General features: G+C 37.1%; 3 protein-coding genes, 1 long non-coding RNA gene and 2 pseudogenes across 5 annotated transcripts; 4 read left to right on the top strand and 2 right to left on the bottom strand.

Moving 5' to 3' along the window:
* Positions 1–3,628: 3,628 nt before the first annotated feature.
* LOC145790924 (uncharacterized) lies at positions 3,629–5,900 on the top strand. The gene is made up of 2 exons (XR_014330329.1): positions 3,629–3,833; positions 5,678–5,900. It is a non-coding gene; the product is annotated as an uncharacterized LOC145790924 (long non-coding RNA).
* A 1,498-nt stretch (positions 5,901–7,398) lies between these two features.
* On the top strand, positions 7,399–16,331 carry LOC114270739 (heparan-alpha-glucosaminide N-acetyltransferase-like protein (DUF1624)). Of its 2 annotated transcripts, XM_082870201.1 has the most exons (14): positions 7,399–7,731; positions 9,297–9,434; positions 9,522–9,603; positions 10,108–10,184; positions 10,282–10,397; positions 10,498–10,615; positions 11,083–11,199; positions 11,311–11,402; positions 12,898–12,964; positions 13,047–13,128; positions 13,217–13,308; positions 13,860–14,003; positions 15,367–15,531; positions 15,927–16,331. In XM_082870201.1, the coding sequence occupies exons 1-13, from the start codon at positions 7,570–7,572 to the stop codon at positions 15,511–15,513; spliced, it is 1,434 nt and encodes a 477-aa protein (XP_082726327.1). In that variant the 5' UTR covers positions 7,399–7,569; the 3' UTR covers positions 15,514–15,531; positions 15,927–16,331. The 2 variants fall into 2 exon arrangements, with proteins under 2 accessions (XP_082726327.1, XP_028068114.2); XM_028212313.2 differs by lacking the exon at positions 15,367–15,531.
* A 3,899-nt stretch (positions 16,332–20,230) lies between these two features.
* Positions 20,231–26,083, top strand: LOC114270738 (26S proteasome regulatory subunit 6A homolog). The gene is made up of 10 exons (XM_082870203.1): positions 20,231–20,521; positions 20,612–20,728; positions 21,804–21,911; positions 22,772–22,963; positions 23,083–23,274; positions 24,100–24,218; positions 24,373–24,460; positions 24,739–24,858; positions 24,967–25,107; positions 25,654–26,083. The coding sequence occupies exons 1-10, from the start codon at positions 20,405–20,407 to the stop codon at positions 25,729–25,731; spliced, it is 1,272 nt and encodes a 423-aa protein (XP_082726329.1). The 5' UTR covers positions 20,231–20,404; the 3' UTR covers positions 25,732–26,083.
* Positions 26,084–30,583: 4,500 nt separating this feature from the next.
* On the bottom strand, positions 30,584–66,843 carry LOC114270748 (translationally-controlled tumor protein homolog; annotated as a pseudogene).
* Positions 66,844–71,922: 5,079 nt separating this feature from the next.
* LOC114320060 (26S proteasome regulatory subunit 6A homolog) lies at positions 71,923–74,905 on the top strand. Its single transcript, XM_028267158.2, has 6 exons — positions 71,923–72,098; positions 72,909–73,027; positions 73,188–73,275; positions 73,591–73,710; positions 73,818–73,958; positions 74,497–74,905. Exons 1-5 carry the CDS (start codon positions 71,940–71,942, stop codon positions 73,941–73,943), a joined length of 612 nt encoding a protein of 203 aa, XP_028122959.2. The 5' UTR covers positions 71,923–71,939; the 3' UTR covers positions 73,944–73,958; positions 74,497–74,905.
* A 1,711-nt stretch (positions 74,906–76,616) lies between these two features.
* LOC114320070 (translationally-controlled tumor protein homolog) lies at positions 76,617–84,981 on the bottom strand (annotated as a pseudogene).
* Between the last annotated feature and the right edge of the window lie 59,198 nt (positions 84,982–144,179).

Consider the following 144,179-nt stretch of genomic DNA (forward strand, 5'->3'; position numbering starts at 1 on the left):
GTTATGAGATGGGCTTGACATCCTACAAGGAGAATACAACGTTGTTACACTCTCAGTATGGTCTTAGGTCATTAAATGTTTTTAATTAAAGTGTAGTAAATGACACATGCTTAAGCATACCCAAGGTCTCAAGGGTTTCTAGACCTAAGCTTTGATACCATGTTATGACACCCCAATTTTATTTTGGACATCATAATAAGATTTAGAACTTAAAATCAATGTTGCCACCAAACATCACTAATATCCATTAATTAACAACCCAAAAATTTAAAGTTTTCAAATTACAATTCTAATAAAACTTAAAACTTAGTCTCGGTACACAAAAAGAAATTAAAACAACTGTGAAAGAAAAGCTAGAGAAAGCTAGGAAATATAGGAAATTGTTCGTGAAATTTGGGGACTCTTCAAGCTAACCAAGGTTGAATGTCACCTTGCAAGGCCTCGATGTTTCCTTCGTTTTCTTCGGTACCTGGCATAAAACACCAGGGCAACGAGAATGCCAATGAGCAACGAGCTCAGTAATATACTACAACCCGAAAATACCCACCCCGATAACACTCATAAATAAAAAATATTGTGTAATAACAAAATAATAAGCAGCAATTAATAAGCATAACAGAAATGCTACAGTTAAAATAATAACAATAGATAAATAAACAAATTAAAAAAAATGGCAAACGGAAATAGTGATTCATCATAAGGAAAATGCATGCTTTTCTTTTTAAATTCTCATAGATTCAGGTTATCAGATAAATTTAAGTAACTCCCCGCGGAGCACTATTTCCACTCAACCGCTAAACAATGGCCACGGCAATTCTGACTCCCCCTTGGTCAAATATTCAAATGTTACTTGCTGTAACTATCAATGATGCCCGCACACTAGGGTTACGTACCCGAGTCGTGACATCACGGTCTGCCCCAATGGAACAGTCTATGTTGTGACACCCGCACCACCAACCTTATATCGCCTACACCGATAAGAACCGAAATACCTTCACGTGCCATGTTAGGGTTCGCAACTCATCGCGCAAGATTCTAAACTGGGCTCGCCCCATCACTTTTAAATTTTTAATGTATCACCGGTTCAATTTCGTGTTCCTTTACTTCGTTGAATTCACATTTTTATGCATGTGTGAGTTTTAGTTCGAGAATCACAGTGATATAATGTTTATATAGCACAACACAATCATATATGGCAACCAAAATAAATGTGATTGAGTTTCTTAGGAGTCATCACAAAATTTCTTAAGAATTCACATACTTCTCCTTTCAGCACTGTATGGTCAAACAAAAAAAATATGAAACCCATACCAAACAATGTTCAACCATTATAATATTTTAACTGGTGCTAGTTCATCGAGTTAGGAAAATATTTCGAGAAGAATACCAGGGCTAAAACGATTTTAAAATGGAGGAATAATTTTTGGAAGAAAACTGGTTTGTTGGGACAGTGAGTTACATTCACCTCCAGCACAGGTGATCTGGGTTTGAAAAATAAAAAGGGACCTCAAACGATGTCAAAAATAGGCATGATCAGAACAATTTGCTAAATTTTTGAGTTTAGAACATATTTACAGAAGAGTGTGAGGGCTGAAAACCAACCGAAGATGGTCAAATGATTTTTATAAGAAAATTGGACAGATTCTGTCACCTTTTGGAAAAATTGGTGTTTCTCTCTCAATACTTAGTAAAAAATTATGAAACCAGCGGCGTTTGAAAGGTAACTTAAAAATATAACTTTTACAATTGAAAATTCATTCTGTGGAATAAACGGTGACCTGGTAAAGTCAGTGTTGCTGCTGCCTCCAAACAGCAATGAAGTTAAAAATATATTCAGGCCATGAAGATGCTGTCAAATAATTTTCTTCAATATTCTAGTGTCATGAAAATATGTTAAACTAACTCCAGTAGTTTCGAATTTTATGAAAGTGTTCTCATGAGTTTGTTTAGGGTTTATTCAAAATGGATTAAAATCTATTTTTGCTGAAGGATTATTAGTTTTGCGAAAAACACTCTTTGTATCCACCATGAATCGCATGCAAGACAAGGAAAATGTTTCTTAATATTATTCCCATGTGAAACTCTAATCCTTCCTACTTACCTTCATTAGTGTTAACAGAAAATAACATTGATGAAGAGTAAACCTAAATTCGCCAACATGCAAGATTGATTCATCAATGGAAAAAAATACTTGATCACATAAAAAGCAAAATCATTAGTTAAACCACCTAACTCATATTTGTAAAAAGGACAGAAATCACATAATCATAAGATTATCATTCTATCCAAATGTAACATGCATTGAGCATTTGTGTATTATCAATACACACTCTTGCATATTTTTAATGTGTAGGTTTAAGAAAAATATCTAAGGAATAATAGGAATTGAGTATTTCTTTACCTTAATAAAGAAAAAAAAATTCTCAAGTATTGGGCCCTTCTACCCCTCTCTTCTGTCCTTCCTATCTTGCTTTCTCTCCCTCTCTCACTCTCGTTGCTTGGTTACGTATGTGTGCAAGGGACTGCTGAGGAAGGCTCTTAAATGTAGGAGTTTGAGGCCAAATTTTTTTTATTTATTATTATTATCACTTTAGTTTACTTTATTTCTCTTTTGGGCTTAGGAAATACAACCTAATGGATAGCTTGCAGCTGCTGCTTTGGCAAGGTCTTAGAGATTGGTCATCTATGCATGTGAGCTGTGAAAACTCATATTTTATTATTTTTAAAAGAGGGTAAATAAATAAATTAATTAATTTTATTCAGAGTCTATTTAAAATATATATTAGTGTAAAAGTTAATTTTAAATTAATCCAATTCAATCACTAACAAGGAAAAAAAAATAATAATAAATAAATAAATAAATAATAATTTTATGGGTGTTTAATATTTGTTATTTATAAATTATTTTATTAAGGATTTATTTTAGAATTAGAAATTGAACGTCCAAATAGTCTAAGGAGGTGAAATTGATAAGTTAAATCAGTTTAATTTCAAGTATTGGACCCTATGAAAGTGTAATTAAATATTCGATTCAGTTTAATAAAACTAAAGTTTGATCAATTGGGTCCGAATTTGAGTTAATTGAGTTGTGAGGTTTGATAATTTAGATTATTATGAACTAAATTTATTTATGAGATGCTCAATTGAATATGTAAATTATAGATGAAGATTTTGAGTTTGATCTGAAATTGAAGGCCTTAAAGGTTTGAGAAACCAAAATTGATGAGCTCAATAAGTTTAATTTGATATTTGGAACCTTTTGGAAGTTTGATTTGAAATATGATTTAGAATGATAAAAATTAAACAAAATTAATTGGGAAGTCAAATTAGACCAATTAAATTATGTGGGATTTGTGATTATGTTGATTAATTTAATTATGTGTTAATCAAGATTTATTAAAATTAAGTGTTGCTCAATTAAATTAAGCAAAAATATAAATTGAATTATGTAAGAGTCTAGAAGTGAGAGTGTTTATGGGTGTGGGTGTATTGAGAAATATGCTGTGGGTGTGTGTGCATGTGAGTGATGTGCTGGAGCCTCAATGAAATGTGTTAGTGTCCATGTGCACACGTGGTGTGTAATGAAAGAATGAGGTGTATGTATTGTGCATTGTGCATTGTGTTGAGAGCATTTCAAAAAAAAAAAAAAAAAAAAAAAGAAGAAGAAGAAGAAGAAGGGGTTTAAGAGTTGAGACATTGTAGAGAGAGAGATTTCAAAGCTTAGAATTCATGTGCTGGAAATGGTAAAGAAAGGCTAAGGAAATAGCTTGGGAAAGTAAAGAATTGAAGAGGAGTTAAAGATTTGGTCAATGATTCATTAATTGAAGATTTTAGTAAGAAAACCCTCTCAACCCTCTCATTTCTTTTTATTAGTGAAACTTTCAGATTACTTCTTTGTGATTAAAATGACTACTCATAAATAGAAATTTTATATATATGTGTAGGAATTTTGTGATGAAAATAGTCTGTTTTGAATCTGTCAGAATGTTGTCCGAATTTTTAGACAATTTTATACTCAAAATTTCAAGATGATTTCTTCTACAAAGTTGTTGATAATGATGTCTAGTTCATCCAAGAATTTTGGCAACAATTTTTGAGCTTTCTACGAATTTATACAAATTTTTAACTAAATCTGAAACTGTGATGAAAATAGTCTATTTTGAATCTACCAGAATGTTGCTCGAATTTTTAGACAATTTTACACTCAAAATTTCGAGATGATTTATTCTACAAAGTTGTTGATAATGATGTCTAGTTCATCCAAAAATTTTGGTAACAATTTTTGAGCTTTCTATGAATTTATACAAAATTTTAACTAAATCTGAAACTGTGAGACAGATTTTACCATGTATTTGAAAATTTATTTAAAATTTTATACTAAGCCAAATCTGGTAATTTCTAACTAAAAGATGAAATTTGAGAAGTCTAGTTTCATGATAAATTTTTATATTATGAGTTTGATCTATAAATTTAAGCATGGAATTAAAATAAGGAAGTGTGATAAATCTGTGTGATAAAATTTCTGGGAATTTTACAGAATTATTTATAACTTATTTTTGGGAATTTATTTCTGAAAAATGACCCAAACATATTTATTGAATATTAGAACTGTATAAATAATTTATTTATAATTTTTATTACCTAAGGTATAACCTGAAAATTTCTAGACAGATTTAAGATCATCACTTCAATTATTTATTTGGATAAAAACTAGTTATTGTGTTGGTCCAATCCATCAAATATAGTAAATTAGTAATCCATGTATGGGTGTATTGTGGTTTATTTAATATTGTGGTAGTCTAATCTTGTAAATTAAAAATCCATGCATGTGTGTGACTTTGGTTTATTTTCTTTGTATCCAAATTATTATTTTATACCATGATTTAAATAAATTGTTTATTTAAATGCTGTACATTTATTTATTATTGTGTGACATGTGTAATATTTTATGTTGGGAATTTTAATGAGTTGGTATAACATCATTTGTGATTAAAAATTAGAATTATTTGTGACTAATATCAAAATTAACTGAAAGGATTAAAGGCACATACAAAGTTAACAATTGACGGTTAATACCAGTTTTCAGAGTGAGTCTTGGTTTTAAAGAGTGTATGAAATCAAGGGATTGACGGTTAATACCGGTTGTTCAGGGTGAGCCCTGGTTTTGAGAATTCTCACGTAAACTGTGTTGCGAAACTCTAAGATGGCACGAGACTTAGAATAAGGGTGGATGTGTTGACCCCTTTTCGGTATTCGGTTTTAGAATAAGGGTGGATGTGCAGGTGGCACACAGGGAGGTTACTTACCCCTGCAGACCGTTTCCTTGGGGTAGACTACGGATGCCACTACTTGGGTATATAACTCCGGACGTGGGCATCCCTGGTAGTTACGGTTGGTAACACTTAAATATTTGACCAAGGGAGGGTTTCAAATTAACCGTTGCCATGCTTAGTGGTTGGTAAGTTAAATCTCTTTGGTGAGATTTCGAGTGTCACCTAATTTATTAAAATTACTGAAATTATTCTAATGGTTGTAATTTCTGTGTATAATTATATTGTTATCTCATGTTTAGAATATTATTATTTTTCTCTTAAAAAGAATGGTAGGTTAGTTACGTTTTTTTACTGTGTTGCAAAACTCATGGCATATATTTTGTTGCCCTGACGTTTCATGCCAGATTATGTCGAAGAAGGGACTGAGGCTGAAATTGGAGCTGCTGCCAATATCGAACCTTGGCTGACTTAGAGTCAATATTTTATCAAAATAAAATCCTATTATCTCTTGTATTAGGATTTAACTATGTTGTGACGTTGTGTGTGAACTTGTAGTTTTATTTTGTTGTTGGACTTTGACCATGTAAGAACTTAAAAGTTCCTAATTAGTAGTTGAAACTTTATCTAGCGAGTTATCGTTATTTAAATCTTATGACGTTTCAAAAAAAAAAATTTGGGGCATCACATGAGCATAGAGTGGCAGCAAGCAAGCAAGGCGTGCCTGGCATGCTTGGTTGACCTTCTCTTCCCAAAATAAATTTTTGATTTGATTTGATTTGAATTTTTTTTTAAAATAAATATATATAACTTAGTCACTAGATATTTTGCTCCCCACTATCCTCTGATTAATTCAGTTACTATTTATTTAACTCATTTAGTTTCCACAATGTATTTTGATACAGAAATTTAATCATAGCAAGACCAAAAAAAATTATTTAAAAGAATTTAATATTAGTATTAATTATGGTGCTATTAATATTATAACAATATAATTTAATAGTTTAATAATCACTATTAATATTATTTTTAATAAACTAATTAGTTGTCTAAAAATTCAGGTTTTTACAATTTTTCTCTCACAACTATCAAATCAACTATATAAAAAAAAAAAAAACTAACAATTTTCTAAACACAACTATTTTAACTAGGCTAAAATAGTTAAAAAGTCAAATAGTCAACTTCCTAACCAAGGCCATTATGCCTCTTATATTCCTCAACCACCTAAGGGCATCTCCAACGGTGCATTATTTTTTTAATCAAATTTGAATAAAAATTTGAGTAAAAACTCTTTTTGATATCGCTTGCTCCAACTTAAGAATTTGTCTTTTCATCAAACCACTGATCGATCGAGTGGTCGACTGATCAATGTAAAATTTTCACCAATTAAGTGGTCATTCGGGGGGTCAACCTCCCAGTGTATAATTTTCACAAAAATTTGCCTTGAGCTGGTCACCTAGAAGGACATCTGGTGGTGAAAATACAACTGTAATAAACAGTGATTTGTTGAAAGACACAAAACATCCTCATTAGTTTGGTGAAAGATTTGAGATGTTCTCAATTTGGTATAGCTTTAATAAAATCGTTGGAGAGAAAAAAAAAAGTACTTTTCACCAAATTCAAATTTGGTGATGGAGTTGGTTAAACGTTGGAGATGGCCTAATATATCATAATATCCCAAAAAATACTAGAAACCTTAAAAGTTTTACCAAATGTCTCGTGTAAGACCAACACCATGTGGATTCCATGTAAATCTCATGCATGTGAATCTTTTGATAAAAAATTTAATAAAATTTGAGAGGTTTCTAACATTACTCAGAGGCCATGTTTGTTTACCGGCGGGAAAAGCGAGATTAGAGTGCTATAACTATAGATCCCACACACAACTTGTTTGGTGATAATTTGAGAGGAGGAGGAGAAATAGTCCGAGAGGCTTAGTAATCCCCCTCAATATAAGGATTAATTTGGCTAAATTTTAGATAAAATTAAGAAAATAATAAGCAAATTAAATCTATTTTATATAAAAAATTTATATTTTTACCAAATGCAACAGTTTATTTTAGCATTTATTTTAAATTATTTTTAATATAAAATAAAATATTTATATTAAAAATAAATTAACAATTCTATCACTAATCATTACTCAATCTATTTTCCTAATAAATATATTTTCACTTAATCTCCTCTCTAACGAATATCGCATCACTGTCACTGCAAAATCTCATCCAAATACTAGCAAATCAGTGATCATCAGTCAAACATTTTCTTTGTCCAGTGGTGTCTCGGAAGAGTGCCGGACATGGCGGACCTCAAAGCCGACGATGATAACCAGCACCGCCTTATCGTTGTTTCACAACAAGCACCACCTCACGAATTGGAGGAACAACAAAACAACAACGACATTCCTCTCAATACCAAGCGTGTTGCCTCTCTCGACATTTTCAGAGGCCTCACCGTCTCTGTACGTCTCTCTCTCTCTCTCTCTCTCTCTCTCTCTTCAAACTTTCAATTATTACACCTTAGTGTTTGATGAAATGAGTGAATCACTTATGTTTTTTTTTGGAAAGTGAAAACGAGTACTTGTTTTGATATATTGCTTTGTTTTCAGAATTTTTAGGAAAAAAAGAAGAAGAAAAGTTTACACTTTTCAAATTTTGCGAGCTTTAAGCTTCGCAAGCTGCTGTGTTTGGATGAGGATTGAAATATAAGCTTAAAGCTGCTGTGTTTTAAAAGTGAAAACTTTTCTTCTTTTTTTTTTTCCCTAAAAAATCTGAAAACAAAACAATATATCAAAACAAGTTCTCGTTTTCACTTCACAAATTCGTTCTCAAAACAAGCTGCTGTGTTTGGATGAGCTTTAAGCTTTTATTTCAATCGCTCTTTCCTTCCTTTTTACTTTCACTTCACAAATTCGTTCTCAATTTTTTTTCATCTAAATAAGACGACCTATAACTAGGGATGATAATCGAGCCGAATAATTAACTGTTCACGTTTGGTTTTTAACAAATTTCAAAATTTGTTCATTTTGGTTGGTTAAACTTTCGAGCCGATCTCAAACTAGCTTTTGTTGAGCCAAACTCGAGTAGTTTGGTATTTTTACATAATTTTAGATTTATCGAACCAAACCGAAGCTTGGTTTGAAAACTTTAATGAGTTCTTCAAGATTGGCTGGTTTACTTAATGAGTTGAGCTCGATCGAATTTTTAACGAGTCCAGCTTGAGCTGTTTGTTTCATTTATTACCCTTACCTATAACTTGTGATTTCAAAAATTGTGGTATTTTATCAAATAGTTTGGTATTTTATCAAGTAGTTTGGGGTCATATTTTTGTAATATGTTATTGAAAAACAAATTTGAGCCAAAAGACTCTTTAACATGCCATATTTTCGACTTTGGGAAGTCAATTTGGTTGTGTGGTACTTGTATTAAGATTGCTGAACATGCATTTGTAATGGTGATATACCTAGAATTAGTCAACAGAGTAGAGGACCTGGCTATGTATGTAATGTAATTGCTACCAGCATTGTAAGAGGATATCCAGTGAAATTAGTCAAAATATCTAGCCCAAATCCCACTTTATTACTTTAGCTAATCACTTTTTCAACGTACACTCCGACAATACTCTGTAATTTAGCCGTCTTTTTTTACAATATTCATTTAATGCTTTTATGACAGAGAAAAAGGACAAAGTAAATGGTTAGTGACTCAACAGAAGTAGCTAGAAACTACAAACTTTACAGAAACCACATAAGTCAAATCATCTACTTGTATATTTGAATCGGTAATGATGGAATAAGTGAATTATTTGATATTTCCACTAGAAATTTTAGGTTGAGGAAGTTTTGGCATTTTGTCTTCAGTTTACTTGTTTCATGCTGATATGACTTAAATGGCATCGACCCTGATGGACTGCCAATTGTTGGTCCACACCCGTAGCATTGGTCTCATACAATGTCCTTCCTTCTGACTTGTGTTATACTATTTTGACATGGTACTCACAAAAAGTCGTACGAAATGTGAATTGTAGTTGATGATTTTGGTTGATGATGCGGGAGGTGAATGGCCTATGATTGGGCATGCACCGTGGAATGGTTGCAATCTCGCCGACTTTGTGATGCCGTTCTTCCTATTCATTGTGGGGATGGCAATTGCACTTGCTCTCAAGGTTAGTTTATCAATTTTATTCAAAGTAACAATGTGGATTTTCAGAGTTGTTATTACCATGCATTTATCCTTGATTTTTTATGCATAGAGAATACCCAACTGGCTTATAGCCACCAGAAAGGTTATCCTTAGAACTCTTAAACTCCTCTTTTGGGGCCTCCTGTTACAAGGTGAGTTTTTGTTTCATTTTTGTACTTGCTCTGCATGAATTTTCCTTATTGTCCTTTAAAGCACCAAAACTTTGGTTTTGCATATAAATGATAACGAAGTTGATTCCCTAGTTCAAAATGCAACATAAACACTACAATGCTAGGTAACTTTCTAGCCAAAAGAACAAGAGTTTGTCTTTGCATTGTTTGATGAATAGTGGCTAAAAAGCACTCCCTTTACGGGCCAAGATGATGTTGTTGGGTACACACTTTTAATATGTGGAGACTTTCATACTTCTGTTGCTTACTATTGAAAATCTAACAGTGTTTTCATATCTTTGGACATGAGAATTAGATTAATCAGACCTTAGACATATATACCCGAGTCCGTGTAACATAGTTTTCAACTTGTGTTTTCAACCTGAATTTTAGCAATAAAATTACATTTCACATTAAGATGTTTTCCTATAAGGACATATTTCGGTGTTACTTGGGATGCTAACTTGGCTGCATTATGTTATGAAGGAGGTTATTCACACGCTCCCGACAAATTAACATATGGCGTGGACATGAAAAAGATAAGGTGGTGTGGCATTCTGCAGGTAGTTTTGTTCACAATTTTCTGTGGTAGAGTTTCATCACAAATATTATTTTTTAGTAAGTGGATTTTTATGCAGTAATTTTTTTTACCCTTTTTAGAGAATTGCTCTGGCATATTTGGTAGTGGCATTAATAGAAATCTTAACCAAAGATGCTCAAGCCAAGGATCTATCACGTGTCAGGTTCTCGATATTCAGGTTATATTGTTGGCATTGGTAAGTTAGATGCTTTAAGTTTTCTCTTGGTTTGTGATGATAGCTATTATATTTTTGGGATAATTTTTTTTAAAATGTAACTCTGATTTTGAATTTGCAGGCTGGTCGGAGCATGTGTTCTTATTGTTTACTTGGCTGTAATTTATGGAATTTATGTTCCAGATTGGCATTTCACTGTCCACAATATGGATAGTGCTGATTATGGGAAGATTTTGACTGTAGGTCCCTGGTTGCTAATATCTCACACCACTCTTCTATGAATCTCTCCTTTTGGCTACATACCTTGTTGTAATCTATTACTATATGATAAAGATGCCACTAAAATTGTATTTTGTAATTTTTAACATACACCAGAATGAAAAGCATGCCTAATATGTTGTTAAATCTTGACTAATTATCTATTAATTTTAGGTTCTGAATTACCCTCTCTGTTATGAAAATTAATGAGAGTCTTCTCAAGTATGTATATAATTGGTCTACTTGAAAAAATGAGGTCATTTCCCAGTATGCATCATTTTGATAAATGGGTGCATTTTTATTTCAGTTGGTTTATTTTAGCAGTTGCATTATCCCCTATGGTGATTATGTTCAAAGGATGCACCTTATCTGAAATTTTAAACAAAGTCAAACAGAGGAATTCTATTTCACTCACATATCTTGAATAGTCAATTAATGTTAATTTCAGGTAACTTGTGGTGTAAGAGGAAAACTGGATCCTCCTTGCAATGCAGTGGGTTATATTGACAGAGAAGTGCTTGGTATCAATCACATGTATGAACATCCAGCTTGGAAGAGATCTAAGGTGAATGATTTTTCTTCTCTTATTCTTCTTTTTATTGAATTATTTGGTATTTAGACCGCTAGTTTACTAGCATGCATTTGTGAAATTCTCATCTTCCCTGAAGTAATGCAGGCTTGCACTAAGAATTCCCCTTATGAAGGGCCTTTTCTGAATGATGCTCCATCATGGTGCTGGGCACCTTTTGAACCTGAAGGAATTCTAAGGTTTGTTGTGCTTCACAATTACTTTTTCACTTGTGTATTGAGCGAGATGTAATATCTCATAGCTTTCACTGGGTAGGTGCCTTGATCAGGTTTTGCTCAATTATGAGTGAACCCGTTATGAGACCCAAAGGTGGTTAGAAAATTGACGATAAAGTAAGACTAATTGAAGATAATTTAATAGAAACACATGCTGAGATGGTTTGGTCATGTACAAAGAAAATCTATGGATGTAACAGTAAAGAAGAGTGATATGATCACTTCAATTGGAAATGTAGAGGGAAAGACCTACACTGACATAGATTCAGTAGTAAAATATGATATGAAAGTATTTAATTTAACTGAGTATATAGCCACTGATAAAGAAAAATGGTAAAAAAAAATTCATGTAGCTGATCCGACTTGATTGGGATTTGGTTTGGTTTTATTATAGTCAACATTGAGAACATGTGTCCACAACTTTATATTTGGATTTGTTTGCAACTGCAGTCACTGGCGGAGGGACTTAGGGACCAGGGGGGTGACGTGCCCCCCTTGGATTTTGAGAATTTTTTTTTTTATAAATATAAAGAAAATATTTTAAATAAAAAAAATAAAAATATTATTAGAGTGAAATGTCAATGACATTTTAAAAATTATGAGAACAATAATGGTTGTTTTAATTGAAAATGAAGTGAGTACTATAAACCATATTATCTATGAAAATTTTACGAAAATTTTTGAATGCAGCAGTGATGTCATTGTTATTGACATGCAAGTATAAGTAATCTCAGTATAAAGATATGAAATTTATTGAATTGTTAGTTACATTTAACATGTCATGTGAGGTTCACTCTCTATGTGTTTATTTACTATTAGTTGGTGATATCACATACTAATGATGACGTGATATTATCATTATATTGAATTTTTAATCAAATTTTGTATAAAAAAATAATTTATTATTATATAATTTACGGTAAATTACAAATACACTCCATGAGATTTGCTTAAAATACAAATTACTCCATGTGGTTTGGAAAATTACAAATACCTCATTGTTAGTATTTTTTATTTAACAGAATTAACTACAAAAATAAAATTCATAATTGTTCTTTTATACAATAATAAAATTACCTAAATTATTAATTGAAACATACTTTTAATATCATTAAAAACTGTTAATTGACTTTATAATTCATTAATAAAAGGGGGCAATTTGTTATAAAATTAGAAACCTCAGGGGTAGAATGTAATTTCCAAAATCACAAGGGGTGATTTGTATTTTAATCAATCTCAGGGAGTGTATTTGTAATTTGCCCTATAATTTATTTTAAGACTTATATCCATATTTTTTTGTATTGTCCATGATATACTAGTTATAAATAACATTATTTTTTTGATATTTCTCGAAATCAATCGTAAAAACTTGCGTGAAATATTTTTATAAAATTTTTTGATATTGTAATTAGTAAGTGCTCCCTCTAATTTAATTTTCTGATTCTGCCACTAACTGCAGTTCAATATCAGCTATCCTCTCTACAATCATCGGAGTGCATTATGGACATGTGCTTATCCATATGAAGGTTCAGTCTTTCATTTTAAGTAAATACTGTTCTGCACAAATCTGATTGACTGTCACTCATTTGTTGAATCTACGAATTTCAGAGTCACTCATCTAGACTAATACATTGGATTGTGATGGGTCTTGCACTCCTTGTTTTGGGAATCACTCTTCATTTCACAAATGGTGAGAACTGGAGAGCATGAAATAGAGGCAATTCTAAAGTATATCTCTTCTTTGCATCCTTCCATATCTCATTGCTTCCCTGGTGCAGCGATTCCTTTGAATAAGCAGCTGTTCACTTTCAGCTATGTCTGTGTAACATCAGGAGCAGCAGCATTGGTGTTCTCAGCCTTCTATACTCTGGTAAACTCTTATTAAAAAATTTTTGTTTCGCTGATTTTATGGTTATTTTCTTGTATTTGGGTATAGAAGGTTTTCCCAAGGTTTGGTGATCCATATTATTAAATTAGACAATAATCATTCTAAGACAACAGGGGCACCTGTGCAATAACAACATTTTTAGGGAAATCCTCGCATTTACCAATTGAATCATATCATCTCAAGAGAAGTGACTCACTTGTATTCAAGAATATAACAAGACTCTCGCTAAAGCTCTAGCCCATTAACACATTCTCTTAACCTTTGTCTTTTGCTTTTGATTTAGGGTCTACTGTTCACCGTAATTCTCAAATTCCTGCAAAATAGAAAAAGAAACAGAAAGTGATTGTGGGTCATAGTGCGTGTAGATGGGATCATTTATTGCTGGTTCCACCAATTTGATGCAAATTTGTTTATGGACAATGAACATTGATGTGCATTGTACACTAATTCTTTAGCTACTCAAATGACAAGGACCTTAGATTTCTGCTTTATCAGACTTAATTTGATCTGAAGTTGATACTCTTCTATGCCAGGTTGATATTTGGAATTTGAAGTATCTGTTTCTGCCATTGGAATGGATTGGCATGAATGCTATGCTTGTCTATGTTATGGCAGCTGAAGGCATCTTTGCAGCATTCATTAATGGGTGGTATTATGGTGATCCCCATAATACACTGGTATGTTTTCAAGTCATCTAATTTGTTCAATTTCTAGCTGCCTTATTTTGATGTCCTTTGTTTAAGAAGTGCAATCAAGGGCTGCAGAGTAAAATTGCAGTTCCTCTCCGCTATAAAGGAGGGATTCATGGGTGGTGATCCCCTTAATCTAGTTTATCTAAACCAGGTGCATTTTGCCAAGTAAAAATTACACTCTCTCTCCCTCTCTCTCTCTGCCATTTTGATGAAACCTATATGTTGCACATATGTGCTTGTATGCTCATGTGTTTATCAGTCAATTCTCTATGACTTTAGAGCCTTAGGAGTTTCTACGGAGTTTTTGAGTCCTCTTGGGATGGCCTGCATATAAGCAGGTAGCTATTATTGGGTCAGAAATCAATTATGAATGTATTTTCTCATCGGTGAATAATTAAATGTGCAGCAGATGCAAGAAAACATAGTGGATAATTTTAGAAAAGTATATGCTTGGCTGGCCCAGTTTCCAATTTCCGTAGCTGCTCCTTGAATTTGAAGTTGGTTTGGCTGATCTTTCTAGTTCTTGACCTATCTTCTCTTTGGATTTTATAGACAAACAGTAGTGGTTACTAACATTTTTGGAAATTTTTTTCCCTCCCTTGTTAATAAGAAACAAAACTGTATGGAAGAGTGACTTATTTAGCTGTTTTAATTACCAAATTTTACCGTCATATGATGCTAATCGTAATGAAGCTAAACCATACTATTAGCATGCCCCACATTCCAGGTCTAAGGTAATCTTGTTTTAGGAGTGTTCTTAATCTACTTGTTTGTTGTAAAAATGTATCATGTTTACTCACTAGAATAGAACTACATTTATCCTGACAACTGTGCTACATAAGAATAGTTAGATCTCCTTTTTAGGAAATGTATTTTTGTATTTTATTTATTCTTGGGTGTAGTTTAGTCTCTTGCTTCTCTTTTATTAGGGTTTATGAGTCATGTAATTTTAATGTAGTTAATAAATGTTTTGGGTAGCCATGAGGATTTCTCTCTTCCTTGTGATGTTAATCTCCGTTAACATGGTATCAGAGCTCAGGTTTTGGGAGACCTTGGCTTCAAGTCCCCCTATTTACATTTGTTTCCCCATTTTCATTATGTTGCTTTACATGTTTGTATCTCCACGTGCAAGATAGGTTTGCACATGAGGGAGGCTATTGAAGAGCTTATTATGCATTATTGAGCACTTTCCTAACAGTTTAAACTTTTTGGATTCATGGGTGATCCAACACTCCTGAGCCACGTGGCATACTATGAATCAACATCCTATACTTACTGTTTGTCCAAAACTTTGTAAAACTTGTATTGTTTTATTGTTATCTAAACTGTGTGAACCAATCCATGTCAGATATACTGGATCCAGAAGCACATTTTCATAGGAGTTTGGCATTCAAGAAGAGTGGGCATTCTCCTTTATGTAGTCTTTGCAGAGATACTGTTTTGGGGTGCGGTTGCTGGCATTTTACATAGGCTGCGGGTTTATTGGAAGCTTTAAGCTTCTGAGCTAGTGATGGTATAGTTCAGTGTAGCCTCTTGTCTATGAAGCATGGATACCTCTCCAGAGGTCATGTACTGGTGTCTGCTTCAGACACATTGGAGGAACTCACACACACACACATATTTTAATCGGACACATTGGGGACATGCTAAGACATCACTGGATGATGTTTCATTTTTTAATTTTTTCTCTTCATTGGAATAGTATACCCAATGTTGATGAATTTAAAAAAAATAAATATATAATATTCAAATTTTACATATAATAAACATATACAATTATATGTTTTGCACATGTTCTAGACGTGCTGTGTTGTGTATTTTTTAAGAATTTATGTGTTTACGTGTCCATGTGTTTTTGTCTATTGTTGGAAGCTTCAGCCACTTGACTAAGTCTTGGTTTCTCTTCAGATGGCTGGCATGGCAAGTTTGATTCGCGATAATGCATTTGGTAGGAGTGTATGCAAACGTTAGATTTGTACCCAGTTTGTCCCTTACAAATCCTATCCAGCTGGGACTAAATTGGGCGTATTTTGTTTTTATCCTCAGCCATTATGAGAATAAAAAATTGGCATATTTTTTTTAAACATTTTGTACAAGTATGTGCAAAGGTTAGATTTGTACCCAATATAGTGTATTTTTTGAAGTATTTTATGTGAGTGTTATAAAGATTAGGTCTATCTCTCTCTCGCACCTGTATCGGGAGCTAAATTGGGTCTTTTTTTTTTTATATTTTTAATACAAATTTCAGAGATACAAGTTGTAATAATATTTCAATTTTTAATTTCTCACACTGCTTATTTTTCCTTGTTTAAATGATTGATTTAGTTGTGAGAAGATTGATTGCATATACTCTATAGGATTGAAAAACAATACTGATATAGAACAGGATTGGCATAAAACTTTACGTATGTTTGGATTTTAGATTTATTGATGGAAAAGAAACTAGAAAGGGATATATTACTTATTTATATTCATTTTTAATAGTTAACTTAACAACATAAGGTTTTTTTTTTTATATTTATTTTTTATTTTTTCCTTCACAAATATATGGTCGTTTTCTTCTCATTTTTTTAATCCGACTAAAAAGACGAAAAGAAAAAATACATTTTTTTTATTATTCCTTTCCTATCCTTAAAAAAAAAAAAAAAAAAACTATTCAGTGTGTTTGATTTTTGTTTTTGAAATTTGTGTTTTTTGTTTTTAGTGAATATTTTTAAAATTTTAAGCAATTTTTTATTTTTATTTTTTTAGATGCGTCTTACTTAGATATATCTAAATAGTAAAATATTTGTGAAAAAATATTTTAAAAAATTAATAAATACACAAAAATACGAAAAATATATTGAATTTTCATATTTTTTTGGTATTTAGTGTATTTTTTAAAGATTTTTTATAAGTATTATATTTTTTAAGTGTATTTATGTTAAGTGTGTCTAAAAATTAAAAACAATTACTTAAAATATTAAAAAAATTTATTGAAAGTATTAAAATACGAAAAATAAAAAAATAAAATTTTCTGAAAATCAGAACGAAACAAGCTGAATCAGCTTATGTACAGAAGAAAATAGCAAATATAATTTTCAAAGTTTATCTTAACCACCTTGAGTTATATCAACGTGTCAAAATAAAAATTACTGCAAAATAATGTTATCACCAGTAGTTGATCCGTGTAACATAATATTAATAATATAAAATTAAAAATAATTCTAACTGTATAATTTTCTTTTATATTCATTTGAAAAATAAAAATATGTAGAAACAGATATTATAGAAAATTTATTAAAAAAATTAAATATAAATATGTTGTAGTTGGATTATCATTTAATAATTTTATATGATATATATAATTATAAAATTATAAAATAAACACTCTTAATTAAATTAAAATTTCAACTGTATAAAAGAAATTTGACAATGACTAATCAAGAAAGAATCACGTAACAATATCTAAACACAAAAAGAAAAAATAATGAAAACATCCAAACGATATATTCATCTCAGTGTATGAAGTAATTAATCATTTGCAATATGATGTCAAAATATAAAAGAACTTATTGTTCAACAATTGAAAAACTAACTCAAATAGTAAATCCAAATTTTAGAGGTTTCTCCAGAGTATTATTGTTGTACAGATTTTTCCTCTTGTGAGTTGTGATTATATAAAATAATGTAAAAAATGAAGTATAATTTCATACTCCTATATAGAATCACTGTAAAATTGAAATGACAAATCCATAATATAAAATTGGTATTGGGTATAGAATAATGCACGAAAAAATAAGAAAAAAAAAACAATTTAGCATTAAAAAAATTCTAATACCCTTGAAAGAATTAAGTAGAAAAACTTGAAACACAGAATTGATATTGAGTTTGTAGATTATCTCAATTTACCATGAAAAATATATGAAAAAAAAAATATTTGTCAAATAGAGTCCATATAAAATATGTAAGGTTAGTATAATTTAAATTAAGTTTGAATTTGTGTAGAACTTATATGTAATTAAAAAAATATATGCTGACGTGATTCTCTTAGAAAAAAGTAAGTCCTTATAATGTGTTACTAAGCCTCCGTTTGGGAAGTGGGTTGGCTTTTTGGCTTTTTGATTATTTTAGCCTGGGCTATTTTAGCCTGGTTTGGGAAGGGCTTTTTGGCTTTTTGGCTTTTTTGACTTTTTTTGTGAGAGAGGATTGTAATGATTATGGGTTGGATTTGATGTTTTAATTTTTGTGGCTAAAATAACCTATTTTGTTTTTTGTGACTATTTTAGCCCCAAACCAAGTTCCCAAACAATGCCTAAATTATGAAAAAAATACTACTTTTAATAATATGTGTGATTATTGAAAAAATATAATTATATCACTAATTACTCATTGGCTATCAATTTTTTTAGCTAATTTAGGGGGGGAGGGGGGAAAGAAAGATTTCTTCAAATAAAATTTAGGTAAAAAGCTAGTTGTTATGTGTAATGTATTATATAATTTAATAAAGAATACAACTTAGCATTAAAAACGTTACTTTTAATAATATATATAAAAACGTTACTTTTAATAATATATATATATATATATATATATATATATATAGATAATGCCCCATTTAAATTTTATCCAATTTACAAATATGAATTTTTTTGGGGTAAATTATAAACACACCCCATGAAGTTTACTTAAATTATAAATTACCTCACGTGGGTGTTTTGGAAAAGTTGGTAAAAAACTGGCTTTTAGCTTTTTATCAAGCTTTTTAGCTTTTTGAAAAGTGATTTGAGAAGTTGGTAAAAAATTAATTTTTGACTTTTTAGTTTAATATTTGTTTATGATGTCAAATCAAATTAAAATGACCAAAATACCCTACCCAACATTTATTTTTTACTTTTTTGTCATAGGCCTCAATTTGTAATTTCAACACTTGTGTTTTTTGATTTCTCAAATGAATTTTGTGACGTTTTTGGCCGGAAGCTTTTTTTCCCATGGATAAAAAACGTGGCATTTTGCCAAACTTTCCAAAACGGCACAATATGGCCTTAAGGTTTCTAATTTCATAACAAATAGGTCATTTTATTAATAAATTATCAAGTTAATTAACAGTTTTTAATAATATTAAAATTTTATTTTAATTAATAATTCAGATAATTTTGTTATTTTATGGGTAAATAGTTAGAAATTTCACTTTTTCAATTAATTCTGTTAAATAAAAAATTCTGACAAAGAGATACTTGTAATTTTCCAAACCACCCGAACAATGTATTTTATTAAGTAAACCCATTTTTTTTATGGGGAACTTACTGATAAGTCCCATGTACCAAGTTCAAGATCCAGCTAATCCCAAAACAAAACACTTGCACCAATTAGTCCAATACATTTTTAATTGTTACTAAAAAATTCTTTTTTTTTTTTTTTTAATTTACAGACACTGTTCACATCTTACTACCGTCGGACTTCCATTTAACGGTTGCCAAAGACTCACCGGAATGTCTAGAATATTGCCGGGAAAAAAATAATTAAAAAACATGTTATGAAACTGTAAAATTTTACAGTTCTAAAGAATGTTATAAAACTGTAAAATTTTACAGTTTTAAACCATGATTCATTCCAGCACCAAAAAAAAATTTTGAAACTGCAAAATTTTACAGTTTTCACCGCCTGTAACTAAAACTCGACAACTACTTGTTCAGAATTCGAAAATTTTCTCTATTAGAACAGAAAAACAGAAGTGTATAGCAGAGAAAAAAAAAAGAGATCGAAGGAGAAAGGCGGATGTAGAGAGAGGATTATACTCTGACAACTATTTTTTAGATCTGAGTAGATCTACATCAGATCTAAGTAGATCCACTCATCTTCTTCGTCGGAAATATATATCTTCGCCGTCGGTGAGAGTGAAATCACGAGTTGATTTCGATGGTTGGCGGTTATCAGTGAACCCCGATCAATGGAGAAAGACATGAACACTTGCACCATTGTCTATGACGAAAACGATGACAGAAAAATGTAGAAAAAAAGAGAAAGAAGAAAACGTAAAAAGGAAGGAAAAAACCAGAGAGACGGAGGAAAGGACTTTTGGATGTACCCAAAAAATTATGAGATTAAATAGTGTCCATATGTTCCACATGAGACTTGTGGGTAATTTCCTATTTTTTTTTATAGACAGTAATATGAAAAAAAAGAGAGTTCGGAATGTTATATTGGGTCCAAACTCCAAATGGGCCATTTTCAAATATCCAAGCCCACATTTCATAGGGCCCATATATGATTGCTTTGTATTTGCTTCATGTCGGTCTTCTTGAGCAACAAGAAGGAATAGCCATTCTCTCCCATCAGTCGATATCCCTCATCCCTTTCTCTCTCTAAAACTTTTTTCCTTCTCTCTCTAAAACACAGCACCTCTAATGGCGTCTGCGATGGTGGAAGACAGTAGCTTCGAAGAAGACCAACTCGCTTCAATGTCGACCGATGACGTACTTAGGGCTTCTAGGCTTCTCGACAACGAAATTCGAATCCTCAAGGTTAGATCTCTATAGAACCCTAATTCATGGATTTCGATTGTTTATCCCTCACAAATTCACATTTTGGTGTAAATTTATTGTGGACTGTAGGAAGAGTTGCAGAGGACGAATCTCGAACTGGAGTCGTTCAAGGAAAAGATAAAGGAGAATCAGGAGAAGATCAAACTCAACAAGCAACTTCCTTATTTGGTTGGGAACATTGTGGAGGTAATATAGATTCTCTGTTTGGTCGCGTAGAAAAGGTTGTAAATTTGAAGAAAAGCAAAGGGAAAAAAGTACGTTAAATATTGAAGCTTCGTTGCAAACTATAGACGTTTCGCATGGACTGAATTTATTTCTGTTTGTGATAATATCCGAGATTCAAGATATTGATTTTTGTTTTTGGTTCGCTAGACTCTATCAGGAATTAAAAAAGGAGAAATTTTTATATTGATTAATTTTTGTTAGTATTTTTGCTTTTGCTTTTGCATCCCCCCCCAAGTAAGCATCTAATTAAATGTTTGTTGTCCCCAAGTATTTTATCAATTTTACTTCTGAATGTTTGACAAGGAAACTCTAGATTGGACTTATTTCATTCATATTTCTGAGTGAGATCTATGGTTTCCATTTCAATTTGTAGCTTCTATATTGGATACAGTGTCTGCAGTGAGTTTGAACCCAGAAAGCATAGTTTCTCTTTAAGTGGTTGGTTGCCTTGTGGATTAAATGATGTTTTTTAAATAAATAAAAAAATAAATATTTAGGAGCTATAACTCTAGTGTGACTTAGGATTTAAGCCAAATCAAATGTTGTGATTTTGTTGGGAGTTCTATATATATACATATATATATATATATATTTTTTATAATAATGAATAGGCTAGGGTCCAAGCCAGAGGTGTGGTCTTTTTGATTCACCTGTCAGCTTAGTGTGTGTTTTTACAACAATGCTTGGGAATTTTCATGGCCCGAATGGCTCGAATGTCGTTTTGATACATTCCAGCCATTTGGGCCACACAAATTCGAGCTATCAAACATTTTTTGTGTTTTTAATATCTAATTGTGCTATCTACTTTAGTTCTTAAGAATTGTATAATATTATTTGTCTATAACATGTAAAATATAGTTTGTGATGATATGTTTGTCCTACACTCAGTTTGACGGATGATTGATAAATGTTCTGTAACTAATTTGAAGGTGGTAGCTTTTATGGTGTATGTGCTAAGTTGTGTGTGCATGGCTATTTGAGTTTTAGCACTCTAACCACTGTTGGGCACTCACTTTGAATCTTTGTTTTCTTTTAGATTTTGGAAATGAACCCTGAGGACGATGCTGAGGAAGATGGTGCAAATATTGATCTTGACTCCCAAAGGAAGGGTAAATGTGTTGTATTGAAGACATCCACACGCCAGGTAAACCAGCATGTTTATTGTGCATCTTTGGATTTCATTATCATAGATGTTTAGAGTTAATTTTTTGGCAAGTTCTGAGACACTTCTCTCGTAGATTATTTGAGTTATGAGAGCAATAGGGTGGTGTGGGACATTAGATTTAAAGTCTTTGCATGAATGGAAGATTGAGCTAATTGTACAAGCCAAGTTATTTTGGAGGGGAGGATACAGATATGTGGTCAGCTTTTGGGTTCAGAAGGTCTGAGGCTAAATTTTCTTATCAGCGTGGTTGAGTCCTTCAAATAGTTCTTTCCCTTAGAATGGAAGTTGGGGGCTAGAGTTCCTTCCAACATAACATTCTTTTTAATATAACATTCTTTGTATGGGAGGTAGGTCATGCGAGGATTCTATTGATAGATAACTTGATTAAGCAGGGACAAAGTGCATTGAACCCATTATTGTTTTATTGATTGGATCTTGAGGATTGTCCATTCACTTGATTCAGTTGTGGATATCGAGTTGTATAAAGATTTATATACATCTAGTGTGCATGTATGCCCACCAAAAAAATAGTGTGCACGGGTTGCTGCTCCTCTGTGCCTTCCTAATAAACGAATCAACAAAAAGTATCACATTTTTTAACACTAATTATCAAGTGTAATTTATAAAAATAGTTCCAAGTGATTTATTTTTTCTTCTTTTGATGTTAATTGGAATGTTAGTAATTTGATTGTGGATGTTAACCATAATGTTAAATATTGATGGCTTTTGATTATCATTTGACATGTGTGTTCTGTTTAAGCTTGTTGATGTGTTTGTTTTCTTTTATCTGGAAACCCTGAATCCTATTTGAAGCGCCATCTAATAAGTCTTAACTGCAGACTATCTTCCTGCCTGTGGTTGGTCTTGTTGATCCCGATAAGCTAAAGCCTGGGGATTTGGTTGGGGTGAACAAAGATAGTTACTTGATCTTGGATACCTTGCCATCTGAGTATGATTCTCGAGTTAAGGCTATGGAGGTTGATGAAAAACCGACTGAAGACTACAATGATATTGGAGGGCTTGAAAAACAGGCAAGTTTCTTAGCTCAAAAATATTTACACACTTATCTAATTGGCTGATGGTATTGTTAGATAGTTACATATATAAATATATATGGCTTCTCACTTGGACTTCCTTACAATTGCAACAGATCCAAGAACTAGTTGAGGCTATTGTTTTGCCCATGACTCACCAAGAACGGTTTCAGAAATTAGGGATTCGCCCACCCAAAGGAGTGCTTTTATATGGACCTCCGGGCACTGGGAAAACACTAATGGCTCGTGCATGTGCAGCCCAAACTAATGCTACTTTCTTGAAGCTAGCAGGTCCCCAACTTGTCCAGGTATATATTCTTTGTTAACTTCATTCTTGTCTGCTATATGGTGTTTCTTACTTTTTTGACCTGGTAATTTTGACATGGTTTTTATCATAAAGAAACCACCTACACCTTGTGATGTTTGTGGCTTTTTTTAGAATCAAAATTGCTTTTGATGCATTTACACCAACCATTAATATATTGAAGGGATAATAGTAGTTGTTTCTTTTTGATACACCAAGAAAGGAATATTATTATTTATTTATTTATAGCCAGTGTGGCAGAAATTTCCTCTTCTGGTTAGCTTTTTCTGATTGGGGTAACAAACTTATCTGACCTTAAAATATATTTCCACTTAATTAAGGTGCAACAGTTTTTTTCCGGAGGAAGTCAGAACTTTTATTTTTTATTTTAAATTAGTAGTCGTGAATTGTGATTGAATTTCTCGGTCAGTCGTGAACCTGGAGATTGTTCCTTTGTTAGATTAGTTATATTATGCTGTTGCCTTCTTTTTCTTCAAAAGTTAATGTATTAAATATTGTTCTTTCATGGGCCTCTGTTAAAGTGAATGAGTAGTCAAGCATTCTTGAGAAATATACGTTCGGTTTTAATATTTAATGCTTCTTACCTTTTACGTGCTATCTTGATTGTTAAAGTTCGATGCATAACTTTATCATTTGAAGTTTAAATTAAGCTAGCTAGTCCTCGAGATATTTTCTGTTACTACGCAATAATTATATTGTATATGTACTAATCTGTAATGCACTTAAGCGGTCATCAATTTGTTTTGCTCTAGTGAAGTAGTCAAGGTCACTACTATTAATTTAGTAACTAAGGTTTTTATCCATGTAGATGTTCATTGGGGATGGAGCGAAACTTGTCCGTGATGCTTTTCAACTTGCTAAAGAGAAATCTCCTTGCATCATCTTCATAGATGAAATCGATGCTATTGGCACAAAGCGGTTTGACAGGTATACCATGTTTGTGTCATTTGCAGCTTTACTTGATTTCAGTTTGTGTTTGCTATTTTTTTTTAGTCTCTGTATTATGCTTTTCTGTTGACTAGAAATTGAGTTTATTTCATATACAGTCTCACTAAATTATTTCCTCCCTCTTTTAATGCAGTGAAGTTAGTGGGGATAGGGAAGTTCAACGGACAATGTTAGAGTTGCTCAATCAGCTTGATGGCTTTAGTAGCGATGACCGGATAAAGGTTTGTCTCTTGCCTTCAACTGATTATAGTTTCAGTGTAATAGTCATTTCGAGGCAACTGTTGGCTCTTGACATCTATACCATGCTGCCACAAAGATTGTTTCTTTAGAACTTCTTGTACGGGCTAGATACTTGGGACATGGTTCTCAGCCACCACTTCTACCCATATGGAACCTACTAGCACGACTAGTGGGACTGCCTCTACTTTTTGTCATCATTTGGGTCTTTAGTTCCAATAGTTTAATTTTTTGTTTCTGTTTTGTTTTTTGTACACTGCAGGTGATAGCAGCAACCAATAGAGCTGATATTTTAGATCCTGCGCTCATGCGTTCTGGTCGATTGGATCGTAAAATTGAGTTTCCACATCCCACTGAAGAAGCAAGAGCTAGAATTTTGCAGGTTTTGCTTGCTTGCTTTCAAAATCCTTCCCTTCTGAACTTTAAACATTATATTCTCAATTTTTTACCATGGGGAATTCTAGCTGAATCATTTGCATTGGTATTGCAGATCCACTCCCGAAAGATGAATGTTCACCCAGATGTCAACTTTGAAGAGCTAGCTCGATCTACTGATGATTTCAATGGAGCACAACTGAAAGCTGTTTGTGTGGAGGCAGGCATGCTTGCTCTTCGACGTGATGCCACCGAGGTCTGTGTGTGTGTGTTTTTTTTTTTTTTTGGGGGGGGGGGGGGGGTACAAGTAGGACAGGAAACCAATGACAATGCTGCTACAAGTGATCTAATGCATGTTCTCTGCTTGATCATAATCATTATCTAAGTACAGACGCTTCTAAAAAGTTGTCATGTCTGTGTTGGACATTGATACTTAATGCTCTTGCCGATTCTACAATCCTCTTAGTGGATGCCTTCAATCCATTCAAGTTTATTGGAAAATTGAATGTGTTTAGAGGAAGCTAATACCTAACTGCGGATGACAATCCACTGATATACTCATAAAAAGGTTGTAACAGCATGAAATTTATATTAGAGGCTAAATGTGTTACAAGTACAAAGATAAATACTAATTATTTTCCCCCTATTTTGGGGAGGCGAAGCTGAAAAGTAGTACCCCCCCCCCCCCCAAAAAAAAAAAAAAAAAAGAACAAGAAAAGAGAGTAATTTGTGCATTTACATATGTGGATTTTTTTTTGGTTGAGCAACTGCTAATAAAAGCAACGGCTTGACCTTTATGCAGGTGAACCATGAGGACTTCAATGAAGGTATCATCCAAGTTCAGGCTAAGAAGAAAGCAAGCCTAAATTACTATGCATAGGCCACACATCTGAGAAGGTGGTGTGCGAGTTCAGGCATAGAAGGAAACCAAAGCTTAAAGTGATAAATTACTTGAGAAAAGTCGGAATGCATGAAGTCATGATGCAAGTTCAGCAGGGAAGGTGAGGTAGCAATTGTTTTTACTTTGAAAGTTCCAATTATAAGACTTGAAAACTGAGTGACTGACAATGACCCTTCTGGTTTTGTGTGGTTTTTATGATAATTGTGTAAGCACACTGTAATTAGGGGCATAGTTATTGAATCTGTTAGAAACGACTATGTTCATCACTTGATTTCTGGCTTGTTCCAGCTATATCATCCTGTTTCGGTCATGCCGGGCTGTCTTCCAGCCAGTATATGTGCATTTTTTTGGAGGTTTTTTTAATATTATGCTTTGTTTGCATTGGTTGAATACATTTTTGAAAATTGTTTAGTGGAAAACATTTTTTTTATTTTTGTTTGTGTGTGGAAAATGTCTAGCATGTTATAGTAGGATGAACATGTTGTTCCAGTAATGGATAAGTGATGATCAATGTATCTCATTAACGCTAATTGTGTTCTGTTGATTGATTTAATGAGTAGAAATAATGTTCTTAGCAAAATGGTTGAGAGCACTAAAAGTGGTGTTCTAATAGCAACACTAATGATGTGGCAATGGGCGCTAATGATGTGGCAGTGGGCCCCGCCCATTGCCTATGTCTTGTTTTTTTTTTTGGCATTCCCAATACATTAGTGTTATTAATGGTCTTTTTTTTTTTTAGTAATATGAATCATTGTTGATGTTCTTAATACAAGCATGTACGATTATTTATGGTGATTATAAATTCAAAATGGTATTTTTTAAGGCAATGTTTTAATATTTACAAATGGAAGAGTGATTTATGGGCATTTACAATTTCAGATATTGGCCTGTTTGGTGTTGCTAGTAACAGCTTCTATTCATTGGTAAAAAAGCTTAAAGCTTTCTGGAACAACAATGATAAAATAATAAAATTTAACTACCTCCCCTTAAAAAATTTTAGAAGTGGCAAATTTAAATATCAGGCAGCAAAGTGCACAGTTGCTACTGAAATATGTTACTTCCCTTTGGAGATGGTCTAAACAAGCTAAAAGTTAATCTATAAAAACGAAAGTAAAAGCTAGTATTTTAGTAAGATAATCTTGAAATAATTGCATTACATGTGAAATTTTCTATACTGCAAGTCTTGTGTCTAATGAAAATAAGACTATTTTTTTACTATTCAATTGAAATGTAATTCTCTTTTAATAATCAATTATTTAAGATATTTTCGCTTTATAAATAATAAATAGAAGCAATAAATAAAAGTTATATTGTTTATTAAACAATCTAACATAAAATTTTCAAAAAAAAAAAAAAAAATTATTATAAAGGAGAAATTACCGATAAATTCCAAATTAAGGAATGATGATCAATTTAGTTGTGTGTTTTTTTTTATGAATCATTTGGTCTTATTTAATTGGTAAGGAATATTTTCTTTTGATTTGGCATGGGCGGAGTTTACACATTTACCCTTGTTGGATTCTTTTTTGCTCATTTGTGTATAATGATTGAGATGGTAATGTTTTACATTTCCATTTTTGTGTGTTTGATTTATGTAGAGTGATATGCAGTGGATAGGTTTCAATTGCTGATGTTGTTTTCTTCATTAATATTGATACGGTTAATATTACATTTTTACTATGACAAATGTTATTAACATTCCATATCACCACCAACATCTATACACTCAAAAAACAAAAGAATGGGTGGTACATTGCAACACAACAAATCAAAAAAATGATACTAACATTACATTTCATTAACATCAATACGGTTAACATTACATTTTTTTTTTATCGTATATGTTATTAATATTTCATATCACCACCAACATTCCATATTACTACAAATGTTAATAACATGCCGAATGTATATTACAACACAACATATTGGTGTTACTTGTGTTAAATTGGTTCAATCAAACATCATTATCCAACGTTACCAAGTCCACACTAGGCCTGTGTCCCGACCTACACTTTTGAGAATACAATAAGACATTAGTCCATCAAATCTCAATAAGCATGACCACCTACCAACCAACCCACAATACCATAACAGAATCAAAAACAGAGGATTTCCCAACCCAAAACAGGCCATGTGTCCCAATATGCATTTGAAAACATCAAGTAAGACCGTATTCCATTCAAACTCAACAACCACGCATAATTAACATCCAACCTAGACCACAATAACAACAGTCACATAAACAACGGCAGTCTACGATTACGAAATATTAATTTTTGGTGGATGGTCAAATGTAATGTTCACGTATATATCAATTCCCCAAATCCCACAATGCAAATGTACATCACACAAAAAACTCTCAAAATGCCCAATTCCAAAACTGAACCCCAAAAACAAACAACCAAAACCACAAGACATCGTATGGAACTCTAGGAGTTTTGGGATCGTTGTACACCAACGAGGACATTGGTAATTGGTCTCAAAATCGTCTAAACGGGCCACTATGAAGTGACTCCTCACCGGCGCAAATTACACCGTTGATGACGAGTTGGGTTACAAACGGGGTGCCGTCCTAGTGTGGATTGATCCAGTTAGGGTTCGAAGATGAAACCTATATGTGGAATTTGCTAAGAACCCTATTCGGCAGTCTCTCAAACACATTTATGGTTTCATTACACTAACATGGTAATGTTATCAACGTAAGAACGTTGATTGCCGACAATGCCTTACACACACCAGAAGATTTTATGGAAAACAATGGAAAACTGAAAAAAGCCTATAGTGCGCTCGAAGCTTACAAATGTAATTTGACATTACCCAAAACTCACATCTACCCCTTCTGTGAACATCAAATATGTGTGTGGTTGAGAACAAAAATGACATAATCTTTGATTGAGGACTTTTCGGTTCAAAAGAAAACATGTGGGACTAATTGGTGTATAAGTTCATAACTTGAAATTTATTAGTGCTTCACCCGTAGCAAACAGCCCCATTAGTACACCCACCACCGGATCAAAAAATCCCTTCCCATTTCTCTCTCTTTCTCCAACTTTCATTGAGATCTTCTGAATTTAGAACGAAATTTTCAACACTCAATTTCTTTCAATTTTTTTGTTTTTTAAAGATTGCTTCAAGAGAGAGACTATCTTGTGATGTTCTTTTCTAGAAAAATAAATAAATAAATAAAATGCAAAAAGCTTAATAGGGTTTAGAGTACTTTATTCCACTAGCATTATGCAAAATATTTTTTTTCTCAAGATTGAGGGCAAAGGAAAAAAAATGGAGGCAGATATTAGCTTAGAATCACAACTGAGGGCTGAAATATGTTGGCACTTAGATTGAGATGCTGACATGGCACTCACTACTTATCCTACTACTTTCACCTTTAGGCCCGTTTATTTTTAGAGGTTGAATAAAAATGGTTGATAGTGAGGAGATTAAGTAAAATTATATTTATTTTGATAATAGTTGTTAGTGTAGAGATTGTTAAATTATTTTTATATAAAATAAATATAAAATAATAAAATAAATAAAAAAAATACAAAAACATTAATCATTAATATTTTAAAAAAAAATACCCAATATGTAAAAAATTTTAAAAAAATAAAAATAAAATAAAAAATTTCTAGAAAAAATAAAACAAATAAAATAATAATTTTTACTTAACAAAAAATATAAAAAATTAAATATTAATGTTAAAAAAAAATGCCTGACATGTAAAAAATAAAATAAAAAATAAATAAATAAAAAAAATTTCTAGTCTGCTAGACTATTTTTCTAATACCAAGTCTTGGAGGCCCATCTGAATCCCTTGGGAAGGTCCATCCTAATCCGAAACTCACTATTAATCCCCTCCCCATCTCTCAAAACAAACACAATATTAGTGGGTCTCACCTCACTACTAATCTCAATCTTCCCTCTAACTCTCCAAACAAACGGGACCTTAAGTTATTTGATGGTCCTCGGTACGGTTATGTGGTACCTTAGATATATTGTGATTAGTGAAAAAAGTAAAATTTATAATTTTATATTGAGTAATTGATAAACAATAAAGAACATGATAATTTATGATTGATTAGAAACATGAATATATGATCCCAATGATATAGTTTTTCCTTAGAAATGAGAAGTTGAGAGTTCCACCTCGACTTTAGGAATTGCATAACGGATGAATTATTGAAAAAAATCACTATATATTTATAATTTATTCTTCAACCCACACAAAGTGTACATATCCAGGTCAATACATAACTATGTTAAAAATATATATATATATATAGTGTGTTTGATTTGAGTTTTTTGAATTAAATTTTTTGAAAATTGAGTTTTTTGATTTTCTTATTTTTTTTTTGTTTTTAGTGAATGTTTTTAAAATTTTAAATATTTTTTTTTACTTTTTTAGATGCACCTTACTTAGATGTATCTAAAAGTATAAAATTTATAAAAAAATATTTTTAAAAATTAATAAATACATAAAAATATAAAAAATGTACTGAATTTTAATTATTTTTTTATATTTTTGGTATTTAGTGAATTTTTAAAAGGTTTTTTTCAATTTTTATTTTTTATTTTTTAGGTATATATATGTTAGGTATGTCTAAAAATTAAAAAAATTGTTCAAAATATTAAAAAAATTCGATAAAAATAAAAAAATTCGAAAAATAAGAAAGTAAAATTTTCTAAAAAATATTTTTAAAAAATGATAACCAAGCGTGGTGAAACCCATGACTCATAAATTAATTTATACTCCCCCATTAGACGAAAGACAAACAATAAAAACTATCGTTAACTTTTGGGAGCTGAATAAATTGAATCCAAACTCCATCCCTTAGCACTTAACCTCCTTCAATCCATAGGCAAGGTACAGAAAAGTCGGATCAGTGGCTCCTTCTTTATAATATGCATACACCAAAGTGCTATCATCGCGCATGCTCTCCCCCACAAAACTGCAGCAAAAAAACATTATATCAATTACCATAGATATTATTGAATTTAAGTTAACCATGTGAATTCATGCAAGAAAGTCACAAATTTAATTGTTGGATAACGGTGTCAATTTCTTGTTTTTTGTAACAGGAATAAGGTTTTTCTTTTGTAAAAAACAAGAAACTTGTTTGGTGTACAAAAATATTTTAAAAACAAATAAAAATAAGTAACAAATAAACATGTTTGATGATGAGTTACCGAAGGTGGTGGAGAGTGGTCGGAGGGTCAGGAGAGAGTGAAAACCTGTTATAAAACACTTTTTTTTTTTTTTTTTGTTTGTTTCCAAGAATTTTGAAAATTTTGGAATCAATCATTTTTTTAAAACAAAAATAATGTACTAAACAAGTTTTCGTTTTCAATTTTCATAATAGAACATTTTGCAGACAAGGCCTGAGTTAACCATGTGAATTGATTGAATAAAGTCACAAATCTAGCTATTAGATCAAAGCGTAAACAAACATACAATTATAGGTCAGTGAGCTTGGAGAGAAGATACTTGGTTGCTCCCTCAATATTCTTCTTAAACAATTCTTGCTTCTCCGGTTCCAACTTAGGCGTCAGTGACTTAATGTACTTCTTCACAAACGCCACAAACTGCTTCTTGTCAAAAGCAGGTTGCTCCTGCAAATAATAACGAATTTCATGTCTCAAAGAGTGCAAAAAATATATGAAACGGGTGATCTATACGACTTTAGTTGCCTTACTTGGAGCCTAAATGTATCAACAATATCAACGACCTTAACAGCTTTGTCGTCATCTCCACCTTCTGCAGAAGGATTAGCACCAATGTCTACATTTAACGCTGCTTGAACAACCCACTGCAACACATCAGAATCACGAATATGTAAATGGCATGGTTATAATATCTGTAACACACGATCCGTATGCAAAAATCACCATCACATTCTTCATGTAGGAAACACCAACACTTCTAAGAAAGTGATGTGTTAGGTTAAAATGTAAGAATTTATTCTTAATTAGGCTGTCATTGACTATATTTTGTTTGGTTTGTGAAAAACGGGTTGAACGTGATTCAGATAGATTGACTGGTATGAGCCCAAAATTATTATTGTGATCCATAAAGTTTGGGCCATGGTCATCTTAGTATATATATTATTTTATATGTAGATATGTGATATGGAGGTGTAAGGCCTGTTTTAAATTATTTGGGTTCCTTAATGGGAGGGCCCAGTAATTGTTTTATTTAGGCCCAGTCCCCTCTCCTATCCTTATTAGGGTTTACATATATCTATATATATGTAGATTAAAAGGTTGTTAGCCCCATTGAAAGACAACATAAAGATTAGGAGAAGGAGGGGAAGAGCTGGTGCTAAGGTTTTCCAATTGTGAATGCCATATTCTTTCAAGGAAGCAAAACTCAAGACAATAATAGAATCAAATGGTATGTATCTTAGTTTATATTTTAGTAGTTACTTATATTCATATTGTTTTGATTTCTAGTATATAGATCCTAAAATCTTACATGTGGTATCAGAGCAAGTTTATACTAAAATCAAAATCATGGCAGATTATTTCAGTAAAATTATTTTATATAATGATAAGGAATAAATTAATATTTCTTTTACTAAATGATGTTTTTGCATCTCAAAATTGTGCTTTAGTAATTTCAAGCAAACTTTTTCAATGTAACGAGTACATACTGTTTGAGTATTGATAGTTTGCTTCCAATTGTATTATATATATAAAAAAAATAAAATAAATAAATAAGTAATTTAGATCTGGCAGTTTTACGAAAATTGTGAAGTATGGACACGTGTATATTGAATTTGTATTGATATATATATATATATATATATATTTCAAATCGTACCTAATCAAATATTTGCAAAACATATGAAACATATTCGTTTTTATGACTTTTACATAAACATTAAGATTGTTTAAGAGTTCTATATCATGTATATCACTTTGGTGTATTTTTGTAAATTCATATGTGAATTTTGGTTGGCCGTGAGCTATTATTTTTGAGTAACTGTTTAGTAGTGATTCGTAATATGATATTATATATGCTTTGATGGGTTACAGATTGCATTATTGTTAATAAATAAATAAAGTTTTAAAGGTAGACAAATATTTATTTTGTAGTCTCAGTTGGAAGATTTTTGAATCAATATGGGTGATACTGCCGAAGTGGTTAACTTATTGAGATTTAAAGTGATTTACCAATAAGGATTCTGGGAAGCTCTTCTAATATTATATCACTCAATTACCTACGCAAAGGGGGTTAATTGAGTGTATTAATTTTAGAGGTAGTGTGAGCCGCTAGTAAGGGAAATTTTATTGTTTTTGAAAGAATTTATCTACCCAAATGAGATAATTTCTTGATAAATCATTCTTGCTAGTTGACTTGTTTATAGGTGTTAGAATGTATCTTATATATTTAGCCCAAAGGTATTTATATGATGATACATTTTGAAACATCTAACAAGATTGTTAAAGTTTATTTGCAGCCTATTGTTGTGAGATTATAATTATTGCCCATGTATAATCAATTAAGATTATATTAAAGTTTAAAGATGTTGATTGTATTCTATATATTTAACCCAAAGGTGTTTATATAGTGATATATTCTGGCACATCTGAGAATATTGCTAAAGTTTATTCGTAGCATATTCTTGTGAGATTATAATTATTGCCCATGTATAATCAATTAAGATTATATTAAAGTTTAAAGATGTTGATTGTATTCTATATATTCAACCCAAAGGTGTTTATATAGTGATACATTCTGGCACATCTGAGAATATTGCTAAAGTTTATTCGCAGCATATTCTTGTGAGATTATACTAATTGCCTATGTATAATTGAAAGTTGGAGTTGTGAACATGCTTTCTATATATTCAGTTTAAGAGTGATATATTTTAAATATTTGAGAATATTAATTGTGATTATGAGATTATTATTGTCTATATAGAATTGAATGATATTATATTGAATTGAAAGCAATGAAGGGAGATATTTTATGAAAATCAAATTTACTCCATTAAAGTTTTGATTATGAATCGGTTAAAAGATATTGAGTTAGCTTTAAGACTAACTGATTTAGACATTGACATACTCGAGAATGTGTTTTCTTAACAATTTATATTAAGACCTCAATATAGTGTGAAAGATTGAAATTATATTCAATGTTAACTATTTAAGAAAGTAGAGTTTTAAAATATTCACTAGGTGATTCTTATAAGAAAATCTAAATTATACTCTACAATGCTCTATATAATACCTTCGACTTTTACAAATCGTTATCTCTCTTCAGTATTTTATGTTTTCCTTTTTAGAATATTCCGCAAATCTCTTTATATATTATTAACTCAAGTAAGAAAAATTCTTTAGAATTTTTTGTGAGCTATGACGCTCTTCCCACATTCGGAATCTCCTCATTTATTTTTTAAACTGCTTAAAAAAAAAAAAATGCTTGTGTTAATCAAAATTTTATTTTATGGTCAAGTTATTTAAGTTGTAGTTTAGTACTGATTTTATTTTAAAGAATGTTATTTTTATATTATCCATGAGATACAGTTCAATTTTAATGTCAACAAAATAAGCATTGTTATTATTTTTAATTTTGGTAATAAATAAAATAAAAAAAATAATAATTGAAATAGATTTTCATTTATCATAAGGTGTGTGGGAAAAATTATTTTATTAATTTCATAAATGAGTATTGATGTTATGCATTTGTCTAATCTCGTTTATGTTGAAAAACACACTGATAAAGATTTTAAAATTATTAATTGAAGATCTATATTATAGTGAACATGATAATTTTGGTTAATATGCATAACCTCTTATTAATTTTTACAAAATTGTGGAATCAATTTAAATATATCATGGTTATAACTTCGGAAGAAAGTTGAGTACTTGAGTGTCGTAATTGGACTCCAATAAAATGATGAGGTGTATGTTAATATGTTTAAATTATACAAGTTTTTGTTATAAAATATTGCTATGTATACTTGTGTATACTTTACATATGATACTAAGTTAAAAATATTTTTAAAACACTTTTGAATTACGAACTAATATAAAATTTAGTTAGAATAACTTTTGAGTTTGGGATTGTACAGAAGTAAAAATTTTATGATATATTTTTTAAATCAAAATGGGACCTATAGCTATTTGTTGTTACTTTGTAAGTTGTCAATGGTTCTATTATCTTGCTTCTGACATAAGAATCTTTTAAGCTTTTAAAATGTGAAGTTATTAGATTGGTGAACAATTTAAATATATAAATCTTCCTGTATACTTGTGCCTATTATAATAAATTGGTCCGTTCATTCTCACATAGAGAAAGTGAGAGTGCAAGTAGAATCTGAAGTGTCTATTCAGTCTATTGATAAAAGTTGAACATGTATGACATGTACAACTTTCTAGACATTCTCATACAATTAAAAGATCCTTGCGATTATATTATTTTTCTAAATGAGCAATATCAAGAGATTGAAGAGATGATTGTTACGTATGATGAAGATATTGGCGATTTGTAATATGGTAAATGAATTGGTACAAATTATTAATTAGATATGAGATCATGTTATACCTTTTTTAAAAGTTTGAAATCTAATGAGTATTTTTTTTTAAAAGATAAATAAATAAATACAATGCTATTGCAGGAGGTTGTGATTTGAAAAGAGTATTGTTCTTACCAATGTCATAAATATAGGTTTATAATTATAGTGGTATTGTGACATTTTTATCTTTTGCTTCGCCAAACAAAATAAATTTGATTTGTAAGTTAAACAAATTTATCTATGGTTTTAAACGAATTTCTGAGTAATGATATTTAAAGGTTCACCAAATATTATTACTTGGCTTTATGGATAATACTATTAATTTATGCATACATCTCAAGGTCAGTGGGAGCAATTTATTTTTCTTGATCCTTTATAGTGATGGAATTTTACTTATTAGTAATAATTTCGAATTAATACTTGATGTGAAGATATTGTTGTTAATAAATTTTTGGTATAAAATATCTTGATAAAGTATTTTATGTGTTTGGCATTGAGATACTTGAAAAATAACTTAGAGGATTATTTGTCTCATCACAAAGAGCATACCTAGATCACATTTTTACTGAATTTAATATGCAAAATTGAAAGCTTTACGTTGCTTTTCTTAATGATCGAGATTAATTAAGTAACATTCAGTATTCATAAAATGATTTTGAGAAAAAGTTCATGAGGAATGTCTTGTATGCTAGTGTTGTGAGAGTTTAATGAATTATGAAGTTTGAATTAAACTTGATGCATATGCAATTAGTTTGTTAGACAATTATTATTTTAATTTAAGCCTTGACCATTGGGTTGAAAGACATAAAGTGTCATGATATTTATAGAGAATTAAAGATTATACAATTGGCTATAGAAGAATTAATCATGTTAATATTATTGGTTGTATAATGTCGACTTTGGAAGTTACTCAAATGATATATAGTGTCTGTTACTGGTTACATTTTTTATGTTTGCATGAGATCTTGTTTCATGAAAGAGTTTCATAAAATCTCTTATAATTTTTTACTATACAAACATGTTTTAGAGTTCGAATTGAGTTATGTAATTAAATAATTTTATTTCAGAGTTAGGAATTGTTAATTTCATCTCCAAACCTATAAAGATGTATTATGATATATGGTTTTAATTTTCTCTATGAAGAATAACAAAAACTCTGATGGTGTTAAATACATAATTTTAAAGTATTTCAGAATTACAAAGTTGTTAAAGATGATATTCTTTATGAGCACATGTTATAGAATATATACTAGTTGATCCTCTAAATATAGGGCTTAGGCCAAATTTTAGTTTGCTAAATATATTGAGCATATGGGTACTTTACAATTTTTATGTGCTTGGTTAAAGAAATTTTTTACCTATGAATATTATTTATGGTATATTTCAGTTAATAAAGTTTAATGTGTTTATTCACATTTTGTTTATAGTTATGTGTGTACATATAAATAGTAATTGTCATATATGTATGTATACCTCTTATATATGAGCTCTTACAGCTATGTTTTAATTTTGAGATATAAAGATTAACACTTCGGTTTAGAAGTGTATATGGATCCATAAAGTATGATGCTTGGTTTAAAGCATGAAAGACCTCGGTTTAGAGGAATAAAGGCTTCTTTTGGAAGTGTAAAATGGAATAAAATTCCTTGCAGGGTCTTGTCAAGACCATACAGAGGATTGAATGTGGAATTAGCATGTTATATAATTTTGGATCAATTATGCTGAAATTCCACACTACGCTTTATCACATATAGGAATCCATGTTGGTGAGATATTAGTGTTTGTAATTATGGAAGGTGTTATGTTGTTTAATAGCATAATTACCGCTATAGTTCGATATTAATATTTCTCATTGAATGGGATTCTGTGCTGAGATGTTTTTATTCTGAATCATGTTTATGTGGCCACTAAAGTTGTTTAACCCGAGAGTCATTTTTCTTAAATAAAATATTTTCTTAAAGTAGTAGTCAATGTTGCCTAAGTGGGAGAATGTAAGAATTTATTCTTAATTAGGCTGTCATTGACTATATTTTGTTTGGTTTGTGAAAAACGGGTTGAACGTGATTCAGATAGATTGACTGGTATGAGCCCAAAATTATTATTGTGATCCATAAAGTTTGGGCCATGGTCATCTTAGTATATATATTATTTTATATGTAGATATGTGATATGGAGGTGTAAGGCCTGTTTTAAATTATTTGGGTTCCTTAATGGAAGGGCCCAGTAATTGTTTTATTTAGGCCCAGTCCCCTCTCCTATCCTTATTAGGGTTTACATATATCTATATATATGTAGATCAAAAGGTTGTTAGCCCCATTGAAAGACAACATAAAGATTAGGAGAAGGAGGGGAAGAGCTAGTGCTAAGGTTTTCCAATTGTGAATGCCATATTCTTTCAAGGAAGCAAAACTCAAGACAATAATAGAATCAAATGGTATGTATCTGAGTTTATATTTTAGTAGTTACTTATATTCATATTGTTTTGATTTCTAGTATATAGATCCTAAAATCTTACATAAAAATCATATTAGACATCAATGACACTCTTTAGATATTTCCTAACATATAACGAACACATATGTCTAAACATGTCCTATTTTTAAAAAATTTCTAAAAGGAATATACGGGCCTATCACTTAGATATGCACATGCACAAAACACATTACAAGTTTGAATTTAAAAGAAAAAAAAATTGGAATCCAACTGTGTGGGTGAAAATCTGACCACACTGCCCGTTTAGTGATCAGCTGGAGAGCACAAGCAGAATAGATGGCTTAAGCAACCTGAAACAGAAAGAAAAAGCTCCGGCGGTGGTTCTTCCACCCGGGGGCACTCCGACGATCAAGTCAGTATATCTCTCAAAGATAATCAAGTACTAAACTGAATACTCAAAGTATAAATTACATACCTTCGACCCACGGGGGTGCCTCTCTTTTATAATATACTCAATCCAAGTCCCACTAGAAGTATGACTTCTATGAACTCCAATTTACTGTTTACTCTGGACTCTTCAAGAGATAAAGATAAACTCCCTAAGAGCTTTATCCTTATCTTGGTTAAGTCCCCTCTTTGCCTTAGGACCCTTGCCTCTTATCTCGGATTCCGATATCTTCGGATATGACCTCGGCTTCTCCGAGATTACCTCGGCTTAACTACCAGGGCACGTGGCACCTCGGCTGACACGTCGGCGTCACCATGCCACGTGTTGGTATTCAGAAAATACATCCCCACAACTGCCCCCTAGGTTCTATTACCTCGGCATTCTGAGGTGATGGAATCTATTCCGAAATTTTGTTACTTCTTTTCTGAGTAATGGCTCAAAAAAAACTGTTTAGCCAGGATTATCTACTTTCAGCCGACGTGTTCTCTTCGGAGAACGAGGCTTCGGTCGTACTCTCCCATGCGCATGAGCTGTCATGCATATCTAACCGTTCCTTTCTACGTGCTTTGTTTTCATTGGAGCGTGTCTGAGACGCGCCTGGAAGCTGTCTGTTCGTTCGTCTTGCGCCGTCTGACGCGTGCGTTACCCTAGGCATAATGATTGCCCTAATTTTGCCGCCGTTTCAAATTTTTGACAAAACTCTTTTTTGCCTCTATCTTTTCTTTACTTTTTCATTCCGTCTTCTTGCTCTTTCTCTCTCTGAAAGCTCATTTTTCTTCGAATCTGCCATCGCCTCAATCTCTCTTCTGGAATTGCTTTTAATCCCTCATTCTTGCAAAGCCTTCTTTGCTGTTGCAACCGGTTTCTGGGTTCGGCGAGCATTGCCTCGGCTTCATTTGTCCTGGTAAGACCCTTTTCTTGAATTCTTTCATTCTCTTTATGTGCTTCTGTCTGTCTGTTGCCATTACTGATCTTTGTTCGAGGTCTTGGATTTATTTGTATCTTGAATTTGTGGCTTTACCTTGAACTTCTATGCTTTTTCAACATTCTTTTTGCCGCTGTCCTTGATTTTTTCCTGCATCTCTATTGTTTCTGAGAACTATACCTCTGTTCTTGAATCTGAAACTTCGTCTTTGTTTTCTCTTTTTTTTTGAATCTGTCCCAGATCTGTGCCCTCGATCTTTATCTTCATACTTCATAGATTTGGGATTTGTCTGTAGAACCCTTAATCTTTAGGGAAACCTGAAAAACGCCCATCTTCTGAAACATATTCCTCTTAGTTTAAGCCGACATAATGGGTATGTGGAGGCATAGGGTAAATACCCCAACAAAACTTGAATACTTTAGGCAAGAATTCTCTATCCCAGCCGACGTTTATCTTAAGCTGGCTGGAGATAATGATACCATCATGCCCACAGACCACACAATGCCTTTTCCAATAGTTGCTTTCACCGAATGTGGACTTCGGCTTCCACTTGATCCCCTCTTTCGTCAAGTTCTCCATTTCTATAAGCTGAACCCTATGCAACTTACTATCAATTCCTATAGGGTAATTAACGGTATTATTGCCTTGGCTAGGCAAGAAAACCTTAGAATCACCCTGGCCGACCTTCAATATTGTTATACCATGTGCCCTCTTGATCTGAAGGATAGGGGTTTTGTCTATTACCTTAAACCGAGATCCACTCAGTACAAAATTATAGCCGACCTCCCAGACTCCAACAAGGGGGCTGGAGATGATTTTCTCATTGCTTCTGGAAATTGGGAATTTGGCCCAGATGAAGATGTCCACCTCTACCCTCTTCCTCGAACAATTACAGAGGGCAAGAGTAAGAGCCCTGAGTCAACACTTAGTTGTTTTTATTTAAGATTTGAATACTTTTTGTTTCTGACGTCTGTTTCTTTGTAGATCTTCATCAGCCACCGAAAAATTTTCGCCAATCCTTCTTCCCAGGAACAGATCTGAAAACACTTCTTGGCCTTCCAATCCATAAACGAAAAGCCCCAGTATTACTAAACTTCATCCCTACATACAAATCCACCTTACCCGACGTTCCAAGAAAAAGGAAGAAGAGTCTTTCTCCACCCACAGCCACAACCTTAACTGCTTCTATATCCCGAACAGATCAAGAGTCCACATCTAACCCAGCCGATCTTCCATCAACTTCGGCCCCCTACTTAATACCAATTCCTGAACGTAAACGCCGACGAAGGCTTGTAAAGACTGCCGAAATGGTTCGTCCAAGGCCTGTCGTCCAAGACCTTCTCGCCGACCTTCCAACTGACGCCGAAGTCGCACCAACGCAATCAATGCTCCCACCCAAACCAAAGAGAGTAAAAAAGGCTCAGCCTAAGGCCAAGGCTACAGATGCCGAGGCTGAGGATGCTTTGCCGATTTCTAAACTAGCAGAAAGCAAAAAATCAGCCTCTACTTCAACCAAGAGGTCTGCTGAGGGCCAACCCTCAGGATCTACACAAACAAAGAGGCCAAGCTCATCGTCTGCGACGACCTCGGCTTCGAAGAAACCCGACGTCCCCTGGGCCCCTGATCTATCCCTGGAGGATAGGCCTATTATGGCTAGTGAAAGTGCTGACGACATTAATGTTGCTGTCGCCCTTAGCACTGCTCTTCTTCTACCAAATGACTTGGAGCGAAATGGCAAGCTTAGTGAGTATGAAAATTACGCTCTTATGCTCCAACACTCCGCTCAAGTAAGTATCTCTGTTTGTATTTGTGTTTTTTCCTTCTGTTTCTTTCTGAGAAAATTTTCTGATACTTCTGTTTTCATTCAGGCTATCCAACACGCCCATTCATTTTCAATGCAATCCTTTGAAAATCGTCAAAGATTGGTTGATATGAAGAGGGAAGCATCTTCAATGAAGAGAGAGATAAGGGCCCTTGAAGCAAAAATGAAAAAACTGGAGGATCAGGCCGAGGTTGCAACGAAAGTTCAAACTTTATCTCTTGAGAAGGCTGAGGCTGCTGAAGCCGTGAAAAAAGTAACTGAAGCCGAGAAAAGAGAGGCTGAGGCTAGGAAGGCCCAAGCGGAGAAAGAACTCCAGCAGGCTCTGGCCACCAAAGAGGCCGAGGTAAAAGAGGCCGATGAAAAGGCCTATGCTCAAGGTATGGCCGATGTTACAGAAGACTACAAGCTTCAAGTCAGGCAGGCATGCAACAGGGGATTTTCCCTTGGTTGGATGTCCTTGATAAAGAAGCTTGATCTTCCTGCTGACTCGCCATTGCGCAAGGCCGACGCTATTCCCTTACCATTTCCTCCGCCTCCTCCTGAAGGTGAATCAGAGTCTGAGGCCGATGCTGTGGATGAAGATGAAGAACAAGATGATGGTGACGCCTTGGTGAGAAAACCCAAAGATGCTGCCGAAGCCAAATCCCCTCCTCTTGCTGAGCAGGTTATGGACTTAACTTTGGATGAGGAGGGTGATGAGGTTGAGGGGGCACCCAAGGAGACTGCCACTGGGCAGCTATCGTCCAATCTTTTATTGGTAGAAAGAAGTGTGGAGAATACAATCGCAGAAATTGATGCCGAGATACAAGCGGAAAAAGTGGCCGACGAGGTTCCTCCAGAATCGTCCGAGGTCCCAGTCCCTGCAGTGGCTAACACTGAAGAAGCTTGACAAAATTACCTTTTATATTTTTTCCTTCTTTTTCTGTACTTTGCACTTTGTACTTTTTTACTTTCTGGATAATGCAAAAACTCTTTCTTTTGGCCGACGTGGTTTCTTCAATATATAACTGCAACAGTTCTTTCTCTGGATGTTTTGATCTTATGATATTCTGTTGACTGCTTCTGCATAGTTTTGTACTTAGAAAAAATCTTTTGCATGTTGCTTTCTTTGTGCAATCTTCTCGGGGTTACATACCTCGGGTATAATCATAAAACTTTTACTTCGGCAAGAAACTGTCCTGCAATCTTTTCATAAATTTCAACAAGTATAGAACATATAATTTGGAATGTAAACTTTTGCAAGCTTTAAGTTTCAACAAGTTTTAAACGGTTATCTTAGTCTTACCCACTTGTAAATTGCTACAAATTTTAACAAGTAATATACTTAGCCTTTATTTTAACCTGTAACTTTTTGTGTACCTCAGCGGGTGATCGTATGTCGGCTTAACATAAACTTGTAATTGCTACCAATTTCAACAAGTGTTCAGCATCTTCCCTAGGGTTTAAACAACCCACATATTGCTATGAGAACTTAAGCAATAACCTCGGCCTATCTTCGACTTGTAAATTGCTACAAATTTCAACAAGTGAAGATAAGGAATCAGCTTAATTCCAACTTGTAAATTGCTACAAATTTCAACAAGTGAATTAAGGAATAATATCGGCTTAACTTCAACTTGTAAATTGCTACAAATTTCAACAAGTGAAGATAAGGAATCAGCTTAATTCCAACTTGTAAATTGCTACAAATTTCAACAAGTGAATTAAGGAATAACATCGGCTTAACTTCAACTTGTAAATTGCTACAAATTTCAACAAGTGAAGATAAGGAATCAGCTTAATTCCAACTTGTAAATTGCTACAAATTTCAACAAGTGAATTAAGGAATAACATCGGGTTAACTTCAACTTGTAAATTGCTACAAATTTCAACAAGTGAAGATAAGGAATCAGCTTAATTCCAACTTGTAAATTGCTACAAATTTCAACAAGTGGATTAAGGAATAACATCGGCTTAACTTCAACTTGTAAATTGCTACAAATTTCAACAAGTGAAGATAAGGAATCAGCTTAATTCCAACTTGTAAATTGCTACAAATTTCAACAAGTGGATTAAGGAATAACATCGGCTTAACTTCAACTTGTAAATTGCTACAAATTTCAACAAGTGAAGATAAGGAATCAGCTTAATTCCAACTTGTAAATTGCTACAAATTTCAACAAGTGGATTAAGGAATAACATCGGCTTAACTTCAACTTGTAAATTGCTACAAATTTCAACAAGTGAAGATAAGGAATCAGCTTAATTCCAACTTGTAAATTGCTACAAATTTCAACAAGTGGATTAAGGAATAACATCGGCTTAACTTCAACTTGTAAATTGCTACAAATTTCAACAAGTGAAGATAAGGAATCAGCTTAATTCCAACTTGTAAATTGCTACAAATTTCAACAAGTGGATTAAGGAATAACATCAGCTTAACTTTGCCTGAGTTTGATATGTCTTCAATAAACATCCATGCATAACTTTATCAATCGAACATGTTGAAAGGATTCTGAAAAGACTTTATTGATAATATCGGCCAAACAATGATGTTTATCTAATGATAGAAAAATTTCAAATTACAAGTATTCCAAGGTCTGGGCAATGCTTTGCCCTCATTGTCCTCAAGCCGATATGCTCCATTGCCTAATACTGAAGTAACTCTGTAGGGTCCTTCCCAGTTTGGGCCAAGCTTGCCCTCCCTGGGATCCTTCTTGTTCCCGACGACTTTTCTTAGGACTAGGTCGCCAACTTGAAAATCTCTTGGATTAACCTTCTTGTTGTAAGCTCTGGCAAGCTGTTGCTGGTATACTGCGAGCTGAATTGCAGCTTTCTCTCTTCGTTCTTCCAATAAATCCAGGTCTCGGGCTAAGAGTATGTCATTGGTGCCATTCTCTACTCCCTGGGTTCTGATCCCTGGGATGCCGATCTCTAATGGGATGACTGCTTCTGTGCCATAGGCCATGGCAAAGGGGGACTCTCCTGTTGATCTTCTCGGCGTAGTCCGATATGCCCAAAGTACGTTGGGCAATTCGTCCACCCACTTTCCTTTTGCTGCCTGGAGCCTCTTCTTTATTCCATCCAGGATTACTTTGTTGGATGCCTCTGCTTGCCCATTGCTTTGAGGAAAACTTGGTGTTGAGAAATAATTCTTGATCTTGAATTTTGCACAAAAGTTTTTGATAAGTTTGCTGTCGAATTGTGTTCCGTTGTCGGCAACTATTGCTCTTGGAATCCCAAATCTGGTGATTATGTTTCTCCAAATAAAATTCTTGACATCCACATCTCGGATTTTGGCAAGAGGTTCTGCCTCTATCCATTTTGTGAAGTAGTCTGTTGCTACCAGCAAGTATTTTCTTTGCCCAGTTGCTTGGGGAAGTTGTCCAACCAGATCCATGCCCCATTGGGCAAACGGCAAAGGGCTGGATACTGGGTTTAGGTCGGCAGCTGGCTGATGTATTAAAGGTGCAAACTTTTGACATTGCTCACACTTCTTAACATAGGCTTCGGCATCCTTTTGCATGTAGGGCCACCAATACCCCTAGGTAATGGCCCTGTGGGCTAACGATCTGCCCCCAGTATGGCTTCCACAGATTCCTTCATGAATCTCATAAAGAAAATCTTCAACCTGCAAAGGGTGTACGCACCTTAAAAGTGGTCCAGTGAACGACCTCCTGTAGAGATGACCTTTCGCTGTTAGGCTGAATCTGGCCGATTTCAGCCTTATTTTGTGTGCTTCTTTGTGGTCTTCTGGCAGCTTCTCCTCTTTTAGGAATGCAATGATTGCATCCATCCAGCTTGGTCCAAAGCCCACGCACATTGCTTCTTGTTCGGTGCTCTGTTTATCTATGCTCGGGGCCGACATGTAGTCGATCATAATTGTACTTGTTTTTCCAGTTTGAATTGAGCTGGCCAGGTTGGCTAACGCGTCGGCGTGGGTGTTGTCATCTCGGCTAACTTGGAGTAATCTGCAGTTCTGGAATAGGGCTGCCAGTCGGATGACTTCCTTTGCATATGCCGACATTCTTTCGTCTCTGGCTGCAAATTCTCCTGTTGACTGGTTAACAATCAGTTGTGAATCACAAAAAACAATTACCTCGTCTGCCTCTGCTGCTGCTGCTAGCTTTAGCCCTGCAATTAATGCTTCATATTCTGCTTCATTATTGGAGGCTTTGAACCCCAGACGGATGGACTGTTCTACAATTTCTCCATCTGGAGATATCAGTAGTACTCCTGCTCCTGCTCCCTGGCGGTTTGAACTTCCATCGACGAATAGTCTGAATGAATCGCCAATGTAGATGCTGCATGGTCTGAGCTTTTCTTTCTCTTGCTTTTTTATCTTTGACTGGGATTCTTTTTGCTTGTCGGGGCGATGCTCATCTTGGCTCAACGGAGCCCGAGGTGTGATGGCTTCAAGTGTGAGTTCTGCGACGAAGTCGGCCAAAACTTGGCCTTTTATTGCTGTTCTTGGCCTAAATTCTAGGTCAAACTGGCCTAGTGTTACTGCCCATTTTGCTATCCTTCCTGTTAAGTCTCCTTGATGTAATAAGGATTTCAGTGGGTGCTCTGTTAGAACCACAATCTTGTGTGCCTGAAAGTAATGGCTCAATTTCTTTGAAGCCATTACCAAGGCTAGCATTAATTTTTCCAGTGGTAGGTATCTTGTTTCTGCGTCAGCCAGAGTCTTACTTACATAGTAGACAGCCTTCTGCTCCCCTTTTTCCTCACGGATTAGCATTGCACTTACTGCGTGCTCAGAGACTGCTAAGTACAAATACAATTCCTCTCCTGGAATTGGGTTTGAAAGGACCGGGGTTGTGGTCAAGTATTTTTTTAGGTCGGCTAAGGCAGCTTCGCATTTTTCTGTCCATAGGAAGTCTGTGGCTTTTTTCACCAGGTTAAAGAAGGGTCTGCACTTGTCTGAGCTTCTGCTGATGAATCGGTTTAGGGCTGCGGCCCTTCCAGTGAGTACTTGAACTTGCTTTGCCGATGTCGGACTCTGTAGTTCCAGGATGGCTTTGATTTGGTCTGGGCTGGCCTCAATGCCTTTTCTTGTTACCAGATATCCTAGAAATTTTCCTGACCCAACTCCGAAGGCACACTTTGAGGCGTTGAGTCGGAGCCGATATCTTTTGAGTATGTCAAAGACTTCTTTTAGGTCGGCAAGATGACCTTCTGATTTCTTGGTCTTTACAACCATGTCATCGATGTAAACTTCAACCATTTTGCCAATTAGATGTTTAAACATCTTTGTTACTAACCTCTGATAGGTTGCTCCTGCGTTTTTCAGCCCAAAAGGCATTACCTTGTAACAGTACAGACCTTTCGGGGTGATGAACGCGGTCTTCTCCTCATCTGGTGGGTACATAGCAATCTGGTGGTACCCTCTGTATGCCTCTAAAAAACTCATCCTTTCATGTCCCGAAGTGGCGTCTACCAGTTGGTCGATTTTGGGCAGGGGAAAGCTATCTTTGGGGCAAGCTTTGTTGAGGCTGGTAAAGTCTACACAAACCCTCCACTTGCCATTCTTCTTTTTTACTACTACTGTGTTGGACAGCCACGTTGGGTACTGGACTTCTCGGATGGCCCTGGCTTCAAGGAGTCTGTCTACCTCTTCCTCTACTGCTTCGACGTGCATTAACGTCGGCCTTCTGGCTCGTTGAATCACTGGCTTTGCCGATCTGTCGACATTCAGACTGTGGCAGGTGACCTCGGGGTCAATGCCAGGCATTTCATAAGGTGTCCAGGCGAACGCCTCTATGTTTGCCCTTAAAAAATCTTCCAGTTCCTTTTCTTCTTCTCTAGCTAAGCCTGAGCCGAGAAGAAAAAATCGTTCTTCGTCGCCCTCCTGGACGAGGATTTTCTTTAGCGCCTCTTCGCTTTTCTCAGCTGGTTCTTTCCCGACATCTTCTAGGACTTCCATGTCCTCATCTTCAACTTCTGCTTTCTTTGGCTCCCGTATACTACAGGTGGATTTTATTGCTGCCATGGAGCAAGTTTTGGCTTGTAGTTGATCTCCTCTAACTTCTTCAATCCCATGCTCTGTTGGGAACCGGAGTAGTTGATGCAACGTTGAGGGAACTGCCCCCATTGCATGCAACCACGGCCTTCCCAAGATGATGTTGTATGGTGAGGGTGTGTCAATTACCAGAAATTCCGTCCTGATCTTCTTAGTGCCGGCTTGTACTTCTAAGCTTGTTGCACCCAGTGGCCATGTCGGTGTTCCATTAAAGCCGACCATCGGGCCGCTTGATTGTTCTAGGTCATCGGGGTGAAGGCCTAGCTCTTTGTAACATCTGACATACATGATGTCACAGGAGCTGCCTTGATCTATTAGGATGCGTTTTACTTAGCACTCCCCAACCTGGAGGGATACTACCAAGGCATCATTATGCGGATGTTGGACCAGTTCTAGGTCGGCTTCAGTAAATGCTATCATTGGCCCTTGGCATTCTTCTGGCCGATGTCTCTTTTCCCCGACATGGTAGATATGCTGTAAATGTCTTACCCTCTGGGTTTCTCCTCTGACTTCGTTTTCGTTGACCCTTGAGTGGATCACATTAACCACCCTCGGTTCTCCTGCTTGCGGTAGCTGTGCTGGGGGAGGGGGTGCTGCTGGTGCTTGAGGCAATCTTGCCTGCTCTTCCCTTGTTCTGGCCTCATCGACTAGGTCCCTCAGAAGGCCTTGTCTTACCAGGTCCTCCAAATGTGCTTTTAAGGCTCTGCAACCTTGAGTTGGATGCCCTTCTTCATTGTGGTAGGCACAACGTCTACCAACGTTCCTTCCCATGAATTCCCCCAGTGCTCTTGCCGGAGCCCTGAAATAAGGTTGATTTCGAATCCGATCTAAGATTTTATGGATTGGGATCCGGAATACCGTGGTTACCGCCTGTTTATTTCTTAATTCTATTTCTTGTTTGGTCGGCCCATTGTTGACTCGGCCTCGCTTTGGCGAGCTGTTTCCTTTTTCTTGTTTCACTTCTTTGTTTCCCGATGTATCTTCTTCGGCCCTGGCGTATTTCTCAATTCTTGCCATGAGTTCTTCCATGCTTTTTGGCAATGTTTTTGCCAAAGACTTCCGTAGTGGGCAGTCATCTTTCAGGCCGTTCTTAAAGGACACGACTGCTACTTCCTGGTTGCACTCGGGTATTCGGTTGAACACCTCGTAGTACCTCTTTGCATAGGCCCTGAGGCCTTCTTCCTTGGTGATTCGTAGAGCCATCAAAGCATCAACCCTCAGGGGTTGCAGCTTGTTGGTCACGAATCTGGCCACAAACATCTCGGCCAAGCCTTCCCATGTCTTTATGCTTCCTTTTGGTAACTTGTGGAACCAATCCGATGCAATTTCCCCAAAGGATGAGGGGAATACTTTGCAGAGCAACGGCTCGTTCCCGCTATATAACGCCATTGAATTCAGGTATAGCCTAACGTGAAAGTTTGGATCTGACTTACCATCATAGATTTGAAACCTCGGCATACTGAATCTTTTGGGCGGTTCGAATTTGTCCAGTTCCACCGAGAAGGCTGTCTTCGGTTTTACTGGGGAGTTTACCTCGGCTTCTGCATTCTGCTGCCTCCTCTTGAGGTAGTCCCTTAAGTCTTCTTTGCTCCTCCCTGGAGCTCGGCTGTCTTTGGATTTTAGTCTTTTTGGTACACTGCTTTCGGCCTCGTGGTGGGGTCGTTTGGATCTTTCTTCATGGGTTGTGTCAAAATGGAGTACTTGCCCCTGAACATGTCGATGTTCTTTGGGGTCTGGATTCTTCATGTGGTGTGTCCTTCGGGACTCTTCTTGCCTCTGCTTTTCTCGTCCGACTTCCCTGGAAGGCCGGTGAGAATGCCTTCCGCTTCTGGTATGCTGAGGGACTTCGGGGATTGTTTTTCTTCCATCCTTCTGAGTGTTGTTCGCTGGCATCGGCGTATCTTGCAGCGGGTATGGTGGCTGCATAACATTATTCTGCATCATGAAGTTGACGACTGACTAGAGGTCTGCCAACTTGTTTGCTAGTTCTTTTACTTCCTCATCCCTCCGTAGGCACCTATCCCTCCATACCTGGAGGTTATCTTCATTGTAGTATTTTCCTTGGTTTGCTCTTTTTGACGTGTCGCCTTCTGGGATGACGTCGTTCTCTCTGTGACCCTGGTCACGGGCTCCTGCATTGTGGTTATCTCCTTCGATGTCAAGGTCAATTGGTCTGCCACTCCCAGTGGGAGCGTCATCCCCAATATTTTCCTGCTGTCCGCTACTGGCCATCTATTCTTCCTTCGTTCCCACAGACGGCGCCAAATTGTGTGGGTGAAAATCTGACCACACTGCCCGTTTAGTGATCAGCTGGAGAGCACAAGCAGAATAGATGGCTTAAGCAACCTGAAACAGAAAGAAAAAGCTCCGGCGGTGGTTCTTCCACGACGATCAAGTCAGTATATCTCTCAAAGATAATCAAGTACTAAACTGAATACTCAAAGTATAAATTACATACCTTCGACCCACGGGGGTGCCTCTCTTTTATAATATACTCAATCCAAGTCCCACTAGAAGTATGACTTCTATGAACTCCAATTTACTGTTTACTCTGGACTCTTCAAGAGATAAAGATAAACTCCCTAAGAGCTTTATCCTTATCTTGGTTAAGTCCCCTCTTCGCCTTAGGACCCTTGCCTCTTACCTCGGATTCCGATATCTTCGGATATGACCTCGGCTTCTCCGAGATTACCTCGGCTTAACTACCAGGGCACGTGGCACCTCGACTGACACGTCGGCGTCACCATGCCACGTGTTGGTATTCAGAAAATACATCCCCACACCAACTATAAATGAAACATAAAGTGAATTTATATATATATATATATATATTCTCTTCCTTTACATTTTAATTATTAACTGTGTTTGGTTTTCATTTTTTAAGAATTGAGTTTTTTTATTTTTTGTATTTTTTATTTTATTTTCAGTGAATATTTTTAAAATTTTAAGCAATTTTTTTTTTTACTTTTTTAGATGCACCTTACTTAGATGTATTTAAAAAGTAAAATATTTGTAAAAATATATTTTTAAAAATTAATAAATACATAAGAATACAAAAAATGTATTGAATTTTTATATTTTTGTATTTTTTTTAGTATTTTTTAAAGGTTTTTTTCACAAATATTATACTTTTTAAGTGCATTTATGTTAGGTGTATCTAAAAATTACTTAAAATATTAAAAAATTCAGTAAAAATAAAAAAACTCTAAAAACAAAAATATTCAATTTTTTAAAAAGTGAATATTGAGTTATGAAACCAAACAAGCTTATTTTTTTAATTAAATATTCATATATATAATGACATATAATTATAATAATTGTTTATTTCTATACATACGATAGTATAAATATATAGTTTTATAATTGTTTATTTCTATACATACGATAGTATAAATATATAAAACTATATGCGTCCCACCCACATGTGCTATGTCTAATATTTTTTGAAAATTTCATATCGTGCCACATGTGCATGTACTACTTATTTATTTTTTAATTTTTTTTTATCGGTAAATATTAGTAGTTAGTTATTGAATTTGTACTTATGGGAGAAAATTTCTCCACCCTTGGCAAAATACCTAAATGCTTGCACTCCCTTAGTTCAACTCTCCTAAAGAGAATTGAACCCATGACCTCCTTTAGACTAAGCCCTAAGGAAAGTATGGTGACTAATTAGGCTAGACCTAGTTGGTTATTGTGGGGATATATTTTCTGAGTACCAACACGTGGCCAAGGTGACGCTGACGTGTCAGTCGAGGTGCCATGTGTCTTGGTTGTGATACCGAGGTTTTCTCGGCTAGGCCGAGGTTACCTCCGAAGATATCAGAATCCGGGATAAGCGGATAAGGCACAAGAGTCCTAGAATGAGGAAGGACTTCAGCATGGATAAGGATAACACTCTTAGGGAGTTTATGTTTATCTCTTGGAGAGTCCAAGATAAGTACTGAGCAGGAGTCTATTGAAGCTAGGCTTCTATGGGGACTAGGATTGAATTAGCTATAAAAGAGTAGCACCCCTGATGGGTCTAAAGGTACGCAATTTATATTCTAAACAGTGAGTTAAGCACTATTGATTGTCTTTAAGATAACTAACTTGATCGTCGGAGTGCCCCCGGGTGGACGAACCACCGTCGGAATCTTCTCTTTCTGTTGCAGGTCATTCAGGCGCTATCTATTCTGCCAGTGCTCTCCAGCTGAATACTGAGTTGGCAGTGTGGTCGGAAATTCACTCACACAATTTGGCGCCGTCTGTGGGAAAGAAAGGAGAATAGATGGCCAGCGACAGACAGAAGGATAAGGTTGGGGACGAAACCCCTGCTGGGAACGGTAAGCACATTGATCCTAATATGGAGGAAGATGGTCGCAACGAGGAGACTCAGAACCAGAATCACGGCAAGAAAGACGTCGGCCAGGACGGCGACACGCCAAAGAAACCAGATCGAAGCAGGTACTACAACGAGGATGACCTCCAAGTATGGAAGGATAGATGCCTGCGGAGGGATGAAGAGGTGAAAGAGATGGCAAACAAATTGGCAGACCTGCAATCGGTCGTCAATTTTATGATGCAAAACAACGTCATGCAGCCACCGTTCCCGCTGCAGGACACATCGATTCCAGCGGCCAATGCCTAGAAGGGAGGACAGAAAACAATCCCTATAGCCCCCCAACACACCAGGAGCGAAAGAAGCTCTCACCGGCCTTCAAGGGAGATCGGGCGAGGAGAGTCGAGGCGGGAAGAATCTCGGAGGATGCATCACACCAAGGAGGCAGACCCCAAAGAACATCAGCATGTTCAAGGGCAGAGGCTGTGCTTCGACACAACTAATGGAGAAAGGTCGAAGAGGGCTCACAACGAAGCTGAGAGTAGTGCACCGAAAAAACTAAAGTCAGGAGATAGCCGAGCTCCTGGATGGACCAAAGAGGACTTGAGAGATTACCTCAAGAGGAAACAACAAAATGCCGATGCCGAGGTAACCTCCCCTGATAAGGCGAGAACACCATTCTCAGTGGAGTTTGACAAATTTGAGGCTCCAAAGAGGTTCAGTATGCCGAGGTTCCAAATATACGACGGTAAGTCGGACCCTAACTTTCACGTTGGATTATACCTAAACTCGATGGCATTATATAGTGGGAACGAGCCGTTGTTTTGCAAAGTGTTCCCCTCATCCTTTGGGGAGATTGCATCGGATTGGTTTCACAAATTACCAAAAGGAAGTGTGAAGACTTGGGAAGGCCTGGCCGAGATGTTCGTGGCCAGGTTCGTGACAAATAAGCTACAACCATTAAGGGTAGATGCATTGATGGCTCTAAGAATCGGTAAGGATGAAGGCCTTAGGGCCTACGCAAAAAGGTACTATGAAGTGTTCAACCGAATACCCGAGTGCAATCAAGAGGTGGTGGTCGTATCTTTCAAGAACGGCCTAAAAGATGATTGCCCACTATGAAAGGCTTTGGCAAAGACATTGCCAAAAAGCATGGAAGAGCTCATGGCCAGAATTGAGAAGTATGCCAGAGCCGAGTAAGACACGTCAAGAGCCAAGGAGACAAAGCAAGAGAAAGGTAACGGCTTGTCGAAACGAGGCCGAGGTAACAACGGGTCCAACAAGCAAGAGATAGGACTAAGGGCTGCACAGACAGTCACAACTGTGTTCCGAATCCCAATCCACAAAGTCTTGGACAAAATTCGATCCCAGTCTTATTTTAGAGCACCAGCTAAGGTGCCAGGAGAATTTATGGGAAGAAGCCTTGGTAAGCATTGTGCTTACCATAACGAAGATGGGCATATGACTCAGGGTTGCAGAGCCCTGAAAGCACACCTGGAAGACCTGGTAAGGCAAGGCCATTTGAGGGACCTTGTAGATGAAGCCAGAACAAGGGAAGAGCAGGTAAGATTGTCTCAGGCATCGGCAACTCCACCTCTCCCAGCACAGCAACCTCAGGCAGAAGGACCTCGGGTAATTAATGTAATTCACTCGAAGGTCAATGAAAACGAATTTAGGGGGGAGACTCAGAAGGTAAATCACTTGCAGCATGTGTACCAGGTTGGGGAGAAGAGACATCGGACAGAGGAGTGCCAAGGACCAGTAGTGTCCTTTACTGAAGCCAACCTCGAGATGGTACAGAACTAGCATAACGATGCCTTGGTAGTATCCCTCCAGGTTGGGGAGTGCCAAGTGAAACGCATCCTGATTGACCAAGGCAGCTCTTGTGACATCATGTATGTCAGGTGTTACAAGGAGCTTGGCCTTGACCTAGACGATATGGAGCAATCCAATGGCCCAATGGTCGGGTTCAATGGAACGCCGACATGGCCATTAGGAACAACAAGCTTGGAGGTGCAGGCTGGCACCAGGAAGATAAAGATAGAGTTCACCGTAATCGACAAACCCTCATCTTACAATGCTATCCTGGAAAGGCCATGGTTGCATGCAATGAGGGCTGTTCCCTCAACATTGCATCAACTATTGCGATACCCAACAGAGCATGGGATAGAGGAGGTCAGACGGGATCAACTGCAGGCAAAGACTTGTTCCATGGCAGCAATGAAATCCACCTGCAGCGTGCGAGAACCAGAAAAGGCAGGGATCGAAGACGAGGACGTGGAGGTCCTAGAGGACGTCGGCAAGGAGCCAGCCGAGAAGAGTGAAGAAGTACTGAAGAAAATCCTCGTCCACGAAGGGGACGAAGAACGCTTCTTCTTTCTCCGCTCGGGCTTAGCCAAAGAGGAGGAAAAAGAGTTGGAGGCTTTCCTGAGAGCAAACATTGAGGTGTTTGCCTGGACACTTTACGAAATGCCTGGCATTGACGCCGAGGTCACTTGCCATAAACTGAACGTTGACAGGTCGGCCAAACCTGTAATCCAACGAGCAAGAAGACCGACATTGATGCATGTCGAAGCAGTGGGGCCAGGGCCATTCGAGAGGTAAACTACCCGACATGGCTATCGAACACAGTAGTGGTGAAGAAAAAGAATGGTAAATGGAGGGTCTGCGTGGACTTTACCAGCCTAAACAAGGCCTGTCCCAAAGACAGTTTTCCTCTACCCAAGATTGACCGGCTGGTGGATGCCACTTCAGAGCATAGAAGGATGAGCTTCCTGGATGCTTACAGGGGGTACCACTAGATAGCCATGTACCCCCCAGATGAAGAGAAGACTGCATTTATCATTCCAAAAGGGCTGTATTGCTACGAAGTGATGCCTTTTGGGTTGAAAAACGCAGGAGCAACTTACCAAAGATTGGTAACCAAGATGTTCAGACACCTGATTGGCTGAATGGTGGAAGTTTACATCGATGACATGGTCGTGAAGACCAAGGAACCTGAAGGTCATCTGACCAACCTAAAAGTAGTATTTGAAATCCTTAAGACATATCGGCTCCGACTCAATGTATCGAAGTGTGCATTTGGAGTTAGATCTGGTAAGTTCTTGGGATACCTGGTGACCAGAAGGGGCATTGAGGCCAGCCCAGATCAGATCAAGGCCATCTTGGAGTTGAAGAGCCCAACGTTGGCAAAACAGGTACAAATGCTGACTGGAAGGGCCACAGCCCTGAATAGGTTCATAAGTAGAAGATCAGATAAGTGCAAACCTTTCTTCAACTTAGTGATGAAAGCCACAGACTTGTTATGGACCGAGGAGTGCGAAGCCGCCTTGGTTGGCTTAAAGAAGTATCTGACCATAGCTTCAGTTCTTTCAAATCCAGAACCTGGAGAGGAACTGTTCCTGTACTTGGCAGTTTCAGAACATGCGGTAAGTGCAGTGGTAATCCGAGAAGAAAAAGGGGAACAAAGGGCTGTTTACTATGTAAGCAAAACCCTAGCTGATGCAGAGACTAGGTATTTACCCCTAGAGAAGTTGGCGCTGGCCTTAGTAATGGCTTCAAAGAAGCTGAACTATTACTTTCAAGCCCATAAAATTGTGGTGCTCACTGAACATTCATTGAAGTCCCTATTGCAGTAGGGAGACCTGACAGGGAGAATAGACAGATGGGTAGTGGCCTTGGGCCAGTATGACCTGGAGTTCAGACCTAGAACAGCAATCAAAGGCCAAGTTTTGGCCGACTTCGTGGCCGAGTTCACACCAGAATCCATTATACATCGGGCTTCGCTGAGCCGAGGTGAACGATGTCATAGCAAGTAAGGAGGAGCCCAGCCGAAGGCAACAGAACAAAGGAAAGAAGAAAAACTCAAACCCTGCAGCATTTACATCGGTGAATCCTTCCGACTGTTTGTCGATGGGAGTTCAAACCGACATGGAGCGGGGGCATGAGTAGTACTGGTATCTCCAGATGGACAGATATTGGAACAGTCCATTCATTTGGGGTTTAAGGCCATAAACAATGAAGCAGAGTATGAAGCATTGATTGTAGGATTGAAGCTGGCGGTAGCATCAGAAGCAGATGAGGTAATAGTCTTTTGCGACTCCCAACTCATAGTTAACCAGATGACAGACGAGTTTGCAGCCAGAGACGAGAGGATGTCAGCCTACGCAAAAGAGGTCAACGGGTTGGTGACCTTGTTTCAGAATTGTCGACTACATCAGGTTAGCCGAGATGATAACAGTCACGCCGATGCACTGGCCAACCTGGCTAGTGCAATACAACATGGAAAAGTAAGGACGATAATGGTCGACTACTTATCGGGCCCGAGCATCGAACCACTGACCACAGAACATGAAGCAATGTGTGTGGACATGGGACCAAGTTGGATGGATGCAATAGTAGCATTCCTGAAAGAAGAAAAACTTCCAGATGATCACAAAGAGGCACACAAGATCAGATTGAAGTCGACAAGATTCAATCTAATGGCAGAAGGATATCTCTATAGAAGATCCTTCACTGGACCCCTTTTGAGGTGTGTACATCCTTCATAAGTTGAAGATTTTTTATATGAAATACATGAAGGAATTTGTGGAAGCCACGCTGGGGGCAGATCACTAGCTCATAGGGCCATCACCCCAGGGTATTGGTGGCCCTATATGCAGAAGGATGCAGAGACCTACGTCAAGAAGTGTGAAAAGTGTCAAAGGTTTGCACCTCTGATACACCAACTAGCAGCAGACCTAAACCCAATATCCAGTCCTTGGCCGTTTGTCCAATGGGGCATGGATCTCGTTGGGCAGCTGCCCTAAGCAACTGGACAAAGGAAGTACCTGCTGGTAGCAACAGATTACTTTACCAAGTGGATAGAAGCTGAACCCCTAGCTAAGATCCGAGATGTGAATGTAAAGAGCTTCATATGGAAGAACATAATCACAAGATTTGGGATCCCAAGAGCAATAGTTGCAGACAATGGAACACAATTTGACAGTAAGCTAATCGAGAGCTTCTGTGCAAAGTTCAAAATCAAGAATTACATTTCAACCCCAAGCTTTCCTCAAAGCAATGGACAAGCAGAAGCATCCAACAAGGTTATCCTGGATGGGATAAAGAAGAGGCTGTAGGCAGCAAAAGGAAAGTAGGTGGGTGAACTGCCAAGTGTACTTTGGGCATATCGGACTACGCCGAGAAGATCAACTGGGGAATCCCCATTTGCCATGGCATATGGCACAGAAGCAATCATTCCTCTGGAAGTCAGCATCCCAGGGATCAGAACCTAGGGAGTTGAGAATGGGACCAATGATGTATTATTAGCCCGAGATCTGGATCTACTAGAAGAAAGAAGGGAGAGAGCTGCAATTCAGCTGGCGGCATACCAGCAGCAGCTTGCCAGGGCTTATAATAAGAAAGTTAACCTAAGGGAGTTCCAAGTCGGCGACCTGGTCTTGAGGAAAGTCGTTGGCAATAAGAAGGATCTCAAGGAGGGCAAGCTTGGCCCAAATTGGGAGGGACCCTATAGAATCATCTCGGTATTAGGCAATGGGGCATATCGGCTCGAAGATAATGAAGGCAAAGAGTTACTAAGACCCTGGAATACTTGCAATTTAAAATTTTTCTATCATTAGACTTTTCTGTTGTTTGCTATTTGCCAAAATAAATAAATAAAGTTTTAGCTTGACTTCCTACACTTATGACTAATACGATACTTGCCAATGTTTCTGGAATACATGCATAATGAGAACCCAAGTGAGACTTAAATTCACATTAGGGGGCAAAGAGTCGGAAAATGGTTCCTGGAAAGATAGAATCATGTTTAACACTTGTTGAAATTTGAGAAAATTTTACAAGTTGAAGTTAAACCGAGATCATGTTTAACACTTGTTGAAACTTGAGAAAAGTTTACAAGTTGAAGTTAAACCGAGATCATGTTTAACACTTGTTGAAACTTGAGAAAAGTTTACAAGTTGAAGTTAAACCGAGATTATGTTTAACACTTGTTGAAACTTGTGAAAAGTTTACAAGTTGAAGTTAAACCGAGATCATGTTTAACACTTGTTGAAACTTGAGAAAAGTTTACAAGTTGAAGTTAAACCGAGATCATGTTTAACACTTGTTGAAACTTGAGAAAAGTTTACAAGTTAAAGTTAAACCGAGATCATGTTTAACACTTGTTGAAACTTGAGAAAAGTTTACAAGTTGAAGTTAAACCGAGATCATGTTTAACACTTGTTGAAACTTGTGAAAAGTTTACAAGTTGAAGTTAAACCAAAATCGTGTTTAACACTTGTTGAAACTTGAGAAAAGTTTACAAGTTGAAGTTAAACCGAGATCATGTTTGACACTTATTGAAATTTGTGAAAAATTTACAAGTTGAGGTTAAACTAAGGTTATGTCCAACACTTGTTGAAATTCATGAGAAATTTACAAGTTAAAACCAAGGTAGTATTAAACTGAGTACTTATGTACTTGCCGATGTAAACCGTTGGTGGGTAAAGCCGAAGTGTTTCACCCCGAGAAAATTACACAGATAAAGTGTGTATTGAAGATATGTAAAAAATTCTAAGAATGAAATCATGCAAGAGCAGTAAAAAGAAGACAAAGATACAAGCATTCAGGAAAAGAAGTTTCATTTATGTACAAAAGAGGGCACTTCGGCCTACCAAAAGAGTAATTGTTCAGTGATTACAAAAGAAGGCACATTGGCCATGTAAAGAGCTTACATTGTTTCAAAGAAAAATAAAGAAGCATAAAAAAAAGAAGGAGAAGATCAAATTAAGATTCTTCGGCAACACCAGATGGTTGGGTTTGAAGTTCAGAAGACTGCTGGGAGGACATCTCGGCAGCCTTCTCAGCCGCAAGCTTATCATCTATTTCCTGAACGGTTTGATCAAGGCTTTTGTTGGCGAGCGACACGTCCGATGATGCCTTCTCAGGAGTAGCATCCTTGGGAACCTTCTCACCCTCCTTATCTTTAGTCAAGTCCAAGACTTGCTCATTTTGAGTAGGAGACTTGGCCTCAGCAGCTTTCTTAGACTTCCTCACCAAAGCCTCCTCCTCAGACTTAGAATCGTCGTCAGATTGGCTTGGAGTTGGGGGGAAATGAAGAGGAAGGACGTCGGCGTTCCTGAGGGGGGAGTCCTCGGGGACTTCGAGCTTTTTCAGCAAAGTCATCCAACCAAGGGTGAAACCCTTGTTGCATGCCTACTTCACCTATTTTTCGTAGTCCGAAGTGACATCGGCCACCCCTTCGTTGTATCTCTTCTGATCGACGGCCTTGAGCTCGGCGTCTTTCGTGGCCAAGGCGTCTTGCAGTTCTTTCTGGGCCTAGGCCATCTTTTCCTCGGCCTCTTTCTTTTCGGCCTCAAGAACCTTCTTGATGGCCTTTGTAGAATCTGCCTTCTCCTCGGCATCATCTTTGGCTTTAATAGCAGCCTCGGCCTGGTCTGCCAAAGTCTTCATTTTTGATTGTAAGCTTTTATTGGTCTTCTGCAGACTGGAGACCTCCCTCTTCTTGTTGGCTAGCTCCTTTCGGTTCTCAAAGGATTGCATTGAGAAGGAATGAGCATGCTGGATGGCCTGAAAGTGAACAGAGCAGAAGTTATTGAAAAATTTTCTAAGTAAAAAAAAAAGAAGAAAAAAAAAAGAAGAAAAAGATACCAAGTGTGAAGACTTACTTGAACAGAACGCTGGAGCATCAAGGCGAAGTTCTCATGCTCAATCATCTCGGTGTTGCGGTCGAGATCCCCAGGGAGGAGCAAGGCTGTGGAAAGGGCAACACCGATGTTGATATCGTTGGCACTATCCTCAACAAAGACTGGCCTGTCCTCCAAAGTAATAGGTGGAGCTCAGGGGGCACCAGCCTTCATGGAGCCCGACGCTGTGGCAGACTCTGACCTCGGCCTCTTTGATCGAGTTGATTGGGAGGGTTCAGCCTCTGACCTCTTCTCGGGGACGGAGGTGGTTTTCTCGCTTGAAGCCAATTTTAAAATTGGCAAGGTATCCTCAGTGTCAATCTGAGTTACCATGGCCTTTGGCTGAGCCTTCTTTATCCTTTTTTGCTTCGGCTTTGGCTAAGATGGCACATGTTGGGCGTCTACGGTAGAGGGAATGTTGGCCAAAAGATCTTTAGCAATTGTTTTCTGGTGGCCCATCTCGGCAGCAAAAACAGTTCATTGCCGGCGTTGACGCTAGGATATTGAGATAAGATATGGAGTCGAAGTTGACGGCTACACTGCTGGGTTAGAAGTCGATCCCTGATCTGGCCGAGATGTGGAGGCAGCCTGAGGAGTTGTGGCGGAAGGAGGAGACACACTCTTCTTCTTCTTCTTTGTAACGTTGGGAAGAACCGACTTGTAGGTAGGAATGAAATTGAGCAGCAGGGGGGCTCTGCGCTTGTGAACTAGCAAATCCAAAAGCTTTCTTAAGTCTTTGCTGGGGAAGAAAGACTGGCGAAAGCCCTTTGGCGGTTGAGGGAGAACTGCAAAAAAGAATAGCACAGACATTAGATCAAAGTATTGGAGACTTTAAAAAACAAGTATGTATAAACACTAGGCTCTTACCATTACCCTCTATAAAAACTGTTCGAGGAAGAGGGTAGAGGTGGAGGTCCTCGTCTGGAGCGAACTCCCAGTTCCCCGAGGTAATGAAGTAATCATCCCCAGCTCCCTTGTTGGAGTCTGGGAGGTCGGCCACGATTTTATACTTGGTGGATCTCGGCTTGAGGTAATAGATATAACCTTTCTCTTTCAGTGAAAGGCCGCACATAGTATAACAGTATTGGATGTCGGCTAAGGTAACCCTAGCATTCTCTTGTCGGGTTAAGGTTATTATGCCATTGATGACTCGGTAGGAATTGATGGCGAGCTGCATCGGGTTCAACTTATAGTAATGGAGGACTTCTCGAAAAAGGATGTTGAGTGGGAGCCTAAGACCACACTCAATAAAGGCCACAACAGGGAAAGGTATAGAATCAGTTGTAGGCATGATGGAGTCATCCTCCCCAGCCAACCTCAGATGGACGTCGGCAGGGATGAAAAACTCTCGCCTAAAGTATTCTAATTTTGTCGGGGTGTCTACCCTATGCTTTCACATTCCCATGATATCAGCTTAACTGGAGAAGATGGATTTCAGAAGGAAGTGTTTTGAAGGGTTTTTAGGGACCTCGGCTAAAACCTAAAAATACACAAAATCTGTGGGGAATCGTTTCAATTTTTCCTAAGATTTGTGGGTTCAACAAACAAATCCCAAACTTATATCTATAGAGATGAAGATTGAAGGCACGAATCTGGAAAAAACACGGCAAACAGAAACAGGAATGCGATTCAGAGTCAAGAATAGTGATGGGCCATCAAGAAACACATGGTAAAAGTTTTCACAGGTGTGTCAGGCCAAGAACAGTGGCAACAATCAACAAGTGTGTGAACAATGTGTATTCAAGAAACGAATGGGGCAAAAACAGCATCATGAAACAAACATGTGATGGAAAACAATATACAAATTGAAATATCAAAGATATGAACAAGATTGCAGAAGTAGAGCAACAGAGTTCAGAAAAGCAAAACAAAAAACTGAAACAAGAAGTTAAATCGGGAAGAACAGTAACTCACCGAAGAGAGGAAGCCGGTGTTGAGATCGCCGAAGTCAGACGAACAACAGCAGCAAAAAGATTAGCAAGGGCCTCGCCGGAGGAGGTGAAACGGCGGTGGTAGCAGAGCTTGAGAGCTTGGAACAATGGAGGATTAGAGAAAGTAAAAGAGAGAGAGAGTTTGAACAAAGACGATGTAAAGTGAAAAGACGAAAGGAGAAAGAAGTTTTGTCAAAACTCGAAACGGCGGCAAAAAGGCAATTAATACGCTTAAAACGACGTATGCGTCAGAAGGCGCACGCAGGCGCGAGACGACTTACAGACGCATATCAAGTACGATCCCGTAAAAGGAAGATGCGTGGCTAAAACGGTTGAGTTATTATGCATGACAACTCATACACGTGAAGGAGCTCTTGGAATTCTTGTTCTTTAAAAAGACATGTCGGTCTGTATGATGATCTCGACTAAAGAAATTTTAAGCCGACGTACTGGAAGGAAGTTCTGATATAGGTTCCATTACCTCAAAGTGCCGAGGTAATAGAACCTAGGGGATAGTTGTGGGGATATATTTTCTGAGTACCAACACGTGGCCAAGGTGATGCTGACGTGTCAGCCGAGGTGCCATGTGTCCTGGTCGTGATGCCGAGGTTATCTCGGCTAGGCCGAGGTTACCTCCGAAGATATTGGAATCTGAGATAAGCGGATAAGGCACAAGAGTCCTAGAATGAGGAAGGACTTCAGCATGGATAAGGATAACACTCTTAGGGAGTTTATCTTTATCTCTTGGAGAGTCCAGGATAAACATTGAGCAGAAGTCCATTGAAGCTAGGCTTCTATAGGGACTAGGATTGAATTAGCTATAAAAGAGAGGCACCCTCGATGGGTCTAAAGGTACGCAATTTATATTCTGAACAGTGAGTTAAGCATTATTGATTATCTTTGAGATAACTGACTTGATCATCGGAGTGCCCTGGGTGGACGAACCACTGCCGGAATCTTCTCTTTCTATTGCAGGTCATTCAGGCGCTATCTATTCTGCCGGTGCTCTCCAGCTGAATACGGAGTTGGCAGTGTGGTCGGAAATTCACTCACACAGTTACATGTGCATGTACTACTTGGAATCGTATGTCTAATGCATTCTCCTACTCCATCATGAACATCACTAAACAGTTAAAAACAAAAGAAATTCACAACGTAGACAAGTAAACAAAGCTCATACCTTCCCTTCCCCTTCCCAGCAAATCCCATTCTCAATTTCCTTGTACGGAAATGAATCGGACATAAGCTCGTCACCTGAACAGATTAATGTATTTATCAAAATGACATGAAAATTTATACTACTGTCCAAAACTATGGACTAGCAAAAATAATAAAAACCAAAAAAATTTTTTTTTTCCAGCTAACATCCAGTATGCAATTGAAACCCTTGTAAACAATAAAGAAACAATTACCACATGATAAAATCTCTCCCAGTAAATCACTAGACAACATGATCTGAGGTTGTGCTCCCTCTAACCAACCCTTGCTTGGGTGACGAGAAAATCCAATTGTAGATAGCTCATTCCAAATGTTAGATCAAAGATGGTAGATAAATTAACATAATGGATATAAACAAGAAGGCAAATGTGTTGTGTGCCAGAGCATCATATCATCACAGCCTATGTAGAAGCAAAAGGGACAGGTTTGAGTCTCTAGTACCAACATAGAGACATTCATAGTCTTTTCACAAACTTGCCATAGCAGTTGAATACACGCATATCAGTTGAGAGATTAACAATTCTATGCTTGAATAGATAATTATATCAAAAATTAAGCAATAAGCACGAAGACAATCAAACATTCACTACAACAAAAACACATTTTAGTGATACCATACTAGTGGCATGTTCTTAAAAAATGTCACAAAAAGAATATTTGGTGGCATTTTTTAGAAAAATGTCATAGAGCCACAAACATACAAGGCTCTAGTGGCATTTCAATTAAAAAAAGTGTCACTTCACTATAACAAAAATGTCACTACAACAAATTTACACTTTAGTGACACTACACTAGCGGCATGCTTTTAGAAAATGCCACAAAAATAAAAATTGGCATTAAATGTTTTAGAAAAATGCCACAGAATTACAAACATATAAGGCTCTAGTGGCATTTCAATAAAGAAATGTCACATCAATTTTATGGCATTTTATAAAACAGTGACACAAAAAATTATGTTCGTGACATTTACCAACAGATGCCACTAAAGTTTAGTCGCAATGGCATTTTTTTAAAAAATGTCAGGACACTAGGTAGGTGTAAATTACTTTTTATAGCACTTAGGTGAAAAGTGTCATAAACAAATATTTTATAGCATTTTGAGAAATGCTACTAAGCCAAAAATTTTCCAAGCTTATAATGGTATTTTTGAAAAAATAAAAAATGCCAATATATTTTATAAATTTTTAAAATGCAGTAAATGATTAAAAATAAATAAATTAAACTCAATATACACTACAGGAAAAAGCACATTCAGCGACTAAATTTCCTGACCAAAAAAAATTTGTTCCTTGAAAGTATAGCTTTCAGCGACCAAAATAGCATTAGTTGCCAAAAGTAAAGCTTTTTAGCGACTAAACAATTTTGGTAGCTAAAAGTCTACAATTGGCAACTAAAACTAAGTTTGGTCGCCGATTATATGGGTTTTAGTAACTAAAAAATTTTTAGTAGCCCAAAGTAAAACTTTTGGCGACTAAAAAAATTTAGTCGCCAAAAGTGGTCATTTTTAGCTCGGGAGAACTAAAATCCTAAGGTGGGAATTAAATTTTTTGGCGACCAAAATTTTGGTAGTTGAAAGTGCATCTTCGGCAACCAAATCCGATTTTGGTTGGCAAAAGTTAAGTTTTTTAGCAACTAAAAAACAATTAGTAGCCAAAAGTATAGAATCGGCGACTAAAATGCCAAAAGTGGTCTTTTTTTTTTGTTATTTTGTTAGTAAATAGTTTATTTTACATAAATTATGTTCAATAAAATAATTATATTTATACATATACTTTTATATTAATATGGATGTATGTACTACATAAATAATATATGTTGCATATATAATCATGTGGTGCTATAGAGGTGTAGTGGGAAGAGTATGGTGTATAAGGTTTATGGTGCGGGAGGTTGGCAGTTTGAGTCTCCGCAAGAGCGGATCAAATTGTTCTACAACGAATTATCGTCATGAATAGTGCCTACCATGACATTAAAGTGTCACTAAAAGGTTTTAGTCTTGATGGTGTAATGACACTTATAAGTGTCACTAACTCTTTTTTTAATGGCGCTTGATAATACTACAAATAATATTTACCATGACATCAAAATGTCATTAAAAGTTTTAAGTCATGATGGTGTAGTGGCACTGTAAGTATCTACCGTGGCACGGATACAAATGGCACTTCTTCAAAATGTCACAAAATTAAAAAATGTCATTAAACTAATAATTTTGTGACACTTTCAAATGTCACTAAATTAAAAAAATATTGTAATGATTTTAGAAACAACTGCCCAGGTGCAAGTAACCCCACAAGGAGACAAACCAAACATAGATTCTTCAAGAAGGAAAGGACAAGGTCTTGTCATTATCAAAATTTCCAAATGAAGTCAATCAAGGATTTGTGAAACGGTGGTATTACATGTACCAATTAGTATATTAATTAGTGTATCAACTAGTGTTATGACATTATTACTAATCACATTTATTATATACATTACAAATTCTCAAAACCTTTAAATGATACCACATCACCTATTAGTACATTAGTTAGTACACTAATTGGCATATATAGCATTATTCTTTGTAAAATGACTATTTTAATTAATTTTTTTAATTTTTTACGAAAAAAACTTATTAAAAAATAAAGAAAATGATGTGAATGGGTGTTTTGTTTTTTAATTATTTAGCCAAAAAGCCAACACTAAACGGGGCCATATATACTCTATATTAGTACAAACCCTCCAACTTGCAAGTTAATTGAGGCTCTTTCAGGTGGCCAAGAATAGTTCGGTTGAGTTTTTTAAGGTCTTGTTTTCTGAAACTTTTTGAAATAAATTAGAAACAACAAAATATACTTTTAAATTTTTTAAATTTATTTTTGACCCAAAAATGAGAAAACCATAAACAGATTTTTTTTATTTCTTTTTCACCAAACTAGTTTTTGAGAAACTTAAAACAAATATGTGTTTGGTTCCAAACAATGATTCTACACCCATATTTCAATATGATATTTGGAACGAATTCTCAAATTACATTTCCACAATTCTGCACAAAACTCTGTGTGGGGCGTGTTTTTCAAATTTGGCCTAACCGGTCGTCCGGCTAGTTGATTAGAACAGCGCAATTTTTTTTTTTGACATATGTTGATTTTTATATATTCGAAAAAAATATTTTTTGAATTTTTAAAATTTTTTTATGTGCTTTAATAGAATTTTGAGTTGTATGTTTGGTTATGAGTTGTAAGTTTTTGTATCAAATAGCATATGTCACATCAAAATTCCCCACTCAATTCAAAACTCTTTTACCAAACAAATTTTCCACACTCAAATCATAATTTTAAAACTCACAAACTCAAAATACAACTCATACTCTCAAATCATATTTACAAAACTCTATCGAACGCATAGATTCTCAAACCTCAACCAAAGTAGCCTAAGTGAAGTCAAAATAACTTCAAGAGTTTGGCTAATTAAATGTATTTGGCTAAGCTCAAGGAAGATTGCCTATTATATAAATCCAAATAGAAAATATCCAAGATTACCAGTTTTATTTTCTTTTTCTTTTACCAAGCAAAAGAATTATAAATAAATAAAAAAAATCTCTTTTTACATTTATAATGAAACACGAGTCACCCAAAATAAATAAGCCTTCACATACCCACAAAAGAAAAATAAAAAATAAAAAATATATTGAATCTAATCCACCAAATCTTATCAAAAATCCAGTTCTACAAGAGCTGCAAAAAAAAATTAACAATAATAATTATAAAAAAAAAATCAACAATAATCACTGTTGCAATAGTAGTTTAGGTAAGTACTTTAAACCAAAAACATGATTAGTGATAGTGTAAGTAGATGTTTTAAGCTTAAACCACCATCATCCTTGCAATGATCATGATTATTACAAGATTATTGTAAGAAAAATATTGTAGAGAATCCTATTCTCTTTTTTAGAAAAATAAAGTAAATAAACTGGTTTTTTGATCTGAGTCTGGGGTTCATTCTGGAGCATTCCTTGCTATTTATACTTCTCGGTGGTAACTGTCGAAGTGGGCTTCCAACCGTCGAAAATGCCCTCCCATGATTGCTGAACATGCTCTCTCACAGTCAGTCCCACTACGCCACTCTTGCAGTTAGGCTTCCCTCCAGATTTTGAATTTTAACTTTATGAGTAACCATTAGGCCACATTATCTTGTATCTCTTGATTGTTCCAGTGTTACGCAGATCCATTATTACCAATACGAACTGCCACGTGTCTGACTTTTGTTGACAACTTGTATTAACTACCCAAATTGCCCTCTTCGTGCCACGTGTTGGATTATGATTGGCTTTTACAAATTATACAGCCAACATTACCCCTCACATTAATATACCCAATACTTGGTGATATTAGTGAACTAGTGCAATCCACCTACGTTCTAGAACGTGTATGGACTCTGTGTATTCTAGTAGTATAACTGCTCTTTGAATAATGAAGCATGAACTTCATTAAATCCTTGTATCTTGTACTTCCATTCTTTGAGTAGGCGAACAGACTGGTACATCCCCAATAGACAATCACACCTTCTCTTACATTGATCGAACATACGAGGAGTCTTTGGAAGATGATTGCAGGCCTCAAAAGAACCTTAATGCATTTATTAGTTACACCTACCCGCCTCTATTTATACAAATCATGGAAGCTTTTGCAAATTACTAACCTTTAGACCAAAAATCTGCCAACTGCAAACCCTTGGACCAGGCATTTGCAAAAATAGACCTTGGAAGCTCCTCTTCTGCCCCATCACTCTCTGCATGGGACATAGCCGCTTCTTCTTCCTCTAGGTCTACTGGCAGGAAAAGTTGGCCGAAACCTGATGAACCCGAATTAAGGGAGCGGATTCACCATCGATTTGTTGAATTCGATGATCCTCTTTCCATTCCTCATTTTGCTCGGAGTTCAGTGGCTTACCCTTATGTATCCATTGATCACCAACGCAGTCTAGAGGACAACTTGCTTGCAGTGTAGTACACGTCTTCCATGCCAACAAAGATAGTGCGAGCAACTCCACATGCAAACGAAGCACAGGGATATAATCCATCATTCTTGGCTAAGAAGGCAAAACTTTGCTCTTCTGATTGGCTCGAATGCGTGAATAACCCCCAGTTCCCTTCTTTCTTTGGTACCTTATCTCCTTCAGAATCCTCATTGGATGGAGGAATTGAAACTTACTCTTTTTGAGAATCAGTTTCTTCCTTTCTACCAACCTCCAGCTCTTTCAACTGCCTTTGAGCGATATCAAGCTCAACTTCTACTTGCTGCCTTCTCTCACTTGCCTTTCAATGTTCTTGGAGATGAGATTCCTTTCAAGAACTTCCAATGGGGCTGCGATGTTATGACTCGGGGTCATGTTCTTAACCCCATCGCCCAAGCAGAACTTCAAACTTTTTTGGACCAACTTCTACTCCTTCTTCATTGGTACAAAATTTCTTAGGCTACCAGTGATTCTTTGGACGAAATAACAGCCAATCGAATTCAGACACAGTACGAAGCAGAAATATTTATTGAAGAATATAATGACTTCAAGAATAAGGATCACTACAAGAAATCTAGGCTATTGTGACAAAATTTGGCGACGAAATTTTTTTGCCTTAAAATTTAACCCAAAGATGACGAAATATTAATTTTGTCGTTTGTTTTAATTTTTCTCAAAAGTATAGGAGACGAAAACAAAATTTCGTCTGCAAAAATGAGGCGCCAATTTCATTTGCATTGGCGTGAATTATTTTAGCTCATTGGAGATGAACATTTTTTTCATAAAATATAATTTTTTTTGTGACGTCGCCAATAAATTCCATACCTATTAAACGATGTCGTTGCATATTTCCATTTATTAGGCAACAAATATATTTTTGTCTGGGAAGGATAAGTTATGGAAGACGAAAATATTTCGTCACCAATAAACACTCCATCATGCAAACAATGTCATTTTATCTTTCTATTAAATAGGTGACAAATATATTTTTGTCTCGAAAGAATAAGTTGTGGGAGACAAAAATATTTCATCACTAGTAAATTCTAATTGATTGCGTGACGAATATATTTGTCGTCTCATAAGGTTAAGTTGTGGAAGACAAAAATATTTCATCACCAATAATAAATTCTTTGTTCTGATATTTAAGGATACAAAAATATTTCATCACTAATAATTTCTGTTTATTAAAATGCTGTGGTTTTGTGTTTCGAAGCATCGAAACTGTGACCCCAAGAGATACACTCTAACGCTTATCACTCATTTTCATGTACACGGACCTTGAAGTCGTGACCCAAGAAAACACTTTCTACAAACCCTCATTTCTCTCTCGCACTTGAGTCTACTCCTCTCTCACAAGTATTGAAGTCATGACTCAAGAAGACACTCTGTAAACCATTTCTTCTATTTCGCGATAAAGCCCCTCTCTTCTGTCTCACACTTAAGCCCTTTGTGCATGCCAGCATTGAAGCTATTATCCAAGAAGGCACCCTATGCAAACCCACTATTCTTTCTCACAGTAAAGGCCCCTCTTGCAATCTAGCACTTTTTCTCTTTGTTTGAACCAACTCTACCCTTTCCGTCTAGAACACCCATTTTAGAAAAATCAAAGGTCAAAACCTCTCTCCACTAAAAAAAAAAAAAAAAATTAATGTAGCTATTTTTTTTTGTGAGAAAAAATACAGAGAAACAAATAATAAAAAATTGTAATTTTCAAAATTAATAGAAAACATTACCTTGTTTAGTATGGAGTTTTCAATAATTAATTTTTAAAATTTGGTGATAAAATTTATTTTCGTTTTAGAACGTAGCCCAAACATGACCAAATATTACTTTTGTCATTTCTTTTAATTATTCTCAAAGCTATAGGAGACGAAAAAATAAATTCATCAGAAAAAAAAGAGGCGCCAATTTTTTTTCTTGTTGGCGCCAATTATTTTAGCTCATTGGAGACGAACATTTTTGTTACAAAATTTAAAGTTTTTTGCGACAAAAGGAATTCGTCACCAATAAATTCCAAACTTATTAGACGATGTTGTTTCATTTTCTTATTTATTTGGTGATAGATATATTTTTTGTCTGGGAATGATAAGTTATGGGAGATGAAAATATTTCGTCACCAATAAACTCTTTATGCTCGTTTTATCTTTCTGTTAATTAGGCGACAAATATATTTTTGTCTCGGAAGGATATGTTTTGGGAGACGAAAATATTTCGTCACTAATAAAATTCTCCATGTGTTGTGTTGCATTTTCATTGATTGCGCGACGAATATATTTTCGTCTCATAAGGTTAAGTTGAAGGAGACAAAAATATTTCATCACCAATAAATTCTCCATCCCCACACAACGTTGTTTTTGTATTTTTGTTGATTAGACGACGAACAAATGAATTTGAGACGAAAATATTTCATCACTAATTATTTCTCTTTATTAAAATGTCGTCAGAAACTAAGAGACACTCTTACCTTAATCACTTACTTTCTCACACACACAAATACTAAAGTCGTGACCCGAAAAGACGCCCTCTACAAACCCTCATTTCTCTCTCGCACTTGAGTCTCCTCTCTTACAAGTATTGAAGTTGTGACTCGAGAAAACAATCTCTATAAACCATCTCTTCTATTTCGCACTGAAGCTCCTCTATTCTCTCTCACATTTAAGCCGTTTGTGCATGCAAACATTATTATCCAAGAAGACATTTTGTGCAAAGCTACTATTCTTTCTCACAGTAAACCCCTCTCCACAAAAAGAAAAAAAAAAAAAAAAATTAAACAAGGAAATAAAATACAAGAAATCTAGGCTATTGTGACAAAATTTGGTGACGAATTTTTTTTTTTGTCTTAAAATTTAACCCAAAGATGACAAAATATTAATTTTGTCATTTGTTTTAATTTTTTTCAAACATATAGGAGACGAAAAAAAATTTCGTCTGCAAAATTCAGGCGCCGATTTCATTTGCTTTGGCGCGAATTATTTTAACTCATTGGAGACGAACATTTTTGTCACAAAATATATATATTTTTTACGACGAACGTAATTCGTCACCAATAAATTCCCTACATATTAAATGATGTTGTTGCATATTTCCATTTATTGGGCGACAAATATATTTTTGTCTAAGAATGATAAGTTATGGAAGACGGAAATATTTCTTCACCAATAAACACTCCATGATGCAAACGATGCCGTTTCATCTTTCTATTGAATGGACGACAAATATATTTTTGTCTTGGAAGAATAAGTCGTGGGAGATGAAAATATTTCGTCACTAATAAATTCTGATTGATTGCGCGATGAATATATTTTTCGTCTCATAAGGTTATGTTGTGGACGACAAAAATATTTCGTCACCAATAATAAATTCTCTGTTCTTGTATTTAAGGAGACAAAAATATTTTATCACTAATTATTTCTCTTTATTAATATGCCATGGTTTTGTGTTTCGGAACACTGAAATCGTGACCCCAAGAGACACACTCTGACCCTTATCACTCATTTTCATGTGCACGGACACTCAAGTCGTGACCCAAGAAGACACTTCCTACAAACCCTCATTTCTCTCTCGCACATGAGCCTACTCCTCTCTCGTAAGTATTGAAGTCGTGAAACAAGAAGACACTCTGTAAACCATTTCTTCTATTTTCGCACTAAAGCCCCTCTCATATGTGTGAAGACCCAAATAAAAAAAAAAAATGTGATGGAAATTTTTGAAAGGGACTTGCTTACTTTCGGTGGGAAAGTGTTTAAAAAAAAAATAATAATAAAAGAGAGAAGTGAGTGCTGGTGTGGGGCTAAAAATAGCGTCCGGATCCTTTAGAGTTAATCCCCTAGAGTGATCTTCTAAAGTACCTAATTCGAGGGCTGAGAATAAAACTCATCAAAACGACGTCGTTTTGGTGAGTATTTTGACAAAAAAAAAAAAAAATATAAAAAAAATTCAGACTTAGGGATGTCAAAACAACGAAGGTTCCTGTGGAACTGAAAATTTGAAAATCCTTTAATTCTTCTTCTTCTGCTAAATCTGAATATACGGACGATACTGAAGAAGAGCGATGGCTCGCCCTAATCTCTTCATCTTCTGTCTCTTGAATCAACAGTGGATCTTCATTTTCAAAGTTCTTTGGATCTACAACAGCTTCGGATGAACAATCGTTTTCATTTCTTTCGCTTCATGGACTTCTGGGTCTGGTTTTTGATCTTCTTCTTCTTCTTCTTCTTCTTCTGGTAGTTCGTCATTGATCTCTAACTTTTCCTCTTCTGGGTTTTCCTTTGCTTCATCTTCTTCTACCTCCATAACCACGTTTGCTTCTGCTTCTGCTTCTGGGTTCTCTTGTTCTTGTTCTTCAATGGCTTCAGTTGAAACCATCTTCTCATACACTTCAACCAACTCTTTATCCTCCATTAGCCTCGAATCATCTTCATGTGCTTCCTCTCCATCTTCTTCCTCTTCTTCACCGTTGAGACCAGGTGATTCCCAGAAACGATTAGCAAGAGCTGAGGGGAATTTTGAAATCGAAAATTCTAAATTTTTGTTTTTTTTTTTTTTTTTTCAAAATACTCACCAAAACGACGTCATTTTGGTGAGTTTTATTCTCAGCCGTTCGATCAAGTACTTTAGGAGATCACTCTAGGGATTAAACTCTAGAGGATCCGCTCGCCTAAAAATAACTCATGAGCATTACACACAACAGCAGCACGTGGATGGTATATTTATTTATATTGGACACCTTGCCATCTGTGTATGATTCTCGAGTTAAGGCAATGGAGGCTGATGAAAAACCAACTGAAAACTACAATGATATTGGAGGGCTTGAAAAACAGGCAAGTTTCTTAGCTCAAAAATATTTACACACTTATCTCATTAGTTGAGGCTATTGTTTTGCCCATGACTCACCAAGAACGGTTTCAGAAATTAGGGATTCGCCCACCCAAAGGAGTGCTTTTGTATGGACCTCCGGGCACTGGGAAAACACTAATGGCTCGCGCATGTGCAGCCCAAACTAATGCTACTTTCTTGAAGCTAGCAGGTCCCCAACTTGTCCAGGTATATATTCTTTGTTAACTTCATTCTTGTCTTCATTTTTGACCTGGTTTTTATCATAAAGAAACCACCTACACCTTGTGAGATTTGTGGCTTTTTTTTGGAATCACAATTTGCTTTTGATGCATTTACACCAACCATGAATATATTGAAGGGACTATAGTTTTTGTTTCTTTTTGATGCACTAAGAAAGGAATATTGTTTGTTATTTATTTATAGCTAGTGTGGCAGAAATTTCCTTTTCTGGTTAGCTTGTTCGGATTGGGGTAACAAACTTATCTGACGTTAAAATATATATCCACTTAATTAAGGTGCAACAGTTTTTTTTCTGGAGGAAGTCAGAACTTTTATTTTTTATTTTTTATTTTAAATTAGTAGTCCTGAATTGTGATTGAGTTTTTCAGTCAGTCGTAAACCTGGAGATTGTTCCTTTGGTTGGTTTGATTAGTTATATTATGCCGTTGCCTTTTTTTTCTTCAAAAGTTAATGAATTAAATATTGTCCTTTCATGGGCCTCTGTTAAGGTCAATGAGTAGTCAAGCATTCTTGAGAAAGATACATTTGGTTTTAATATTTAATGCTTATTACCTTTTACGTACTATCTTGATTGTTAAAGTTTGATGCATAACTATATCATTTGCAGTTTAAATTAAGCTAGCTAGTCCTCAAGAAATTTTCTTGTTACCATGCAACAATTATATTGTATAGGTACAAATCTGTAATGCACTTAAGCGGTCATCAATTTGTTTTGCTCTAGTGAAGTAGTCAAGGCCACTACTATTAATTTAGTAACTAAGGTTTTTATCCATGTAGATGTTCATTGGGGATGGAGCGAAACTTGTCCGTGATGCTTTTCAACTTGCTAAAGAGAAATCTCCTTGCATCATCTTCATAGATGAAATCGATGCTATTGGCACAAAGTGGTGTGACAGGTATACCTTATTTGTGTCATTTGCAGCTTTACTTGATTTCAGTTTGTGTTTGCTATTTTTTTTTTTTTAATCTCAGTATTATGCTTTTCTGGTGACTAATAATTGAGTTTATTTCATAAACAGTCTCACTAAATTTTTTCTCCCCCCTCTTTTGATGCAGTGAAGTTAGTGGGGATAGGGAAGTTCAACGGACAATGTTAGAGTTGCTCAATCAGCTTGATGGCTTTAGTAGCGATGATCGGATAAAGGTTTGTCTCTTGCCTTCAACTGATTATAGTTTCAGTGTAATGGTCATTTCGAGGCAACTGTTGGCTCTTGACATTTAGACCATGCTGCCACGAAGATTGTTTCTTTAGAACTTCTGTACAGGCTGGATGCTTGGGACCTGGTTCTCTGCCATCACTTCTACCCATATGGCACTCACTAGCACGACTAGTAGGACTGCCTCTACTTTTTGTCATCATTTGGGTCTTTAGTTCCAATAGTTGAATTTTATTTTTTTATTTTTTTTTATTTTTATTTTTTTTGTTCTGTTTTGTTTTTTGTACTTTCTTAAACTGCAGGTGATAGCAGCAACCAATAGAGCTGATATTTTAGATCCTGCGCTCATGTGTTCTGGTCGATTGGATCGTAAAATTGAGTTTCCACATCCCACTGAAGAAGCAAGAGCTAGAATTTTGCAGGTTTTGCTTGCTTGCTTTCAAAATCCTTCCTTTCTGAACTTTAAACATTATATTCTCTTTTTTTACCATGGGGAATTCCAGCTGACTCATTTGCATTGGTATTGTAGATCCACCCCCGAAAGATGAATGTTCACCCAGGTGTCAACTTTGAAGAGCTAGCTCGATCTACTGATGATTTCAATGGAGCACAACTGAAAGCTGTTTGTGTGGAGGCAGGCATGCTTGCTCTTTGACGCGATGCCACCGAGGTCTGTGTGTGTGTGTGTGTGGACTAGGCTTAATATGTGAGAATTTAAAGGATGCTTTGATAAGTAGGACAGGAAACCAATGACAGCGATGCTACAAGTGATCTAATGCATGTTCTTTGCTTGATCATAATCATTATCTAAGTACTGGCACTTCTAAAAAGTTGTCATGTCTGTGTCGGACACTGATGCTCACCAGAGACATGCCCTAATGCTCTTAGTAGATGCCTTAAATCCATTCAAGTTTACTGGGAAATTGAATGTGTTTAGAGGAAGATAATACATAACTGCGGATGACAATCCACTGATATACTCATAAAAAGGTTCTAACAGCATGATATCTATATTAGAGGCCAAATGTGTTACAAGTACAAAGATAAATACTATTCTTTTTCCCCTGTTTTGGTGAGGTAAAGCTGAAAAGTAGTACCAAAAACAAAAGAAAAGAAAAAGAAAAGAGAGTAATTTGTGCATTTACATATGTGGAATTTTTTTGTTAGGAGCAACTGCTAATAAAGGCAATGGCTTGACCTTTGTGCAGGTGAACCATGAAGACTTCAATGAAGGTATCATCCAAGTTCAGGCTAAGAAGAAAGCAAGCCTAAATTACTATGCATAGGCCACACATCTGAGAAGGCGGTGTGTGAGTTCAGGCATAGAAGGAAACCAAAGCTTAAAGTGATAAATTACTTGAGAAAAGTTGGAATGTATGAAGTCATGATGCAAGTTCAGCAGGAGAGGTGAGGTAGCAATTGTTTTTACTTTGAAAGTTCCAATTATAAGACTTGAAAACTGAGTGACTGACAATGACCCTTTTGGTTTTGTGTGGTTTTTATGATAATTGTGTAAGCACACTGTAATTAGGGGCATAGTTATTAAATCTGTTAGAAACGCTTTTGTTCACCACTTGATTTCTGGCTTGTTCCACCTATATCATCCTGTTTTGGTCACATGCCAGACTGTCTTCCAGCCAGTATATGTGCATTTTTTTTGAGTTTTTTTTTTTAATATTATGCTTTGTTTGCTTTGGTTGAAAACATTTTTTGAAAATTGTTTAGTGGAAAACAAATATTTTGTTTTTGTTTTTGTTTTTGTGTGTGGAAAATGTCTAGCATGTTATAGTAGGATGAACACATTGTTCTAGTAATGGATAAGTGATGATCAATGTATCTCATTAATTGTGTTTTGTTGATTGATTTTATGAGTAGAAGTAATGTTCTTAATACAAGCATGTACTATTATTTATGGCGATTATAAATTCAAAATGGTATTTTTTAAGGCAATGTTTTAATTTTTTACAAATGGAAGAGTGATTTATGGGCATTTACATTTTCAGATACTGGTCTGTTTGGTGTTACTTACTAGTAACAACTTCTATTCAATGGTAAAAAAAGCTTTCAGGAACAACAATGATAAAATAATAAAATTTTACTATCTCCCTTCACAAAATTTTAGAAGTAGCAAATTGAGGTAGCAAATTTAGATATTAGGTAGCAAAGTTCACAGTTGCTACTTAAATTTGTTACTTCCCTTTGGAGATGGTCTAAACAAGCTAAAAGTTAATCTATAAAAACAAAAGTAAAAGCTATTTTTTCTTTTTAGTAAGGGAATTGCATTACACGTGAAATTTTTTATACTACAAGTCTTGAGCCTCACGAAAATAAGACTATTTTTTTACTATTCAATTGAAATGTAATTCTCTTTTAATAATCAATTATTTAAGATATTTTTGCTTTATAAATAATAAATAGTTTTATGTTAAACAATCTAACATAAATTTTTCAAAAACAAAAAAAATATTATAAACTACTCTGCAGCAAACAGCCCCATTAGTATACTCATCACAGGATCAAAAAATCCCTTCCCATTTCTCTCTCTCTCCAACTTTCATTCAGATCTTCCGAATTCAAAAAGAAATTTTCAACACTCAATTTCTTTCAATTTCTTTTTGTTTTTAAAGATTGCTTCAAGAGAGAGACTATCTTGTGATGTTCATTTCTAGAAATAAATAAATAAATAAAATTCAAAAAGCTTAATACGGTTTAGAGTACTTTATTCCACTAGCATTATGCAAAATATTTTTTTTCCTCAAGATTGAGTTTGAGGGCAAAGGAAAAAAAATGGAGGGAGATGATAGCTTAGAATCACAACTGAGGGCTGAAATATGTGGGCACTTATCCTACTACTTTCACCCCTAAGTTATTTGGTGGTCTTGGGCACGGTTACGTGGTACTTTAGGTATATTGTGATGAGTGAAGAGAGTAAAATTTATAATTTTATGTTGAGTGATTGATAAACACTAAAGAACATGATAATTTGTGATTGATCAGAGATATGACTATATAATCTCCACGATATAATTTTTCCTTAGAAATGAGAAGTTAAGAGTTCCACCTCGACTTTAGGAATTGCATAAACAAAAAAACATAGGCAATGTCAACAGAAAAATTATTGAAAAAAATCACTATATATTTATAATTTATTCTTCAACCCACACAAAGTGTACATATCCAGGTCAATACATAACTATGTCAAAAAAAAAAAAAACTAATAATCCCATGACTCATAAATTAATTTCTACTCCCCCATTAGACGAAAGACGGACAAAAAAACTATCGTTAACTTTTTGGAGCTGAATAAATTGAATCCAAACTCCATCCCTTAGCACTTAACCTCCTTCAATCCATAGGCAAGGTACAGAAAAGTCGGATCAGTGGCTCCTTCTTTATAATATGCAAACACATATCATTGCGCATGCTCTCCCCCACAAAACTGCAGCAAAAAAACATTATATCAATTACCATAGATATTATTAAAGTACTACATTGAATTTAAGTTAACCATGTGAATTCATGCAAGAAAGTCACAAATTTAGTTGTTGGATAACGGCGTCAATTTCTTGTTTTTTGTAACAAGAATAAGGTTTTTCTTTTGTAAAAAACAAAAAATTTGTTTGGAGTACAAAATATTTTGAAAATAAATAAAAATAAGTAATAAATAAACATGTTTGATGAGTTATTGGAGGTGGTGGAGAGTGGCCGGAGGGTCACCTGCAAGGACTGGCTGTGGTTGGTGGCTGAAGGGGAGGTGGGGAAGAGAAGAGATAGGAAAACTTGTTATAAGACATTTTTTTTGTTTGTTTGTTTCCAAGAACTTTGAAAATATTGGAATCAATCATTTTTTTTCAAAACAAAAATAATGCACTAAACAAGTTTTTGTTTTCAATTTTCATAACAGAACATTTTGCAGACAAGGCCTTAGTTAACCATGTGAATTGATTGAAGATGTTAGTATATTATTATATGTTAGTGTTTAGCTTTAATAATTAGTGTCCCATTGCTTTATGCTTTCGGTGCCTCAATTAGCATCCTATGTTGTCTTCTCCTCTCTATAAAGAGAGTGTACATCTCTTTGTAAATATACACAGAAATACACAGAAATATAGAGTTATTCATTTGCCCTCTCTTCTCTCTTTCTCAAACTATTGTTTCATGGTATCAGAGCTAGGTTAAGAACTTAGTATTTTTCGCTTCACCGGCGGGCGGCAACCTCGCCTTGGCCGCCCGCCGGACCTCAACCTAGTCCGCTTGTTTTTCTACACATACATTCTTCCATAATTGAGCTCTTCTCTGCCTTTACAATGGCTGCCAACGAAGACCAAGCTTTTCCAGACCTCACCATGGATTCATATGAAGCAACAAAGAGTCAAACCCCAAATCGACCACCACCGCCGTCGCACAGCACCCATCGCCACCCCCGCCTTCCGTGCATTCATCTCCAACATCTCTGCCACCCCCGCCTTCCTTCATATGGTGGAAGCAGAGCAAGTACCTCAGGTCTCTCTTCTTTGTCGAGATCAGCAGCTTTGGAGTCGAGCTTCATAGCCTCCACGGTGAGATCGGCAGAGTGCTCGATCTAGTAGCTCTTTTGCATCTCACTTCTTCTCCATGAGCAGCCATGGTTGACTCTTCTACAGAGATGGTGAAAATGGAGGCAAATGAATCTACTTTTTTCTTCTTCTTTTTCTTTTATCTATTTCTTTTAATTTTTTATTCTCTTTATATGTATAACCCATGTGTGGATCTCTTTATTCCCACTACCTTCCCCTCTCCAATAAAATAATTCTCCACTACCTCCATATATCAAAACCAGTTCCACCAGCACAAAACATACTCATCTGCATATGAATACCCAGCTCTCTCTCCACTTTATCACATGGGCGTGTCCCCTCTCTCTCCTCCTATCACGTTTGATTTCAAAATCAATTATTTTTATTTATTTTCTCCAAACTACTTTTGCACTCTTTTAAATACCCACATTTATTTTTCTTTCCCATCATTTCTTTTAAACTTTTCTTTCCACAACTCCCCTTTCTTTTCTTTTCTTTTCTTTATTCTCTACCCACACCACACTCCACACACACACACTCTCTCTCTATCTCTCTCTCTTTTGATTTCCATTACGTTATTATTTATTTATTTGTTTTTCTCTCTCTCTATATATATTTTTATTATCCTTTGTTTCCACTCACCCCCCTCAGTCAAGCTCGCCCTCACCTTTCTTTTATTATTTATATATATATGTTTTACTATAATCTCTTACCCGAACACTAAACACCAAAAAAAAAAAAAAAAAAAAACACCCATTCACACCAACTGCTTTTCTGCTCAGTCTTGTGTCATACATGTCCTCCAGATTTGCACAACACTCTCATTTTTATTCCTATCGGGGATCCACCCCGCTCACCGTTCTACACCACCAAAAAAAAAAAAAAAAAATTTTACAAACACATAACAAAAGAAAAAAAAAAAAAAAACCCTTTCTATCATTTTTTTTTAACATCTTCACTCTGTGTTGAGCTGTTTTACTCCACTTTCTTAATCCCTTTGTTGCAACCTCAAATAGGTTTCTATCTTCACACCTATTTGAGTTTGAGGGGGGGGTTATACATATATCATGGTGAGCATGGTTACACACGATGCGAACCACCCAAGCTAATGAGCATGGTTATATACCATGGGAACCACCCAAGCCATCCCATGGCGCACTCCCTACGTCGCCCCCTTGGTGCACCACCACAATCTTTTACAACGGTCCGGCATGACCCCGTAAACTGTCCCGACATTGATTCCGGTTACTTTCTATATCGGTCCGGCATGACCTCGTAAACTGTCCCGACATTGATTCCGGTTAGCTCCTACAACGGTCCGACATGACCCCGCAAACTGTCTCGACATTGATTCCGGTTAGCTTCTACATCGGTCCGGCATGACCTCGTAAACTGTCTAGACATTATCTGCTACAACGGTCCGACACGACCATACAGTGTCTTCTCCAATGGTGTGACACGACCATACCGTGTCTTCAACAACAATTTGACACAACCATACAGTGTCTCCTATCCTATTTTATTTTATTTATCAGTTTACTTTCCTGTTTTGTTACTCTCTCCAAACTCAAGTTGATTAGTACCTATCCTCCTTGAGTTTGAGGGGGGTTGTTAGTATATTATTATATGTTAGTGTTTAGCTTTAATAATTAGTGTCCCCTTACTTTATGCTTTCGGTGCCTCAATTGGCATCCTATGTTGTCTTCTCCTCTCTATAAAGAGAGCGTACATCTCTTTGTAAATATACACAGAAATTCACAGAAATATAGAGTTATTCATTTGCTCTCTCTTCTCTCTTTCTCAAACTATTGTTTCAGAAGAAAGTCACAAATCTAGCTATTAGATCAAAGCGTAAATAAACATATACAACTGTAGGTCACTGAGCTTGGAGAGAAGGTACTTGGTTGCTCCCTCAATATTCTTTTTAAACAATTCTTGCTTCTTCGGTTCCAACTTAGGCGTCAGTGCCTTTAATGTACTTCTTCACAACCGCCACAAACTGCCTCTTGTCAAAAGCAGGTTGCTCTTGCAAATAATAACGAATTTCATGTTTCAAATAGTGCAGAAAATATATGAAACGGGTGATCTATCTATGACAGACGACTTTAGTTACCTTACATGGAGCCTAAATGTATCAACAATATTAACGACCTTAACAGCTTTGTCGACAAACACCTTCATCGCCATCTCCACCTTCTGCAGAAGGATTAGCACCAATGTCTACATTTAACGCTCCTTGAACAACCCACTACAACACATAAGAATCACGAATATGTAAATGGCATGGTTATAATATTTGTAACACACGAACCATATGCAAAAATCACGTCACATTATTCATCTATGAAACACCAACACTTCTAAGAAAGTGGTGTGTTGTGTTGGAAACTATATCAGACATCAACATCAATGAACACTAGTCAGGACAAACACATGTCTAACTAAACACGTCCTATTTTTTAAAAATTTCTAAAAGGAACATACAGGCCTATCAAACACATTATAAGTTTGAATTTAAAAAAAAAGAAAAAAGATTGGAATCCAACTATAAATGAAACACAAAGTAAATTTATATATATTCTCTTCCTTTACACTTTAAATATTAACTATCTTTGGTTTCACTTCCTGTATTCAATTATTTGAAAATTAAGTTTTTTTGTTTTTCGTATTTTTTTGTTTTTAGTGAATATTTTTAAAATTTTAAGTAATTTTTTTGCTTTTTTAGGTGCACCTTACTTAGATGCATTTAAAAAGTAAAATATTTTAAAAAATCAATAAATACATAAGAAAACAAAAAATATACTGAATTTTTGTATATTTTTGGTATTTAGTAAATTTTTTTAAATTTTTTTCACAAATATTATACTTTTAAGTGTATTTATGTTAGGTGTAACTAAAAATTAAAAAAATTGCTTAAAATATTAAAAAAATTCAATAAAAGCAAAAAAACACTGAAAACAAAAAAATTTAATTTTCTGAGTGAATCTTGAGTTATGAAACCAAACAAGTTGATTTTTTAATTAAATTTCATATAATGGCATATAATAATTGTTATTCCTATACATGCCATATTATAAATATATAAAATTATATGCGTCCCACCCATGCGTGCCATGTCTAATATTTTTCAAAAATTCCATGTCGTGTTACATATTCATGTATTACTTGGAATCGTATGTCTAATGCATTCTCCTACTACATCATGAACATCACTAAACAGTTAAAAACCAAAGAAATTCTCAAAGTAGACAAGTAAACAAAGCTCATACCTTCCCTTCCACTTCCCACAAAATCCCATTCTCAATTTCCTTGTACGGAAATGAATCAGACAGAAGCTCGTCACCTGAAACGCATTAATGTATTTATCAAAATGACATGAAAATTTATACTAATGTCCAAAACTATGGACTAGCAAAAATAATAAAAACCAAAAAAAAAAAAATTTTTTCAGCTAACATCCAATATGCAATTGAAACCCTTGTAAATGTAAACAGTAATGCTGTGTTTGGTTGGGGGATTTGGAGAGGGATTTGGAAAGGGAAATGGAAAAGATAGGTGAAATGTGAATAAATCATGCCTATATTTCACATAGTTTCACATACCTTTTCCCTTTCCCTTTCCAAATCCCTCCCCAAATCCCCCAACCAAACACAACATAAAGAAACAATTACCACATGATAAAATTTCTCCCAGCAAATCACTAAACACCATGATCCGAGGTGGTGCTCCCTCTAACCAACCCTTGCTTGGGTGACGAGAAAATCCAATTGTAGATATCTCATTCCAAATGGTAGATCAACGATGGTAGATAAATTAACATACTCCCTCCGTCCCAAAATAATGGTCTCTTTTGGGGAATCCAACTTTTTTTGGTAGTACAATTATTGCATTTGAAAAAAGTTGATTTTCCAAAATTATCATTTTGATAGTACATTTTTTGAGAATATCAATGCATAATTGTACTTTTTATGTTGTTTATTAATTTAAAAGAATGGTAAAATAGGAAATTTATATTATTTTTGTACTTAATTTTTGAAAAGGGACTAATATTTTGGGACAATGAAAAATAGAATAAGGGACTAATATTTTGGGACGGAGGGAGTAATGGATATAAACAAGAAGGCAAATGTATTGTGTGCCAGAGCATCATATCACCACAGCCTATGTAGAAGCAAAAGGGACAGGTTTGAGTCTCTAGTACCAACATAGAGACATTCATAGTCTTTTCACAAATTTGCCATAGCAGTTGAATACACGCATACCAGTTGAGAGATCAACAATTCTATGCTTGAATAGATAATTATATCAAAAATTAAGCAATAAGCACAAAGACAATCAAACATTTTAGAAACAACTGCCGAGATGTAAGTAACCCCACAAGGAGACAAACCAAACATAGATTCTTCAAGAAGGAAAGGACAGGGTCTTGTCATTATCAAAATTTCCGAATGAAGTCAACCAAGAATTTGTGAAACGGTGGTACTCCATGCACCGATTAGTATATTAATTAGTGTATCAACTAGTGTTATGATATTATTACTGATCACATTTATTATATACATTACAAATATTCAAAACCTCTAAAATGATACCACATCACCTATTAGTACATTAATTAGTACACTAATTGGTACATGTAGCATTATTCTTTGTAAAATGACTATTTTAATTAATTTTTAATTTTTTACAAAAAAGACTTATAAAAAAAATAAAAAAAGTGATGTTATTGAGTGTTTTGTTTTTTAATTATTTAGCTAAAAAGCCAACACCAAACAGGGCCATATATACTCTATATTAGTACGAACCCTCCAACTTGCAAGTTAATTGAGGCTCTTTCAGGCGGCCAAGAATAGTTCGGTTGAGTTTTTTAAGGTCTTGTTTTCTGAAACTTTCTGAAAAAAATTAGAAACAACAAAATATACTTTTAAATTTTTTAAATTTATTTTTGACCCAAAAATGAGAAAACCATAAACAGATTTTTTTTTTATTTTCTTTTTCACCAAACTAGTTTTTGAGAAACTTAAAACAAATAATAAATAAATAGATTCTCAAACCTCAACCAAAGTAGCCTAAGTGAAGTCAAAATAACTTCAAGAGTTTGGCTAATTAAATGTATTTGGCTAAGCTCAAGGAAGATTGCCTATCATATAAATCCAAATAGAAAATATCTAAAATTACCAGTTTTATTTCTTTTTCTTTTACCAAGCAAAAGAATTATAAATAAAAAAAAAAAAATATCTTTTTACATTTATAACGAAACACGAGTCACCCAAAATAAATAAGCCTTCAGATACCCACAAAAGAAAAATCAAAAATTAAAAATATATTGAATCCAATCCACCAAATCTTATCAAAAATCCAGTTCTGCAAGAGCTGCAAAAAAATTTAACAATAATAATTATATAAAAAAAAATCAACAATAATCACTGTTGCAATAGTAGTTTAGGTAAGTACTTTAAACCAAAAACATGATTAGTGATAGTGTAAGTAGATGATTTAAGCTTAAACCACCATCATCCTTGCAATGATCATGATTACTACAAGATTATTGTAAGAAAAATATTGTAGAGAATCCTGTTCTCTTTTTTAGACTTCCATCACCGCAACCCAACGCCTTCTTCCTTGCTATTATAATCCCTTTTTCACCACTCCATGCAAAAATAATAGAGATAGGGTTTTCAGATCTAAAAGAATGAAAAGAAAAATGTGAAGATAACTTGTAAGAGTGGATAAATACTGGGTCAATTCGGGTTTTAAAATGTGAAGGTGTTGGCTTTTTTGACTTTCGAAGGTTAAAAATGTAAATTTAAGCGTACCAGCAAAGATCAATTAGTCCTTATAGAATTTATAATTGCCAACCAATTATCAAGCGAATGTGTTTTAGTTCTCTCAGTCTCAATAAAGATGATTTTTACTGGTACCTTGCTTAGGAGAAATTAGTAAATAACAATAAGTGAAGAACAATTTCAGAATCTGAATTTCATTAAGTAATGAAAACTTACAATGATCTGACCCAGTCTCGTACAGGTTCACAGCAACAAACTATTTGAAAATACTCCTAGGAAATGAAGTGCAGTACATGAATTAAAGTGCAGAAATGTAAAAAATTATAAAATTGGAAAGAAAAATGAAGTAAATAAACTGGTTTTTTTGATTTGAGTTCGGGGTTCATTCTGGAGCATTCCTTGCTATTTGTACTTCTCAGTGGTAATTGTTGAAGTGGGCTTCCAACCGTTGAAAATGCCCTCCCATGATTGTTGAATATGCTCTCTCACAGTCAGTCCCATTACGCCACTCTTACAGTTAGGCTTCCCTCCTGATTTTGAATTTTAACTTTATGAGTAATCGTTAGGCCACATTATCTTGTATCTCTCGATTGTTCCATTCTTACGCAGATCCATTATTACCAATACGAACTGTCACGTGTCTGACTTTGGTTGACAACTTGTATTAACTCCCCAAATTGCCTTCTTCGTGCCACGTGTTGAATTATGATTGGCTTTTAGAAATTATACAGCCAATATTATCCCCCGCATTAATATACCCAATGCTTGGTGATATTAGTGAACTAGTGCAATCCACCTATGTTCTAGAACGTGCATGGACTCTGTGTATTCTGGTAGTATAACTGCTCTTTGAATAATGAAGCAGTGAACGTCATTAAATCCTTGTATCTTGCACTTCAATTCTTTGAGTAGGCGAATATACTGGTACATCCCCAATAGCCAATCACACATTCTCTTACGTTAATCGAGCATACGAGGAGTCTTTGGAAGATGATTGCAGGCCTTGAAAGAACCTTAATGCATTCATTGGTTACACCTATCCACCTCCATTTATACAAATCATGGAAGCTTTTGCAAATTACTAACCTTTAGACCAAAAATTTGCCAACTGCAAACCCTTGGACCAGGCATTTGCAAAAATGGACCTTGAAAGCTCCTCTTCTGCCCCACCACTCTCTGTATGGGACATAGCCACTTTTTCTTCCTCCAGGTCTATTGGCTGGGAAAGTTGGCCGAAACCTGATGAACCCGAATTAAGGGAGCAGATTCACCATTGATTTGTTGAATTCGATGATCCTCTTTCCATTCCTCCTTCTGCTCGGAGCTCAGTGGTTTACCCTTATGTACCCATTGATCACCAACGCAGTCTAGAGGACAACTTGCTTGCAGCGTAGTACACGTCTTCCATGCTAGCAAAGATAGTACGAGCAACTCCACATCCAAACGAAGCACAGGTGTAACACCCTCAAAATATTATACAAATCAACCATTCATAAGGTCTAGAGACATAATAGAAATGTTATACTTTCATTCATCAGAGTTAATATTACAAAAGATATCACATGCATTACACTTTCATAAATATCCATCTTGAAACCATAGCATGTAACTCTAGTTTAGAACAACAAAATAATGCCCTAAGAGCTTACATATTTCTAAGTAATCACTTGGTTATAACAAAAGAGTGAGTCAGAAGCTCTTTACAATTAAAGCCCTCAGCTTAAAAGAAAACATATAAACACAAAAATGAAATCACAAAAGTAGAGCCTTTAGCCTCTAAGCCTCCCAAGCTATGTCCTTAGAGGTGGCATGTTATCTGTACCTGAAAATGGTTTCCCAAGTAGGATGAGCCAAAGCCTAGTAGAGATATGCTAAACCATACATGAGAATTAACTAAAATATGAGCATCAGATAAATGTGCAACATTCTTAATCAACACATATTCTTTTCAAGGTCATTTAATATAGATAACCAATATCTCAATTCATTTCCATTATACCATTTCGGGTAAATCAATTAGCCAAATTCATTATTATCAAGCAACCAATATGAGACTACAACTCAATGATTCACAATTCAATACATTCATCAAATCCAAAACTTCTATTTCTTGCCATTTTACGGAACCACGTCCGAGGGAACTGGCACCCATAAATATATAAGATTTCGGGACTTTCACTCTGGACACTCTGACCAACTTAATTATCAATGGAGTCCATCCCCTATCTCCTTCCAAACAATGGAGTACATCCCCTATCTTCTCACAAACAAAGATACATATACAATGTATTCAAACACTTTGTCATATACAATGACTAATCAAAACACATATTCGATGGTTTAATCAAACCATCATATTCAATGACATAATTCAATTGATTAGTTTCAATCATCCTAATTCTCATGCAGTTTCTACAACAATCATAGTTATTCTCCACCGATAGCCTAAAACAAATATATCTAAACAGATAAATAAATCTATCAACAGATACTTAATCAAATTCCATAGGTGTGTGATTTATCAAACCAAACTACACCATTCAATCACATTTCCCCCAATTTCATGCTTCCTAAACCAATTTCATAATTTACATAAATAGTTATTCCAACTCAACTTAGGGCAAAATTTCTTCCTTTTTCCAAAATATCAACCCATAGATCTAAATCTCACTATTTCAACAATAAAGAACCTTATATATAAACCCCCAAGGTTACTTTGTAAACCAACATGAAAACCCTCCTTTAGTGTAGAGCCCAAACCTTAACTTTTACCAAAATCTTCCAAAATCCCACAATTTATGCAAAATGACAAATATCTAGTTTAAAACCTATATTAAAGAGTAGAATATCCCTGACTCAAGCTTACATGAGAGAGAAGAGAGAAAGCTCAAAATTCGGTGGTGACGAAACCACGTTTTGCCCCAATCAAATCGAAGCTCTTAACAAGTTCTACACTTAATCTCAAAGGAGCAAGGTGAAAAGATCACTCTAGGTGAGTAGATCTAGAGATTTAAGTGAAAAAGTTTGAGTTTAAGAGAGAGAAGAGAGAAATCATGGTTTAAGAGGAAAAATGGGAGGAAATCATGAGAGAAAAAATGGTTTGGGCTTATTTATAGTAGTGAGGAAAAGCCCTAAGGTCAGATAAAATAATGGGCCCACAAACCCCCTTAGATAGGGCCCATTCGGACCTCAAAAATTTGAAAAAAACACGCTGGGGTCGACTCTTAGACAGGAGGGGGTCGGCTCTATCTTCCAGCAACCAACACACAAACAAAAAAGGGTCGACCCTCTCTCAGTCTGGTGTCTACCCTATCTTCTAGCAACTAACATACAGACATAAGAGGGTCGACCCTCTCCAGTCTGGTGTCTACCCTATTTTCTAGCAACTAACACACAGACATAAGAGGGTCAAGCCTCTCCAGTCTGGCGTCTACCCTATTTTCCAGCAACACTCCTAGTAACTTCACCAACAGGTAAGGGTCGACCCTTAGGAAGGCTGGTGTCGACCTTAGAATAGAATTTCTAAGTCTCCAAGGAACTTTTGACAAGAATAAGTACGAACAACCAAACCCAACAAGTTTAAATCAGATTGTACTCCTCCAAAACCAACCCATAACAACACCAAGGATTTCCAAAATAAAATTTAAAGGATTTGAATACACTTTCCCAAAAGCTTTGAAAGATAAAAGTGCTACAACAGGGATATAATCCATCATTCTTGGCAAAGAAGGCAAAACTTTGCTCTTCTGATTGGCTCAAATGCGTGAATAATCCTCAGTTCCCCTCTTTCTTCGGGATGGATCCCTCTGTACCTCCTCTTCCTCAAAATCCTCATTGGATGGAGGAATTGAAACTTACTCTTTTCGAGAATCAGTGTCTTCATTTCTACCAATCTCCAGCTCTATCAACTGCCTTTGAGCGATATCAAGCTTAACTTCTACTTGCTGCCTTCTCTCACTTGTCTTTCAATGTTCTTGGAGATGAGATTCCTCTCAAGAACTACCAATGAGGCTGCAATGTTATGACTCGGGGTCATGTTCTTAACTCCCTCACCTAGGCAGAACTTCAAACTTTTTTGGATCAACTTCCACTCCTTCTTCATTGGTACAAAATTTCTTTGGCTACCAGTGATTCTTTGGATGAAATCACAACCAATCGAATTCAGACACAGTACGAAGCAGAAAACCTTATTGAAGAATATAATGACTTCAAGAATAAGGATCACTACAAGAAATCTAGGCTATTGTGACAAAATTTGGTGGCGAAATTTTTTTTTGTCTTAAAATTTAACCCAAAGATGACGAAATATTAATTTTGTCGTTTGTTTTAATTTTTCTCAAAAGTATAGGAGACGAAAACAAAATTTCGTCTGCAAAAATGAGGCGCCAATTTCATTTGCATTGGCGCGAATTATTTTAGTTCATTGGAGACGAACATTTTTGTCATAAAATATAATTTTTTTTGTGACGAATGTAATTCGTCGCCAATAAATTTCACACCTATTAAACGATGTCGTTGCAAATTTCTATTTATTAGGCGACAAATATATTTTGTCTGGGAAGGATAAGTTATGGAAGACAAAAATATTTCATCACCAATAAACACTCCATCATGCAGACAATGTCATTTCATCTTTCTATTAAATAGGCGACAAATATATTTTTGTCTCGGAAGAATAAGTTGTGGGAGACAAAATATTTCGTCACCAATAAATTCTAATTGATTGCGTGACGAATATATTTGTCGTCTCATAAGGTTAAGTTGTGGAAGACAAAAATATTTCATCACCAATAATAAATTCTTTGTTCTGATATTTAAGGATACAGAAATATTTTATCACTAATCATTTCTCTTTATTAAAATGCCGTGGTTTTGTGTTTCGAAGCATTGAAACTGTGACCCTAAGAGATACACTTTGACGCATATCACTCATTTTCATGTACAGGACCTTGAAGTCGTGACCCAAGAAGACACTTTCTACAAACCCTCATTTCTCTCTCGCACTTGAGTCTACTCTTCTCTCACAAGTATTGAAGTCGTGACTCAAGAAGACACTCTGTAAACCATTTCTTCTATTTTGCGCTAAAGCCCCTCTCTTCTGTCTCACACTTAAGCCCTTAGTGCATGCCAGCATTGAAGCTATTATCCAAGAAGGCACCCTATGCAAACCCACTATTCTTTCTCACAGTAAAGGCCCCTCTTGCACGCAAGCACTTTTTCTCATTGTTTGAACCAATTCTACCCTTTCCGTTTAGAACACCCATTTCAGAAAAATCAAAGGTCAAAACCTCTCTCCACCAAAAAAAAGAAAAAAAGAAAAAGAAAAAGAAAATAATTAATGTAGCTATTTTTTTTGTGAGAAAAAATACAGAGAAACAAATAATAAAAAATTTGTAATTTTCAAAATTAATAGAAAACATTACCTTGTTTAGTATGGAGTTTTCAATAATTAATTTTTAAAATTTGGTGATAAAATTTATTTTCTTTTTAGAATGTAACCCAAACATGACCAAATATTACTTTTGTTGTTTCTTTTAATTCTTCTCAAAACTATAGGAGACAAAAAAATAAATTGGTCAGAAAAAAAAGAGGCGCCAATTTTTTTTTCTTGTTGGTGCCAATTATTTTAGATCATTGGAGACGAACATTTTTGTCACAAAATTTAAAGTTTTTTGCGCCAAAAGGAATTCGTCACCAATAAATTTCAAACTTATTAGACGATGTCATTTCATTTTCTTATTTATTTGGTGACAAATATATTTTTTGTCTGGGAAGGATAAGTTATGAGAGACGAAAATATTTTGTCACCAATAAACTCTTTATGCCCGTTTTATCTTTCTGTTAATTAGGTAACAAATATATTTTTGTCTCGGAAGGATATGTTTTGGGAAATGAAAATATTTCATCACTAATAAATTCTCCATGTGTCGTGTTGCATTTTGATTGATTGCGCGACGAATATATTTTCATCTCATAAGGTTAAGTTGAAGGAGACGAAAATATTTCATCACCAATAAATTCTCCATCCCCACACAACGTTGTTTTTGTATTTTTGTTGATTAGGCAACGAACATATGAGTTTGAGATGAAAATATTTTATCACTAATTATTTCTCTTTATTAAAATGTCGTCAGAAATTAAGAGACACTCTCACCTTAATCACTTACTTTCGCACACACACAAATACTAAAGTCGTGACCCGAAAAGACACCCTCTACAAACCCTCATTTCTCTCTCGCACTTGAGTCTCCTCTCTCACAAGTATTGAAGCTGTGACTCGAGAAAACAATCTCTATAAACCATCTCTTCTATTTCACACTGAAGCTCCTCTATTCTCTCTCACATTTAAGCCGTTTGTGCATGCAAATATTATTATCCAAGAAGACATTTTGTGCAAAGCTACTATTCTTTCTCACAGTAAACCCCTCTCCACAAAAAGAAAAGAAAAGAAAAATTAAACAAGGAAACAACATACAAGAAATCTAGGCTATTGTGACAAAATTTGATGACGAAATTTTTTTTCTCTTAAAATTTAACCCAAAGATGTAAAAATATTAATTTTGTCATTTGTTTTAATTTTTCTCAAACGTATAGGAGACGAAAAAAAATTTCGTTTGCAAAATTCAGGTGCCAATTTCATTTGCATTGGCGCGAATTATTTTAGCTCATTGAAGGTGAACATTTTTGTCACAAAATATATATATTTTTTGCGACGAACGTAATTCGTCACAATAAATTCCCTACCTATTAAACGATGTCGTTGCATATTTCCATTTATTAGGCGACAAATATATTTTTGTCTAGGAATGATAAGTTATGGAAGACGAAAATATTTCGTCACCAATAAACACTCTGTGTGGGTAAAAATCTGACCACATTGCCAGCTTAGTAATCAACTGGAGAGCACTGGCAGAATAGATAGCTTCAGCTAACCTGTAACAGAAATATAAGAATCCCGCGGTGGTTTCGACCACCCGGGGGCACTCCGACGATCAAGTCAGTATATCTCTCAAAGATAATCAAGTACTAAACTCACAAGCTTGAGTATCAAAAGCATACCTTAGACCCATGGGGGTGCCTCTCTTTTATAGCCAATACAATCCTAGTCCCAATAGGAGCCTGGCCCTAATGGACTTAGGATTACTGCTAATCTGGGACTCCCAGTGGGATTAGGATAATACTCTCTAAGAGTCTTATCTTTACCCAAACTGAAGTCTTCTCTTATTCTAGGACTCTTGTCCCTTATCTAGGTTGAGTTCTCTTTTCATTCTAGGACTCTTGTCCCTTATCCACTTATCTCGGATTCCGATATCTTCGGAGGCAACCTCGGCCTAGCCGAGATGACCTCGGCACAACGACCAAGACACGTGGCACGTCGGCTGACACATCGGCGTCACCTTGCCACGTGTTGGTACTCAGAAAATATATCCCCACAACTGCCCCCTAGGTTCTATTACCTCGGCATTCTGAGGTGATGGAACCTATTTCTGTATTTTCATCCAGTACCTCAGCGTGAGAACTCTTCGGCCGAGATCATTCATTTTAGGCCGACATGCCTTTATCAAAGAACAAGAACTCAAACGAACTCCTCCACGCGCATGAGCTGTCATGCACCTTTTCTCAACCGTTCCCCTCACATGCTTTATCTTCATTGGCCTGTGTCTGAGACGCGCCTGAAAGCTGTATTTCACCCATCTGCACCGTCTGACGTGTGCGTTGCTCCAGGCGTAATAAATGCCCTGCTTTTGCTGCCGTTTCAAGTTTTTTACAAAACTTTTCCCCCTTTCTTTTCGTCTCTTTACTTTTGCATTCGAATTTCTGGCTCTCTCCCTCTCTAAAATTTCTCAAGCTCGCCATTGCTCTAGCTCCAAGCTCTGCAATCATCTTCATTCTCCCTTTGAAGCTTCCGCCGTTCCGCCGTGTCTGCAATCGTTGCCCTATTTTGGCGACTTTCATTCCGGCTCCATTTGTTCTGGTAAGATTCTGTTTCTTTTATTCCCAATTTCCTCTATGCGCTTTTACTTGCTGCCATTTTTGTTTTGTTCAAACATTGGATTGTTCATCTGGATGTGTTTGTTCCATGATTTTGCTCATATCTTGAACACTTGCACTATTTCAACACTTTTCTTGCCACTGTTCTTGATTTGTTTACTTCTGTATTTCTTTTCCTTTTTGAGAACCATACCTCTATTCGTTGATTCTGAAACGTCATCCTGTGTTTCTTGTTTTCTGTTTTTTCTTTCCAGATCTCTATCTTTAATTCTTGCTTTTCAATCTTTGCCTTCATAGTTTTAGGTTTGGGATTTGTCTATAGAATCTTTAATTTTTTTTAGGGAAAACTGAAACAAACCTTATCAGTCCTTACCTAGGGCTTTGCCGAGGTTCCAATAACCCTTTAAGAGCGCCTTCTTTCTGAAACCTAGCCTTCTGAACTTAGGCCGTCGTTATGGGTATGTGGAGACATAGGGTAAACACCCCAACCAAACTCGAATACTTTAGGCAAGAGTTCTCAATCCCTGCCGATGTTCACCTCAGGCTAGCTGGGGATGACGATTCCATCATGCCCATAGATCATACGATGCCCTTTCCTATTGTAGCCTTTACTGAATGCGGACTTCGGCTTCCACTTAATCCCCTTTTTCGCGAAGTTCTCCACTACTATAGGTTGAACCCTATGCAACTTACCATAAACTCTTATCGAGTGATTTTCGGTATCATCGCTTTAGCTAGACAAGAAAACGTTAGAATCACCCTTGCCGATATACAATATTGTTATACCATGTGTCCACTTAACCTGAAGGAAAAAGGTTACGTCTACTACCTCAAGCCGAGGTCCACCGAGTTCAAAATTGTAGCCGACCTCCCAGACTCCAACAAGGGAGCCGGGGATGACTTTGTTATTGCTTCGGGAAGTTGGGAATTTGGCCCAGACAAAGATGTTCACCTCTACCCTCTTCCTTGAACAGTTAAAGAGGGCAAGGGTAAGAGCCCAGCGTCAATACCTAGTTATTTTTTTTCAAGTCTTCAAAACTTTGTCTGTTTCTAATGTCTGTTTGTTTGTCCTGCAGATCTTCATCAACCACCAAAAAACTTTCGCCAATCATACTTCAAAGGCAAAGATTTAAAGAAGCTTCTAGATCTTCCACTCCACAAGCGCAAGGTCCCTCTGTTACTGAATTTTATCCCGACATACAAATCCACACTGCCCGACGTCCCAAAAAGAAAGAAGAAGAGCCTATCTCCTCCCTCTGCTACTACTCTTCAAACAGTATCAACATCTCGGGCTGACCAAGGGTCAACCTCTGATCCAGCCGGCCAACCATCAACTTCTGCCCCATACCTAATCCCAATACCAGAAAGAAAACGTCGGCGAAGACTCGTAAAAACTGCCGAAATGGTTCGCCCAAAGCCTATCGCCCAAGATCTCCTAGCCGATCTTCCAACCGACGTCGATGCTGTCCCGACACAACCTATGCCCCCACCGAAGCCAAGAAGAACCAAGAAGGCCCAGCCTAAGACCAAGGCTACTGAGGTTGAGGCTGAGGATGCTCTACCCATCTCCAAGCTGGCTGAAAGCAGCAAATCTCAACCTTCCGCTGGGAAGAGGCGTGCAGAGTCCCAGCCATCAGAATCTACTCAACCTAAGAAGCCGAGGTCATTGTCTGCGACGAACTCGGGCTCCAAAAAATCTGATGTTCCTTGGGCTCCCCAGATTACTCTGGAAGATAGGCCCATAATGACCAATGAAAGCGCCGATGACATAAATGTCGGCGTTGCCCTTACTACGGCGCTGCTCCTTCCTGGTGATTTGGAGCGGAATGCCGGGTATAGTGAATATGAGAACTATACCCTAATGCTCCAGCACTCTATTCAAGTAAGTGTTCCTGCTTGGTACTTTCTCTTCCATTCTGTTTTGTACTTAAAAATATTTTCTAACACTTTTGTTTTCTTTCAGGCCATCCAGCATGCCTACTCATTTTCGATGCAATCTTTCTAGACTCGAGAGAAGCTGGTCGACCTGAGGAGGGAGGTTTCTGCCCTAAAAACGGAGAATAAATCTCTTGAATTAAAGATGAAAAAATTGGAAGATCAGGCCGAGGCTGCCACCAAGGCCCAAACCTTAGCCGAGGAGAAGGCTGAATCTGCTGAGGCCATCAAGACAGTTGCTGAATCCCAAAAGAAAGAGGCCGAGGCGAGAGCGGCCCTGGCCGAGAAGGAACTTCAGGAAGCCTTGGCCATAAAGGAAGCCGAAATCAAAGAGGTTGATGAGAAGGCATATGCTCAGGGCGTGGCCGACGTCATTGAGGATTACAAGCTTCAAGTCAGACAGGCATGCAACAGGGGATTTTCCCTTGGTTGGATGTCCCTGATAAAAAAACTTGATCTCCCTGTTGACTCGCCTTTCCGAAATGCTGATGCTATTCCTCTCCCATTTCCTCCACCTCCACCTCCAAGCCAAGCTGAAGATGAATCAGAGTCTGAGGCTGAGGATGAAAATGACAATGATGATGAGGCCCTAGTAAGGAAATCCAAGGATGTTGCTGAAGCCAAGTCCTTTCCTTCCACTGAGCAGGTCATCAACTTAACTCAAGATGAAGAGGATGGTGAGGTTGAGGAGGTGTCCAAGGAGGCTGTTCCAGGGCAGCTATCGTCCGACCTTCTTCTGGCTGAAAGAAGCCTTGATAAAACAATAGCAGAGATTGACGCCGAGCTGGCGGCAGAGAAGGTTGCCGAAATGGTTTCGCAAGAAACTTCCGAGGTCCAGACCCAAACTGCTCCTGGGGCTGAGGAATCACAACTTTGATGTCCTTTTTTTTTTTTTTTTTGTACTTTGTACTTTGTTTCAATTTTTGGACAATGTAAGCTCCCTTTTATGGCCGATGTGTGTATACAACTGCAACTGTTTTCCTCTGAATGCTTCAATTTTTATTTTCTCTGGATTACTTCTGTGTGATTCTATACTTAGCATGTGTTACATGCCTTTCATATCTAGCCACCTTTGTGCAATCTTCTCGAGGTAACATACCTCGGGTATAATAACTACAAGCTTTACTTCGGCAAGATACTGTCCTGCAAACTTGTCATAGATTCTAACAAGTATGAAACATGTACTACTCAATGTTAACTTTGCAAGCTTCTTCTCAAATTTCAACAAGTATGTAAACAGTGATCTCAGTCTAACCTACTTTAAATTGCTACAAATTTCAACAAGTGTTAACAAATACTGTAAACTGTTCTCAAGTTATAACAAGTGTTAAATAATGATTTACTTGTACATTGCTACAAATTTCAACAAGTGTTTAAACAATATACTTAGCTTTTACTTCAACCTAAAAATTGCTGTAAATTTCAACGGATGATCACATGTTGGCTTAACATTAGCTTGTAAATTGCTATAAATTTCAACAAGCGTTAAGCATCTTCCTTTGGTTTAGACAACCTATATATTGCTATAAGGGCTTTAAGCAATAACCTCAGCTTCACTTCAGTTTGTAAATTGCTACAAATTTCAACAAGCGAAGAGAAGTAGTAATCTCGACTTAACTTCAACTTGTAAATTGCTACAAATTTCAACAAGTGAAGATAAGGAATCAGCTTAATTCCAACTTGTAAATTGCTACAAATTTCAACAAGTGAATTAAGGAATAATCTCGGCTTAACTTCAACTTGTAAATTGCTAGAAATTTCAACAAGTGAAGATAAGGAATCATCTTAATTCTAACTTGTAAATTGCTACAAATTTCAACAAGTGAATTAAGGAATAATCTTAGCTTAACTTCAGCTTGTAAATTGCTACAAATTTCAACAAGTGAAGATAAGGAATTAGCTTAATTCCAACTTGTAAATTGCTACAAATTTCAACAAGTGAATTAAGGAATACTCTCGGCTTAACTTCAACTTGTAAATTGTTACAAATTTCAACAAGTGACGATAAGGAATCAGCTTAATTCCAACTTATAAATTGCTACAAATTTCAACAAGTGAATTAAGGAATAATCTCGGCTTAACTTCAACTTGTAAATTGCTACAAATTTCAACAAGTGAAGATAAGGAATCAGCTTAATTCCAACTTGTAAATTGCTACAAATTTCAACAAGTGAATTAAGGAATACTCTCAGCATAACTTCGGTTAAGCATTATCTCGGTTTAACCAACTTGTAAATTGCTACAAATTTTAACAAGTGGTAAACGCATTCTTGTTCTCCCTGCCCCCAATGTGAACCTGAGTTCTACTTAGGTTCTCATTATTCATGTCTCCGAAGAATATGTAATTTTATCAGTCATATGTGTTGAAAGAATTCTGAAAAATTTTTATTGATGATATCGGCCAAATAATGCACATCTAATGATAGAAAAATTTCAAATTACAAGTGTTCCAAGGTCTTGGCAGTGCTTTGCCCTCGTTATCTTCAAGCCGATAAGCTCCATTGCCTAATACTGAAGTAATTCTATAGGGTCCTTCCCAGTTTGGGCCAAGCTTGCCCTCTCTGGGATCCTTCTTGTTGCCGACGACTTTTCTCAAGACTAGGTCGCCGACTTGAAATTCTCTTGGATTAACCTTCTTGTTGTAAGCTCTGGCAAGCTGTTGCTGGTATACTGCCAGCTGAATTGCAGCTTTTTCTCTTCGTTCTTCCAGAAGATCCAGATCTCAGGCCAAGAGTATGTCATTGGTGCCATTCTCTACTCCCTAGGTCCTGATCCCTAGGATGCCGATCTCTAATGGGATGACTGCTTCTGTGCCATAAGCCGTGGCAAAGGGGGATTCCCCTGTTGATCTTCTCGGCGTAGTTCGATATGCCCAAAGCACATTGGGCCATTCGTCTACCCACTTTCCTTTTGCTGCCTGTAGCCTCTTCTTTATTCCATCCAAAATTACTTTGTTGGATGCTTCTGCTTGCCCATTACTTTGGGGAAAACTTGGTGTTGAAAAGTAATTTTTGATCTTGAATTTCGCACAAAAGTTCTTGATGAGTTTGCTGTCAAACTGTGTTCCGTTATCGGCAACTATTGCTCTTGGAATCCCAAATTTGGTGATGATGTTTCTCCATATAAAGTTCTTGACATCCACATCTTGGATTTTGGCAAGAAGTTCTGTCTCTATCCATTTTGTAAAGTAATCTGTTGCCACCAGCAAGTATTTTCTCTGCCCAGTTGCCTGGGGAAGTTTCCCAATCAGATCCATGCCCCATTGGGCAAACGGCCAAGGGCTGGATACTGGGTTTAGGTCAGCAGCTGGCTGATGTATCAAGGGTGCAAACTTTTGGCATTGTTCACACTTCTTTACGTAGGCTTCAGCATCCTTCTGCATGTAGGGCCACCAATACCCCTGGGTAATGGCCTTGTGGGCTAATGATCTGCCCCCAGCATGTCTTCCACAAATTCCTTCATGAATTTCATACAGGAAATCTTCAACCTGTAAAGGGTGTACGCACCTTAAAAGTGGTCCAGTGAAGGACCTTCTGTAGAGGTGTCCATCTTCTGTCAGACTGAATCTTGCCAATTTCAATCTGACTTTGTGTGCCTCCTTATGATCTTCTGGCAACTTTCCTTCTTTCAGGAATGCAACAATTGCATCCATCCAGCTTGGCCCCATATCCACACACATTGCTTGCTGCTTTGTGCTCTCTGGTTCTATGCTCGGGCCCGACATATAGTCGATCATAATTGTTCTTGTTTTTCCAGTCTGTATTGAACTTGCCAGGTAAGCCAACACGTCGGCGTGGGTGTTGTCATCTCGGCTGACTTGTAGTAGTCGGCAGTTTTGAAATAGGGCTGCCAATCTGATGACCTCTTTTGCATATGCTGACATCCTTTCGTCCCTGGCTGCAAATTCACCTGTGGACTGGTTAACAATAAGTTGTGAATCACAAAAAACTATTACCTTGTCTGCTTCTGCTGCTGCTGCCAGTTTTAGCCCTGCAATTAATGCTTCGTATTCTGCTTCATTGTTTGAGGCCTTGAACCCCAAACGGATGGACTGTTCTATTATTTCTCCATCTGGAGATATCAGTAGTACTCCTGCCCCTGCGCCTTGTCGGTTTGAACTTCTATCGACAAACAGTCTGAATGAGTCGCCGATGTAGATGCTGCAGGGTCTGAGTTTTTCCTTCCTTTGCTTTTTGGTCTTTGGCTGAGATTCTCCTTGCTTGCTGGGACAATGCTCATCCTGGCTCAACGGAGCCCGATGTTCGGTGGTTTCGGGGGTGAATTCTGCAACGAAGTCGGCCAAAACTTGGCCTTTAATCGCTGTTCTCGGCCTGAACCCCAGATCATACTGACCTAGGGCTACGGCCCATCTTGCTATCTTTCCTGTTAAGTCTCCTTGCTGTAATAAGGACTTCAATGAATGCTCTGTTAAGACCACAATTTTATGTGCCTGAAAGTAATGGTTCAGCTTCTTTGAAGCCATTACTAAGGCTAGCATTAATTTCTCCAGTGGTAGATACCTTGTTTCTGCATCGGCCAAGGTTTTACTTACATAATAAACGGCCTTTTGTTCCCCTTTTTCTTCTCGGATTAGTACTGCACTGACTGCGTGTTCTGAAACTGCCAAATACAAAAACAGTTCTTCCCCTGGTTCTGGATTGGAAAGAACCGGAGTTGTGGTCAAGTACTTTTTTAGGTCGGTTAAAGCGGCTTCGCATTCTTCTGTCCACAGAAAGTCTGTGGCTTTTTTCACCAACTTGAAGAAGGGTCTGCATTTATGCTTCTATTGATGAATCTGTTTAGGGCTGCGGCCCTTCCGGTAAGCATCTGAACCTGTTTTGCCGACGTCGGGCTCTGCAGCTCTAGGATGGCCTTGATTTGGTCTGGGCTGGCCTCAATGCCCTTTCTCATTACCAGATACCCTAAAAACTTACCTGATCCAACTCCAAACGCGCACTTTGACGCGTTGAGTTGGAGCCGATATGTTTTGAGTATATCAAAGGCCTCTTTTAAGTCGGCAAGATGACCCTTAGATTCCTTGGTCTTCACGACCATGTCATCGATGTAGACTTCTACCGTTCTACCAATTAGGTGCTTGAACATTTTTGTTACTAACCTTTGGTAAGTTGCTCCTGCGTTTTTCAACCCAAAAGGCATTACCTTGTAACAGTATAGTCCTTTAGGGGTGATGAACGCGGTTTTCTCCTCGTCTGGAGGGTACATGGAAATCTGGTGGTACCCTCTGTATGCATCCAAAAAACTCATCTTTTCATGCCCTGAAGTTGCATCTACTAGCTGGTCAATCTTGGGTAGAGGAATGCTGTCTTTGGGGCAGGCTTTGTTGAGGCTGGTAAAGTCTACACAAACCCTCCATTTGCCGTTCTTCTTCTTCACCACTACTGTGTTGGATAGCCAAGTTGGGTAGTGAACTTCTCGGATGGCCCTGGCCTCCAGAAGTCTATCTACTTCTTCTTTTACTGCTTCGACGTGCATTAACGTCGGTCTTCTGGCTCGTTAAATCACAGGTTTTGCCGACCTGTCGACATTCAGTCTGTGGCAAGTGACCTCGGGGTCAATTCCAGGCATCTCGTAAGGTGTCCAGGCGAACACCTCAATGTTGGGTCTTAAAAAATCTTCCAGTTCTCTTTCCTCTTCTTCGGCTAAGCCTGAGCCGAGAAGAAAGAAGCGTTCTTCGTCGCCCTCCTGGACAAGGATTTTCTTTAGTGTCTCTTCACTTTTTTCGATTGGCTCCTTGCCGACATCTTCTAGGACCTCCATGTCCTCGTCTTCAATCTCTGCCTCTTTTGGCTTTCGAATGCTGCAAGTAGTCCTCATTGCTGCCATGGAGCAAGTTTTTGCCTGCAGTTGATCTCCTCTGACTTCTTCAATCCCATGCTCTGTTGGGAACCGTAGTAGTTGATGTAGTGTTGAGGGAACTGCCCCCATTGCATGCAACCATGGTCTCCCTAAGATGATGTTATATGGCGAGGGTGTGTCAATCACCATAAATTTTGTTTTGATCTTTTTAGTACCAGCTTGTACTTCCACGCTTGCTGCGCCCAGTGGCCATGTCGGCGTTCTATTGAAGCCAACCATAGGATTGCTGGATTGTTCCAGGTCGTCAGGGTGAAGGCCCAGCTCCTTGTAACATCTGACGTACATGATGTCACAAGACCTTCCTTGATCTATTAGGATGCGTTTCACTTGGCATTCCCCAACCTGGAGGGATACTACCAAGGCATCATTATGCGGATGTTGGACCAACTCCAGGTCGGCTTCGGTGAAGGTTATCATCGGTCTTTGGCATTCTTCAGGCCGAGGTCTTTTGTATCCGACCTGGTTCACGTGCTGCAGGTGTTTTACTCTTTGGGTTTCTCTCCGAATGTCACTTTCGTTCACCTTTGAGTGGATCACATTAACCACCCATGGTCCTCCTGCCTGTGGTTGCTGTGCTGGGGGAGGTGGTGCTGCTGGTGCTTGAGGCAATCTTGCCTGTTCTTCTCTTGTTCTGGCCTCATCAACAAGGTCCCTCAGATGGCCTTGCCTTACTAGGTCTTCTAAGTGTGCTTTTAAGGCTCTGCAACCCTGAGTTGGGTGTCCTTCTTCATTATGGTAAGCACAACGCCTACCAACGTTTCTTCCCATAAATTCCCCTGGTGTTCTGGCTGGAGTTCGGAAATAGGGTTGGTTTCGTATTTGATCCAAGACTTTATGGATAGGGATTCGGAACACCGTCGTCACTGCCTGTTTGCCTTTTAATTCTGTCTCTTGTTTGGTCAGTCCGTTGTTACCTCGGCCTCGCTTCGGTGAGCTGTTTCCTTTTTCCTGCTTTATCTCTTTGTTTCCCGATGTATCTTCCTCGGCTCTGGCTTACTTCTCGATTCTCGCAATGAGTTCTTCCATGCTTTTTGGCAATGTTTTTGCCAGAGACTTCCGTAGTGGGTAGTCATCTTTTAGGCCGTTCTTGAAAGACACGACCGCCACTTCTTGGTTGCATTCGGGTATTCGATTGAACACCTCGTAGTATCTCTTCACGTAGGCCCTAAGGCCTTCTTCCTTGGTGATTCTTAAAGCCATCAGGGCGTCGACCCTTAAGGGCTGTAGTTTGTTCGTTACAAACCTGGCCACAAACATCTCGGCCAGGCCTTCCCATGTCTTTACGCTTCCCTTTGGTAGTTTATGGAACCAATCAGATGCAATTTCCCCAAAGGATGAGGGAAATACTTTGCAGAGCAACGGCTCGTTCCCACTGTATAATGCCATTGAGTTCAGGTATAGTCCAACATGAAAGTTGGGATCTGATTTACCATCATAAATTTGGAACCTTGGCATGCTGAATCTCTTTGGTGCTTCAAATTTGTCCAGTTCTACCGAGAACGGTGTTCTCGGCTTAACTGGGGATGTCACCTCGGCTTCAACATTCTGCTGCCTCCTTTTGAGGTAATCCCTCAAGTCTTCCTTACTCCTACCTGGAGCTCAGTTATCTCTGGACTTCAATCTTTTTGGTGCGCTACTTTCGGCCTCGCGGTGGGCCCGTTTTGATCTTTCTTCATGGGTTGTGTCAAAGCAGAGTGCCTGCCCTTGAACATGCCGATGTTCTTTATGCCCTGAATCCTTCATTCGATGTGTCCTTTGAGACTCTTCTTGCCTCGGCTCCTCTCGTCCATTTTCCCTGGGAGGTCGGTGTGAGTGCCTTCCACTCCTGGTGTGCTACGGGGCTTCGGGGATTGCTTTCCTTCCTCCCTTCTGGGTGTGAATTGCCGGCATCGGCGTATCTTGCAGTGGGTATGGTGGTTGCATAACATTGTTTTGCATCATGAAGTTGACCACTGGCTGTAGGTCTGCCAACTTGTTTGCCAAGTCTTTTACTTCCTCATCTCTCCGTAAGCACCTATCCCTCCATATCTGAAGGTTATCTTCGTTATAATACTTGCTTTGGTCTGTTTGCTTTGAAGTACCGCCCTCCTGGCCGATGTCTTTCTCTCCCTGACCCTGGCTATGATTTTCTGTACTGTGGTTGTCTCCTTCAACGTCAAGATCAATTGGTCTGCCACTCCTAGCAGGAGTGTCGCCCCTAATGTTTTCCCTTTGTCCGTCACTGGCCATCTATTCTTCTAAGATTCCCACAGACGGCGCCAAATTGTGTGGGTAAAAATCTGACCACACTGCCCGCTTAGTAATCAACTGGAGAGCACTGGCAGAATAGATGGCTTCAGCTAACCTGTAACAGAAATATAAGAATCCCACGGTGGTTTCGACCACCCGGGGGCACTCCGACGATCAAGTCGGTATATCTCTCAAAGATAATCAAGTACTAAACTCACAAGCTTGAGTATCAAAAGCATACCTTAGACCCATGGGGGTGCCTCTCTTTTATAGCCAATACAATCCTAGTCCCAATGGGAGCCTGGCCCTAATGGACTTAGGATTACTGCTAATCTGGGACTCCCAGTGGGATTAGGATAATACTCTCTAAGAGTCTTATCTTTACCCAAACTGAAGTCTTCTCTTATTCTAGGACTCTTGTCCTTTATCTAGGTTGAGTTCTCTTTTCATTCTAGGACTCTTGTCTCTTATCCACTTATCTTGGATTCCGATATCTTCGGAGGCAACCTCGGCCTAGCCGAGATGACCTCGGCACAACGACCAAGACACGTGGCACATCGGCTGACACGTCGGCGTCACCTTGCCACATGTTGGTACTCAGAAAATATATCCCCACACACTCCATCATGCAAACGATGCTGTTTCATCTTTCTATTAATTGGGCAACAAATATATTTTTGTCTTGGAAGAATAAGTTATGGAAGATGAAAATATTTCGTCACTAATAAATTCTGATTGATTGCGCGACGAATTTATTTTTCGTCTCATAAGGTTATGTTGTGGAAGACAAAAATATTTCGTCACCAATAATAAATTCTCTGTTCTTGTATTTAAGGAGACAAAAATATTTTATCACTAATTATTTCTCTTTATTAATATGCTGTGGTTTTGTGTTTCGGAGCACTGAAACCGTGACCCCAAGAGACACATCCTGACCCTTATCACTCATTTTCATGTGCACGGACACGTAAGTCATGACCCAAGAAGACACTTCCTACAAACCCTCATTTCTCTCTTGCACTTGAGCCTACTCCTCTCTCACAAGTATTGAAGCCGTGAAGCAAGAAGACACTCTGTAAACTATTTCTTCTATTTTCGCACTAAAGCCCCTCTCATATGTCTCACACTTAAGGCCTTCATGCATGCCAGTATTGAAGCTATTATCAAAGAAGGCACCCTATGCAATACCGACTATTCTTGCTCATAGTGAAGGCACCTCTTGCATAAACACTTTTTCTTATTGTCTAAACCAACTCTACCCTTTCCGTCTAGAACACCCATTTTAGAAAAATCGCAGGTCACAACCCCTCTCAACAAAAAAAAAAAAAAAATAAAAAAGAAAAAAAAAGATAATTAATGTAGCTATTTTTTTTTGTGAGGAAAAAAATAGAGGAAAAATTAATAATAATTTTTTAATTTTCAAAATTAATAGAAAACATTACCTTGTTTAGTATGGAGTTTTGAATAATTAATTTTTAATTTTTAATCTATATTTTTTTAGTGAACATTTTTTAATATTATAATTTTTGTGCTTTTTTTTTTTGACTTTTTAAATCCCTTTAATTTAGATGATGGCAAATTGCAGCAATTGTCCCGATACTTTGGTCCTTGTGTCATATAAATGGTATGTGCCATATCTATATCTAATCTATCTATCTATATTTATATCTATACTATATATTAAGGAAAATGAGGTTTTTAACTCACAGGCCTTGTGAAAGCTCCAATATCCCAATATCCCAATCATACAAATTATCTCCTTTTGTTTATAATTTTATGTTTTAATATGATTGAAGTTAGATATGATTGTAGTTAAATAAAAAAAATTGTGATTTGTATGATTGAAGTTATCTCCTTTTGTTTATAATTTTATTTTTTAATATGATTGAAGTTTTTTTAATAGGGGAAATAAACAATCATCATGTGGTTGAAAAAAATTTCAAATTCATGATAAAATTTACAAAATTTATTTATGAAAGTCATAAGTTTTTTTTTATAAATATATAAATACTTTTAAAAACTACAACTAATTTGTAATTTTTTCTTTTTTTTTTTTTATAAATAATTTGATGAGAAATGTTGCATGATAAGGTCATATCACAAAAAAAAAAAAAAAAACCAATAAAGTCAACTGCACAACCAATTAATATCGGTGACCCATTAGTATTTCAGTTTTAAGTATGTGCATAAAAACCACTTTTATGTACTGTAGTCTGACCCATAGGTAGGGGGTCAATTTTTTTGTTTTTCTGCAGGGGTCAATTTTTCAGTTTTATCTATCTATCTATCTATCTATCTATCTTTATCTATATATCTATATTATATTATATTATATTATACTATATTATCTATCTATCTATCTATCTATCTATCTATATCTATATCTATATCTATATCTATATCTATATATCTATCTATACTATATATTAAGGAAAAGGAGGTTTTTAACTCACAGACCTTGTGAAAGCTCCAATATCCCAATCCTCATTTTCTAAATTTTGGATTTTTTTCCTTTAAAAAAAACCTCAATATTTATTAAATTCTCCAAAGTCTTTTTGACTTCCTTTTCAATGCTCTACTCTATGATTGGAAGAAAGCCTATATAGGCTAATGTGAACTCCTCTACTATATTAATTGAGTTCCCCATGGCCCAATGAAAAATTCTGCCATCGTGTATTCCACATGCAATATATATATATATATATATATATGTCTTGGCCCATTAAATTATAATTTCCATTCTCTATGATTGGAACAAAGCCCATAGGCTAATGTGAACTCCTCTAATGCTTTAATTAAAGCCTATGCACACCAAACTTATTAATTGAGTCCCCCATGAATGAAAAATTCTGCCATATTATAAGAGTATTATGATGTCTATGTGTATTCCACATGCAATATATATATATATATGTCTTGGCCCATTAAATTGTAGTTTCCATTAATTAAAATTTTTGTTTTAGCTCAGCTTTTATTAAATTCTCCAAAGTCTTTTTAACTTCTCCTATATACACATCCATTTTGACTTTTTTTTTTGATTTTTTTTTTTTAAAAAACTCAGCATTTATTGAATTCTCCCAAGTCTTTTTGACTTCTCCTATACACACACCATTTTTAACTACTTCAGCCTTTCTCACTTCTTCACTTTCAACTTCTCACTTTCAAACTGTGAGCAATCGGTGAGCACCCTTTCACTTTCAAACCGTGAGCAATCCAGTGAGCATCCTTTCGAACCGTGAGATACAAATCTCAGAACTCCACATACAATTCTGTTATTTACAATTCTTTTATGTCTTGGCCCATTAAATTGTAGTTTCCATTAATTAAAATTTTTGTTTTAGCTCAGCATCTATTAAATTCTCCAAAGTCTTTTTAACTTCTCCTATGTACATATCCTTTTTAACTTTTTTTTTTTGATTTAAAAAAAAAAAACTCAGCATTTATTGAATTCTCCTAAGTCTTTTTGACTTCTCCCATACACACACCATTTTTAACTACTTTAGTCTTTCTCACTTCTTCACTTTCAACTTCTCACTTTCAAACCGTGAGCAATCGGTGAGCACCCTTTCACTTTCAAACTGTGAGCAATCTAGCGAGCATCCTTTCAAACCGTGAGTTACAGATCTCAGCACTCTGCATAAAATTCTTTTATTTACTATTTTGTTCTATTTTTTTTCAATTTTTTTTATTATGAGAAAAATTGTGATTTGTATGATTGAAATTATCTCCTTTTGTTTATAATTTTATGTTTTAATATGATTGAAGTTAGATATGATTGTAGTTAAATAAAAAAATTTGTGATTTGTATGATTGAAGTTATCTGCTTTTGTTTATAATTTTGTTTTTTAATATGATTTAAGTTTTTTTTAATAGGGGAAATAAACAATCATCACGTGGTTGAAAAAAATTTCAAATTCCTAATAAAATTTACAATATTTATTTATGAAAGTCATAAGTTTTTCTTTTTATAAATATATAAATACTTTTGAAAACTACAACTAATTTGTAATTTTTTCTTTTTTTTTTTTATAAATAATTTGATAAGAAATATTGCATAAAAAGGTCATATCACAAAAAAAAAAAAAAAAAATACCAATAAAGTCACCTGGACAACCAGTTAATATCGGTGACCCAAGTTAGTGTTTCACTTTTGAGTATGTGCATAAAAACCACTTTTATGTACTGTAGTCTGACCCATAGGTAGGGGGTCAAATTTTCTATTTTTTTGCAGGGGTCAATTTTTCTATTTTATCTATCTATCTAGCTATCTATCTATCTATCTGTCTATATTTGTATATCTATATTATATTATATTATATTTTATTATCTATCTATCTATCTACCTATCTACCTATCTGTCTATCTATATCTATCTATACTATATATTAAGGAAAATGAGGTTCTTAACTCACAGGCCTTGTGAAAGCTTCAATATCCCAATCTTCATTTTCTAAATTTCTTATTTTTTTCCTTTAAAAAAAAAACTCAGCATTTATTAAATTCTCCATAGTCTTTTTGACTTTCTTTTCAATGCTCTACTCAATGATCGGAAGAAAGCCTATATAGGCTAATGTGAACTCTACTATATTAATTGAGTCCCCTATGGCCCAATGAAAAATTCTGCCATCGTGTATTCCACACGCAATATATATATGTCTTGGCCCATTAAATTGTAGTTTCCATTCTCTATGATTGGAACAAAGCCTATAGACTAATGTGAACTCCTATAGCGATCCCGGTTTTCCCCGTCATTTATTTTATTCCGGACTTGAGTTCCGTAGTTGTATGTGGTTGTTTGTATCTCTTTCTCGTCCTTTAATTCCTTGTATTTGAGTTTTGAGACGTGTTGGGCAGGTTTGTAATAGGTTGGTTGTGAGTTGAAACAAATAGTTGCTACCCAGAATTTGGCTTCTTTGCTCGAGCGAGTCTTTTTGTGTTCGAGCAAGGCCTTGGTATTTGCTTCTTCGCTTGAACGAGATTTCTTGTGCTCGAGCGAGGGTTGAGGGTCTTCAAGTTTCTTTTCAGACGCAGCTTCTGCTCGAGCGAGCTTTTTTGAGCTCGAGCGAGCCTGGTCTGGTGTGTCTCTTCGCTCGAGCGAGAACTCTTGCGCTTGAACGTGCGTATGCGTCCCTTTTAGACCTGAAGGTTGGTATTCTTCGCTCAAGCGAGCCTTCTTGCGCTCGAGCAAGCGAGGCCTATGTTTTATGTTTCTTCGCTTGAGTGAGAACTTTTGCGTTCGAGCGTGCTTCTGGGTTGCAGACCTGAAGCTTCGCATTGTTCGCTCGAGCGACACTTCTTACGCTCGAGCGAGGTTCTTTTGTGTCTGGTCGCTCGTGCGACCATTTCTTCGCTTGAGGGAGCCTCGAATATATCAATTGGTAGCAGCGTGATTTATATTACTTTTCATCATCTTTTCATCCAAACCCTAACCCGAATGTCTCTCTCTCTAAAGAACTGCTTTCTCTCTACAAAAGCTCTTGATCTAGAGTGTCTCAATCCTACTCCCTTTGTTAAAATGGTAGAGTTTCGTGTGGGCTATCATTCGATCCGAAAAAGACGGACTTTGGAGCATCTTGAGGTTTTCTCCTCATCTCCTTTGGGCTCTTAACTTCGAGGTAGGGATAATCTACTCCTTCTTATGAGTTTTAACATAAATTTTAGTCATTTTGTGTAAATGGTGGGATTTGGAAGTTTTGGGGAGTTAGGGTTCGAGTTTGAAATGTTCAAAAGAGGGATTTTAAATTCTAAACTCCACATGTGTATGTGAATCCTAAATGGGGGTTATTGTTGTATAATTGTTGAAATGGTGAGGGTTGGACCTTTGGGTCAATTCTGTGAATTTTGGGAAGTAATGCCCTAATTGGATTAAATAATTAATTTGTATGATTAATATGGTAAATCATGGAAATGTGAAATTGAGTTGAAAATTATGAGATTGGGAAAACATGGGATCGAATGGTGTAGTTGAATTAATTAATCACTCACCTATAGAAATGTTGATAATTTATCTGTTTGATAAATTTATTATCTGTTTAGAAATAACTGTTTTGGGCTATCGGTGGAGGATAGTCATGAGTGTTGTAGAATTGCATGATGATTAGGTAAACTAAAACTAATCGATTGAAATATGTCATTGAATATGACAAATGGATTATAACATTGAATATGTTATTGAATTGGTCATTGTATACGACAACTTGTTTAAATACATTGTATATGTGTATTGTTTGGGAGAAGATAGGGGATGTACTTCATTGTTTGGGAGGATATAGGGGATGGACTCCATCGATAAATAAGTTGGCCGGAGTGTCCAGGCTGAAAGTCCCGAAACCTTATGTACATCTGAATGATGTTGATAATTCAAGTGTTGAATATATGAAGTGTTGATTATATGAGTTGTAGTCTCATTTCGAATTTTTAATGATTGAAGTATTAATAATATGAGTTGTAGTCTCATCTTGAACTATTTAAGTGAATAATGACCCTCGCTTATGAATTTACTTGGGTAAATGAACAGAAGTGAATTTGAAATATGGATGTACTTATTGGTGGCCTTGTAAAGAATGTAAATTGGTTCATAAGTGTTAACCATCTATCGAATGCTAATGGTTTAGTTATTTCTCATATTTGGTTTAGCACATCTCTATTGGGCTTTGGCTCACCTTATATGGGACATCATTTTCAGGTCCAAGTGACATGCCGCCGCCAAGGTCATAGCTTGGGAGGTCTCGAGGCTGAAGTCTCTGTTTTGGTTGTTTTGTATATGTTATATGTTTTCATTTCAGAGCCAAGGGCTTAAACTTGTAAAGGGCTTCTGATCCTCTTTTGTTGTAACCAAGTGTTGACTTGGAAAGTTGTAAGCCCGTAGGGCATTTACTTTTGTTGTTAACATGTAATACTTTTGGTAACGAACACTCTAATGAATGAACACATTGTATTCTCTTATACCTATGGATATTATGAATGATTGATTTACGAATTTATTTTGAGGGCGTTACAACTTGGTATCAGAGCGTATCGGGTTTGAATACTTTGGGTACGTGGGAAGTGGTTAGTACCACAATGGGTTTGTCGCGCTTGTTAGAGACTTTTGTATGATGTTATGTGTTTAATTGATAACATATTTATATGACTACATGGGTATGAGATTTAGTTTCTAGGATGTTTATCGGGTCTATGGGTTTCTGGGAGTTCTGTTGGAAAGGCACTTGATCAATACCGTTTCTAATTGGAACTCTAGCAACGCCACGGGATGGTCATTATCTGGAAACGAAATTTGTAAGTGCTTATGTGATTATGTGGAGTGAATTACAGTTGTCCATCATATTAGGACGCGAGTGAAATAGCTTTGGCACATTTGTGAATGTGCTAATCCTTTTGTTACCTTTATTAGGATGTCAAGACGAGGATGTGGTGATAGGTGTGGTAGGCTTAGGAGGCAGGAGACGCCTATACCGGATGAAATTCTGGCGCAAGAGGAGGGAATTGGACAGGCTAATATGGCCGGACCAGCAGGTCAGCAGGCCATGGGGACCTTAGCCCCCTAGATGACAGGAGCATTGAGCGAATCCATGGACCTTCTCAGGGCTGAGAATTAAGTCCAGGCCCATGTAGCTGAGGCAGGGCCGTCTTTTCTGAAGAGGAAGTTTTTTCGGTTGAGTTCAGACGAGTTTTTGGGTGATCCAAAAGTGCCACTGAAGGATGATGAGTGGCTAGAACAGATGACGAAGACGTTTAAGATGCTAGGCATCGAAGACGGAGGCTTGAGGGTGATCTTGACGTCCTTCCAGTTGAAGGGAGACGCGGGTCAGTGATGGAAGTTTGTATGAGGGCATATTGGAGGGACTTGGGAGGCTTTCGTTGATGCCTTTCAGGAGAAGTTCTTGCCTCCCATTGTTAAGGAGAAGTTGAGAGACTAGTTCTGTCATCTCAAGCAGTTGAATACACCAGTGGCCGAGTTTGTGGCTACGTTCACCAGTTTGTCAAGGTTGCACCAGAGTTGGTGGCGACTGAAGAGCGTAGGTGCTTGGAGTTTGAGAAGAAATTGAGGACTGGACTTATGTTTTGAGTGGCCAGGTCCATGATTAGGGAGTATGGGTGCCTTGTGCAGGCTGCAGCCCATCTTGAGACCATTATGTATGTGGAGGAGGAGAGGATGAGGGGCTCCAGAAGGAGTTAGAAAGGTCAGGGAGATGGTAAGAGGCAGAGGGGTTCTAACCCTCAGCAGTCCCAGGGAGCACATTCTAGATCTACCTTTGCAGTACTGAGTTCAGGTTCTAGGAGAGGCGGTTAGGGAGACATCACTTGTTACAAATGTGGTCAGTTGGGCCACAAGGCTCTAGCTTGCCCGCAGAGGGGAGGAGGGCAGAGAGCAGCTTCATCTTCGGCTTGTCCTTAGAGCCAGAGTCAGGGCAGAGGCTAGCCGCTCACTTGTTATCAGTGTGGGTTGGCGGGGCGCTTGAAGAGGTTTTGCCCGCAGTTGAGTGGCACATCTGGTGCATCGGGTTCGAGGCAGACACAGAGTTTTCAGCCAGCCCAGTTAGTTTAGGTCTCGAGGGCCAATCAGGGAGCCTTTTCGGCTCAGTCTGTGCAGCAGTCTTATGCTCCGAGAGTTGAGCAAGTAGATCAGAGACCTACAGGGCGCGTGTATGCTGTTACAATGTCGGATCTTGTACCTGCTCCATCAGTATTGAGATACCTTTTTGTTTTGTAACTCGGTTGCTAATGTGTTAATTGATACGGGTGCATCTCACTCTTTTATATCTTCTGCATTTGCATATGTTTTGGGGTTGGAGTTGGTGTAGTTACCATCTCCTATATGTGTTGTGTCACCCATTGGGGGTGAGTTGGTTCTGAAACAGGGGTGTCGGGGTTGTGATATAGAGGTCGCCGACCGCCGACTTCCTTTTTCTTTTGTAGTAATGGATATGTCTGGGTTTGATGTGATTTTGGGTATGGACTAGTTATCGTCATATCGGGTTGTGATAGATTGCTACTGTCAGAGGGTTACTGTATGTACCTTGAGCGGTGACTATTTTCATTTCTTGGGAGATCGGGTTGGTAGAGTTTTACCACCGGTGTATGATCCGCGAGGGCAGAGTAAGCTTTATTGTCTTCTCGCTAGCTGTATGAGTAGTGAGTGTGATGAGACTCGGACTGAGTTGCCTAGAGTGGTTTGTGAGTACTCGGACGTCTTTCTCGAGGATCTTGTTAGTTTGCCACCCCATTGAGAGATCGAGTTTTCTATTGACTTAGTGCCTGGCACGACGTCGATTTCCATGGCACTGTATCGTTTTGCCCCAGCCGAGTTGAGTGAGTTGAAGATTCAACTCCAAGAGTTGTTAGATAAGGGTTTTATTCGCCCTAGTACTTCATCGTGGGGAGCACCGACCCTCTTTGCCAAAAAGAAAGATGGGGCTTTGAGACTTTGCATTGATTATCGAAAGTTGAATTGGGTTACGGTTAAGAACAAGTACCCTATGCCTCGTATAGATGACTTGTTTGACCAGTTGAAAAGATCCCGTTGTTTCTCAAAGATAGACTCAAGATCGGGTTACCATCAGTTGAGCGTTAGGGAGGAGGATATCCCGAAGACGGCATTCCGTACGCGATATGGCCATTATGAGTTTCTGGTGATGCCTTTTGGGATCACCAATGCACCGGCTGTGTTTATGGACTAGATGAATCAGATCGTCCGGGAGTTCTTAGATCACTTTGTAGTCGTTTTTGTGGACGACATTCTAATTTATTCACCTTCTGAGGAGGAGCACGAGGAACACTTGAGAGTAGTGCTCGAGTTGCTTAGAGCCCATAAGCTGTATGCTAAGTTTGGGAAGTATGAGTTCTGGCTAAGAGAGGTCAAGTTCTTAGGCTACGTGGTATCCGGGGAAGGAGTGTCTGTTGATTCATCCAAGATAGAGGCAGTGCAAAATTGGGCACAACCTAAGAGTGTCTTTGAGATCCGTAGTTTTCTGGGATTGGCCGGTTATTACTGTCAGTTTGTAAAGGATTTTTCCAGGCTAGCTTTACCGTTGACTAGATTGACGCGGAAAGGGGTAAGTTTGTGTGGAGTGAGACTTGTGAAAAGTCATTCCAAGAGCTTAAAGTTAGACTTACCACCACTCTAGTCTGGATTATTCCGGAGAGGGGTTTGGGTTATGTAGTATATTGTGATGCCTCACGAGAGGATTTGGGTTGTGTATTGATTCAAAAAGGAAAAGTAGTGGCCTATGGCTCGCGGCAGTTGAAAACACATGAGAGGGACTACCCTACACATGACCTAGAGTTAGCAGCTATAATATTTGCCTTGAAAATTTGGAGGCACTACCTTTATGGTGAGAGATTCGAGGTGTTCTCGGATCATAAGAGTCAGAAGTATCTGTTTACACAGAAAGACTTAAATTTGAGGCAGATGAGGTGGATTGAGTTCATAGAAGATTATGACTTCGAGTTGTATTATCATCCGAGGAAGGCCAATGTTGTGGCCCTAAGTAGGAAGTCCATTAGTGATGTAGCTTGTATTGCCATCTGGAAATGGGAGATGTTAGGTGCACTTGGTGAGTTTGACTTGCATCTGGGCGAGTTTGTTGAATCGACAGCTTTGTATTTTGTAGTTGCACAACCTACGCTTGTGAATCGAGTGTTAGAGGCACAGAGGGGCGACTTTGAGGTAGAATCCCTTGGGGAGAAGATCTCTAGTGGGTAGGTAGATAAGGGTTTGACTGTGTATCCTGACCTGAGTGTGAGGTACCGAGACCGCTTGTTTGTGCCGGAGTTTTGTCGAGAGGAAGTACTCTGAGAGTTTCACCATTCATGCCTTGCGGCATATCCGGGAGGCACAAAGATGTATCATGATCTGAGTCGCCAGTTTTGGTGGAGAGGGATGAAGAAAGATGTGGCAGTTTTTGTATCCAAGTGCTTTACTTGTCAGCAAGTGAAGGCCGATGTCACGACCCAAACCCGCCCCTGTAGGTTTAGCACTGTAACTGGCCAGTAATCCGTGGATTACCAAAGGCCTCTAAACAGATTAGCAAATAATAAGGGGCTGCGGAAGCAATAATACAAAATAGACAAGGTCCAATGAGCTGTGATAACGTACATGGGACAGAACATTTCAAAACTTATTTATATATACTTAAACATGCCAGTCTAGATACACAATATTTACAAGGTATTTACAGAATGTACTTCCCAAGACTTGACTTTACAGAGCATACACAGACTAGCATGAATACAAAAATAGCCATGGCATTAGGCTTCGTTCGAAACCTCCTCGGGAGGCACAACAGTTGGCTGACAAAAACAAAATAGAAGGCCATCAACTCTGGCCCTGGTCATGTGCCGGCTCACCTACATACATAATATAAACTGTGAGCGAAAGCCCAGTGAATAATAATAGAGTAAAGGGTTTCAATGAATGAGTTCGTACAGATTTAGAAATCATAATTCAGATTTGTATCAAATTCATCATTTGTCCAGATCATATACAGACAAAAATCATAAGTCATGATTAAGTTTACGTGATACATCCATTAGCATTAACAGAACAGAACAGAACAGAACAGAACGTATACACATGAGATTACGAATAACCAATTCCGTAAAGGAACCTCCAGATCCAGGCAACAGAATAGAACAGAAGTTGAGCCCCCGTGACAGGGCCTCCGGTATGGGTAACAGAGTGTAGACAGAGATAAGTTCCATAAAGGAACCTCCGATACCAGGTAACAGCTAACAGATATCACATGATGCTAAGGATGTCACGAATACATATCAGAAATTGAACAATCATTCATTGTACAGAACATATCATTTCGGAAAACAGATCTTGTTTTTATCACATAGAAAGTAGATACAGTTTGAACATAACTTTACTAAGTTATTACTCACAGTTGGCCTTGAAACAGACAGACGGAGCAGATTGATCATACGATACGCGACACGTGGCCTACATAACACATAACGGACACACAATTGAAACACACATTCTAATTGCACAAAACTTACATCGTTGGTTCTTAGTGTGTTTCTAACCTTAAATCCTCACTATAGAGTCTTAAACATGGCCTAATGCCTAGGATGGAATGAGGATACAAAGATGCCTTGGAAAACATTTTTCAAAAATTGCTGAAAACAAGGGTCTCGCTCGAGCGTGTCTTCTTTCGCTCGAGCGAGCTTGTCAAAATAGAGGGGTCACTCGAGCGTAGACTCCATCGCTCGAGTGGTCTGTAAAAAAATGCAAAAGTACTGGTTGTTGAAATTTTACGCTCGATACTTGCTAGATGCTCGCTCGAGCGTGAGACACAGCTCATCGCTCGAGCGTAGGTCTCGTCACTCGAGCGTGCGTCTGCGTGCACCAAAAACCTAAGAGCTTGCAATTTATGCTCGAGCCACTATTCCTTCGCTTGAGTGAAGCTTTGAACAAATGATGGTCGCTCGAGCGTGGAATCCTTCGCTCGAGCGAGGAAGCCAAATTCTGGAATTTCCAGATTTGCCTCCCAAGCTCAAACCAAGCATTCAACACCTAAAAACTCGCCCTCTTGGGCTCATTTTCTGGAAAACACTTGTAAACTCATAGTATAAGATGTTTCAAAGATCAATTTGTAAAATCAAGCCCAAAAGTGAGTCAATTAAACACAATTTCAAATAAAACTTCAAGAACAAAACTTAAATGTTACATGCATGAATTCTCATGACTTCTAATGTTCCAAAACATGATCCAAAGTAAGATTAAGCTCAAGAATAGGATGAATTCATGGACTATAACAAAAACATGGATATGCATGTGAGGATTCTATGAGAACAACCTCACAATTCAAGAATGTAGACATGCATGTATGATTTAAGCCTCAATTCAACATCTGCAATCAATTCTTGACTTTAAACTCTAATCTTCCATGAACCATGCAAGAATTAATTTTAAATTCACAATTGAAAGGGGAATCTCCTACCTAAAACCTTGAATTCCAAGTCTAGGAGCTCAAACTTGCAAAGCCTCTTCAATTCTCCTAAGTTCCAAGCCAAATCTTGATGAACTCTATTTTCTCCTAACTCTCTCTCTCTCTAGTCAGTTTGGTCACAAGAAGATGAGCAAAGATGCATCCAATATGTAATAAAGCAAAATAAAGGTTGTCTAGGCTCAAGCCACTAAGTGGCAAACTTGTAATAACTCAAACAAGTGTAAATTAACTTGATTTAATCTAATTTAATTGCTTCGAATCGAATTTTAATTAAACCAACCATAAAATTCTATAAATCCTAACTAGCACATAAATCAAGTCAATTTCTGATTCGAACGCCGATAAGGCTTCCAATTCGCAAACCGAAACTAAAACGTGAACAGATCATTTTATGGCAAACAGATAAAAAAACACAAAGATAATGCAATACATATGCAATTTAATTCCGGATTCCTTCTAAATTACTGTCAGGCATAAATAATCATGGTTTAGCATTAATCGGAGGTTGGGGTTATTACAGCCGAGCATCAGAGGCCAGCGGGTTTGTTGCAACCCTTGCCTATAGCCGAGTGGAAATGGGAGAACGTCACGATGGATTTTGTCGTGGGTCTTCCGAGGACTCAACGGGGTAGTGATGCCATTTGGGTGGTAGTGGATCGGTTGACTAAGTCGGCACACTTTATTCCTATGCGTGTGAGAGATTCGGTAGATCACCTTGCTGACTTGTATATTCGGGACATAGTGAGCTTGCACGGGGTCCCAGTGTCGATTGTCTCAGATAGAGATTCGCGTTTCACTGCTAGGCTGTGACAGAGTTTGCAGAGTGCCTTGGGCACTAGATTGACTTTTAGCACGACTTAGCACGACTTACCATCCTCAGACTGACGGGTAGTCCGAGCGTACTATTTAGATACTTGAGGATATGCTTTGAGGCTGTGTCCTTGACTTTAGGGGGTCGTGGGAGAGGCACTTACCCTTAGTGGAGTTTGCCTACAATAACAGTTTCCAATCGAGTATTGGTATGGCACCATTTGAGGCCTTATATGGCTGATCGTGTAGGTCTCTAGTGTGTTGGGCCGAGGTGGGTGATGCACCTTTGTTGGGCCCAGAGTTGGTGTGAGAAACGACGGAGAAAGTAGCACTTATATAGCGATCCCGGTTTCCCCTTTCCTTTAACTGTTGTATCCGGACCTAGGTTCCGTGGAGTTGGCTGTTGTATATGTCTTGTTTACATCCTTTACTCCTTGCATTCGAGTCTTGAGTTGTGTTGGGCGAGTTTGAAACAGGTTGGTTGAACTTAGAAACCAAGAGTAGTTGTCCAGATTTTGGCCCTCACGCTCGAGCGGGGATTTTGACACTCGAGCGGGCCCTTCGTTGTTGTCTGTCCGCTCGAGCAGGGCTTTCGATGCTCGAGCGTAGTTTTCCATCTTCCAGTATCTCCTTTGCAGAGTTCTACGCTCGAGCGAGAGTTTTGACGCTCGAGCGGGTTGTTGTGTGTGACGCTCGAGCGGGAGGGTTGACGCTCGAGTGGAGACCTGGTTCTGTAAAAGTTCTGGAAGTGTGTATCTGCCGCTCGAGCGGGATTGTTGACGCTCGAGCGGGAGTCTGTGAGTGACGCTCGAGCGGGGCGTTGGACGCTCGAGCGGGGCGACTGGGTTAAAGCTCCGTGTTTTGACTTTTCAAATCACTTTTTCCATTTCTCTTCTCTCTCTTACTTTTCCAAAAACCCCATTGTTGAGCTTCTCACTCTAGGACTCTACCTTCTCTCTAGGTATTGACCTAGTAGGAGTGATTTGCTCACCTTTGGCCTTTACAAAAGAGTTGTTGATCGTCGAGGGCTATCTTTTGATCCGAAAAGTTTGTGGTTTGGAGCACTTCCGTTTTCTTCGTCTTCTCGGTTGGGAGTTATCTTTGGAGGTAGGGATAACCTACTCCTTACTATGGGTTTTGTCTTTAAATTTTAGTAGTTTGAGATGTTAGAGTTAGTTTGATAATTTTGTGAAAGTTTGAGACTTTTGTGCAAATTTACAAAGTTGGGGTTTTAACTATATAAAAGCCTAGATGCATGTTTGGCATGGAAAAGTGGAATTAAGGTTAAAACATTAATGAAAATGGAACCTAAGGGTTGAAATGTTAATTATGGAAAATGCCCTAATTACATTGGTTAATTAATTTGTAAAATTAATTATGAGAAATGAGGAATTGAATTGGAAATGTTGAGATTGGGAATACATGGGATTAAAGGGTGTAGTTGGATTTTATGTCACTCACCTAGTTGGAAATGTCGATTTTATATCCATTTGTTGCATTTATTTTCTGTATAGAAATAACTGCTTTGGGCTATCGGTAGAGGATAGTCTTGGTTGTTGTAGACAATGCATGATGATTAGGCAAACTAAAACTAATCATCGGAATGTGTCATTGAGTATGACGGTTGAATGAATACATTAAATGTTATGTATTGGTTGATGATGTGTATAATTATTGTTTATATGCATTGTGTTGTGTTGGAGGAGATAGGGGATGTACTCCGCGGTTTAGGGGAAGATGGGGGATGGACCTCTAAACCGGATGTTGTTGGGAGGAGATAGGGGATGGACTCCGTAGATAGAGCTCATATGCTTATCTAGTAATGTGTTGACAGAGCTCATATGCTTGTCATTGGAAGTGTGATAGTGCTCATATGCATATCTGTGGAAGTGATGATATAGCTTGTATGCTTATCTGTTATGTAATGGGAGGTGCTTGATATGAGTTACTGTCTCATATGAGTTGTTTGGCCAGGTTCTGAGCCATGGTTATAAATTGAGAATTTGAAAGGAATTGGAAAATGAATGGTAATATGGACTTGTATGTCATGAAAATGTATAGTGTGATAAAGGAAAGTAGTAGTGTTGACCATCTATCAACTGCTAATCTTTTAGTCATTGTTCATATTTGGTTTAGTATATTTCTACTGGGCTGTGGCTCACCCTATATGGGAATATCATTTTCAGGTACAGGTAGCATGCCACCTCCAAGGACGTAGCTTGGGAGGCTAGAAGCAGGCGGGCTTTTGTTGTTTTATTTCTTGATGTATTACATGTATATTCAAGCCAAGGGCTTAATGTGTAAATGAGTTAGCACTCTTTTGTTGTAACCAAGTGTTAACTTGGAAAGCTGTAAGCCCGTAGGGCATTTGCTTTTGTTGATTAACATGTAATACTTTTGTAAAGAACTACTCTGATGAATAGAAGAATGTTTATCTTTATTGATAGGTTTAATGTGTTATTTTGAGGGCGTTACAACTTATCCGTAAGAGGCTAGTTACAGCCCAGAGTCGCCAAAAGAGTTATGCCGACCGTAGGATGAGACCTTTGTCATTTGAGGTGGGTAATCACATCTTTCTGAAAATATCACCTAGGCGGGGTTTGATGAGGTTTGGGAAGAGTGGGAAGTTGTCATCTCAGTTTATTGGCCCTTTCGAGATTCTTGAGAGGATTGGTGAGGTTGCCTATTATTTGGCTTTGCCCCCGTAGTTGTCCGAAGTACATGGCGTGTTTCATGTTAGTATGCTTCGGAAATATGAGCCAGATCCATTTCGTGTATTGGATTGGACCGACTTAGAAGTAGACGAGGATGCTTCGTATGAGGAGAGACCGGTGAGGGTCTTGGATAGGCAGGACCAAGTTGTAGACACCCCATTTTTGACCATCCTCAAGACTTGGACGTCATCGTTTGAATACTCGATGATCATCCATGTTCGTGTTCGTCTGGAGTTCTCGGAGGTTTCGGTCGCGTGCCTTGCCTCAAGACCTCTCGACTTGTTTGTTTTGTGCTTGGTTGTGTACCAAACACTTGTGTTTTTGCTTCTGAGGGCAGGGAATGGCTTATTGGCCATCCCCACACCTCACCGGCCTTGGCTTGAGGCCACCGGCCTCGTTTTCTTGCTACCGGCCAAAGATTTTGGTCGGTCGGCAATGTTTTTGGTCGGTCGGCCATTTTTTTTTGGTCATTCGGCCATATTTTCCAGCCGACCCCTTTCCATCTTGTAGGAACCCGCACTTTATGTCCTCATCATGTTCATGAGCATCGGTATGGTTATGACTTGTTTAGCTTGCATGTGTATGTTGTGATTTGTTTCGCTTGAGCTAATGCGATCCATGTCTTGATTTGAAGCCTTGTGATTTGTCTAAGTGTAGTATGCTTGTCTTGTTCCTTCCTTAATGTGAAACTTAGGTCACGCCTTGCCTGAGTTATGCTAGCCGATGTTATTCCAAGCCGAGGTCATCCTTAGTCTAGTATTAGTATCTTGAAACCCCTTGTCGACCTCAGTCCTTGCCTTGACCACATTAGCCGAGATGTTACCTTGCACCAAGTGATCTCGTCCTGGAAGTAGTATGACCTAGGCCGAGGTGTGGCGCATCTAGGCCAAGATGTGGCACAGCTTAGTCAAGTGTTGTTCCTCCTAGCCGAGGTCATTGTCATCTTAGTTGCCGAAGTCTTTTGTTAGCCGATGTCACCCCTTGCCGAAGTGTCATTCTGTGTAGCTTGATAGATACGCCTCGTTGTCAGCCGACGTCATAGCCTGTCAGAGAGCCCATACCGCCTTGCTTGTTGAACACCCTTCCACCATGCTTTGTCTGGCCTGTCAGCCACCTTTTCAGGATGAACCCAACCAGTCGCCGCCACGTGTCTCAGCAGAGGGTTAACCCCAGAACCGGGTATAGAAAACTATCATTTTGGTGCCATAACCTTGTCTTGTAGAGAGAGAAGCTCTAGGAGGAAGAAAGAGTTTTAGAGTGAGGAAGTAGATCTTCAAGCTTGAATTTCTAGAGATCCAACCGTTAGATCCGCATTCTAAGGTTAGATTCTTGATCTACTCGTAATGTTCTTTATGATTATATTATTGCATTGCATGATTGAAAATGATTTGTAAGCCATGCATCGTTTTGAAGCTCGATTTTAGAAAGAGAAAATGACATTCATGTGTTCTTCAAGAAAGTCTTGTTTTGATCCGAAAGCTTTATGCCTAGATTCACGTTTTGTGTTTGTTCTTGCATGATTTCCAAGTATGGGTACCCAGGTCCATGTTTTCAAACTCATAGCACGAAAACCTCAGATTTGTGATGGCAGATTACGATCAAACATTCGTATTTTTCATGTTTTCACACTCATGTTCTTCATGTTCATCAACAGAGGGAAACCCAGAGTTTCCCGACCTCTTTTCCTTGCATGTGGCCCTCGGGGACACACCTCGGCGAAGAGGTGTGTAACCTCGGCCTAGACCTGGTTGGTGCCCAGCATGTTTTCCGAAAACATTTGTGTATATGAGAGACTTGTTTGAAAGCACATTCAATAGGCTTTGCCATGTGTTGTAGGACTTGGGCTTGTCTCGACCCCGACGTGTGAAGAAACGATGTGAGTGGTATTTCTAATAAAGCTATGTTACACTTGTTTTGATAAATCTTGTTTTGCCTTGTTTTGAAAAGTACTTGATCTAGCATGAATGACTATCCCTATTTTGTATATCAAATGCTATCTTGTCTTGATGACTCGTCTTGACAGTCCTTAGTGCTAGAGGACTCTAAACTTTCGCAGCACAGCTTGTCTTGACAGTCCTTAGTGCTAGAGGACTCTAAACTTTCGCAGCACAGCTTGTCTTGACAGTCCTTAGTGCTAGGGGACTCTAAACTTTCGCAGCACAGCTTGTCTTGACAGTCCTTAGTGCTAGAGGACTCTAAACTTTCGCAGCACAGCTTGTCTTGACAGTCCTTAGTGCTAGAGGACTCTAAACTTTCGCAGCACAGCTTGTCTTGACAGTCCTTAGTGCTAGAGGACTCTAAACTTTCGCAGCACAGCTTGTCTTGAAACTCTTGTCTTGTTATGTCATCACCCCTTGAAATAAGTAGATGTTATTAACATCCAAGGAACATGAAAGCCGGCAAATGAACTTGATTTCCCTCTTGATTGTAAAGTATGCTATGTATTGTTTGGAAAGAAATCTTGGATATCAATCATGCAAAACCTTTATTTCTAGTATCATTCACTGAGTATCCAAGCTCACCCTCTCTATATATATGTAGGTGATGAACAAGAAGGCATTGAGGCCTAGACGTGATTGCCGATGTGTTTTGGGTGCTTTGCCGACATGTTTTGGATTTGCGTTTTGCATCGTCTTGAAGATTATGCTTCTCGGCTTATGTTTTCTTTGTTTGTTTTGGCATATGTCGGCTTGAGAAGCCTTTTGGTCAGGATGTACTTTGTATTCCATTTTGTTGTATCTAAAATTGTAAGACTTGTAAAGATGTTTGATGTATGGCATTCCATTGGACTTATGCACGGCTCTCATGGACAACTCGGTTTATATGTATATTTTGCTTCCGCTCTTGTAAGCCCCATATTTCATACTCTGATTGTGTGTGATTTTTGTAAGTCGGCCTTCGGTAATCTCGGATTACTGGCCATCACGGCACCAAACTACTAGGGGCGGTTTGGGGGCGTGACAGATTGGTATCAGAGCACAAGATCCTTGTAGTACGTAAATCACGCACCTCGAGTCCTAGAGAGCCTAGGATTTCCCTTAGAATGATGTTAGGAGTTGCATCATATTGCTTGCTACTTGACTATGTGTGCATCATTTTGGCATAGACGTTTGATATCCATATATGTGTTATCTGCTTAGTTGTTTTAAAGTCTCATCTTGCATTCCCCCTAGCATCATGAGGAGAGGTAGACCCCCAGTTGGCCGAGATCGATCGGAAGACAGGTTGGAGAGATTGGAAAGGTTAGTCGAAGGCTTGGTTCGTGAGCAGAGACAACCTAGGCCGCAGGATACTGGTACCACTTCTATGCATGCCGAACAGACGAATGGCCGATATGCAGCCCCACCCCCTCCAGTGCCACAAGTGCCTATGCAGCAAGCTTTGTATGGGAACGACACGATAACTCTAATCAGAGAATTCAAGAAGATGAAACCGCCGAGATTTCAGGGAGGCATAGAACCAATGAAAGCCGAGGCATGGGTTTTAGAGATGGAGAAGTTGTTTGAAGTTTTCCCCAGTACAGACGCCCAGAAGGTATCTCTGGTGGCATTCACATTAGATGACGATGCTCGTAGGTGGTGGATGATGGTCCGAGAAAGCAATCCGGGTTTGACTTGGGCAAAATTTTTGGAGTTGTTCTACAACAAGCATTTTCCCCTTAGCGTCCGAGACCGAAAGACCACGGAGTTTCAGAATCTGACACAGGGGAACAAGACAGTGGCAGAGTATGATCGTGCCTTTACTGAACTGGCGAGATATGCGCCTCATATGGTTGATGACGAGTATCGAAAGGCGAGGAAGTTCGAAAGTGGGTTGCGTGGGCCGATACAAGATCGGGTCAATATGCTCAATATGCCGACGTACGCCGGAGTACTGGACAAGGCCATCCTGGCTGAAGCTAATTTAAACCGATACCAGAGTTCAAGTGAGGGTCAGAGGAAGAGACAGAATTATGAAAGTCGCCGAGTTCCGTTCAATGCCAAGAAGAGAATGAGCACAGACAGTTCCAGCAACTCAAATCAGGAAGGTAACGCCAAGCCGATGTGCGCGAGTTGTGGAAAGCAACATTTCGGGGTTTGTCGTTGGGCAACGGGAGCTTGTTATGAGTGTGGCGAGATAGGCCATCGCGTAAAAGACTGCCCGAAAGCAAGGACCGTTGATGGGAAGAGGAATGGAAGCACCTCGGGCTCTGCACAGAAGGATAACACCGGAGGGATACAGGCGAGGCAGGGCAGAGTTTTTGCATTAGTACCAGGAGACGCCCAGAATGCCGAGGCGGTAGTGTCAGGTACCCTCTCAATTTGTTCTCAAGATGCATACGTACTGATTGATTCGGGTTCTACGCATTCATTTGTGTCCACTATATTCGCCGAGAAGTTGGATAGAGAATTAGAACCCCTTGATTATGTATTATCTGTGTCTACCCCATCTGGGAGAAATATGATTGTTACATCCATTTATAGGGCGTGTATTGCTATGATTGAGAGTGTAGAATTGTTAGTTGATTTGATGCCATTAAACATGACTCACTTCGATGTTATATTGGGAATGGACTGGTTAGCGGCGAATCATGCATCCATTAATTGTGTTACTAAGAACGTCACATTGAAGACCCCAAGTCAAGCCGAGGTCATTTTCCAGGGTAAAGGAGTTGTACCCCCACCTTACTTAATCTCATCCATGAAGGCCTACAAGTTGATCCAAAAAGGATGTAAGGGTTACTTATGCAGTATACTAAGTGATCTGAATGGAAATGTCGAGTTAGCCGACATACCCGTTGTGGAGGAATTCTCCGACGTCTTTCCGACTGAGTTGCCTGGCCACCTTGTCGATAGAGAAATAGAGTTTACTGTGGACGTCTTGCCAGGAACACAACCTATCTCCAAAACACCCTACAGAATGGCTCCAGCTGAACTTAGAGAACTGAAATCGCAATTACAAGAATTGTTGGATAAGGGATTCGTCAGGCCGAGCACTTCACCGTGGGGAGCACCCGTTTTATTTGTTAAGAAAAAGGATGGCACCCTTCGTCTTTGCATTGACTACAGAGAACTTAATAAGGTGACCATTAAGAACAAATACCCATTGCCAAGAATCGATGATTTGCTTGATCAGCTACGAGGAGCACGAGTCTTTTCCAAGATTGACCTTAGGTCGGGCTACCACCAGTTGAAGGTTAAAGCCGAGGATATCGAGAAGACTGCTTTTCGGACAAGATATGGCCACTACGAATTTTTGGTGATGCCCTTCGGAGTAACCAATGCCCCAGCAGCATTCATGGACCTGATGAACAGAGTCTTTAAGCCGTACCTAGATGAGTTCGTCATTATTTTTATCGACGACATATTGATCTATTCCGAGAGTGCGAGCGAGCACGAGAATCATCTGAGACTTGCCCTGCAGACCTTGAGAGATAAGAAGTTGTACGCCAAGTTAAGTAAATGCGAGTTTTGGCTTTCCAGCATTTCGTTTCTAGGGCATGTGATTAATGAAGACGGTATATCAGTTGACCCCAGTAAGATTGAAGCCATTGTGAATTGGCCGACGCCGACCAACGTGTCCGAGATTCGTAGTTTTCTGGGTTTGGCAGGTTATTACAGAAAGTTTGTAAAGGATTTCTCGAGGATTGCAGTGCCATTGACACAACTAACGAAGAAGGGAACAGCTTATGAATGGACCGACGAAAGAGAATCAGCTTTCCAGGAGCTGAAGGCGAGGTTGGTTACAGCACCAGTTTTGGTACTACCATCAGCTAATGAGGAATTTCAGATTTACAGCGATGCTTCACACAAAGGTTTGGGTTGCGTTTTAATGCAAAAAGGTAAAGTCATAGCGTACGCGTCTCGTCAATTGAAGCCCAATGAAAAGAATTATCCTACCCATGACCTGGAGTTAGCTGCCGTGGTTTTTGCCTTGAAGATATGGCGTCATTACCTGTATGGAACATCTTGCCAAGTTTTCACCGACCACAAGAGTCTGAAGTACTTGTTCACTCAGAAAGAGTTAAATATGAGGCAGAGAAGATGGCTCGAGCTACTGAAGGATTATGACATGCAGATTCAGTACCACCCAGGTAAGGCAAATTCCGTAGTCGACGCATTGAGCAGGAAGTTAGTTGGAAGTTTGGCGTGCCTGACAACGGTTTCGGTGGAACCAACCATTATTGAGGAAGTGAAGACCAGACAGAGGGAGGATAAATTCCTCAAGAAGGTAATTGATGAATTCGTCTCGAAGCCGAGGCCAGGTTACACAGTGGAGAATCAGGTGCTTAGGTTCGAAGAAAGATTGTGCGTGGCCGACGTACCAGAGTTAAAAAGGAAGATTTTACAAGCGGCCCATAGTTCCAAGTTTGCCATCCATCCAGGGAGCACCAAGATGTATCAGGACGTAAAGCGGACCTTTTGGTGGCCAAACATGAAAAGAGAGATAGCCGAATTTGTATCTCAGTGTCTGTGTTGTCAGCGAGTGAAGGCAGAACACCAGAGACCAGCAGGACTTCTTCAACCCTTGTCAATTCCTGAGTGGAAATGGGAGCACATCTCCATGGATTTCGTAGTGGGATTGCCGAGGACACAAAGAGGTATGGATTCCATTTGGGCTATAGTCGACAGGTTTACTAAGTCAGCTCACTTTTTGCCTGTCAAGACTACATTCAATGCCGACCGACTTGCCGAATTGTACGTAAACGAGATCGTTAGGCTTCATGGTGTGCCGATGTCCATTGTGTCAGACCGAGACCCGAAGTTCGTTTCTAGATTTTGGCAGAGTCTACAAGGAGCCTTGGGAACAGAATTGAGATTTAGCACAGCCTTTCACCCCCAGACCGACGGACAGACAGAAAGGACGATTCAGACACTCGAAGACATGCTCAGACTGTGCGTGTTGGACTTCCAGGGAAGTTGGGAATCGCATTTGCCATTAGTAGAATTCGCATACAACAACAGTTATCAAGCCAGCATAGGCATGGCGCCGTATGAAGCTTTGTATGGAAGGGAGTGTAGATCGCCGATATGTTGGACTGAAGTAGGAGACAAAGCTCTAATTGGCCCCGAGTTGGTTCAGATGACAACTGAAAAGATCAAACTCATTCGGCAGAGGATTAAAACTGCACAGAGTCGACAGAAGTGTTATGCCGACCAAAGAAGGAGAGAGTTAGAATTTGAAACTGGTGATCATGTATTTTTGAAGGTCTCGCCGATGACAGGAGTTTCGAGATTTGGGAAGAAGGGTAAACTTGCACCCCGATATATTGGGCCGTTTGAAATTCTTGAGAAAGTTAACACCGTTGCTTACAGACTCGCTTTGCCGCCAGATTTGAGCCAAGTCCACAATGTGTTCCATGTTTCGATGCTGAGAAAATATATCCGAGACCCACTGCATGTAATAGATTACTCCGGGGTTGTAGTTAATGAAGACTTGGGCTACGAAGAGAAGCCGATGAGGATTATCGACAGACAAGTGAGGCAGTTGAGAAACAAGTTGATATCAATGGTGAAAATCGAATGGGAGAAGCATTATGGCGAGGAGGCCACATGGGAAAAAGAAGAAGAGATGAAAATCCGTTACCCGGAGTTATTCGTAGGACAAGGTAACTTAAGTTTGGGGACCAAACTTCTTTAAGGAGGGTAGACTGTAGGAACCCGCACTTTATGTCCTCATCATGTTCATGAGCATCGGTATGGTTATGACTTGTTTAGCTTGCATGTGTATGTTGTGATTTGTTTCGCTTGAGCTAATGCGATCCATGTCTTGATTTGAAGCCTTGTGATTTGTCTAAGTGTAGTATGCTTGTCTTGTTCCTTCCTTAATGTGAAACTTAGGTCACGCCTTGCCTGAGTTATGCTAGCCGATGTTATTCCAAGCCGAGGTCATCCTTAGTCTAGTATTAGTATCTTGAAACCCCTTGTCGACCTCAGTCCTTGCCTTGACCACATTAGCCGAGATGTTACCTTGCACCAAGTGATCTCGTCCTGGAAGTAGTATGACCTAGGCCGAGGTGTGGCGCATCTAGGCCAAGATGTGGCACAGCTTAGTCAAGTGTTGTTCCTCCTAGCCGAGGTCATTGTCATCTTAGTTGCCGAAGTCTTTTGTTAGCCGATGTCACCCCTTGCCGAAGTGTCATTCTGTGTAGCTTGATAGATACGCCTCGTTGTCAGCCGACGTCATAGCCTGTCAGAGAGCCCATACCGCCTTGCTTGTTGAACACCCTTCCACCATGCTTTGTCTGGCCTGTCAGCCACCTTTTCAGGATGAACCCAACCAGTCGCCGCCACGTGTCTCAGCAGAGGGTTAACCCCAGAACCGGGTATAGAAAACTATCATTTTGGTGCCATAACCTTGTCTTGTAGAGAGAGAAGCTCTAGGAGGAAGAAAGAGTTTTAGAGTGAGGAAGTAGATCTTCAAGCTTGAATTTCTAGAGATCCAACCGTTAGATCCGCATTCTAAGGTTAGATTCTTGATCTACTCGTAATGTTCTTTATGATTATATTATTGCATTGCATGATTGAAAATGATTTGTAAGCCATGCATCGTTTTGAAGCTCGATTTTAGAAAGAGAAAATGACATTCATGTGTTCTTCAAGAAAGTCTTGTTTTGATCCGAAAGCTTTATGCCTAGATTCACGTTTTGTGTTTGTTCTTGCATGATTTCCAAGTATGGGTACCCAGGTCCATGTTTTCAAACTCATAGCACGAAAACCTCAGATTTGTGATGGCAGATTACGATCAAACATTCGTATTTTTCATGTTTTCACACTCATGTTCTTCATGTTCATCAACAGAGGGAAACCCAGAGTTTCCCGACCTCTTTTCCTTGCATGTGGCCCTCGGGGACACACCTCGGCGAAGAGGTGTGTAACCTCGGCCTAGACCTGGTTGGTGCCCAGCATGTTTTCCGAAAACATTTGTGTATATGAGAGACTTGTTTGAAAGCACATTCAATAGGCTTTGCCATGTGTTGTAGGACTTGGGCTTGTCTCGACCCCGACGTGTGAAGAAACGATGTGAGTGGTATTTCTAATAAAGCTATGTTACACTTGTTTTGATAAATCTTGTTTTGCCTTGTTTTGAAAAGTACTTGATCTAGCATGAATGACTATCCCTATTTTGTATATCAAATGCTATCTTGTCTTGATGACTCGTCTTGACAGTCCTTAGTGCTAGAGGACTCTAAACTTTCGCAGCACAGCTTGTCTTGACAGTCCTTAGTGCTAGAGGACTCTAAACTTTCGCAGCACAGCTTGTCTTGACAGTCCTTAGTGCTAGGGGACTCTAAACTTTCGCAGCACAGCTTGTCTTGACAGTCCTTAGTGCTAGAGGACTCTAAACTTTCGCAGCACAGCTTGTCTTGACAGTCCTTAGTGCTAGAGGACTCTAAACTTTCGCAGCACAGCTTGTCTTGACAGTCCTTAGTGCTAGAGGACTCTAAACTTTCGCAGCACAGCTTGTCTTGACAGTCCTTAGTGCTAGAGGACTCTAAACTTTCGCAGCACAGCTTGTCTTGAAACTCTTGTCTTGTTATGTCATCACCCCTTGAAATAAGTAGATGTTATTAACATCCAAGGAACATGAAAGCCGGCAAATGAACTTGATTTCCCTCTTGATTGTAAAGTATGCTATGTATTGTTTGGAAAGAAATCTTGGATATCAATCATGCAAAACCTTTATTTCTAGTATCATTCACTGAGTATCCAAGCTCACCCTCTCTATATATATGTAGGTGATGAACAAGAAGGCATTGAGGCCTAGACGTGATTGCCGATGTGTTTTGGGTGCTTTGCCGACATGTTTTGGATTTGCGTTTTGCATCGTCTTGAAGATTATGCTTCTCGGCTTATGTTTTCTTTGTTTGTTTTGGCATATGTCGGCTTGAGAAGCCTTTTGGTCAGGATGTACTTTGTATTCCATTTTGTTGTATCTAAAATTGTAAGACTTGTAAAGATGTTTGATGTATGGCATTCCATTGGACTTATGCACGGCTCTCATGGACAACTCGGTTTATATGTATATTTTGCTTCCGCTCTTGTAAGCCCCATATTTCATACTCTGATTGTGTGTGATTTTTGTAAGTCGGCCTTCGGTAATCTCGGATTACTGGCCATCACGGCACCAAACTACTAGGGGCGGTTTGGGGGCGTGACACATCTACTTTTGGTAGATATTTTATGCCAGCTGTCACAGTTGGCATCTACATTACACCCCTTCCATACACGTGTATGGAGGGATTTGCTCCTTGCTTGGCTTCTCTTGGAAGCCTTAGAATTTGAGCCTCTATAAAGAGGGAGCCCCTCCTCCCTTCTCCAGGGTTCAGAAAAATTAGGTTAGAGAGTTTAGATATAGTGTTGTATCTATACCCCCTTGTTTGATTATATTTTGTGCCATAAAGTGAGTTTTGTCTTACTTTTGCACTAGAACACCTAGCATTACACCATCCTTGGGTTGTTGAGGCCTTAGAAGGTTGTTGTTAGGGTTCTTAGACTGGTTTTGATCAAAGAAAGGTGCTGGAGCTTTGTTCCTAAAGAAGGTCTACAAAGGTGAGTATCCTTACTTTAGTTACCCCTTTCTTGCTTAGGCTTTTAGCCATTCTTGCTTATTGTTTTAAGCTTCGACTATAACTGATAAAAGTTCTGATTTTGTGTGCTTTAGAACTTTGTTTAAGGTCACTTTGAGGTTTGGGGTTGTCTACCCCCTCGAAGGCCTTGTTAGGCCTTGTTTTAGGCCATACCTTTTGGCTATTGTTTTGGTCCTTGCATGACCTCTCTACCACTGAAATCCAGAGGATTTTTAGTGGTGGAGAGGTGGTTTTGAGGTCCTAAAAAGTAGAGGGTCATCCCCTCTCCTTGTTGTCTTTAATGCTTGCATAAATGGCTTATGTGGTAGCATTGTGTTTAGTTTGTTTTAGCTCTATTTCAGCATGTATTAGGCCTTGTTTTGCCATGATACACCTCTGTTTTGAGTTGGTTCAGACATGCCATGTATGCTTCATACACTTGTCTTGTAATCCCATGATTTGGCTTTAACATGCATCATGTTGTAACATGTGTTTTTAGCATGATTTTGGCTCAACTCCATGAAGCTTTTTAGCCTTGTTGTAGCATGCTTAAGCTCTGTTTTTCATTGTTTTGGTTATGCTTGCATTGTTTTGTATAGCCACCATGCAATCTAGCTTGTTAGCTTTGGGTATCGAATTCTCTAGCATGCTCTATGTGGATCATTTCAGTGGTTTGACATCACTTAGAATGTTATTTTAGTCCATATTTCATGCTTATAAACTTACACTTATCACTCCTTTAATGTCTTAAAGAGTTTGTGTTTTATGCGTCATGAATGTGTCATTGTGTATGCCATCATGCTTAGGTCATTGGGATGCCATCTAAGTGGGTTTTTACGCTCATTTTGACATGTCATAACTCTGTTTTGGGTTGCTTAAATCATGCCATGTTTGGTTGTATTAGGTGTAGTGTAACACCTCGTTGATGGCCTTGCATGCCTCATGATTTTGCCCCTTTGTTTTAGCTTGTTTGGACTTTGCTCATTGCATGTTTTAGGCTCACTTTAGCATGATTTAGGGCTGTTTTGGGTCATACTTGCCATATGCTCTTTGTTTTGTGTAGTTTTGGTTCAAGTCCCTCGACTAGTCTTAGGCTTCAGTCTTGAGCATGCCATGCTTGACTTGTTTATGTGATTTGGCATCACTCCTAGCTTCATTTCAGAGCATGTAATGTTGTCACATTTGCATGCTTTTCGTTCCTTTTAAGCGTGCTTAAAGGTTGCCCCTTTTGTGCTTAAAGTGATGGGCCATTAGCATGCATGTTTGTATGTGGTTTTATCCCTTATCCCTTAGCATTTTGGCCGCTGATTTGGGCTTATTTGAGAGCTGCCCATTTTGGTTTAGGACCATTCCCGCATGTTGTTGCATGCTTGCCTTGCATGTTGTCGCATACTTGGCCTATTAATATGTTGTTGCATGCTTAAGCGATAGTGCATTTGGCATGCATTCTTTTGGTTTTACGTTGCTTAACATGTTGTTACATGTTTGCTTCACATGTTGTTATATGATTGAATGAAGTCACATGCTTGTCTTTGCATATTATTATATGCTAATTGCCTTGTGCAACATTGTTTGTTTGCATGTTCATGTTGCATTAGCTTGCTTATATGTCTAGGTTGCATAGCTTTAAGCATGCATTCCTTGCCCCTTGATAAACCATGATAGAGGTTGGGGGTCCCTCATTTGTTTTGTGTGCATTTCATTTGACATTAAAATGCACACTTGGCACCTTGGGCCATCATGCATTGAAATGCGTGATTGGTGGCCCGAGGGTCGAAAACCATACTCCTTTGAGTCTCAAACATGATAAGGAGGGTGGTGGTGCAAACATTGCTTTGAAAATGCATTGCCATGTTCTGTCTGTCCTCTACTACAGCAAAACAGGATTCTACAGGAAGAGAGGGCCGGTCGACCATCTTCAGTGTTGGCCGGCCATTAATTGTTAGCCGAGATTACCACAAATGGTCGATGACTAGTTCCCCATGGCCGGTGGCCTCACCTCTTGGTTGGTGACATCCCACAGTGCTCAGGGAGTGATTCTGAAGCTTCCTTGGGACTTGTGAAGTTTTCAGAAGTACAGATTAGTGTAAACAGAGGCAGCATGAGTATGACGATGGATTTCCGAGCGGAGCCGAGCGTGCACGCATTCATCCCTCTTCCCGAGGCCTCTTTACTGCTTTCTTAGCTTAATTAATTCATTTAATTAATTAAGTATTGTGTAATATTTAATTAACTTGTTAGTTAATTAATTTGTATTATTCTTTCGGTCCCTCCCTCGAGAGGGCGCAATCGTGTAATAAGCGTGCGTGTGTGTGATGCATGTCTTCCAACCTCCACTTCTTTCTCCCTTTTACTTAACCGCTTACGATGGTTAGTTATAGGGCATGCTTCAATTAGCATCCTTATGCTATGCATGTTTACATCATTCATTTGTATTGCATGCATCGGGCTCAGCCCATCATGATAACTGCATAGTATTTCAATTCCAACTTGAATACGTGTATCGAGTTGTTGCATTTTACATGCCATCCTTAGATTAGCCGAGCCTATTCTAGTTACATTTTGTATGCGATACATTAGCCATTTTAACATGGACTTGGATCATACATTGATTACTAACATGTTCTGTGTTTTGGCTCGGAATACACTGTGAGTGTTTACGATTTAGCATCTTGCATGTGTGTAAGTGTTAACATGACATCATGCTTGCCATGAGACTAACTGCGTAGTTGATATAAACTGCCTGAATGCCTGTGGGTGAAGGTTGGATTACTTGAATTGGGACAATTCATTGAAATCCGCATTTTAGCCTACTTGCGAGTAGCAAACATCAAACCGTTTTCCAAACAAAATGGATATGCGATACTTTGTTCCAAATTAGGTGATCTAGTCTATACTTGTGTGTTGTGCGCATCACATAGTAAATTCTAGCTAATTAACCGGAATAAGAACACATATGTTTTCAAAACTCGATATCATGCTTAGTACAAGCCGATCTTCGGATCGGGCGAGCGGGGGTGCTCATAGCTGACCTTCCCCAGTCATACCCAAGTTCCCGAGCCGAGGCAACTTTAGTGATGACGGACATGTGGCCTTAGGCAACGAGTCAGGGTTTCCTAAATTTCCCCAAAATAAAATATTTAGGTGGCGACTTTGTATCTGGCAAAGCAGTCCATGTTTGGCACTTCTTTCTTAAAAATCTGTTTTCCAAAATGATTTGCCGGAGTTGGACTCTTTGGTGATTCATCAGTCTTGCATTGCATATTGCGAGATCAGATTAAGAACCGTGACATTTGAGTCTGAACTGTGGTAGCATAAAGCCCGAGGGCGCGTCCACACAAGTCTTGCGAGGCAAGACGATTCCCTTGGTCAAGGTATTGTAGAAACATCACAGGGTTGAGGAAGCCACTTGGGAACGTGAATTGGAGGTCCGAGAAAAATACCCGGATCTATTTGTGGATGTTTGAGCTTATATTGAGAATTTTGTTTTGTGATGAACTCCAAGAACATTGTATATGTTTCGGAATTATGGAAGTATTGAAATTGTTGCATATGTTTCAAAGAAATGAGTTTAATTTAACATTGCATATGTTGAATGTGTTGTAGAAACGAAAATATGTTTTTAACATTGCATATGTTATGGAACTGTAGAGTATGTGTATTGAAAATCAGTTGAAATTCAAAGGAATGAATGTTGAGAATACATATTGAGCTATATTTGTAAAGTTGTTCTCTTGAGAAGAGATGGGATGATCGGTAGTGGATCAGGTTGATAAATATTGTATTGTAATCATGTTGAGAATTGAAAAGATCGCAATTTTGAAACTTATATATCTAATTTCGGGGATGAAATTCTTTAAGGGGGAGTGGTTATAGCGATCCCGATTTTCCCCGTCATTTATTTTGTTCCGGACTTGAGTTCCATAGTTGTATGTGGTTGTTTGTATCTCTTTCTCGTCCTTTGATTCCTTATATTTGAGTTTTGGGACGTGTTGGGCAGGTTTGTAACAGGTTGGTTGCGAGTTGAAACAAATAGTTGCTACATAGAATTTGGCTTTTTCGCTCGAGCGAGGCTTTTTGCGCTCGAGTGAGGCCTGGGTATTTGCTCCTTTGCTCAAACGAGATTTCTTGCGCTCATGCGAGATTTCTTGGGCTCGAGCGAGGATTGAGGGTCTTCAGGTTTCTTTTCAGACGCAGCTTCTGCTCGAGCGAGTTTTCTTACACTCTAGCGAGCCTAGTCTGGTGTGTCTGTTCGCTCGAGCGAGAACTCTTACGCTCGAGCGAGAACTCTTACGCTCGAGCATGCGTCTGCGTCCCTTTTAGATCTGAAGGTTGGTATTCTTCGCTTGAGCGAGCCTTCTTGCGCTCGAGCGAGCGAGGCCTAAGTTTTGTGTTTCTTCACTCAAACGAGAACTCTTGCGCTCAAACGTGCTTCTGGGTTGTAGACCTGAAGCTTCGCATTGTTCGCTCGAGCGGCATTTCTTGCGCTCGAGCGAGGTTCTTTTGTGTCTGGTTGCTTGAGCGACCACTCCTTCGTTCGAGCGAGCCTCGAATATATCAGTTTGTAGCGTCGTGATTTACATTGCTTTTTCATCATTTTTTTATCCAAACCCTAACTTGGCTGTCTCTTTCTCTAAAGAACCACCTTCTCTCTACAAAAGCTTTTGATCTAGAGTGTTTCAATCCTACTCCCTTTATTAAAAAGGTAGAGTTTCGTGTGGGCTATCATTCAATCCGAAAAAGTTAGACTTTGGAGCATCTTGAGTTTTTCTCCTCATCTCCTTTGGGCTCTTAACTTCGAGGTAGGGATAATCTACTCTTTCTTATGAGTTTTAACATAAATTTTAGTCATTTTGTGTAAATGGTGGGATTTGAAAGTTTTGGGGAGTTAGGGTTTGAGTTTGAAATGTTCAAAAGAGGGATTTTAAATTCTAAACTCCATATGTGTATGTGAATCCTAAATGGGGGTTATTGATGTATAATTGTCGAAATGGTGAGGGTTGGACCTTTGGGTCAATTTTGTGGATTTTGGGAAGTAATGCCCTAATTAGATTAAATAATTAATTTGTATGATTAATATGGTGAATCATGGAAATGTGAAATTGAGTTGAAAATTATGAGATTGAGAAAACATGGGATCGAATGGTGTAGTTGAATTAATTAATCACTCACCTATAGAAATGTTGATAATATATTTGTTTGATAAATTTATTATCTGTTTAGAAATAACTGTTTTGGGCTATCGGTGGAGGATAGTCATGAGTGTTGTAGGATTGCATGATGATTAGGTAAACTGAAACTAATCGATTGAAATATGTCATTGAATATGACGAATGGATTATAACATTGAATATGTTATTGAATTGGTCATTGTATATGACAACTTGTTTAAATGCATTGTATATGTATATTGTTTGGGACGAGATAGGGGATGTAGTCCATTGTTTGGGAGGAGATAGGGGATGTACTCCATTGTTTGGGAGGATATACGGGATGGACTCCATTGATAAATAAGTTGGCCGGAGTGTCCAATGTGAAAGTCCCGAAACCTTATGTACATCTGAATGATGTTGATAATTCAAGTGTTGAATATATGAAGTGTTGATTATATGAGTTGTAGTCTCATTTTGAATTGTTAATGATTGAAGTATTAATAATATGAGTTGTAGTCTCATCTTGAACTATTTAAGTGAATAATGACCCTCGCTTATGAATTAACTTGGGTAAATGAACAAAAGCGAGTTTGAAATATGGATGTACTTATTGGTGGCCTTGTAAAAAATGTAAATTGGTTCATAAGTGTTAACCATCTATCGAATGCTAATGTTTTAGTTATTTCTCATATTTGGTTTAGCACATCTCTATTGTGCTTTGGCTCACCCTATATGAGACATCATTTTCAGGTCCAGGTGACATGCCGCCTCCAAGGTCATAGCTTGGGAGGTCTCGAGGCTGAAGTCTCTGTTTTGGTTGTTTTGTATATGTTATATGTTTTCATTTCAGAGCCAAGGGCTTAAACTTGTAAAAGGGCTTTTGACCCTCTTTTGTTGTAACTAAGTGTTGACTTGGAAAGTTGTAAGTTCGTAGGGCATTTATTTTTGTTGTCAACATGTAATACTTTTGGTAACGAACACTCTGATGAATGAACAAATTGTATTCTCTTATATCTATGGATATTATGAATGTTTGATTAATGCATTTATTTTGAGGGCGTTAAAGCTCCTCTACTATTGAATGCTTTAATTAAAGCCTATCCACACCAAACTTATTAATTGAGTCCCCTATGGCCCAATGAAAAATTCTGCCATATTATATGAGTATTATGATGTCTACGTGTATTCCACATGCAATATATATATATATATATATATGTCTTGGCCCATTAAATTGTAGTTTCCATTAATTAAAATTTTTGTTTTAGCTCAGCATTTATTAAATTCTCCAAAGTCTTTTTAACTTCTCCTATATACACATCCTTTTTAACTTTTTTTTTGATTTTTTTTTAAAAAAAAACTTAGCATTTATTGAATTCTCCCAAGTCTTTTTGACTTCTCCCATAAACACACCCTTTTTAACTACTTCAGCCTTTCTCACTTCTTCACTTTCAACTTCTCACTTTCAAACCGTGAGCAATCGGTGAGCACCCTTTCACTTTCAAACCGTGAGAAATCGGTGAGCACCCTTTCACTTTCAAACCGTGAGCAATCCAGTGAGCATCCTTTCAAACCGTGAGTTACAAATCTCAGCATTCCACATACAATTCTTTTATGTCTTGGCCCATTAAATTGTAGTTTCCATTAATTAAAATTGTTGTTTTAACTCAGCATTTATTAAATTTTCCAAAGTCATTTTAACTTCTCCTATATAAACATCCCTTTTAACTTTTTTTTTTTAAAAAAAAACTCAGCATTTATTGAATTCTCCTAAATCTTTTTGATTTCTCCCATACACACACCCTTTTTAACTATTTCAGCCTTTCTCACTTCTTCACTTTCAACTTCTCACTTTCAAACCGTGAGAAATCGGTGAGCACCCTTTCACTTTCAAACTGTGAGCAATCCAGTGAGCATCCTTTCAAACCGTGAGTTACAAATCTCAGCACTCCACATACAATTCTTTTATTTACTATTTCATTCGGTTTTTTTTTTTTTCAATTTTTTTTATTATGAGAAAAATTGTGATTTGTATGATTGAAATTATCTTCTTTCGTTTATAATTTTATGTTTTAATATGATTGAAGTTAGATATGATTGTAGTTAAACAATTTTTTTTTGATTTGTATGATTGAAGTTATCTAATTTTGTTTATAATTTTATTTTTTAATATGATTGAAGTTTTTTTTAATAGGGGAAATAAACAATCATCATATGGTTGAAAAAAATTTCAAATTAATGATAAAATTTACAAAATTTATTTATGAAAGTCATAAGTTTTTTTTTTTATTTTTTTTTATAAATATATAAATATTTTGAAAAGTACAACTAATTTGTAATTTTTTTTTATAAATAATTTGATGAGAGATATTGCATAATAAGGTCATATCACAAAAAAAAAAAAAAAACCAATAAAGTTAGCTGCACAACCAATTAATGTCGGTGACTCAAATTAGTATTTCACTTTTGAGTATGTGCATAAAAACCACTTTTATGTACTGTAGTCTGACCCATAGGTAGGGGGTCAATTTTTCTGTTTTTTTGCAGGGGTTAATTTTTTTTGTCTTTCTACAGGGCTCAATTTTTTTGTTTTATCTATCTATCTATCTATATCTATATTATATTATCTATCTATCTATCTATCTATCTATATCTATATCTATATATCTATCTATACTTCTATACTATATATTAAGGAAAAGGGAATTTTTGTAGCGATCCCGGTTTCGATCCTTCTTTCATGTTTTGCCACTTTGACTGGACCGGTTGGGGGTCGAGCTGCCCGGTCAGCTCGCGGGGGTCCAGGGGGCTGCGCCCCTTGGCGGGTCCAAGGGCAGCGCCCTGGCGGGGGTTGAGCTGCCCGGTCAGCTCGCGGGGTTCCAGGGGGCAGCGCCCCTTGGCGGGGTTGAGGGGCAGCGCCCCTCAAAACAAAAATGCAAAATGCATTCAAAGTTGCTTGTCCGCTCAAGTGACCGTTTATGCGCTTGAGCGAAGAATGTTTGGTCTCAGAAGTTTGACCTGTCTGCAAAAGTACTGGGTTACTGTATTTGACGCTCGAGCGGGGCTTTCCATGCTCGAGCGGACCACGTTATATCAGTTCGTGAATATGATATTTCATATCGCTTTTTCAGTCTTCTCTCTCTCTCTAAAACTCTCCAAAATTCCAAATCGAGAGTTTTTCTCTCTAGAAGTCATTTTCTCTCTTTGATTTCTCCAAATCAATTGGGATTTAGACCTAAGTTCTTCACCAAAGTCGGTTATCTAGGCGAGGGCTACATTGTGTGCGGTGGAGATCGAATTTCATCATCGTTGAATTTGGGGTTTTCAACTCGTTTCTTCGTCAAACTTGAGGTAGGGATTTTCTTTGAGTTATATGTATATTTTTGCAAGATCAAGATGATTTTCGAAATCATTCTTTGATTTGTTTTGAAAATTAGTGGTTGATTCAAGAAAAAGAATGATTTTCAAAGTGGGTATACTATTTGATCCTTTGAGATGCAAATTGGGGATTTTAAACTATGTTGATTGAAGAAAGTGGATTTTGGTGAGATTTTCTCAAATGTTTGAAGATAGATGGTTTTGGTGAGAAAAACTAGAAATGGGGGATTTTTAAACAAGAAGTCGAAAATCTATGGTTGATATTGTTATAATTATTTTGAATGCCAAAATCAGTGATGTTTGGAAAATTTCTTGTTTATATTGTATAAATGATAAATTTTGAGAACCACGAGAGTTGTTCATTTTGAAAATTGTTATTCAAAATGTTGATTTAGTCTTGAAATGACTATGTTGTTGGAAATGTTTGAGATGTGGGAATTATGTTATCCCTTGGATTAATTGAAATAAAAATATTTATTCATCTTGTGAAATTACATTGAAAGGAGAAATGGGAATTTTGATCACAATGGTGGTATTATGTGGAAGAATTGGAAATGGAAGAGTTGTTGTAATGTATTGATTATTGTTGCATTGGCATATCAATTCATTTGATTACATTGAACTTTGAAACTTGATTTTGAAAACTTGCATTGAGAAAAGAATGTTGAGAAATGAGTTTTCATGAAATGGTTTTGGGGCAAATACGATGGTAAGTCTTGACAGGTGGTGTAGATGATAGGTGTCGAGCCTTCCAGTTGTTACTGGTAAAAATGACAAATGATAAGTGTTGAGCCTTCCAGTTGATACTAGTAAAAATGATAGAGTATGGGTGCCGAGCCCTCTAGATGATACTAGTAAAAATGACAATTTGGTAGTACTTGTATAGTCTACTTGCAGACACCAACCTAGGGATTACCAGAGTTGTATTTACCGCCCCTCGAATAAAATGTGATAAATGTTGAGCAGTTGAAATGGTATGACGTCATTGAGCATGTTGGTTTTCAAAAGATGAAAGTGTGTTTTATTTTCAAAAAGTCATGGCATGGCATAAGCGTTCTATTTCTTGAGACTTGTATAAAATGTATATACTTTGTTAAGAATTCTCTATTGGGCTTTATGCTCACCCTACGTGATTTTTGTGCAGGAAAGGATGTAGTGATTTCGCCTAACTGAAGGCGTGGAAGTGTGTACTGAGAGCATACTATGCTTATAAGCTGTGACTCTGATTGTACGCCAAGGGCTTGTATGTGTGGGTTTGAATAACCATTTTGTGTAACCAGGCTCAGGCCTTGGAACTTGTAAACCCTTGGGGGTATTTGTTATTTAATTAATGGTTGTTGGATTAATTGTAATATCGCATGAAGACTATGTACGTCATGTAATGCAAGTATGAGGATTGGTTATCAGTTTTACTTTAAAGAGCCATGACTATTGTATTACCATTTGGGCACGAAAATGGGGGCGTTACAGTTTTTAACTCACAGACCTTGTGAAAGCTCCAATATCCCAATTCTCATTTTCTAAATTTTTGATTTTTTTTTCTTTAAAAAAAAAACTCAGCATTTATTAACTTCTCCAAAGTCTTTTTGACTTCCTTTTCAATGCTCTACTCTATGATTAGAAGAAAGCCTATATAGGCTAATGTGAACTCCTCTACTATATTAATTGAGTCCCTTATAGCCCAATGAAAAATTCTGCCATTGTGTATTCCGCATGCAAAATATATATATATATATATATATATATATATATATATATATATATATATATGTTTTGGCCCATTAAATCATAGTTTCCATTCTCTATGATTGTAACAAAGCCTATAGGCTAATGTGAACTCCTCTACTTTTGAATGCTTTAATTAAAGCCTATGCACACCAAACTTATCAATTGAGTCCTCCATGGCCCAATGAAAATTCTGCCATATTATAAGAGTATTATGATGTCTACATGCATTCCACATGCAATATATATATATATATATATATATATATATATATATATATATATATATATATGTTTTGGCCCATTAAATTGTAGTTTCCATTAATTAAAATTTTTGTTTTAGCTTAGCATTTATTAAATTCTCCAAAGTCTTTTTAACTTCTTCTATAAACACATTCTTTTTAACTTTTTCTTGATTTTTTTTTATTTTTTTTTATAAAAAAACTCAACAATTATTGAATTCTCCAAAGTCTTTTTGACTTCTCCCATACACATACCATTTTTAATTACTTCAGCCTTTCTCACTTCTTCACTTTCAACTTCTCACTTTCAAACCGTGAGCAATCAATGAGCATCCTTTCACTTTCAAACCGTGAGCAATCTAGTGAGCATCTTTTTAAACTGTGAGTTACAAATCTCAGCACTCCACATGCAATTCTTTTATTTACTATTTTATTCTGTTTTTTTTCAATTTTTTTTATTATGAGAAAAATTTTGATTTGTATGATTGAAATTATCTCCTTTTGTTTATAATTTAATTTTTTAATATGATTGAAGTTAGATATGATTGTAGTTAAATAAAAAACACTCACAAATGAAGTAAATAAAAAACCCCCAAAATAATGTAATAAAGATAACTCATATGTGGAATAAATATGGGAAATAACATACTTTCGTACATCAGAGTCTACTGTTTAACAATCAGTTAAATGCCATGTAGGCTTACATCTTTCCAAATCATTGCTTGGTTACACAAATTAAGTCTCGCTCATTACATCTTAAGCCATTGGCTTTACAAATACCAACATACACACAACAAAACATAATTAAGAAGCTCTTGATTCCCGAAAGTCCATCCACGCTATTGCCTAGCACTCGGCCAAATAACAAATGAAGTAGTACAATCCATCACTACATTACACTTATGAAATGATAAAACCCATTGTTTGATCTTCATATCCGAAAAGTATTCCCTACACATATGTACAGGCAGGGGGTGAGCAAAGCCCACCGAACAATCTCATATTAAAACATTAAAAGATATGCGGGGACAAAGATACTTATACATATACGTGAAATCATATCATGTCAAAGCCATATGTTTTTATTACGTAATCTCTTATATCTAAGGCCCGTATATTTATATGCCACTAAGACCAATCTTATTCCATTTTCGTTCAACTCATATCCAGTTCATATATGCTACTCAATTCATGAGTTAAATTCAATATCTTTTAACAACCAAAATGAGACTACAACTCAATGGTCTTCCAATTATGCACAACATACATAAACAATTCAAACTTTTCCATTTTACGGATATTTCGTCCGAAAGAACTGGCACCCATTTATATATAGATTTTCGGGTCTTTCACCCAGGACACTCCGGCCAACTTGCTTTAAATGGAGTCCATCCACTTTCTCCTCCCAAATAAATATACATATGCAATGTATTTATAAACATAATCATATATGGAGTACATCTCCTTTCTTCTCCCAAATAAATATACATATACAATGTATTTATAACATGGTCATATATGGAGTACATCCCCTTTCTCCTTCCAATAAGCATACATATGCAATGTAATTATAACACGGTCATATTCAATGACAACCAACAATAGATTAGCATTATATCGCCTAATCCTCATATAATTTCTACAACAATCATAACTATCCTCCACCGATAGCACAATACATTTATTTCCAATTTATGTTCAATATCAGAATAAATAGTTTATTTAAAACTTCTGTAGATGAGATAATACATATCAGATATTACCATCTATATCAATAACCGTTCAATTTAATATATTCAATCTTAATTTTCAATTATTTATACAAAATAATCATTTTATCAAATTAGGGCAAAAATCTCCATTTTTCCATTATTGACTCAAACACCCAAAATCAACTATATTGGTACACCAAGATCTTATATTCAAACCCCACACTCATTTATCTCTTATACATCAAGAACCCCTTTTTTCATTTCACACCCAAACTTTAGATTTGTTCAAATCACAACCAAATCTCATCATCTATACACAATAGCAAATAACTAAGTTAAAAATCATATTAGAGTGTAGAAAATCCCTACTTATTAAATATTACCATTTTGATCAAAATTCTCATATAGTCATTTCAAGACAAATTTGTAACATATTATATATCAAACTTCCAAAGTTCCATCATTTCTTATCCTTCCAAGAAATCCCTCATTTAAATGCAATATGGAAAATTTTCACCAATAGCCAAAATAGTTATCTCTAACATATTAATTAAAAGATAACAACATGGACATACAATCCAACATATAATTATAACTTGGAATCTCCCATGATTCCCAACATTTAGAAACAAATCATATTCCACATTTTATCAAATATGAACAACTACACTGGTTTTCATATCACAATCACGTCCGGTAATGTCTCAAGGTCCATTTATAACTGTGTCGGTTTTATTCCAACAAATACATTAAGTAAAATAATGTCGTTAATGCCCAAGAAAACATCATTTTCTTTCCAAACTCATTCTCCAAGCATTATTCAAATATGACATCATATTTCGATCGAAAGCCCCAAAAGTTAAATGTAATTCATTTGTTTTCTTTAAAAATGCTCTTTTGGCCACAAACCGGTAAAAATTTCAAAACCAATAGAATCGAAGTCTGTTTTTGTTCAAATTTAAAACATAACTCATTCATAACCTTACAAACATATTCCAAGTTTACACTTTCGCAATTTGGGTATCAACTTTTCATTTTTCTCAAACTTTCTCTTTTAAGCAAATAAAACACAATTTTTTCAAAAATTCTAATTAAATTATATATAACTCTAAACTCCATATAATCAAGCAAAAGTGCATAAAGAAGTGTAGGAAAAATCTCTACTTAACAATTTACATAATATTCCTCAATATCAATTTATTTTCTCAAAAATAAATTCAAAAACTCAAGGATGAGATAAATATTTCAACATTAATTTCTCAAAATAAATTATTTAACCATAATATGATGTAGATATAATCCATACAACTATTACATTCTATTTTCGGATTTCTTTTACAAAATCAACAACACAAAATGATATTCCTAAAATCAATCTCAAAATACCAACATTCTTAACATTTCAACATAATTTTTCTTCAAAAAATTACCAAACAAAAATCTGAAAATATATATATATATATATGCAATACTTCTTATAATGATATATTTCTTGTGAGAACCCGAATTTAAAAATCAAGTAAATAATTAAATAATAATAATATTACAATCTCAAATATTTTGGTGGTGAATCCTAAAGTGCAAATTAAATATTTGGAAGGTCTTTTAATTAATTTTAAAACCAAAAATAAATCTATGGTGAAAGTCTTTAATTTAGAGGCAAGATTTATTATTTACAAAAAAAAAAAAAAAAGTGGCAAATTAGTAAGCATATTTTAATCCAATAATATTTGTATGTTATTTAAATTAATTGAGAGAGAAAATAAAATAAAACAAAAGATAATTAACTTAAGCCTTTTGGTTAGATATATATATATAGTAACCCTAAGTTGTCTAATACAATATATAACAACCCTAGGGTTCCTAATCTACACTATAGCAGCAACAAACACAGCAGCCACGGGAGAGAAGGTTTGAGAGAAAAGAAGAAGAAAAGAAAAAGGGATTGCAAACAAGGAGTAATTTTTGGGTATGTGGTAGGTCTTTATCTTTCTTCTTCCTTTTGGTTTTGTTTTTATCCTTATTCCATTATTATTTTATTCATTCATGGAGGTTGTAGGTTTATATATTTTGTATATATATATACTGTTAAGAAATTTGAGGGGTTAAATTCATGTATAAAGAATGGGTATTATTCTTAGTTAAAAAATTCTGCACAGAATCACAAACTTTAAAAATCAAGAAACTATATCAAACGGATGAATTTTAATCGGAAATTTTTACAGTAGATCAATTACATATTGAATTGCATAGATGAATTGTTTCATAATTTTTGGGAGTTAAAATCCATATAAATTGAAGTATTTAAATCTGTCCAGGAAACCAGTCCGAAACAGTAAATTCGGGAGTGTTGTTCTCTTTGGGTATAAATCCAAAAATTATCAAATTAGTGTCATTAGAACCGGTTACGAGTCTAGTTTCGTAAGTTTTTGGCCTTGCATTGATTGCTCATGTATATTAAGAGAACCGTCAATTTCTTTAAAGTGCTGCAGAAAACAATCTGTTTGGATATAATAAATTGTAGATAATTATTTTGATAAGCAAATCAAGTGAAACCAATTGGGTTTGAAACTTAGGATATATTAGATCATATCTGGAGGTTTTTGGAATTTTTTGAATAGCGTGGAGTGGGTTTTGAAATTTTCAAAGTTAGCGAATAGATTGGGAAAACTTGTTTAAAATACTGTTTTATCTTAAAGTTATTTTTAGTTAAGTTTCGATCGGAATTTATGTCTTGGGTGATTTTAGACCTTGAAGAAGATGAACTTAGGTAATATTTAAGAGTAACGGTGAGTTGGGTTGAGCCGTGTTAGTGCGCTTTAGTTGAGGTTACTTAGTTCCTATTTTTTTTAGTATTTTTAAATTAGTTGTGACGTGTAGTTTTTATACTTGGTTCAGGCCACTAGTTGGACTTTTACACTCTATTCGAGGATTATATTATTGCGTTTCAGGTGAGTAGTTTCATGCTACGTATTTTTATAAATGTTCCCCTACCCTGAACTGTTGGAAAAATTAAATTGTTGTTTCATGATTAAACTGTTTTGATAAATTATTTTATTATCAATTGAATCAAATTATTTCTGAAACATGTGTGAACTTGGCATACTGTAAACTATTTGTTTTGGTCTCGTGTTTATAATGATGAACTACCATGTTTTGCGAAACTGATGTGTATTGATTATTAGGACCATGTGTATATTTAGTCCAGGGAAATTATTCCACTGTGTGTGGTGACTCTGGCCACTAGGGAACAGATTCGGGTTGGGCCGTGATG

Source organism: Camellia sinensis, chromosome 5 (genome assembly GCF_055761805.1).
Source record: "Camellia sinensis isolate YWXY chromosome 5, ASM5576180v1, whole genome shotgun sequence".
Lineage (NCBI taxonomy): Eukaryota > Viridiplantae > Streptophyta > Magnoliopsida > Ericales > Theaceae > Camellia > Camellia sinensis.

What these genes read in the sequence shown, in the direction of transcription:
- LOC114270739 (XM_082870201.1), top strand. Translation starts at nt 7,570, where the DNA reads ATGGCGGACCTCAAAGCCGACGATGATAACCAGCACCGCCTTATCGTT. An exon ending in TCAGAGGCCTCACCGTCTCT is followed by an intron (nt 7,732 to 9,296) that starts GTACGTCTCTCT and finishes TGTGAATTGTAG; the next exon opens with TTGATGATTTTGGTTGATGA. An exon ending in CAATTGCACTTGCTCTCAAG is followed by an intron (nt 9,435 to 9,521) that starts GTTAGTTTATCA and finishes TTTTATGCATAG; the next exon opens with AGAATACCCAACTGGCTTAT.
- LOC114270738 (XM_082870203.1), top strand. Translation starts at nt 20,405, where the DNA reads ATGGCGTCTGCGATGGTGGAAGACAGTAGCTTCGAAGAAGACCAACTC. An exon ending in CAGGTCCCCAACTTGTCCAG is followed by an intron (nt 23,275 to 24,099) that starts GTATATATTCTT and finishes TTATCCATGTAG; the next exon opens with ATGTTCATTGGGGATGGAGC. An exon ending in GTAGCGATGACCGGATAAAG is followed by an intron (nt 24,461 to 24,738) that starts GTTTGTCTCTTG and finishes TGTACACTGCAG; the next exon opens with GTGATAGCAGCAACCAATAG.
- LOC114320060 (XM_028267158.2), top strand. Translation starts at nt 71,940, where the DNA reads ATGACTCACCAAGAACGGTTTCAGAAATTAGGGATTCGCCCACCCAAA. An exon ending in GTAGCGATGATCGGATAAAG is followed by an intron (nt 73,276 to 73,590) that starts GTTTGTCTCTTG and finishes CTTAAACTGCAG; the next exon opens with GTGATAGCAGCAACCAATAG. An exon ending in CAAGAGCTAGAATTTTGCAG is followed by an intron (nt 73,711 to 73,817) that starts GTTTTGCTTGCT and finishes TTGGTATTGTAG; the next exon opens with ATCCACCCCCGAAAGATGAA.